Here is a 144,179-nt window from a genome sequence, read left to right as displayed (position 1 = left end):
AAATATTCAAAGACTCTGCCTCCATCACCTTTAGAAGAAGAGTTCCAAAGACTCATGACCCTCTGAGGGAGAAGTTTTCTCCTCATCTCTGTCTGAAATGAGCGACCCCTTATTTTTAAACAGTGACGCCTAGTTCTAGATTCTCCCACAAGATCCTCTCCACATCCACCCTGTCAAGACCCCTCAGGATCTTAAAGGTTTCAATTAAGTCACCCCTTACTCTTCTAAACTCCAGTCGATATAAGCCTAACCTGTTCAACCTTTCCTCATAAAACAACATGCCCATTCCAGGTATTAGTATGGTAAACCTTCTCTGAACTGCTTCTAACACATTTACTTCTTTCTTTAAATAAGGAGACCAGTTTTCTAAACAGCACTCCAAATGTGTCTCACCCTGTACAACTTAAGCATAACCTCCCTACTTTTATAATCAATTCCCCTCACAATAAATGATAACATTCTATTAGCTTTCCTAATTGCTTGCTGTACTTGGATACTAGCCTTTTGTGATTCATGCACTAGGACACCCAAATCCCTATGAACCTCAGAGCTCTGCAATCTCTCACTATTTAGATAATAAACTTAATTTTTATTCCTCCTGCCAAAATGGACAATTTCACATTTGCCCATGTTATTCTCCATTTGCCAGATCTTTGCCCATTCACTTAACCTATCTATGTCACTTTGTAGCCTCCTATGTCCTCTTCACAATTTACTTTCCTACCTATCTTTGTGTCGTCAGCAAATTTAGCAACCATACCTTTGGTCCATTCATCCAAGTCATTTATATAAATTGTAAAAGGTTGAGGCCCCAGCACTGGTCTCTGCTTCACACCACTCGTCACATCCTGCCAACCAGAAAAAGACCCATTTATGCCAACGGTCTGCTTCCTATTAGCTTCTATCCATGCCAATATGTTATCCCCTACGCCACGAGGTTTTATTTTCTACAATAACCTTTAATGTGGCGCTTTATCAAATGCCTTCTGGAAATCTAAGTACAGTTCATCTACTGGTTCCCCTTTATCCACAGCACGTGATTTCTTCAAAGAACTCTTTGTTGGTTAAAAGTTGGTTAAACATGATTTCCCTTTCACAAAACTATGTTGACTCTGCCTGATTGCCTTGAATTTTTCTAAGTACCCTGCTATAACATCTTTAATAATAGCTTCTAACATTTTCCCTATGACAGATGTTAGGCTAACTGGACTGCAGTTAGTTTCCTTTTTTCTGTCTTCCTCCCTTTTTGAAGAAAGGAGTTATATTGGCTATTTTCCACTCTGATGGAACCTTCCCTGAATCTAGGGAATTTTGGAAAATTCAAACAAATGCATCAACAATCTCACTTGCCACTTCTTTCAAGACCTTAGGGTGAAATCCATCCGGACCTGAGGACTTGTCAGCCTCCAGCCCCAACAATTTGCTCAATACCGCTCCTGGTGATTGTAATTTTCCTGAGTTCCTCCCTCCCTTCCATTTCCTGATTTACAGCTATTTCTGGCATGTTACTTGTGTCCTCTATAGTGAAGACTGAAGCAAAATACCTTTTTAATTCATCCGCCATCTCCCTACTTTCCATTATCAATTCCCCACACTCACTTTGTTAACTATTTTCTTATTTAAATAACAATATAAACTCTTACTATTCGCCATTATATTGCTAGCTAGCTTCCTCTTATACTCTAATTTTCCCCTCCTTATTAATCTTTTTGTCATTTTTTTGCTGTTCTTTATAATTCTTTCCAATCTTCTGACCTTTGCGCAATTGTATGCCTTTTCTTTAAGTTTGATACTGTCTTTAACTTTTTAAGTTAACCATGGATGGTGGGCCCTCTCATTGGAATTTTTCTTTCTCATTGCAATGTATCTATACATTCTGAAATATCCCTCTAAATGTCTGCCAATGAACCTCTATTGACCTACTCCTTAACCTCATATGCATGTTCACTTTAGCTAGCTCCATTTTCATGCCCTCATAATTGCCCTTATTTAAGTTTAAAATACTAGTCTTGGGCACACTCATCTCTCCCTCAAAATGAATGTAAAATTCAATCATACTATGACTGCTGTTACCTTCACTATGAGGCTATCAATTAACCCCAACTCATTGCACAATACTATGTCTAGTATAACCTGCTCTGTGCTGTTCCAAGAAACTATCTCGAAAACATTCTTTGAACTCCTCACCTACATTACCTTGGCCCATCTGATTTTTTCCAGTCTATATGTAGATAAAAGTGCCCCATGATTATTGCCGTACCTTTCTGGCAAGCTCCCATTATCTCTTCTTTTATGCTCTGTCCTACTGTGTAGTTACAATTAGGGGGCCTGTACACCATTCCCACAAGTGACTTTTGACTTTATCATTCCTCATCTCAACCCAAACCTATGTCATAGAGTCATACAGTCATACAGCAAATAAAAAGGCCCTTGGGCCCATTGAGTCTGCGCCAGTCAAACAAGTATCTAACTATTCTAATCCCATTTTCCAGCACTAGACCCATAGCCTTGTATGCCAAGGCACCCCAAGTGCACATCCAAATACTTCTTAAATGTTACGAGGGTTTCTGCCTCTACCACCCTTTCAGGCAGTGAGTTCCAGATTCCCACCACCCTCTGGGTGAAAAAATTCTTCCTCACATCCCTTCTAAACCTCCTGCCCCTTACCTTAAATCTATGCCCCCTGGTTATTGATCCCTCCATCAAAGGGAAAAGTTCCTTCCTGTCTACCCTATCTATGCCCCTCATAATTTTATACACCTCAATCATGTTCCCCCTCAATCTCCTCTGCTCCAGGGAAAATAACCCCAGTCTATCCAATCTCTCATCATAACTAAAACTCTCCAGCCCAGGCAACATCCTGGTAAATCTCCTCTGAACTCTCTCCAGTGCAATCACATCCTTCCAATAATGCGGATTCCAGAACTGCTAGCAATACTCTAGCTGTGGCCTAACCAGTGTTTTATACAATTCCAGCATAACCTCCCTGCTCTTAAATTCTATGCCTCGGCTAATAAAGGCAAGTATCCCATATTCCTTCTTAACCACTTTATCTACCTGTCCTGCTACCTTAAGGGACCGGTGGACATGTACACCAAGGACCCTCTGATCCTCGGTACTTCGCAGGGTCCTACCATTCATTGTGCCTTGTTTGTCCTGCCCAAGTGCATCACCTCACACTTATCTGGATTAAATTCCATTTGCCACTGATCAGCCCATCTGACCAGCCCACCTATATCCTCCTGAAATCTAAGGCTATCCTCCTCACTATTTACCACCCCGCCAATTTTCGTGTCATCTGCGAACTTACTGATCAATCCTCCTACATTCAAGTCTAAATCGTTTATATATACCACAAACAGCAAGGGACCCAACACCGATCTCTGTGGAACCCCACTGGACACAGGCATCCAGTCACAAAAACGCCCCTCGGCCACTCTGCTTCTTGCCACTCAGCCAATTCTGGATCCAATCTGCCAAATTGCCTTGGATCCCATGTGCTCTTACCTTCGTTATCAGTCTCCCATGCAGGACCTTATCAAAAGCCTTGCTGAAGTCCAGGTAAACTAGGTCAAATGCATTACCCTCATCTACACACCTGGTCACCTCTTCGAAAAATTCAATCAAATTGGTCAGACATGACCTCCCCTTAACAAAACCATGCTGACTGTCCTTGATTAACCCCTGCCTCTCCAAGTGTAGATTAATTCTGTCCCTCAGAATTGCTTCCAATAATTTCCCCACCTCTGAGGTTAGACTGACTGGCCTGTAGTTCCTTGGTTTATCCTTTCCTCCCTTATTGAATAACGGTACCACAGTGGCTGTCCTCCAGTCCTCTGGCAGCTCTCCTGTGGCCAGAGAGGTATTGAAAATTATTGCCAGCGCCCCTGCTATCTCCTCCCCTGCCTCGCTCAACAGCCTAGGATACATTTCATCCAGGCCTGGAGCTTTATCTACTTTTAAGCCTGCCAGACCACTTGGAACCTCCTCCCTTTCTATGCTAATTTCTTTAATTATATCACAGTCCTTCTGCCTGATTTCCATACCCACATCATCCCTTTCACTTGCGAATACCGACACAAAGTATTCATTTAGAACCCTACCTACATCTTCCGGCTCCACACATAAATTACCACTATGGTCCTTGATAGGCCCTATTCTTTCCCTACTTATCCTCTTACTCTTAATGTACTTGTAAAATAACTTTGGATTTTCCTTTATTTTACCTGCCAATGTTTTCTCATGCCCCCTTTTTGCTCTCCTAATTTCCTTTTTAAGTTCCCCCCTACACATTCTATACTCCTCTAGGGCTTCCACTGTCTTGAGCTCTCGGTATCTGCCATAAGCCTCCCTTTTTCTCTTCATCCAATCCTGTATATCCCTCGACATCGAGGGTTTCCTGGATTTGTTGGTCCCACCCTACTTCTACATCCTGGTTTTCTGAGCTTAGGTCATCCCTCTCTAATGTGCCAATATCATTATTAATTAACAGAGCCACTCCTCCATCTTTTCCTAATTTCCTGTCCTTCCTAAACGTCACGTACCCTTCAATATTCAGGTCCCAACTGATGTCATCTTGTCGTCATGTCTCTGTAACAGCCATCAGATAGTACTTAGTTATTTCTATTTGCGCTATCTGTTCATCTGTTTTGTTTCAAATGATACATGCGTTTAGATACATAGCCTTTAATTTTGTCCATTTATTGTATTTGTGTCATTTGGCGTTATCTGCTGATTTACTATTAGATTTGTACTCTCTGTCCCTTCCTGTCACAGTCTGTTTATTATTTCCCATATTAATGCCTTTCTCTCTCACATTGTCTCTACTCTTTGGTTTACCACATCTTCCCAAATTTGATCCCTTGCCCCTATGATTCAGGTTAAAACCCTCTCTACTTCCCTAGTTATGCAACTCGTGGGGGACAACAGCCCCAGCATGGTTCAGGTGTAGACTGTCCCAGTGGTACAGAACTCACTTTCCGCAATGCTGGTGCCAGTGCCCCACGATCCGGAACCCACTTCTCCCACACCAGTCTTTGAGCCATGCATTAATTTCCCTAATCTTATTTGTCCTATACCAATTTGCACGCGGCTCAGGTAATAATCCAGAAATTATTACCTTTGGGGATCTGCTTCATAATATAATATGAACAATAGAATCATAGACTCATAGACATGTACAGCACAGATGGAGGCTATTCGGCCCTTCGTGTCCATGCTGGTCAACAAAGATCTGACTACACTGATCCCATTTTCCAGCACTTGGCTCATAGCCCTGGAGGCCTCTGGCAACACAAGTGAATATCTAAATACTTCTTAAATGTTATGAGAGTTTCTGACTTAACCACCCTTTCAGGCGGTGAGTTCCAGGCTCCCACCACCCTCTGGGTGAAAAAAATTCTCCTCAACTCCCCTCTTAGCCTTCTACCCCTTACCTTAAATCTATACCCTCTGGTTATTGACCCCTCTACTAATGGAAAAAGTGTCTTTCTATCCATCCTATCTATGTCCCTCATAATATCTGCCTCTATTAGGTTCCCTCTCAACCTATGCTGCTTCAAGGAAAACAACCCCAGCTTATCCAACCTTTTCTCATAGCTCAGATCCACCAGCCCAGGCAGCATCCTGGTAAATCTCCTCTGCACCCTCTCCAGTGCAATCACATCCTTCCTATTATGTGGTGACCAGAATTGCACACAGCACCCCAGTTGTGGCCTAACCAGCATTTTATACAGTTCCAGTATAACCCCCCTGCTCTTGTATTCTATGCCTCGGCTAATAAAGGCAAGTATCCCATATGCCTTCTTAACCACCTTGTCTAGCTGCCCTGCTACCTTCAGGGATCTGTGGATATGTGCACCAAGGTCCCTTTGATCTTTAATACTTTCCAGGGTCTTACCATTCATAGTGTAATCCCTTGCCTTGTTAGCCCTCCCCAAGTGGATTACCTCACACTTTTCTTGGTTGAATTACGTTTGCCACAGCTCTGCCCACTTGACCAGTCCACTGATATCCTCCTGCAGTTTACGGCTATCCACCTCACTATTTACCACCCTACCAATTTTTGTGTCATTCGCGAACTTCTTCAACATACCCCCTACATTTATCCAAATCATTTAGGTACACCATAAACAGCAAGGGCCCCAGCACCAAGCCCGGTGGAACCCCACTGTAAACAGACTTCCAGTCATAAAAACATCCCTCAAACATTACCCTCTGCTTCCTGCCTCTCAGCCAATTTTGGATCCAACATGCCGCTTTGCCTTGGATCCCATGGGTTATTACTTTCTTGACCAGTCTGCCATGAGGGACCTTATCAAAAGCCTTGCTAAAGTCCATGTCGACCACATCAAAGGCATTACCCTTATCAACACTCCTGGTTACCTTCTCAAAAAATTCAATCAGATTTGTCAAACACAACCTTCCCTTAAGAAATCCATGCTGGCGATCCCTGATTAACCTGTGTCTCTCCAAGTGCAGATATATTCTGTCCCTCAGAATTCTTTCTAGTAACTTCCCCACCACCGAGGTTAGACAGACTGGCCTGTCATTTTCTGGTCTAACCCTTCCTCCCTTTTTAATAATGGGACAACTATAGCAGTCCTCCAGTCCTTTGACACCTAACCTGTGGCCAGAAAGGATTTGAAAATTACTGCCAGGGCCCCTGATATCTCTTCCCTTACCTCCCTCAGCAGCCTGGGATACATCTCATCTGGGCCTGATGATTTATCCACATTTAAAGCCGCTAAACTCATTAGTACCTTCTCTCTCTCTATGTTAATTTCCTCTAATATTTCAGTCCTCCACCCTGATGTCTATACCTGCTTCATCCTTTTCAATTGTGAAGACCAATGCTAAGTATTCATTGAGTGCTGTACCCATGTCTTCTGGTCCACACACAGGCTACCTCCATGGCCCCTAATTGGCCCTACTCTTTCCCTAATTATTCTCTTGCTCTTTATATATTTTAAAAATCTCTTTGGGTTTTCCTTTATTCTACCCACCAATGCTTTCTCAGGCACTCTCTTAGCTTTTCTAATTTCTTCCTTAAGTTCCCCCTTGCACTTTTTATACTCCTCTAGGGTCTCTGCTGTATTGAGCCCTTGGTATCTGCCCTAAGCTTCTCTTTATTCCTTAATCCTAATCTATATGTCCCTTGACATCCAGGGTTCTCCAGACTTGGTTTCCCTCCTTTGTCTTCAGGGGAACCTATTTGCTCTGCACTCTCACTATTTCCTCCTTGAATGCCTCCCACTGCTCTAACACAGTTTTATCTCCAAGTAGCTGCTCCCAGTCCACTTGGGCCAAATCATATCTCATTTAGTAAAATTAACCCTCCCCAGTTGAGGACATTTATTCCTGGCCCTACCTTATCCTTTTCCATATGGTTACTGTCTCGAAAATGCTCCCCTGCTTTTTTTTTATCTATGGGATGTGGGCATCACTGGCTAGGCCAGCATTTATTACCCACCCCTAATTGCCCTTCTTCAGAGGACAGTTGAGAGTTAACCACATTGCGGTGGGTCTGGAGTCACATGTAAGCCAGACCAGGTAATGTCCCTGACGGACATTAATGAACCAGATGGGTTTTTACAACAATGGTTTCATGGTCATCATTAGACTTTCATTTCCAGGTTTTTTATTGAAATCAAATTCCACCATCTGCCATGGCGGGATTCGAACCTGGGTCTCTGGATTTTTAGAGTAGTGACAATACCACTACTTCATCGCCTCTCCAATGATAGACCTTCAACCTGCTTGGGCTCATTTCCAAATATGAGGTCCAGAACTGCCCCCTCCCTTGTTGAGTTTTCAACATACTGTTTAAAAAAGTTCTTCTGGATGCAACTGAAGAATTTTGCTCCCTCCCTACCTTGCACACTAAAACTATCCCTGTTAATATTTGGGTCGTTAAAATCCCCTACTATTACTGCCTTATTATTCTTACACTTCTCTGAAATTGGATTACATATTTGATCCTCTATCTCTCCCTGACTGTTTGGGGGCCTATTGTACACACCCAACAATGTGTTTGCCCCTTTTGTGTCTTTTGCTTCTACCCATATGGCCTCATTTGATGATCCTTCCAAGATGCTGACTGCTATAATTGATTCCTTGATCAACATTGTAACACCCCCCTCCTCTTCTATTCCCCTCTCTATCTTGTCTGAATACGTTATAACCAGGAACGTTGAGCTGTCAATCCTGCCCTTCTTTAAGCCAAGTCTCATCCCTAGCTATGATATCATACTCCCATGTGCCTATCTGTGTCCTTATCTCTGTGTCCTCAGCTTGTCTGTCTTATTCCTCAGGTTCCTTGCATTAAAATGTATTCCAATTAGCCTCACTAAACTCACTTCTTTCTTATCTCGCCTATGTTTCCTCTGCCTTCCAGACTCACTTAATAACATTTTAACTTCTAATTCCATCTCAGCTTCTCCCCCCTCTGAACTACTTTTCAGGATCCCATCTTCCTGCCAATTTAGTTTAAATCTGCCCCAACAGCATTAGCAACCCTCCCCACAAGGATGTTAGTCCCGTTCCTGTTCAGATGTAACCCGTCCAACTTGTACAGGTCCCACCTCCCCCAGAAATGGTCCCAATGCCCCAGGAATTTAAAGCTCTCCTTCCTGCACCAACTCTCCAGCCACGCATTCATCTGCTCTATCCTTCTGTTCCTATACTCACTACTGCGTGGCACCAGGAGTAATCCGGAGATTACTATCTTTGAAGTTTTGCTTTTCAATTTCCTACCTAACTCCCTAAAGTCTGCTTGTAGGACCTCATTTCTCTTTCTTCCTATGTCATTGGTCCCAACATGGACCATGACTTCTGGCTGTTCACCCTCCCCCTTCAGAATGCCCTGCAGCTGTTTTGTGACATCCTTGACCCTGGCACCCAGGAGGCAACATACCATCCTGGAGTCACCTCTACAAAACCCCTGTCTATTCCCCTCACTAACAAACCCCCTATCACTATTGCCCTTCCACACTTCTTCCTCCCCCCCTGAGCATCTGGACCACTCTCACCAGTTTCCAAGGCTGAAAAATGGTTTGCGAGTGAGATGCACTCTGGGGATTTCCTCACTCCCTGCCTGGTCTTCTTCTTCTGTCCGGCGATCACCCATTCCCTCTTTGCTTGCACTTCCTTAAGCCGCGGAGTGAGCATGTCCTGAAATGTGCTCTCCACAAACCTCTCAACCTTATGAATGCACCATAGTGCCCCCAGCTGCTGCTCAAGCTTCAAAACCTGGAGCTCAAGTTGCTCCAGTCGGAGGCACCTCCTGCACACATGGTCATCTAGGCCACCAGGTGCATCTAGGATTTTCCACATAGCGCAGGATGTGCGAATCACGGGACTGAGCTCCCCAGACTAAATAGAATATGGATCCTTGCTTTTATTTTACCCTTACTCCTACTTGAGTATAGACTAGAAGCTAGATTCTCTAGACAGACTAGATCCTCTTGGTGCTGCTGACTGCCTGTCCCAAGGTTCTCCTCCTGCATTCTCCTCAAGATCATGCTGCCTGTCCCAGGGTCCTCCTCTCACACTCTCCTCTAGGTGCTGCTGACAGCTTCTCCCAGGGTCCTCCTCTCACACTCTCCTCTAGGTGCTGCTGACAGCTTCTCCCAGGGTCCTCCTCTCACACTCTCCTCTAGGTGCTGCTGGCTTCCTGTCCCAGGGTCCTCCTCTCACACTCTCCTTTAGGTGCTGCTGACAGCTTGTCCCAGGGTCCTCCTCTTGCACTCTCCTCATAAGTGTGCAGTTAACAACTTTGGTAGGAAAAACAGAAAGGCAGAGTATTTTTAAATGGTGAGATGTTGGGAAGTGTTGATGTCAAAGGGGCCTAGGTGTCCTTGTTCATGAGTCACTAAAACCTAGCATGCAGGTGCAGCAAGCAATTAGGAAGACAAAAGGTATGTCGGCCTTCATTGCAAGGGAATTTGAGTACAGCAGTAAAGACGTTTTGCTGCACTTGTATTGACCCTTGGTGAGATCACACCTGGAGTATTGTGTACTGTTTTAGTCTCCTTATCGAAAGAAGGATATAGTTGCCATAGAGGGAGTGCAACGGATGGCAGGACTGTCTTATGCAGAGAGATTACGGGAACTGGGTTGTATTCTCTAGAGTTTCAAGGAATGAGAGGTGATCTCATTGAAACTTACAAAATTTTTGCAGGGCATGACAAGTTAGCTGTGGATAGGATGTTTTCCCTGGCTGGTGAGCCTAGAACCAGGGGCACAGTCTCAGAATAAGGGGCATGCCATTTAAGACTGAGATGGAGAAGAATTCCTTCACTCAGAGAGTGGTGAATCTTTGGAATTCTCTGCCCCAGAGGGCTGTGGAAGCTCAATCATTGAGCAAGTTCAAGCCAGAAATCAACTGATTTCTATATACTAATAACATCAAGGGAGAGGGGATAGTGGGGGAAAATGGCATAGAGGTAGATGACCAGCCATGATCTATTTGAATGGCAGAGCAGTCTTGATGGGCCAAATGGCCTACTCCTGCTTCTATGTTCCTAGGAGAAAAAGCACTGGATGTTTTCAATGAATATTGAATAGTGAATCAGATTTTCTTGTTATCAGTTTCTCATTAATTCCGTACATTACTGAAGACAGTGGTGCAGCTGGTGTCTGAAATGTTAAGGCAGCATGCCCACACCCTCTTGTCAATCATTCAACCGTGAATGGTAGTGGACAATTAAACAACTAACAGAAGGAGGAGGCTCCACAAATATCCCCATCTTCAATGATGGAGGAGCCCAGCACATCAGTGCAAAAGGCAAGACTGAAGCATTTGCAACCATTGTCAGGCAGAAGTGCTGAGTGGATGATCCATCTCGGCCTTCTCCTGTGGCGTCCAAAATCACAGATGCCAGTCTTCAGCTGATTCGATTCACTCCATGTGATATCAAGAAACAGAAAATGCCATTGAAACTGAAAAGGCTATGGGCCCTGACAACATTCCAGCAATAACACTGAAGACTTGTGCTCCAGAACTAACCTTGGCCCCTAGCCAAGCAGTTCCAGTACAGCTACAATACTGGCATTTACCTGGCAATGTTGAAAGCTGCCCAAGTATGTCTTGTTCACAAAAAGGACATCCAATTACTGCCCCATCAGTCTATTCTTGATCATCAACAAGGCAATGGAAGGGGTGGGGGTCGACAGTGCAATCAAAAGGCACATATTCAGCAATAATCTACTCATTGATGCTCAGCTTGGATCTGCCAGGGCCACTCAGCTCCTGACCTTGGCCAAACATGGCCAAAAGAGCTGAACTCCAGAGATGAAGTGAGAGTGACTTCTCTTGACATCAAGACAGCATTTGACTGAGTGTCAGCAGCATTTGAACCAACTAGAGAAAGGCTATTTTAGACCTAGTATTGTGCAATGAGGAAGAGCTAATTAATAATCTTGTTGTGAATGGGCATTTAAAGAAGAATGACCATAATATGATTGAATTTTGCATGAAGTTTGAAAATGATGTTGTTCAATCCGAAACTAGGGTCTTTACTACGAAGGTATGAGGGGCAAGTTGGCTGAAGTAGATTGGGGAACTACATTAAAAGGTATGATGGTAGACAGGCAATGGCTAGCATTTAAAGAATTAATACATGATTTACAACAAATTTGCATTCTTTAAGGAACAGAAAGTCAGCAAAAAAGTGATCCAACTATGACTAACAAGAGAAGTTACAGAAACAAAACCAAAAAATGCTGGAAAAACTCAGCAGGTCTGACAGCATCTGTGGAGGGAAAGACAGAGTTAACATTTCAAGCCTGTATGACTCTTCTTCAGAGCTAAAGGGAAGTAGAAATGTGGTGAAATATACACTGTTTAAGGGGGGTGGAACAGGAAACTGGGTAGAAGGCCAGAGATAGCTGGAGGCAAAGGAGAGATTGTAAAAGATGTCATGAACAAAAGGTCAAAGAGTTGTTAATCGTGATGGTACTGGCTAAATGAGGTGCTAATGGTGACATTAAGAGTGGAAAGCAGATTGTGATAATGGCCGGACCAGCGTAAGCACTCTGGAAAGTGACAGATGGCCCTAGTGGGGGTGGGGAGAGAGGGGACGGTGGTGGGGAAAAAAGATCAAAAAGATAAAACAATGAATAAAAATGGAAATAAATTTTAAAAATAATAATAATGAAAATAAGTCGGAAAATAAATAAATGTTAATTAATTAAAATGAAAAGAATATAGAAAGAAGGGGGGGATCAAAAAGAGGGGGTTGGAGGAGAGAGTTCATTGTCTGAAGTTGTTGAATTCAATGTTAAGTCCGGAAGGCTGTAAAGTGCCTAATCGGAAGATGAGGTACTGTTCCTCCAGTTTGCGTTGAGCTTCACTGCAACATTGCAGCAGGCCAAGGACGGACATGTGGATGGTGTTGAGGTACATCAGGACATACTTTACCCCTGTAATGGGAGAAGCAGATCCACCAACCTCACCACACCGGCTTGGGAGCAGGTCGCCAGGGTGGTCAGCACCAACAGTCCTCACAAGAGGACTCCCATCCAGTGCAGGAGGAGGAGGAATGATCTCATCCACTTCATCAGGGTAAGTCAACCTGCTCCCCACTCTCAACTCACTCTCACAAGCCAATCAGGCATTCACAGTGTCACAGTCCACAGGGATCTCACACACTGCCACCACAAGGGACATCAGCACTGATTCTTTCTCACACATACTTTGACATCTTCATCTCTTCCCACATCCTGTACAGTTTGTGTCCTCAGCCGTTACACAGGTCCACTCAGCATCCACAGAAGGCAGGCAACCTTATCATCAGCATTGGCATCTGTCATGCTCTCATTTGGCTATCTGTCTTTATGCAGGACAAGATCACCAACAACAAAAGGGAGAGATCCCAGACCGAGGGGAGGATGCCTAAGCTCAGGCCCTGAGTGATTGGCAGAATTGGTCGTCAAGGACCAGGATTGTGCCTGCAACAATGGTGAGATCGGTATCTCCCAAGCCAGTGAGGTCCTATCACCAGCTCATTGTTCACCCAACTGTTAGTGCTTTGTAATGTTGATGACTATGCAGCCAATCACTCATTATCTCTTCTCTCTTTGACAGGCACCAGCAGGAAAAGGCCCACCAGAAGCCAGCCTGTCAGCCCCAGCACCCCACATCACTGTGGATGATGATCCTGTTGACGCAGTAGATGTAGACCCGTCACATCGTTCGCCCGCACCCTTCACCAGTGCAGAGATACACACCTTGGTAGAAAATAGTTATAGAGCAAGCCTGGGGTCACAATCTGGTGAACACAGCACAGATTCGGATCCACAACAGGCGGAGGCAGGGACATCCAAGGTCACCGGCGCTTGGAGGACTGCTGGAGACCAGGCTCCTGCTGAGTCCAAGCCAGATGGCAAACTTGTAGATTCAGCCCTAACACAGAGGTTGGAGCTGCAAAGACAGGCACAGGAACATCAGGAAGGGTTGTCAGATGCCATCACCAGATTGCAACGGATGATGGAGGAGTCCACCCCCGTTCAATCCGGTGTTGTTGCGCCGACAGGCCAGTGCACCGAAGTTAACACAGCGGGGACTTTGCTGCAGGACATTGCACCTGGTATGCACCAGGACCTGCTCTCCACTGCTCTAGGCATAGGTGGGACCCATCAGTGGCTAGGCAAGAGGGATGGGGCACCTTGACCTCACCCCACATTCCCCCTTTCCTCAAGGAGTCAGGAATGTTGCTTTGGTCTCTTGATGCTTCTGCATTGTAGAGTGCTGAATGTGGATCTTAGAGGATTGAATGATGACTTGTATTGAGTCGGGGCGTCTTTCATTGGCCCCCATCAAGCATCCCATAGGGAGGAGGACCATCAGCCGGACACCCCAGGGCAATCAACCCAGGTAACTCCGAGATTGTTTAGCTGCTTCCAATCCCCTTTGCCTGTAACCCCATCAGCTGCAGCTCTATGGCAGGAGACCCAAAGTAGACTGGGGCCCTCCAGGCCTTGGCCCTCCAGAGGATGCCCACCAAGGTCATCACAGACAACAGGGCGTAGGAGTCAACAGGTTGCCTCCACCTCTGCTGTGGATGTCGGGGATGCACCAAGATGTAGCGGTAGGGTAAGAAAAGCTAAGAAATACTAGGAGCATAAAAGTAGCACAGGAGGCCACAATCTGTATATTGATTTCATAAATGTAAGTAGACTTTGATTCATTCCACTTCTCATATAGTGTATACGTTGTGAGAATGGATGTGATTTTAAAAAATATTTTGGGGAATATTGTGTTACTCTGTAAAGAAGGGTGGGTATGTGTGTGTGTGCATGCGTGCATGCATCGTGTGTGTGTGTCTGTCATTTAATTAAGCTGGGCAAGAGGTTGATAGGAGTCAGGCTGCCTGGGTGTTTGGAAACATGAAAAGGCTAAAGGTGTTAAGTTTGAGGCGCAAGTAAATAGGTTAGATCTAACATTTGCATTTTTAGATAAATTGAGAGGTTGTTTGAATTTCAGAGAGGAATCAGAGGCCACAAAGAAAATGTTTGCATCTTGCAGGAGTCCATAGGTAAATAGTAGCGGGGATATTATATTTTTATTGACCTAAAAGCAAAGACAAGATGGAAACATGAAAGATCTTATATTTGGAAGTGTTTGAGTTTCAAAGGAGTGTGAGGATATTGGAACTGAGATGAAAGGGAAAAAATGGTATATTAGAGTTACTGTGGATAGCTGTTGAGGTACAGAGAGTTAGAGATAGCTATCAAGCTGGTTAGCTGTCGAGCCATTCAGCTGGACATGGCTGGAGATAGCTGGAGCTGTTTGAGCTGTTAAGTCTTGGGCTGCAGCAAGCAGCTTTATTCTGAAGTGAATTCCATTTCAAAGTGGAAGAGTGTACAGGTCATGTGGTACACCTTTATTGAAGCCACAGCAGTCTGCCTTGTGTAACATTACTGGATTCCCATATTTAAATACCTGTAAGGGAGTGGTGCCTGGAACTTTACTTTACTTGTGGGTTTGACCAAGTAGAGAGTTTTGGTGGAATGTTTTGTAAAACTAACCTTAATTGTGTATCTGTAATATTGTGTGCTTAAGTTTTCTTTTTTTTTTGTAAATAAAACTTTTACTTTTAACTTTTAAAAACCCACAAGTTTTACTATACCTCTTACTGCTGAGATTGGTACAACATCTTCTCATTATTAGAATACAAAAAAAAGGTTGTGGCCTATAAGCCAAGTTTCCCTCTGGGATTTGGTTTGTGCAGCAATTAACACCGGCTGAGGTCATAACAGCCTCTTATATCTGATGATATGCTCTGTGGTCAGTCAAGTGTCACAGATGCCCCCCTCATCCCAAATGTCCCATCATCTGGCTCAACTCTATGATGTCTTGAACTATCTCATTATAGTGCCTGACCTTTTTCTGTGCAGTATTGACATGAGTGAAGCCCCTGGCCCTAAGAACTTGGTGGTTGGGCAAGGCATCTCTGGGACATGCTTCAGAGGTTCATATAGTATTGCCTCATGAGTTTAGAGCCTGGTGGTTGCTTTGGTCTCCTGATGCTTCTGCATTGCAGAGTGCTCAGTGTGGACCTTAGAAGATTGCATGTTAACTTTCCTTGAGTTGGTGCATCTTTCATTGACCTCCATGTACTTTCCATCAAGCTTGAGAGTGCCTTACATATGAACCAAAACTCAGCTCTTATGCACTCCTGTCTGCCTGCTGCATTATCTCATGTCCATGTGTAGATCTGAACATCACCTCAATATTAGTCCCCACCTTCCCTCTTTATGCTTCAGAGCTATGGACCTCGCTGACACATGTTGAACCTTATGTTTCCTGCTAGATGGTTAAAACTGTGCGACATTGGAGTTATGTATAAAGGCCCCAGATGCCTGACTTGAATCTGGGAGGATACAGCACTGGGCTTGAAAGTTTGGTCTAACCTCTCGTGGCATTAACCCTCTCCTAGTTCTCAGATGGTCAATCAACATGGTTATGTGCTACTTACAATGGCATCGGTGTGATTGGTTTCCATGCACATATGTCAGATTATTGGAATGAAAATCTGGAAGTTGCACAAAGGATCAGAGTGAAGCTTCAATACATTTGAGGTGTGCTCTTTATTATCAAAGATTTGATGCCCTTAAGCCTAGATGGAGTGTCAGCATTGTTGGGCTCACAAATGCCAAGGCTAGGCTGGATGGGAAGTTGGGAGACTCCAAATGGAGCCATGGTTGTGAGTGCTTGACAGAGAGGAGACTATGCTGCTCCTGAGGGTTTTGTGGTCCACTGAAAGGCGAGCTGAAGTGCAGGCTCACATCCATTACTGAGAGTTACAGATGACTGCATCCTGAAGATGTATCTAACACTGGGCACTGAGGATGATGATGTGACCTGAACACTTGTCTGGCATGAACAATTGCTTGTGCGGAGATACCACAGTGCAGATTCAAAATCACCCTCTGAAATAAAGGCGAGAACCACTAAGTGATGATTGTCCCCCTTGAGACACCTTGCCAGATTGCAGGCATACTGCCCTGAGTGTACTGAGGATTGAACTGCTCCAACCTCTTTGAAGGTTGCCATAGGCAGTGGGATGTTGACGAGATGCTTGAAGAGGCTGCACCATCTCAACTCCGCTCACAAAATGCACTGTTGCAATTCTTATCCCATTACAGAAAGGCCACATGCTCCAGAGGCTGCCACACATTCCAAGGATGAGATTGTGACATAACAGTGTAACTACTCATTCAGAGATTGATGTGCTGCGTTGAGATGATGAGGATTGCAATGAAGGTGTTAAGGTGGATCTAGCACAGAGGGTATTGGTGAAAGAGGCTCATTTGAGCTATTCATCATTATCCTCCTGGAACTTGGTGGCTATAAGCATCTTATGTGAACACCTGCCTCATCTGACCCATGTTATGGCCTCTTCCTCTTCCGCTTCTTCGTCCTCATCGAGCTCAGCCTTCTTAAAGTCCTCATCATTGGAGGAGATGTGCAGCTCCTCTGTCTCTCATTCTCTGCTGGCAGGTTGTGTAGAGCACAGGAAGCCACGATGATGCAGGAGATCCTCTGGGGAGAATACTGGAGAGTGCTGCCTGACCTGTCCAGGCATCAAAAGTGCAGCTTTGAGGTGCCAGTGGTGTTAATATGGCAATCATCTTGTTAAAACCAATTGCTAGTTAAACAGGTGATGGCATTAATTATCCCAACTGAATAGAATAAAAAGGTACGGCTGGAACATTTTGTGTGGAAGTTACTAGTATTGAGGAGTTGTCTTGGAAATAAATTAGCTTTAACCAAGAGAACAGTCTGGATTAATTCTTCCATCACAACCTCTTATTGTGAGTAACATGGTAGCAGAGGATGAACTTTAAGCTTTGCTGGTTGATTGCTGTATATGAAGCTTTCTGTCTCAGTCTTCTGAGGGAAAAGAAGTGTACTGTTGCTAACAATTTAAGTTATAGAATGGTGGAAGGATGATGCAAAATTGAAAGCTTTGACTAACCAATTTTTTCTGACTCTGAACCTTATCAGCAATGGAAGGCTGAAATTGAAATGTGGACCTGGGTTACTGCTATATCCTGGAAGAAGCAAGGTATGGTTTATTTATCATCACCAGCCAAAAGATAAGGAGTAAAGTATTTTCAGAGTGGAAAGTGGATGATTTGGATCATGAAGAGGGATTAAATAGATGACGTGTTACATAAAATATTAGCTGATCAACCAGGTTGTAAACTGCAAAAGGTGTTATCATGGGCAGTGCATGCAAAGAACTCTGCAAATGGTTGGGGGATACAGCCTATATCAGTTGGTGTACAGAAGAAATTTGAAGTTACCTTTGGTGTTGTCAGATGCTTCCTCCTGCCCTAGTAGGGATTAGCATTAGCTCCTTTTTCTGCTTGTCTGAATGCTTTGCATGCGGGTGGAAAAGCTTTCATTAAAGCTGAGGTTTCAGGGAAAATTCAGCAGGCTCTATGGCACTGCATAAGATCATCAGGAATACAGTTTAGACAAGGAGACATGGTATATTATAAAAGGGAAGGCCAGAGAGTGGAAGGTTATAGGGAGTGATGGGAAAGTAGTAATTGTGCTACAAGGTAATCAAACTGTTAGAGTATATTCTTCATAGTTAATTGGTACTGGCTATACCTTTACAGGTTCTGAACAGGACATAGAATGCAAGGAGGCACATTGCACTTCTCATACACATACGCTGGGTAGTTATGAGGAGCAGATGACAACAAGGTTGACTGACTGAGTAAAGTAATACTGAGGTGCAGGACAACTCTATTTGTCAATGTTCCCAAAGTAGGAACAAAGGTAACATACATACCAGAAGGGACCAGCATGTGGAGGGTTGCCACAATCGTAGGAAGAGGAGGAAAGGCCGCTGGTAAATACAAACATTGGCTAAATGTGCAGAATGAAGGACAGGAGTCAAGACCTATCGATTGGCAAACCAAGGTAAAGATCTGGAAACCCTGAAAGTGCAGTATGAGTTCAGAAAGTGGCCATAACCCTAGAAAAAGATCATGGATTTGCGAACGGAGTTAACTTTGCACGGAAGGGTGATCATATAGTAGCAGTCCAGAAAAGGAGAGGAATGTGAGTAGAGACCATAGCTTAACAAGGAGGACTAGAGAGCAAGCTAGCAATCTTAATAGAAGTCCTTTATGACAGATTTTAGTAGCTGCTAATAAGTTGGAAAGTAAGCTGATAAAGGAAGCCAACAGAGTTAGAAAGTTGGAAGGAATTTGGGGTAAGTTCTGAAATACCTGACACAGGACAGCCAGCTTTATCTCAGATGGACCCGTACAGAAAAGGTACTCCCAGATGGCACATATAAGGCCAAAAGTGAAATTAGTAGCTTGAGGCTGTGAAGCGACTAGGAGATCAGGATGTCAGAGAACTCTCCTACTGCAGGGAAGTGAGTTTGAAGATATGTTTTAGTTATTTTGGCATCCTATTCCTGGGAGTGCAAATCGTTTGATATAAAGGCTGTGTTTTTACAGGGGGAAAAGTTTCAAAGAGTTATTTTTTTTTTGAAACCACCCAAAGAAGCTGGGGGTGTAGAAGGAAAACTTTGGAAATTGAATAAATATTTATGGGTTGAATGATGCATCAAGAGTGGTATTTTTCTGTGGGGTCTGCCTTGTTTAAAATAGGTTGCCTTCAGTTAAAGGCAGACCCCACGATAATTGTACAGGGCCTTGGTGAGACCACACCTGGAATATTGTGTGCAGTTTTGGTCTCCTTATCTGAGGAAGGATGTTCTTGCCATAGAGGGAGTGCAGTGAAGGTTTTCCAGACTGATTCCTGGGATGGCGGGACTGACACATGAGGAGAGATTGAGTTGGTTAGGATTATATTCGGTGGAGTTCAGAAGAATGGGGGGATCTCATAGAAACCTCTAAAATTCTGACAGGGTAAATGCAGAAAGGATGTTCCAAATGGTGGGGAGTCTAGAACCAGGAGTCAGTCTGAAGATATGGGTTAGACCATTTAGGACTGAGATGAGGAGAAATTTCTTCACCGAGAGTGGTGAGCCTGTGGAATTCGCTACCACAAAGCAGTCGAGGTCAAAACATTATGTTTTCAAGAAGGAATTAGATTATAGCTCTTGGGATGAAAGGGATCAAAGGATATTGGGAGAAGGCTATTGAGTTGGATGATAATGATTGGTGGAGCAGGCTCAAAGGGCCAAATGGCCTACTCCTGCTCCTATTTTCTATGTTTCTATGTCCTCTTGAAGTTCCACACTGTCATCCTCACAGTTCAATGCTCCCAAGCTTCATATCGTCCACAAACTTTGAAATTGTCCCCTGCACACCAAGATCTAGATCATTAATATATATCAGGAAAAGCAAGGGCCCCAGTACCAACCACCAGGGAACTCCACTACAATCCTTTCTCCAGCCTGAAAAATATCCATTGACAATTACTCTAGGCTTCCTATTACTCAGCCAATTTTGTATCCATGTTGCTACTTTCCCTTTTATTCCATGAGCAATAACTTCTCTCAAGTTGGTTGTGTGGTACTGTGTCAAATGCCTTTTGAAAGTCCACGTATACCACATCAACAGCATTAACCTCATCAACCTTTTCTGTTACCTCTTCAAAAAAAACTCCAAGTTAGTTAAACAATATTTCCCCTTTAGAAATCTATGTTGGCTCTTCCTTATCAACCCATATTTTTCCATGTGACTACTAATTCTATCATCAACCTAAAATGTACAATACAATGATTACTGTCTTCTAAATGTTCCCTCCACTGACACTTGATCTACTTGGCCCACCTCATTTTGAAGAACCAGGTCCACCAGTGTGTCTTTTCTTGTTGGATTGGGCACATACTGCTATGGAAAATTCTCCTGAACACAAATTATGCCCCTCTCTGCCCTTTATACTACCACTGTCCTAGTCTACATTTAAGTAATTAAAGTCTCCCATTATGACCACTCTATAATGCTTGCATCTCTCTAACTTCCCTGCAGATTTGTTCTCCTATGTCCTTCTCACTATTTGGCGGTCTATAGGCTACGCTGAGCAATGTAACTGTGCCTTTTTTTTTGTCCCTTAGCCTAGCCAAGTTGATTCTGTCCTTGACCCTCCTGGGACATCCTCTTTCTTCAATACTGCACTGCAATGCTCTCCTTAACCAATACTGCCACCCCTCCTCCTTCTTTTCCTATCTCTTCTGAACACCACCTCATACCTGGGAATATTTAACACCCAGTTCTGCCCTTCCTTGAGCCAGGTCTCTGTTATCACCACAACATCATATTTCCATGTGACAATCTGTGCCTGTAACTCCTGGAACATTACACCTCCAAGTGGACATTTGGCTCCTCCTTGTGGCTCTTCAACCAGGGAGGCATCTCCCTCACTATCTGCTTTTCTGTTTGAGAACTCTCCTCATCACCATCTAAATCTGCCATGAAGCTGTCTGCCAAACAGATCATTGGCTTATTCCTATACTCCTTTTAACCTTTACAGGTCCCTCATGGACCCCTGTCATTACTGCTGGTCTAGCTTTGATCCTTATAACTTGCTCAAGTTCTACTTTGTTTCTTTGAACTTCTGCAGGCCTGTATATGGCCCTTGTAACTTCCAGTAGCTCTGCAGCTGGGCATGCACCTCTCACTGTCTCCTTACTTGTCTTGGAGCTCCTCTGGTTAATCCTGCAAAAAATGTACCTACTAATTTCCAGGTCACCCTCTTTTTTTTCCCTGTTTTAAATTCCACAAGTCTTTTCTGGACCCTTGTTAACTCTTTATATCTAACCTTGGCCTTTTTTTAAAAAAAAGCTGTTTCTTAACTATTCAAACCCTCACTAGTTTATTGCCTCCCCTTGGATCCCTGAACACACTCTAGCTCCCTGCACACTTTTGCTGCATGTTCTCTGCCTCTTTGATTGCAAGTAACCCTGGCCTAGCTACTGCACCCGTTACAGACTCTACTGCCCCCTTTAAGGCTCCTGAACCATTATGGGTTCCCTGTATTCCTGCAGATCCTGGCTGGTTTTCTGCAGCCCTTTCAGCTTCCTTTGATTCAGTTTTTTTTTCCCTGACTTTTCAGGAGTGCTATCCATTTGGCAGCCTTAGTTGCCTTTATCTGTCTTTCTAGTTGACGCAGTCATCTTTCTTTCTTCTTCCTCCTTCTCTTACATTCATGACATAATGCTTCAGCCACACACTAATATTATGCACCTCATCTCATTCGAGGGAATCTCTACTCCTCAGTGCCTTGCTAGCTCTTTTAACTATTCAAGAGACAGAACTTTTAAATCCTGAAAAGAAACTTTATCTTCTGCTCAAAGCACAAGCATCACATGCAGACACTTTTACACTTCAGTAGTACAGACTCAAGGAAACCTTTTTTTCAGTTTTTAAAATTTGGTTTCGAAGGAACAACTTACTTTCCCCACTCTTTCGGTTCATCTGTGGGAACAATCTTGGAACAAGCCCCCAATTTGTCATAGCCGGTCCCCGGGCAAGGTCCCCCAATTCATTAAATTCCCAGACAATATCCCCAATTTGTAACGACTGGGACGGAACCCCTATTTTGGGATGATCCTGGGTGAAGAGGAATGAGCTGGCTCCTCTTCTTTATTCAGCCCCCTCAGTTGGTCACAACAAGGTTAATTAAAAAATCTCCTTTCCCTGTGGATACGTTTTCCCAGTCCAAATGGATTTACTTTTTTTTTTATAAGGGGCCAATTTAACCAGGTTTTCTTGAATCAAAGAGTAAGTTTATTAGTTTAAAAAAATTTGAAATATTAAAAATGCAACACAACTTCTTCTCATTTCTGATCTGTGTTTAAGAGTCCAAATAAAAGTTTTTTAAAAATGTGCATGAGGCGGCCATTAAGCTGGGTGATTCCAGTAGAGCTGACTTTGGCGGATTTGCAGTCAGTTGGAGACACTTGGTTCTGCAGGGTGGTGAAGAGGCTGTCCTATTTCCTTTTTGATTGTAGTTTCTGCTGAACCTTGCCTCCAGCAGCAGAGAGAGAGAAAGACTTTGCCTACAAACTGCAGGGGTGACTGGTTGGTGTTTCTTGTTTGTCATTCACACAGCACACACTGCAATGGTCTGTAGCCAGATTTTTAACCCATTTTTCCCTATGTATTCCTGTAAGGGGGAAAAACATGTCTTGCACCCAGAGTCTGATTTATTTCATCTTGGACCATTTTACACATTCTGAGATATAAATCAACAGGAGATAGATGTTTGGATGTCTGACAAGGTAGGAAATGGTCTCCATTGTCTTCACAACCACATGAGATCAAAATCCTGTCCATTGCATTTTTCATACTCTCCTTTCAAGTGTCTCTGTTTGAAGTAGGCCTTTGCACCTTTTCAGGTGTGACATTCCATATTCTCAGGACAGTTCTGTCAGTATAATCCACATAGGAATTTTCCAGAAAGTGGTCACTTTATATTATCAGCCATCTTTTGCTTCGTGTCTTTGCTTGTATTTTTTTTTAAAAAAATCACATATTCCTTAAGGCTCAATATGCTCATGAGCAATTTGTGACTAATCTGTTTTTCATGACAAGTGAAAAAAGCCACATGATTAAACTGGTTTTAAACAAGCAAAAATAAACTTTACTATACTAGGTCAGGAAGAAAAAACAATTTACAATATATATCTAACACTTTAACATTCAGGGTAAGCATGAGGTACATGGAAATTAACAAGCCAACTATGGTGAACACACCGCACTACACAATAAATGACAGATGTAATCAAAAGAGTCCATGAATTTCTCAACAACCCACCCAGACGTCAGTAACACAGAGGCATCAATCTCACTGAAACTCTGTTTCTCTCACGAGGGATTCAGGTCTTCACCTTCGAAGATCTCGCCTTGGAATACTCTCAAAGTTGCTCCAACTCAGGCAGCTTCAATGACAGCCCACCTCGCATGGTTTCAATCGTGTATCCCGAGATTCTGTTCCTTTGAATTCCTGGCCATGCACCCAAGCACCAACTCTCAAACACCACTTCAGATCTTCGACTGAACCAAGCAGAACACTACTGCTTCAAAGAGGTACCTTTGCCCCAATGGCCTGCAGCATGGAGCCACCAACCTTCAGCTGCTTCCTTCACGTAAAGTGTGCTCCCCACTGTCCCCTTTCCTATTTGGAGCCTGTTTCTCTGGGGTTTTTTTTTTGCATCCCTGTCCCCCTCTCCGGGACCTCTCTATCCCTTGTCCCTGCTTGGTACACTGATCTTCCATGGTGCTCTGCTCCTGGTCACCTGATCTGGGCTTTTGCACCTTTCTTTCTTATTTCTCTCTCTATGCACAGGTGTGCTGGGCCTATCCTCAGCCCAAAAAATGTACAAATTGCAAGACCACTATATGCAGCCCCCTGTCTGCATATGCTTAAATGTTCCTTGGTCCATTGGGAGTTGAAGTTCCAGACCTCTGGTCTGAACAGGTTAGTATAGTTTTCACTGCAATAGTTAAATCCAGAAATCCCATTGTTGCTGCTAATGATCCTATATTTCTTTATAGGGTGCAGTGTTGAAGTTCCTGGAGGGGACCACCAATTGATATCACTGGACTGATGAGAACTTCCCTTTTTCTGTTATGATATCACTGCTAAAAAGCCCTAAATAAGTAATGCCTTGTTAATGAAGTGTAAGTCATTAACTACTGCCAAAGAGTCTCTCCAGCCCTGGAAAACTAATTTTACACTTGTGTAATGTCAGTTTTATCTAATAAAGAAAGAAAATTTGATTGTTATTTCAGCTTCTAATGTGAATAAACCTTTTTCTGTCTCTAAAATTTATAAAAGATATAATCAGTGTATTTTACACATTCATCAAACCAGGAAGTAAATACTTCAACCCTGCTTGCTGAAATCACCGTTGCTAGATGCTTGGATATCCCTTTGACTTGATGTCAGATTCAAATTAATGCCAGGAAAGGTGAAATCCACAGCAGAGATTGCTAGTTCTTTCTGGGCAACCATCTTCGAGGTCAGCGGTGAATTGCCATCACTTCACTACTGGCTGCAAAATCTGGACATATATTTCTTTGCTGCACAGAATTTAGGAAGAAGGCAAACACAAACATACTTCTAAATGCAGGGGTGTTAGGATGAATGATTGGTTAGCAGATAGATATGTTAATCCACCACACTCCCTCACAGCAGGTGGGAAGGGCTGTATTGGGTATTCAGGTGGATGTGAGCAATCCTATGGCATTTTTAAAGAAGTGCTATGGCATTCTCCTGGTGTCCTGTCCAACATTTATCTCTGAATGAATGCCACCAGAATCAAATTAGCTGGTCTTTCACTTGGTGTTGCACAAATTGGTCCTGACTTTTGACTGCACAACGACAGTGACTACACTTCTAAAGTAATTTATTGAATATAAACCACATTGGGATGGATTGTTTTGGAAGATGCTATATACATCTAATTTCCCTTCTTTCTTTAGAGGTTTTTTAATTTAGACAAGTGTTAAACTGTCACCTCAATTCAATATTCCCCTTATTAAAATTTTTAAACACAATTGTAAAATAATCATTTATTATTTCATCTTCCATTCAGACACCAACCCCAGTTTTCACTCCTTCAGTTTTCTTAGACTGCCTTTAAAGTGATTATTTATTATCATAGAATTTTACAACACAGAAGAAGAATATTTGGCATCTTTGAAAGAGTTATTCAAGTTAGTCTCACACCACAGCTTTTTCCCAAGAATGCTGGAAATCAGGCCTCTTCATTGGTGTGCCCAGTTGTCTTTTGAAAGTTCCGAAGAAATTTGCTCCCACTGCCCCTTCATGTACTGCATTCCAATTATTTTCAATCTATGACCTCTGATTATTGGTCCACTTGGCAGCAGAAAAGGTTTCACACTGCTTACTTTATCAAAACCTCTCAAAATTTTGAATACATCTTTTAACCTTTGCTGTAAGGAGAACAATCCCAGCTTCTCCAATCTCTCTTACATAACTGAAATCTCTCATCCCTGGTATCATCCAGATAAATCTCCTCTGTACATTCTCTCATGCCTTGACATCCGCCCTAACATGTGGTGCCCAGAATTGTACACCTAAGGTCTTACTAGTGATTTGTAAAGGTTAAGCATGATTTTCTTATTTTTAACTAAATGCCATTACTCATAAAGCCAAGAATCCCATACAATTTCTCAATTGCCTTTTCAACTTACCTTGCCAACTTCAAAGATTTGTGCAAATGCATTTAAAACAGCACCATTTAGATTATACTGTCTGTCCATGTTTTTCTTCCCAAAGTACATCACTTGACTGAGGCTCACTATTGGTTATTGGTGCTTGCATAAGGTTACATGGAATGTATCCCTACTGTCAGAGAGATCCTACTCTGTGATACCTTCAGGCTCAAAGTTTTTTTCGACACAGAACATCAGCATGGGTTTTGGAGTATTCTGGTGGCTGAAGAAGACCAAAATAAAATTGCTTCATTTTTGGAAACTGGAGCAATTCCTGAGCTTGTCTGCTGCAAGGTTTCCACAATTTTCCAACCATTTTTCATATGAGAATGGCCTGAATTTTAAAAGGCTTCTCTCAGCCAGAGTGTCTGCTACAGTGTGTGGATGATTTATTGTTAGCTACAAAAAACATTGAGCATTTGGGTTTTCTAGATGAGCTCCTGCCCTTGCTGACAGAGGCTGGTTTAAAGATCAACCCCAGGAAAGCTCAGTTGTTGTAGGAAGAAGTGACCACCTTGGAGGTCTCCATGATCTCCACAAGGTCTCAGTCCAGACACCTGTAAAGCCATAATTATTCAGATACCTCGTCCAGTATCTAAAACAGCTCTTCATTGGTTCCTAGGTTTGGTGGGGTACCAACATAATTTCATTCCAGAATTTGCAGAAATGGCCAATCCCCTCTACAAACTTCTGAAGGGAAAGGATGACCAGGTGCTTCCATTCTGGACCCAGAGCATACTACAACAGTGTAGAACCTTAAGGCAGTGATGCAGTCTACGTGTCTTGTCTCACCTGATCCAACACAATCATTTCATCGCGAGGTTTCTTCTACAGAGCTGAGTTGGACAGCTGTCCTCAGCCAAGAGCGCACAAACTATTTGCAGCTGATTGCTTACACATCTCGTATCCTACAAGGGGCAGAAACAACATATTTGTTATATGAGTGCAACCTTCTGGGTCATCTAGCACTTTACTTACATCACGAACCTACAGAAGATCATTATCCATTCCCCACACGCTCCCTTGAATTTGGTATCAAACCTGGGGATTTGCTGGTCTCTTCACAACAACTAAGCAGGTAGGCTTTGGAGCTACTTCATTGTGATTTTGATATCATTCCAGAGCAGACCACTCTTTTGCTAATAATGATGGCCTCTGAAGGTCATACTCTACCTTTCATCAACTTCAAGTCACATCCAATACTTCTCACATCAATTAAAGAGGCACATAATGTGTTTGTTGATGGCTCACCATATCCATGTTAGGGGTTCTCTCACACAGGACTCGCAGTGGTCTTCCCTTAATGTACCATCAAGTTCAAATGTTCTCAACGTTCATCTAGTGTGCCTAAATAATGGACCTCCTAATTGCTATTCGTGAAACTTCTGACCATTCTGTAAATATATGGGCTGATAGTGTCTATGCCATCAATGCCATGCTATTTCTCTGACTAAAATTCATACCATATTTCAGACCTTTGGTCCATGGACCATGGCTGCATCTCCCCTGCCAGGCCCTTAAAGAATGTCAGGCGCAGTGCCATTTTGGGAAAGTTTCTGCCCATCAGTGAGAGAGTTCAACCTGCAATTGATTTGGCCTCCCTCTAAGCTGACTATGACCTGTACCAGACTGTTATGCATTGACATGAGGCCAGTCTTTGCTTACACCCGCCTCATGGGCTACTCAGACTCTCCATTTCCCTGAAGGATCATCACCCGTGCTCATGTACCAACAAACACCGGATCAGAGTCCTGTGTTCTGTGTTCTCCTCTGCACTAAATCAATTGTGGGACATTGGTCTGCTATTGAGCAGACATGGGTTACTGTTTCCTCAGTTTTTGGCGATGTGTTTCCAGGCAGGATGGCTTCCTTTGTTCCATTCCCACCTCATTGGTGGTCATGATTCTGCCAAACTACTCTTGGAAAAATTGTTTCTACTGAATGGTGGCCTACAATGAAGGAGGCTGTAAATCTCCTTTTCCTCTTGGTGACTACCTTGTTTGAAGCAGAATCCTTCCCTATGCACTAATTGAGCTTCTGTTCGGAGTCAGGCAACCCCAGATGGCCCCAGACTCATATTCAGACTGACTTTCTTGGGCTCCTGCCACCATCACAGGGTAATTTTATATATGCCCTTGTAGTTATCAACCAGTTCACTAAGTTGATTGAAGCGTTCCCCTGCATGTTTAACACTCATGTTGGTAATCTTTGATGGAAGGCACCAACCTGACTCTATGTCAAAACCATCTGAAGAATCAAATGAGTTGTCGCCTGGTCACAATGCAGCATGAGCTATGGGTACATCCCATAAATCCAGTTGAAGAAACAAAGACAGTTGCTACTGTCCGCTACAGGAGGAAAGACCAGACAATGGTCCAGTAGTCTTTCCAGAGTTAGGTGATCTGTATAATGATGTCCAATGTGAAATTACCCCTGTAAACCTGAACTGGACCAGTTTAGCTTTCCTAGAAGGAATCTGCCTGACTGCTTATGAAATGTTAGTGAATTATTAGTGAAGCAACTATTTAGGTACTTTAGAGAAATTACCCCTTCAGTATCACACTTGGGAAGTTTTAATCCAGGTAAAGTTAAGAACATTGTTACAATCCTGTAGGGACCATTAACATCTAAAGAGAAATCCAAGGGCCTTGTTTTCACCAATAGATTGCACCTATGCTGTAAGATGTCATGTTTTTAAACAAAAACAAATTTTATTGTACATAAAAAGGCTTAAAACAAGCACTATTAACTTTGATTATAATTATGTATGTAATGCACTCAGTTGTACATCTTACTCCCTCACGCCCCAAGAATTCTCTTATACTTTATATTTAGAGTTATTAGTTTCTGTCGGGATCACCCAAAAGTATGTCACAGTCCTCTGGAAACTACTTTAATTCTCCACAGTTAAAGCTATTTTCAGAGGTAAGACTTTCCTTTACTACCTCTTGACTGTCAATGCTTCAATCTTTGTTCTGGTTGCCTTTTCAATACTTCTAAGCTAATCTGCTAGATGCCACAAGACTCTGTGAGGACCACTGTAGATTTTTCCACTAGCTTCAAACTAGGCAATCTTCCAGGTTCTCGTCCCTCATGAATTCCAAACTGAGATTAAGCCCTACCCACATTCCACATGGTGAATGATGAAGTTAGCTTTTTCTCTGCTTACAGTGCAGACCTAATAATTGTCCTTTACTTTGGCTATCTTCTCTTAGTGAGCAGCAAACTGAACACACCAGGTCCAACTACCAACTAACTCTCTCAGCAAACACCCAGATAAATTGAAGCAAGAGGACCTACCTAAGCTGCGCCCATCTCCATGCCAATGTAGCATGCCCTTGGATGTCCGCGAATAGATATTCAGGTTAAGTATCCCTCATTTAAAATTATTTCTTTGATCTGATGAAAGAAATGGATTTTACAACCCTTGAGTGTTTACCAAACGCTTTTAAACTAATTTAGGTCTAACACGCAAAACAAAAACATCTCTCTAGACTGTCCTTACTGCAAGGATTGCAGATGTCATGTCTCCAGTTATTTAGCTAAGTAAGCCCACCTGCTGTTTTATGATCTTACCTTTCTAGCTGTTAACCTCTTAAATCAACATGGCCCCAACCTTTTGTGTAATAAACTCCAAGCTTGTTTTAATTGTATTTACTTCAGTGCTGCTTTTACCAGTTTCTTAACTGGATACCCCATTTCCTATTGTTAAAACTGGACTTCCTAAAACTAAAAGTTATATCCTAAAACACATTGTCACAACTCACTGGGGATAGTGCGCTGTAGTATCAAACCCCACTGCTCTGCAAGCCATGACAAGTATGAAAAGTTTGATTAGACCACCAAATTGCCCCAATTCTACCAAACTGTTTAATTTTGGTTAAAAGAATACGAGCGACAGGTTTGTAAACTCCACAAGTAAATAACTGTTTATTAAACAAATTGTCTATAACCAGTGACGAAAAGAAATATGAACTGCTAACTTTTAACTCTATAACTTAAACTCTACCCCTTCGCACGCACAAGCGCACACTCACTCACTCTTTAAGGGTGAGATAAAACAGCTCAATAGCACCAATCCGGAGTTTAGGATTAGATGGATTGACTATGATTGCTTTCATCCAAATTCCTTGCAGGTTGTTGTGGCTGACACAAGGTGGTCTCCCAGCACTTGCAGTCTGTAGTTCTCTGGTTGAAACTTGCTTTTAATGTCTCTACTGGTGATTTTTCCCCTTTTCCTCCTAACAGGGATTTCTCAAAGAAAGCAGGATAGAGCGATGTGAGGAATAGCCAGCTAAATACTATGGCAGTATTACTGGAGTCTTACAAAAACACAGGAAAGAGAGGTTTCAGGTCTTTGCTCCTTTCAGGTTAGGAGATGACCTACTGCACTATCCTCACACAGAACCTGATCACATGGTCAGGAGCCAATCAAAACATTGTCGCTAGGCAGTTCCCTCTTAAACCAGGTCTCTTTTCCAGCACCACTCTGTCCAGCCTAGCACACACTGTTCTAGGAGATAGCAACATTGTAGATTTTCTTCTTCCTGCTCTAGTGAACATCTCTTTTAAACTGCAGCCATGGTAGCCTGTAAAGCCACAGTCCAATCTTAAAGCCACAGTCCAAGAAAACATAAAAATACGTTCTTCACAATGTGAACTATGACCTAGATATTCACAGTAACATATACCCCAATGCCAGCCACTAAGATACAACCATGAAAACTAGAAAGAAAAGGAGGTTTAGAGGAATGTTTAGGAGTAGGTACAGTGGGAGGAGTAGAGGTGATGAACAAAATAGACCATGGGCAGAATTTTCCTCTTGTTGGGTGGGCGGTGCCTGACCCGAATGAACGTAAAATGATGTCAGGCAAGCATCCCGACGTCATCGTGCACTTGCGCGATATTTCAGTAGGCGGGTGTGTGCAAGAGTAGCCTGCCGAAAATTAAGCAGCCTATTAAGGCCCTTAATCAATTAATTGAGTAGAATTTTTCACTGTCCATCCAACCGTTCAGTTGGCGGGCAGGTGAAAAGGCCAAGCGGCCATAGCATTTTTGGCAAAATCTCATCCACAGGCGGGATGAGGTTTCAACCAGTGATTTTAAAAAAAAACTTTTAACAGAGTCACATGAAGGGACATGTTTACATAATTTTAAATATCCTTATTTTTATAGTTAACAATATTCAGCTCCCTGATGCAGCTCTGTGCCTCGGGCAGCTTTCATTGCGGACACATGTGTGCATGTGTGAACTACAGTGCTCATGCTCCTCCTGCCCCACCCTGGCAGCACTGAGCACTGCAGTGCAAAATCGTGGTCGGGGCCTGATCAAGGGTGGCAGTTGACTTCACGACTGCTCCTGGGCCCACCCGTCGTGCCCGCCTGGTGAGGACAAAATTCTGCCCCATATAATGGATGTGGGAACATAATGACACCATGAGGTGGCACATACAATCAATACTAGGAAGGGGTAGTGATCAACAGTTCCAAATGATGAGTGAAGTACAAGAACTACTGGATATTACCTTACAGGAGATGAAACATTTTGCAGAAATAGTTAACTATACAAAGAATGTGACAGAATGGGGAGAGCGGTATGAGAAGAACATCTCTAGAGCCATCATTTGTAGTATCTATGGCAGTTACATCTTAATCGACATAGAATCTAACCTATGGCAAGCAGCGTAAGGAAAGGTGCCCCCCTTAATTCCCCTGTCCAAACTGGGAGAATGGATGGCAGAAAACTTAGAAACATTAGCAAAGCAGATAGGAGTGTCATACTATGCAAAAAGGAACAGTGAAACCCCAGAAGTGATCATAACTATAGTGTTGGACATTCCATTTATCAGAAAAGAAGACAGATGGGAGGTATTTAGGGTCGGTTCCACATGGATTGCAGAAAAGGGAGACCACTTTGAAACGAGGAATATCCAACAAGCCTTATTAATATGGATAGGACATGGGAAGCAGGTGATTTGAAGTGTTGTGATTCCATAGAGAGTATATATTTTTTATAAATATATATATATAAAATACATATATCTATAAATGCAGAAACAATGTACACATGTAATGACCAAAACTTACATTTTTGCCCCCGATGGAGGCATTGCCACTATGCAAAATGTCAGTCACTAGGTGGGGAATAGATGCAATTATGGCAGCATATCAGACAAATGGACAGTATTGTTTAACCACATTGATAAGTCTATGTGGATTAGACTGGCTGAGTGCCAATCAAGGCCCCCTACCATCTGCTTCACCCCCTTCCCACACAGGGCAGATAGGAAACAAATAGATGCACCTAGTTCTTACTCATAATATTACAAAATTAATTCATTTTGTATGCAAAAGGAAGCCCAAAATACCGTGATCGCATTGGGTCACCCATAGCTCCTCTTCCCTGTTTCTTAAGAATATAATTTCCAGAACGCAAACAAGCACAAAAACACACGATTCAAATGAAACAACAGAACAGGAGGGATGGGGAAGACATTAAGACGTTGGAAGCAAATAACTGCTGGGAAATAACCTTTAACGTGGGTCAACACCCATGGTACTGAATCATATCCATATTGATATTGCCTGTCTGGGTGATATTAACTTATTATATAGATGCAAGGGTACATTTCATCCTCAAAGTATGGAGTTGTGGAAAATAGTAAATTGTGGGAATTGTAGCTTAATTCATTTATGAACATGTTTTGATTAGCATGTTGCCTGGGTTATTTATGGAGAAGTTCTGAATTGTAATAATATTTTTTGAACTGTTTGCAGCTGTGAGGGAACTAAGAATGAAATTTTTTTTAAAAGCCTGTTTGCTATTTTGGCACCAAACACAGACCTTGGTGTCACATGGATGGCAAATGATGCGAAAATGTCACCAGTGAGTCTGGTGTTAGATGGCCAGGCCACATGTAGGCAGCAGGCTATGTGCAAAATTAAACACAGGCAGACCTGGGTAGCGTATATAAGAGTTGTGGCCTTGAGGACCTGGCACACAGGAGGAGCAGCCAAAGGGAACCATAGACGACATCACCTGTGCCAGACAGTTTCGAGGAGCAAGAATTGAAAGCAGCTCGTGTACTATTGCTTATTGTTAAATATTTTGTTCAATTTACTTAATAGACTCTGAACTTGTTGCACCAAAATTATTGTCGGTTGCCTTTTTTGTCTTGTTGTAAGAGCTCAGCTAAGGTCAAGGGTCCTTACACTACCATGCCCCATTCTGTCTTTTTCTTATCATTCCTGTAATCAGGAATATTTAGTTGCCATTCCTGCTTAAGTTTAATCAGTATAGCCACTACATCATAACCAGATGAAGCAACTTGTACCTGTAGCTTTTTTCTTGACCATTCATGGGATGTGGGCATCGCTGGCTAGGCCAGCATTTATTACCCATCCCTAATTGTCCTTGAGAAGGTGAGCTGCTTTTCTTGAACCACCGCAGTCCATGTGGTGTAGGTACATCCACCATGCTATTAGGGAGGGAGTTCCAGGATTTTGACCCAGTGACAGTGAAGGAATGGTGATATATTTCCAAGTCAGGATGGTGAATGGTTTGGAGGGGAACTTCCAGGTGATGGTGTTCCCATATGTCTGCTGCCTTTGTCATTCTAGATGGTAGTGGTTGTGGGTTTGTAACGTGCTGTCTAAAGAGTCTTGATGAATTGCTGCAGTGTATCTTGTAGATGGTACACACTTCTGTCACTGTGTTGATGGTGGAGGGAATGAATGTTCACCAACTTCATTTGTGAAACTTTAGTATTAACACACTTGCATCCCAATTCCACACTAATCTACTTTGATTTTTTTCCTTTTCTAATTCCTGCACTTTTTATGCTTTCTTTATTGTGTTGCTGTTTGTCCCTCCTAATTTTCTATGCAGCTTGTCTCTCCTCTCTGCTGCCTCCCCACCTCTCACAGCCCCACCAAATTAGTTTAAACTCTTCACAACAGTACGAGTTAACCTCCCTGCAAGAACATCAGTCCTAGCCCTGTTCAGGTGAAACTTGTTTTGTTCAAGTCCCTCCTGCACCATAGCTGGTGTAAGGAACATATATTTTTATTTCTGTTGCACTGTTGTAAAGAACATATCTTTTTATTTTCTGTTGGATTATGGATTAAAATTACAATCGCTGCAGTTTAAAGGACATGTCCGCTGGAACAGGATAAGAGATATGTTGCAGTCCTGGAACAGAATGTGCCATGAAAGACAGGATGGTGCCGGAAAGACATCCTGGACCAATGGAGCTGCCTGACAACAGCATTTTAATTGGCTCCTGACGAGGTGACCAGAGTTTTTTATTCCTAAACTCTACCCACAAAGCTTCATTCGATGCCTCTCTCCTTACTGCAGTAACTGACTCCTTAACCAATAATGCAATGCCTCCTCCTCTTTGACCCCCTCCCCTGTCTCGCCTGAAGATTCTATATCCCGGAATGTTGAGCTGCCAATCCTGCCCCTCCCTCAACCACGTCTCTGTGATGGCTACTATATCACAATTCCACGTGTCAATCCCCACCCTTAACTCATCTGTTTTACCTGTAATACTCCTGGCATTAAAGTAGAGGCCATCCAGCCTTGCCTTACTGTCTTGAAGCTTAATGCAGCTGTACTCCCTCTGACTTGATTGTTTTACTGTATTATGATGTGTCCCTATTCTGCTAACATTCTGTGTGCCCTCCTCCTGCCGAATCAGTTTAAACTCCTCCCAACAGCACGAGCAAACCTGCCCGCAAGGACGTTAGTCCCGCTCTGGTTTAGACCGTCCCACATGTACAGGTCTCACCTTCCCCAGAAATGGCCCCAGTGATCCAGGAATCTAAAACCCTCCCTCCTGCACCAACTCTTAAGCCATGTATTCATCTGCGCTATTCTCCTATTTCTGAGCTCGCTAGCACGTGGCACTGGGAGTAATCCAGAGATTACAACCCGAGAGGTCTTGCTTTTCAGTCTACTGCCTAACTCCCTGAATTCTTGATGCAAGACCTCATCCCTCTTTCTACCTATGTCATTGGCACCAACATGTACCATGACCTCTGCCTTATCACCCTCCCCCTTCAGAAAGGCTTAACATATGAGGAATGTTTGAGGACTCTGGGTCTATACTCGATTGAGTTTAGAAGGATGAGGGGGGATCTGATTGAAACTTACAGAATACTGCAAGGCCTGGATAGAGTGGACGTGGGGAAGATGTTTCCATTAGTAGGAGAGACTAGGACCCGAGGGCACAGCCTCAGAGTAAAGGGAAGACCTTTTAGAACAGAGATGAGGAGAAACTTCTTTAGCCAGAGAGTGGTGAATCTATGGAATTCATTGCCACAGAAGGCTGTGGAGGCCAGGTCATTGAGTGTTCATCTGCGCTATTAGATAGATAGATAGATAGGTTCTTGATTGGTAAGGGGATCAAAGGTTACGGGGAGAAGGCGGGAGAATGGGGTTGAGAAACTTATCAGCCATGATTGAATGGTGGAGCAGACTCGATGGGCCGAATAGCCTAATTTCTGCTCCTATGTCTTATGGTCTTATGGATGCCCTGCAGCTGTTCAGTGAGATCCCCGACCCTGGCCTCAGGGAGGCAACACACCATCCTGGAGTAACGTTGATGGCCACAGTAGCGCCTATCTGTTCCCCTGACTATAGAATCCCCTATCAGTATTGCTTTTCCTCTCTTCCTCCCCTCCTGTACAGACAGGCTGCTTGCGGTGCCAGAAGCATGGCTCCCTGGAGGAACCAGCACCCTCATCAGCCTCCAAAATGATTTGCAAGTGGGACCCCAGGGGACTCCTGAACTACCTGCCTGTTTCTCTTGGACTGCTTGGTGGTCACCCAGTCCCTTCCTTCCTCAAGTCCCTTCAGCTGCTGTGTGACCACCTCTCTAAACGTGCTATCCACGATGCTCTCAGGCTCGCGGATGCTCCACAGTGTCCCTAGCCGCCGTTCCAGCTCTGAAATCCGAGCTTCCAGGAGCTGCAGCTGGACACACTTCCTGCACACATGCTGGTCCCGGGCACTGGAAGTGTTCCTGGCTTCCCACATGGAGCACATCACGGCTTTGAGCTCTCCTGCCATGACTTATCCCTTTAAATTAAACCTTTTAAATCAATTACTCTAGGGCCCTTCTTTCCTGATCCTTGTTACTACAGAATATACAAACTATAAACCACAAAAAAGACTTTAAACTATAAGCGTTAAAAGTATATACTTACCCAACCTTACCCACTATTTGCCAGTCATTCCTCTCCCATGTAGCCTCTACTCCTGCACCTGGGCAAGACCAGTGTCTGAAGATTTAAGAAGTTGGACAGCAAAGAAAAAATGCAAAGAGCACCTCTTCCCCTCTGCACCGAATTCCCACTGTGCACCAAATTGCCAATACCTCACTCTGGCTGTGTCTCATTCAGGATGAGGTCTTTCCCCTGCTCGTGTGCAAGCACACTGATTTAATTATTAAGTTTACAAACCTCATATTCTGTTAACCTAAATTAGTTAGTTCAATACAGTTAGTTAGCATTGGGGCAATCTGGTGTTTTGGTCAAACTTTTGACATTTGTCACGGCTCAGGGAAGAGTGGGGCTTGATATTACAGCGCACTATCCCCAGCTGGTCACAGTTTTACTTTGAAATGTTTTGTAAATCATATTTAAGGTTGGAATTCATTGCTTGTTTGGTTTAGCACATATCACACCCTATTGCCTAATCTGCACAACACTATAAAATGTTTGCTCCTTTGTACAAACATGTAATCTATGTCACTCCAATAAATTAACAGATAACTCAATGCCTAAATGGGTTCACAAACTACATTTGGCAGCTCTATAATTAATCATTTATTGTAATAATGCCTAATGCAAGCCTAAACTAAATCATGTAAGATGATTACCATGCTAGATCCATTTGTCAGACTTAGGGAGATGATGGCATGTGGTAATATCACTGGACTAGTAATCCAGAGGCCCAGGCTAAAGCCCTGGGAGCATGGGTTCAAATCCCAACACTCAATAAATAAATTTGGAATTGAAAGCTAGTCTCAGTAATAGTGACCATGACAACTCACCTCAATTGTTGTAAAAACTCATCTGCTTCACTAATGCCCTTTAGGGAAGGAAATCTGCCAACCTGACACAGTCCCATCTGCAGACCACAGCACTGTTAAAAGCAAAATACTGTGGATGCTGGAAATCTGAAATTTTTGATTTTGTACCACAGTAGTGTAGCTGACTCTTAACTGTCCTCTGAAATGGCCTAGCAAGCCACTCATTTTAAGGGCAATTAGTGATGGGCAGCTAATGCTGGCCTTGGCAGTGACGTCCACATTCCATAAAAGGAAAAAAAATCATTCATTAAAAACGAGATAAAACAATTGATTCAGTATATAACTAGGAGATATTCGTGTTCTTCAGCAAAAATACATTCCTACTGTCATTTCCAAAGGAAGCTGTGAGGCAGATTAGTTTGCAGGTGCTGCTGTGCCTTTAAGACAGTGAGCAACCTGATACACGAGCTCCACGTAGTGGAGCTTGGAAGCTGTGGGTGGGACTATGAACGGCCGCTGCCCAATCAGAGTGGGGGTAAGTGGGTGTGACTCCATCCATTGTTATCCAATCAGAGCAGACCACGATTGATCGTGTTGCTTTAAGTGCGGCCTTGAGTCCGATGCTCGGTGTTTGTGGACGGGAAGGGAAAAAAAATCCTAAGCGCAGACTGCAGCTTCTCCAGAGATCGGACAACTTTCGGCGGGGTCGTTGGACGCGCGTGCGCGGAGCCCCGGCAGGAGCGGGGTGGGGGGGGGGACTGGGCGCGGAGCCGCCCCGCAGCCTCAGCCTCAGCGGCCGGAGAGGGGAGGTCTCCCTCGCGCTCTGTCGCCTGCTCCGAGGATTTGAACGGGCTCCAGGCCGTTACCCTGTCCCGGGATGGTGGCGCCACGAGCCTGTCTGACTAAAGCGTTCTCCTATTTCCCCTTCCTGCTGGTTCTTATTGATCTACAGTACGAAGGTAAGAGGGGGAAGACGAAGCGGCTGAGGGGCGGGGGTGGGCTTGCAGCGACATGAGTGATCGGACTAATTTGTTATTTACTCAGACTTTTAATTCCCACCAGTTTAACTCCGTCTGCAGCTTCCGCTTCCCCTTGAACTGGGGCTGAGTCCGCCATGTGTCCACTCATCAGGGATCCAGAGTGAGTGGAGCGTCAGGAGTGTTACTATGACAGGGCCCAACGTGACTTGATGTAAAGGCAGCACTCAGCTGTTGTACTCAGACTTCTTTTTGGTGCGGTAAATTGACTTTGACAATTTTATCGTTCTCTGAACTCGCAGGGTTAACAGCAGCTGAGCTCTGCTGACCGTGACAGCTCTGGTATCTGCTTGCATCTTGGTGGAGGAGGGGGATAAATGCAGCGAAATTGCCTGGTCGCTTCCCAGCGCCTTTTGTATTTGAAAATAATAAGCAACTGGACATGAGAAGACCCTCATTGTTTTGTGAAATGTTATAAGCTGCTTATTGTCTTTTGTGAACTGCTGAGATATCCCCGACTCTGAAGGACGGTTTAGAATGATTTAGTTGACCGTTTGCATATTGGCACCCGGCCTTTGTCGCCTATGTAACTTAAGGATTGCATTAGTTGTGGGAGTAGCCAAATTGGACGTCGGAGGTGAAATCTTGGTATTCGAAGATTGCTGTTGTTATCGGGCGTTGCACAAAGTGAATGAAACTCCCCACACAGGGTTGGGTAATACATGCTGGCCCAGCCAGCGAAGCCCACGTCCCGTGAATGAATAAAAGACACGTGACAAAACAAACTATTTCCCTAAAATTTAAGTTGGGTTATAAGTACAATTAAGCGGAGCCCTACCAGACAGTTGATATAAAGAAATCTAGATCTCATTTGTATGAATAATTGAAGGGGTAACTATTTACGGGACCAAAGGGACAGAGCAGGAAAATGGAGTGTAAAAGCAAAATACTGCCAATGTTGGAAATCTGAAACAAAAACAGAAAACGCTGGAAAAACTCAGCAGGTCTAACAGCATTGGTTGAGAGAAAGACACAGTTAAAGTTTCGAGTCCATATGACTCTTCTTCAGAGCTAAAGAGAAGTAAAAATGTGATGAAATATATACTGTTTAAGGGGGGTGGAGCAGGCCAGCGATAGGTGGAGGCAAAGGAGAGATTGTTGATGACATCTTTGTCAATGTCAGGAAAATGGAGTGAATTGAATAGATCTACAAAAGAGCTGGCACAACAACTTGCATTTATATAGCTCCTTTTAATGCTGTGGAATGTCCCCAGGTGCTTTCACAAGAGCATTATAAAGTACAATTAGACACCCAGCCACATTAGATATTAGGATATTGACCAAACAGGTGGGTTTTAAGGAGTTTAGGGAGGAAATTCCAGGGCTTCGTCCTTGCTGAAGGCACAGACACCAGCAACAAGTAGTGATAAATTTCAGTAAATGAGCTGAGACAGCTGGAGTTGAGTGATGTTTTGGAGGTGGAAATAAGTGGTTTTATTTATTGATAGTGTGTATCTATGCTCGGAAAATCACCTGAGTCGAATTACACATGATTACGAAATTTGGTTCAGACTCCAGACGGTTCTAGGGGAGAGAAATGGAGTCATTGACTAGGGAGCTGAGATGTGGTGGGCACTAGACGATGGCTTTGGTCATAATATTTACTTGGAGGAAATTTCTGCTCATCCAGTATTGGATGTTAGGCAAGCAGTGTGACAATTTAGATCCAGTGGATGGGTTGAAAGGTGGTGATGTACCGTGATGAAATCCTGCCCTCTGTGGAAACTGATATTTTCTCATAGTACCATTCAGTGGCAGCATTTTGATGAAAAATGGGATGGGGGGTGGTGGGTGGGATAGGGGGGTTGGGGCAATCCAGAGGTAATTGGTCAGGAGTGGGATGAAAAGCCATTGCTCATGATTCTACAATTATAACTGGATGGATTGATGGGATTGGAACTACATGAGGGCTGTCCTGCCCAGCATGATGATGATAGAGTAGCATTGGAGAAGGATTGTGCAGCCAACCATATCAAAGATTGAGAAGGGCAAAGAGCAACTGTCTACCTTTGTCACTGATGCATCAAGTCACAAGTGACATCCTGTAAAAAAAAAAAATCCACCCCCCACCCCTTTTCAATCATATAAAATCCATCACATTTCTACCTCTCTTCAGCTCTGAAGAGGAGTCATGTGGACTCAACGTTAACTCTGTTTCGCTCTCCACAGATGTTGTCAGACTTGAGTTTTTCCAGCATTTTCTGTTTTTATTTCTGGAAGAGCTATTGTTACTGGCAGGTACAGGAACATTATTGGAGTGATTCAAACATGGCGTTTCAAGAAAGATGGGCACAGATTGGGAGGTGACAGCATGTTCAAAGGGAGGAAGTGGTGGATTTCAATGACAGGGGTCAAAGATTGTTTGTTTATTTTTGGGAAGGGTGATGATGGCTGATTTGAAGGAGACAAGCAGAGTACCTGAGGAGGGTGAACTGTTAACAAAATAAGCTAACATGGGAACCAGGAAGGGCTATTGAGTGGTCAGCAGTTTAATGGCAATAGAGTTGAGGGTGAGGGAGGTGGGTATCATGAACAAGATGACCTCTGCTAGGGTTTCAGGGGAAGGAAACTAGAGAAAGATGTGTTCAGGGCTAGGGCAAGGGAAAAGATATTAGAAGAAATTTGACCCATTGGGCTGAAGGGAGGGAAGCAACAGAGGCAGGTAATCAAGTGATCTCAACCTTAGTGACAAAGGATTCCATGAGCTCCTTGCACTTGTTTGAGTTAATGATGAAGGAGACAAGGATTTAAGAATGTTAGCAGTAGAAAAAATCTTCATTCCAGGATCATCCTGGAATAGGAACAATTTTGGCAGACAACAGCAGGACCTGATGGAGCACAAAGCACTAACTAGATCTGGCAGTGAATGGAGAAACCAGCTGTCTGTTATGTCTATTCAGGTCTGTCTTGGACTTAAGGGGTCAGTATTGAGGGAATGACTAAGGTGAGAGGGAGACAGTGGTTTTCAGAGGGGATTAGTGAAATGTCATGGTGTGTGGAATGCCAAAGGCTAGACAGTTGGGATTTTAAGAGAATCAAAGGAGAGTATTTTTCCAGGGGATGACAGAAGGGAATAGAGTTTGGAGGGGTCAGTGGGATATAGTTGGAGAATGATGCAAGGAAGTGATAGAAATGGCTTTTTGTCAGGATGGTGTGGCTTGGAGAGGTTCTTGCAGGTGATGATTTTCCTATGTGTCTGCTGCCCTTATCATTGGTGGTAAAGGTTATGGGTTGGAAGGTGCTGTCGAAGGAGCCTTGAGTTTTGTAGTGCATCTTGTAGTTGGTACACACTAATGCCATGAGTGTTGGTGCATCAGGTGGTAGCCATATTGACTACTTTGTTCTGGATGGTATTGAGCTGCTTGAATGCTGTTGGAATTGCAACATCCAGGCAAGTGAAGCATGTTCCATCACGCTCCTAACTTCTGCCTCGTAGATGGTGGTGAGGCTTTTGGGAGGCAGGAGGTGCATAATTCCAAGCTGCTGATCTGCTCTCATAGTTATAGTATTTATATGGCTGGTCCAGTTCAGTTTCTGGTCAATGGCAACCTCAGCACCCTGGATGTTAGTGGGAATTCAGCAATGCAAATGCCATTGAATGTCAGACAGTCAGTCAGATTCCTTGTTGTAGATGGTCATTGCCTGGTACTTGTAAATGTTACTTCCCACTTATTGGTCCAAGTCTGAATATCTGAGTATAGATTGCTCCCGTTTGAAGAGTTGCAAGTGGTATTGAACAGTAATCAGTGAGTGTGCCCACTTCAGACCTAACGATTAAGGGAAGGTCATTGAAGCAGCTGGAGGTGGTTTGGTCTAGGACACTATCCTGAAGAACACTTAGTCCTGAGGCTATGGTGATTGGCCCCCAACAGCCATAACCATCTTCCTTTGTGCTAGGTATGACTCCAACCAGTTTTGCTAGGGCTCCTTGATGTTAAGGGCAATCTCACACTCCCATGTGGAATTCAGCTCTTCTCCATGTTTGGAGAAAAGCTGTAATGAGGTGTGGCACCAAGTGCCTTGACAGAATCCAAATTGAACATCGAGCGGGTTATTAGTGAGATGCTGGGAACCTTGGGCTGAGGCTGAGATAAATTATTGACTTGACACTTCTGGCTGAAGGTGGTTGTAAATGTTTTAGCCTGGTCTTTTGCATTGACAAACTAGAGTTCCCATTGTTGAGGATAAGGAAGCTGAGGAGTCATCTCTGCTTAGTTGTTTAATTGTTCAACACTATCCATGACTGGGGTTGCTGTTCAATACCATTTGCAACTCAAACTGAAGCAGTCCATGCTCAGATATAGCAAAACATGGACAATATTTCAGACTTGGGCTAATAAGTGGGAAATACCATTCACAAGTGCCAGGCAATGACCATGTGCAACAAGGAACCTGACTGACTATCTGACATGCAATGGCATTTGCATTGCTTAATTCCCACTAACAATGTCTAGAGGGGTGGGGTTGCCATTGACCAGAAACTGAATTGGACCTGCCATATAAATACTGTCACTACAAGAGCAGATCAGTGGCTTGGAATTCTGCACCTCCTGCCTCTCAAAATGTTCTGAATCTATCCCATTCAGCAATCTGTTAGTGCCACAAAATGGAGCACCTGCTCAGTGTGAAGGTGAGACTTTGTTGTCTCGGACTGTGCAGTGATCGCTCCTACCAATACTGTCATAGACGTACATCGGCACAGATGGATTGATGAGGACAAAGTAAAGTAGGTTTTCTCCTCTTATTGGTGGTGTTCTCACCACCTGTCACTTGCCCAGTCTGGCAGGTATGATTTCAGCCCATGGCCTGTTTGATCAATATTGTGCTACTGAGCCACACCTGGTGGACAGTGATACATTCCAGGGTACATTCTGTGCCCTTGCTACCCTCAGCGTTTCTTCCAAGAGAAGAGCACTGATTTATCAGCTGAGGGAGTATGGTAGATGGTAGGTTGTATTCTTCAAGATGTTTCCTTGCCCATGAAAGACTAATACCATGAGAATTCAAGGGATCCAGGGTCAATGTTGAGGACTGTCTGCCAGCTCCCTCTTGATGGTATACCATTGGCACCATCTCTAATGGGCCTGTCCTGCTGGTGGGGCAGGACATAGCCAGGATTGGTGATGGAGTCTGGGACTTAGCTGTAAGGTATGATTCAGTGAATGTGACTGTCAGGCTGTTGGTTTTGCAGGACAATCTGTGGGACAACTCTGCCAATTTTGGCACAAGTCCCCAGATGTTAATGAAGAGGACTTGGCAGGGTCAATTAAACAGTGTGGCTTTGGCATTTCTGGTGCCTAATATGTTGCCTGGTGGTCTGTCTGGCTTTGTTCTTTCTTGACTTTTCTGTAGTGGTTTTATGCAACTGAGATGCTGTCTAGGCTGTTTGAGGACAGTTGCATATGGTCTGGTGTCCCATGTAGGCCGATGGTAGATTTCCTTCCCTAAAGGTCTTTAGTGCATTAGATGTATTGTTTGGAAAATCTTAGTTTCATGATCACCATTATTGAAACTAGCTTTTTTATTTGTGATTTATTGATAGATTAAATTTAAATTCCACCAGCTACCATGGTGTGATTTGAACTCCCATCTCTGAGCATTAGTCTGGAACTCTAGATTACTAGTCCTGTAGTATTACCACTATAGTACTGTCCCCTGATAGTTGGACTCCAAGGTTTAAATGATGAGTATGCAAACTGGGGCTGTGTTCCCTTGAGTTTAGAAGATTAAAGATGATTTTAGTGCAGGTTTTCAAGATATTTAGGGGAACTGATAGAGTAGATAGAAATTAATTTCACTGGTTGGGAGTCTAGGAATATCTTAAATTAGAGCCTGATCTTTCAAGGAATTATATTGGAAACACTTCAATACACAGGCTGATGGAAGTATAGAACTCTGTTCTGCAAATGCAATTGCTAAATGAATTGCTACCTCTAAATCTGAAATAGATTTTGTTGCCCAAAAGTATCAAAGGGGTATGGAACAAATGCCATTGTGGAGATGGGTAGCATGTCAGTCATGACATCATTGAATGATGGACCAGGCTCAAATAGTCTACTGTCTGTTCTTATGTCCCCAGGAGTTAGACAAGTAAACCACTTACAGACTCAGATAATAACAGTAGCTGGGAAGGGCTCAAATATTTGGTTGTGAACCCACTGAGAATTTGCATAACGAAATTTTTCTTGTACTGCCTGTTATTTTCCATTTATTAATGGGTGGAAAATTGTAGACACATGCCTGAATGCTGTATGTGCTCTTGTCAGGGTGTGACCTTGTAAAATTATTTTTGGCAGAAGACAGTACACCTAGATAACACACAGCATGGACTGTACAGAATAAAATTCTTGAAGGAAACGAGCAGGTTTTATCCAATCCAACAGAGTATCTTTTCTCATTATTTTAGAACAAATACAGCCCAGGCAGGTATCAACTTCACTCCCTACACTGCTGAACTGGTGCCTTCATTTGTCTCATCTTTCTGGGTTACGGAGTTTGGAGGCAACAACTGATTAAATGTTTCCTGAAAAAGCACATGTTAATATGGGGTTCAATTTTCCAGTGAAATTTTGGACCAGAAGTGCTGATGAAAGTGCTTTTTGAATCATTAGGCATTATAGACAGAATTATCTTTTAAACTTTTAATGCTGTAAATTGACTTGTACCTGCAGACTGAAAATCATCCAAGTCTTGTATTGCACTGCAGGGCTATAAGATAATTGTGATATTTTTACATTTTAATATTTAAGCAGAATTTAAATGCAAAGTATTGGTGCAAAATATCACTCTTGCCATCCAATTTTAAAAACACAAATTTATTATAAAACAAAAAATGCATCATTAATGTAAAAGTGTGAATGACAGAATTTAATAGGAATAAAATCTGACTCAAATGAAATTGTACAATGTGCCTAATATTTCAATCTCATAGTTCTCTTGTCATAACCAAACTTGATGCTGTTAAAATAATTTTGAATTTTTCTGAATATCTTTGGACTGGTATTTGGATGCTTGATTAGCTCGGGCTAGGCAATTCCAGGTATGCCGCTTCCATGTCATTCTGCTGCCTAACAGAATTCCTTTCTAAGCTACCTCTTAAATTTTACAAATAAATGGCTCACTTTAATCACAGAATCACACAGTGCAGAAGAGGCCCTTCAGCCCATCGAGTCTGCACCAACATGTGAGAAACACCTGATCTACCTACCTAACCCCATTTACCAGCACTTGGCCCATAGTTTTGAATGTTATGACATGCCAAGTGCTCATCCAGGTACTTTTTAAAGGATGTGAGGCAACCTGCCTCCACCACCCTCTCAGGCAGTGCATTCCAGACTGTCACCACCCTCTGGGTAAAGTTTTTCCCCTCACGACTGACCCTTCAACTAAGGGGAACAGCTGCTCCCTATGCACCCTGTCCATGCCCCTCATAATCTTGTACACCTCGATCAGGTCGCCCCTCTGTCTTCTCTTCTCTGCTCCAACAAAAACAACCCAAGCCTACCCAGCCTCTCTTCATAACTTGAATGTTTCATCCCAGGCAACATCCTGGTGAAGCTCCTCTGCAGCCCCTCCAGTGCAATCATATCCTTCCTATAATGTGGTGACCAGAACTGCACACAGTACTCCAGCTGTGGCCTCACCAAGGTTCTATACAACTCCAACATGATCTCCCTACTTTTGTAATCTATGCCTCGATTGATAACGGCAAGTGTCCCATATGCCTTTTTCACCACCTCACTAACATGCCCCTTCGCCTTCAGAGATCTATGGGCACACACGCCAAGGTCCCTTTGTTCCTCAGAACTTCCTAGTGTCATGCCGTTTATTGAATACTTCCTTGTCAAATTACTCCTTCCAAAGTGTATCACCTCACAATTTTCAGGGTTAAATTCCATCTGCCACTTATCTGCCCATTTGACCATCCCATCTGTATCTTCCTGTACCCCAAGACACTCAACCTCACTTAACCACCCGGCCAATCTTTGTGTCATCCGCAAATTTACTAATCCTATCCCCTACATAGTCATCTATGTCGTTTATATAAATGATGAATAATAGGGGACTCAGCACAGATCCTGGTGGTATGCCACTGGACCAATCACCAAGATTGGCATTACCAATGCTTTTTTAAAGTATCTTGTTCAAAGTTTTATCAGAAGCCGCAGCAAATAAATACATTTTGGCATCTCAATTCTTTTGACTGAAACGTGCTAATCTGTTTTCATAACCTTTTTAAAATCAAATTTGATACTTGTGGTCATTGGGATACATCATACTTTCGACTGAGCACTAATCAGCATCAAGCAAGTTTCCTTCTATTTGTTATAGTTTTATTTTTAGCACACTTTGCTTGATAACAGTTGTGGAATCAGCTCAAATGGACACAAACGTAAGCACAGCACAACTCCAAATTTCCACAATTTTTTTTGTGCTAGTTTTAGGGTGTAGACCCTGGCCACACTCCCAGGGTAAATTAGTCACTTGGGAGTTTCCATGAATTACACTTATCTACAGGCCTTTGAGAAGGCTTCAAAATTAAAGTTGGATCCTTTTGGTTGCAAGGGCACCTGAGTCATGTTTTAAGCATTTAATTTTAAAAGATCAAAAATAACCACTGTGTTCCTAACTAGAAAATATATACGAGCAGAGGCCTGAAAAACATTTGCTGTGAAATTAGTGTCTTTATTAAAGCCCCATGCCATTCATCCTTCTCATGCCATACCCACCCATTCCTTTCCCCTCGTATCATCCCCAGCCCAACCCCCTCCCATCCCTTCTCGTAACCTTGTATCCAGAGACCACTATTCAAAGGAAATAACTTGTTGCAGGGGGATTTCTAGTTGTAAAAGTTAAATGGAGGATCTTCAAAGTTTAAAGCACAAGTTGCCTACTAAAATAGTTTGTTTCAGTAAAAGTAACATTAACTAACTGAAAAGTCTAAAACTTGAAACCTTGTCATGTGATCATTTGTCATTCACTGGAAGTTTGAAACTCTTTAAAATTGAGTATTACGCTCTTGTAGAGACTGAAGATATAAATAAACTGGAACGGCCTTACGTATTAGAATTTCTACTGTTTAGAGTAACTTAATCTTCTCTATTAGCTTCTATAAACCCTGACAGCAAGTGCCAAGTCAAAATGCAATGAAAAAAGTAGGAAGACAATTAGATAAATATGCCTGGCCTGAGGGCTGGCTTTATGATAGCCTCCACTATCAAATAGCCTGTTAACATAAAGCATAGCCACTTGTGTGAAATACTGGAAGCGTGCACCAGTGCAAGTTGCTAGCTTTAGAAGCAGGGAAAGCATTTGAGATCAGCTAGTAAATTATCTTTTTAGTATGTACATTAAATCATTTTTGCTTCCTTTGCTCTTTTAGTTGCTTTCAATAGTTATTTTAAGTTCTAACGCATTAGGAAAGAGTGGTGTGTATTGGATATGCCTCGCATGTGAAAATAATGCTTGGTGGGGATGGTGGTGGAAAGGTACCTCAGGTCAGGCATATTTATCTAATTGGCTTCCTACTTTTTTTCATTGCATTTTGACTTGGCACTTTCTGTCAGGGATTATAGAAGCTAATAGAGAAGATTTAAGTTACTCTAAACAGTAGAAATTCTAATATGTAAGGCAGCTCCAGTTTAATTATATCTTCAGTCTCTACAAGATCGTAATACTCAATTTTAAAGAAATTCAAACTTCCAGTGAATGACACATAATCACATGAAAAGGTTTCAAGTTTTAGACTTTTCAGTTAGTTAATGTTACTTTTACTGAAACAAACACTATTTTAACAGGCAACTTGAGCTCTAAACTTTGAAGATCCTCCATTTAACCTTTACAACAACTAGAAATCCCCCTGCAACAGTTATACTTTAGTCTGACCCTTAAGTAGACACTTCATTCCCTAGGGAACAGTCCAAAATTCTTTTTTATTTACCAGCCAGATAGCAGCTTCTACTCCGAGCTGATTTTTAAGGTGTGGCATGAATTGGAAATCCCTTCCTCCAGCCAAAGCTGGGCAAATCTCCCAGATTTGTTTAAACCCCCATGAGCTTGGTCTCTTCAATCCAAGGGCAAGCTCACACCAGCATCCTGCATGGTGAACAATAAGACTTGCTGCCCCTATCCAGGGATCAACTTTTTTTTCTTTCAAGGGCTCCTTTTTCATTCTCTCTAACTCTTCTTTAGGTGATGTAGTCATGTAGTAACATTACTTTGTTTTTTTCAGGATTCCCTTCTTTAGGTAGACAAAATAACACAAATTCCAAATGGAATAACTCTAATAAAAATTCAGATCAAAACAGCATGTTAACTGTGTCAATGCTAAATTAAACTTATTTTGTAGAGTAATGCTTTTATTTAGCAACACATGGCTTGTCAATAATGATTTGAACAAAACCAGAACAGAAAACATATGGCAAGTGGTTAACAGCAGTTTTGATTGAAATGAAAGTTTTTCATTATAAGCAAAAGTAGCAAATACTTTTCTACAGACTATAATTACATGGAAATTGAAGATGTTCACAATAATTGTGCAAACTATTTTCAAGATTAAAATAAATGGTTTGCTAATATTTTTGTTTATCAATCACTGCCTGTCACTACATCTCCTGTTCCTCAACTTGTGTTTTTTCAAAAACACTGTTTCCTGTCCTTTATGCTTGTCTGCACAATGTGCAGCCTGAGGTTGATGCTGCTTCAGATAAGGTAGTTGATGATGGCCAACACACACACTGTATATTTGAACATGTGATCTTGTTTAACTGCTTTGTACCACCTGGCTACAGCTGATTCCATATTGAAGTCATTTTCTGAGGGACCCTCCAGGGAGGTAGCATGAAATTGTTAACTGTTTGAGTCTCTCAATGGACTCCAGTCACTCTTGATTCTGTACATGAGGGAAAGTCCCTCTCTGCTTTGGCCAGTGGTATTACTTGTTTGATCTTCATAAGATGGATACATTTAGAACTCTTCTTGCCTCACTTTGTGGAGCAGTCTCTTCAAAGTGTGCCATGGTATTGCAATATAGTATTTTTGGACCATCATCTTTAGCCAGACCCACTTGACTATAGCTCATCAACCTTGCATTCATGGGATGCAAGGCTATCTTTGAGCAGTATTTTCATGTCGGCATCTCAGATCAAGTTTTGTCTATGCTCCAAGGATCTTGCAGGTTAACAATAAGCCAAATCACACTCGTAGGCAGTGGACCGAATTCTCTTAAGGTTTCTGAGATTGGGAGAAGTCCGTTTCACCTCAGAAACTGAATGCAGTTTCAGCAACACAAGCTCAGCATCTTCCATGACAAACCTGTGTGCTTGATTTGGCACCCTCTACACCACAAACGTTTGCGCAGTCCACAACTGGCAAACTGAGGCCGCAGTGGATTATCAAGATGTACTACAAGGCTTCTTTGGCACACTTCCCAAGCCTCTGATAGTTAGAAGTGCACGGTAACAACTGTGCAGGAATCTCTAAATTTCCCTCCAATCAAATGCCATCCTGACTTGGAAGTATGCACTGATCCTTCATTATAACTGGGTCAAAACTCTGGAATTCCCTACCTGACAGCATTCTGGGAGTGGCTTCACCACATGAAATGCAGTGGTATAAGAAGGAAGCTTACCATCTTAAAGACTTGGTGGCAGCCTTCTGTCTCAAGATAGTTTGCACTGTGGTGATCAACTGTTAAGCATCACATGCTGTAGCTCAGGATCCCCACCCTGTCATGACAGTCTCTGCTGCATTTTCTACAGGGGTAGACAGTGGGTTGGGAGGGTGTACGATTTGCTGGTTAAGGCCATCAGTGACTGTCTCCCAGTTGTTAATGTCTGCCATCTTCATATCTCAAGTGCAGGTGTCCTTGTCAGAAGTATGGATGCCTAGGAGGCTGTGACCTAGTGGAGAGTTCATTGTACAAAGGTCTTTTTGGATATGACTGTCATCCATCTGTTGCACTTGCTCAGCCATGCTAAGGCGTAATCAGCATACACGTGTATGCTGAAAGAATTGGCACACTCCAGGACCTCAGTTGGTGACCTTGTCTTGCCAAGAGATGTAAAAGATATGCCAGAGACAGTGAAGGTGGAAACTGTTCAGCCCTTCTCCTGCCTATCATTTGTTGTTCAGGTGTGTAGAGAAATGTGCTGAGGTTGCAGGCTTGGTAGACTCAGATTGGTGTTCAATCTGGTTCCTGTTGTTCTATGCTTACTTACACACTGCAAAAGCTACAGCTGTTATATTAGTTTTGGCATCAAGCAACAGATAGGTAATTGTAGAGCCTAGATATGTGAAGCTATCAACAACCTCTAACATCACATTGTCATTGCTGATAGATGGTGGTATGGCAACATGGACCATGTTTGGACCATGTCATGTGTTTTCCTGATGTTGGTCTTGAAGAGATTTTACACTCTCTGATCCTGCAATGACCACATGAGACTCCGGCTTCCTTTTTAACTGGTTTTATTCAAGCATATGCAAGGGAGCTGCAACCGTTCCTAAGAATGAAGACCCAGCTCCCTGATTGATTACATTTCACTACTTTTGTACTTTTTCTTATTTGAATACATCCAATTGGTTACCAACACACCGGTTTCATACTATCTCTATCCTATTGAGTACATAAACATGTGATTTTGCTAACCAATTATTCTAAAGGATGTATACATAATTATATTATCCAATCAAAATTAAAACACGTACACAAGGACCTTGGTTCTTACAACTCAAAACCGTTTGTATTTCATCTAAGCCCCTTCTTTATCCATTGTTCATCTTCCCAAATCTAAGCTAAAACCATTTGCCCTCCCCTTGTCTGAGGGTTGAGCATACTTAATCTAATTTTATGCAGTGTTTTATCTCCAGTCTAGCGCTCAAGGCTATGCAATGTTCATCTGGTAATCTTCAACTCTTAATATGTTTAGCAGCCATGTCTGCCTGGAGATTTTAGGGGTTTTTCAGTAAATTCTTACTGTATTCTCTTTTAGCATTTTTAATTTCCCCCTAACAGACTGACCAAACTCTTCACAGGTTGAGTCTGTCCATTTGTGCTTGAGGTGTCTTCCTATGGAATGCTGATGTGGTATCAGTGTAGAGCAGGCTTGACCAAACCTTCATGCAAGGGGCCGCATTGCTTTTTCCTTTCTCACTCAAGGGGCCAGTGAGCAAATCTTGGAAAGATGAGGTTTGACTAATATTAAAGTTGAATTTTAAATAAAATTGAGGTATTAAGAAAATAAACAACTTTTTGAGAAAATAATAAAGCAATGTAAAAGAAATAAATTATTTTTTAAAAAAGTACTTAATGAAGTTGACCATTAAGAGTGTGAGGTGGCTCACTCCCAGTCTTGGATACTCCCTCACTCATATAACACACTAAACCCAGTGGCTGAGGGTGAGTGAGAACCTTGACTGTGGTGTTCTCTCCCATCAGCGGGAAATATAGGAAACAAACAGCTTGTGATCGGAGGAGCAGCTCCTTGCAGAATCTTCCATTCTGTTCACTGGTACTTTGAACATGGTCTGTTGGCCAAGATAGAGAGGCAGACTGTGCCAGATCAAGTACACAGGCCAGGGGTTGGACAAGCCTGCTGTGGAGCAACTCTCCAAGACTTGATGCACCTTTTTGTCTTGGATATCAAGTGAGCAAGGCTGAATAGCTACTTCCATAAGTGGATACCCTCTGTACATGACCCTGTCTGACAGCAATAAAGAGAATATGCCAGACTGTGGTTGACAGAGCACAACCCAATTTGATCCCACTTCAGATCAGAAATTCTGATGATGCAGTGTTGTATCTGACCTTTCCTATCACCTTGCCATGGGAAGAGATGACCACATTGGGCAGCCAGTTTTGTCCAGCAGTTTAAATATATTGTCTCTGCTGTCATGGTTGAATGCCTTTGGTGAGATTGATTGAAGGCAATATATAGTGGTCTCTCTCCATTGCTTATGATGTTTTCTTTTGCAGCTTCTGGGCTGAGAAGAATGTCAGTTGTGGATCTTCCAGTTCTGAAACCACGTTGGAGTTCAGGATAGATGTGTTCAGCCAAGATCTGCAGTCAGAGCAGGGCAATGTGAACAGACACTTTTTCCCATGATGCTCAGCAAGGAGCCAGGTTTTTGCCTTCTGAAGGGCAATTAGAATGAGCAATAGATGCTTGCTATGCCAGTGATGCCCACATCCTGTGAATTAATGCATGCTTTTTGGGGCCCTAAAATTAAATTTTAAGCATTTCAGGCACAGCAAGTTTAACAATCTACAATCAGAGGATGCTTAAGTTTTAATCTAATACATCTTTATGGCACGTTTAAAAGAAACAGGAAATACAGAGCATGCCTCAAACTTAAATTTAAGAACTACATTGCAATGTTGAGACCACCCATAAAAGAGTACAATCTGAAGATAACTTGTGGGGTGTTTAGTTTGACTTTCGTCTTTGAATGGATGCAAAAGGCTGAGGAGTCTTTGGTATACTGTATCCAAAATTCTATATGCTTATCCCTAAAATTGTATGCTCTTAATTCATTTTTTTGTGGCCAGATTAAGCATGTATCCATACGGGAACACAAAGGATACACCTTGGCCTTTAAAAATGCAATATTTTGAGGTCTATTGTCATACACAAATGTGTGTAGCTTCAGGTTCGGATTTAGATGTGTAGGGCCACAGTAGTACTGGGACAGAAAATTTCTGTTAAATTTAAAGGGGTGGTTATAATTGAAGGAGAGTCTCAATTTAGTGAAAAGGCAGTCAAGTTTTCATTGACAAATATTTTGAGATTTTAAACAAGTGAAAGTGCAGCATTTAAAGTAAAGCCAGAGATCATTTCAAAATTGTGATTAATTACATGATACAAAATGATGAAGTAGTAAACCTAGTTGAGACAGCTTTATTAAAGCATTTAATCAGGACCCATGTCAAGTCCCTCCTCTAATTTGCAAGGTTCCTGCCTGAAATAAGTTTGCCTAAACTGTTGTCACCTTTGCCAAGGCTGGAGGAGTGAGATAGCAATATATAGGTGTTTGCAGTCAAGTGACAGCAGCTCACCTGTTTGGTCGTTTGGATATTGCATGATGTGGTTACAAGGAAAGTTCTGTTTCATGACACTGTTCCCAATAGGTCAGCATTGCACTCTGCCCTGAAGGAAGTAAGAGCCAAGCTTCAGGTCACAACTGACTGGTGCTATCAGATGTTCCAACTGTATGCTGCATGGTATTTCCATGTGCCTTTGAAGCAATATGGCTTGTCATGTAGCTCTGATTACTTGGACCCTGTGAAGTATTTTCTCTAGTTTAAAGAAAGACTTGCACTTGTTTAGTGCCTTTCACAACCTTAGATGCCCAAAATGCTTTTACAATACTCTTGAAGTGTACTGGTGTCATAAAGAAAACGATGTTGCAAATTTGTCTTGGGTGGTGAAATGTTAACTTTTCTTCCATGCAGTGCTAATTTGTTGGTGTTTTTTAGGAAGCATTTAATATTGGTTATGGTCAGCAATTTGCATATCTATCTTTAGAATTTTGAAATATACTTTAATTCAGTTATGAACAAGTGCAGAATCAGTGTTTTTGAGACAATATCCTTGAATGATATTCTGACAATATTCTTGAATAACACATTATAATATTTTAATTAGTAATCAGAAGCATCACTACAGTTCTCAGTGAATGAATCCACATTCCTAGCTACACATGAATGCCATAGAAGTGGCTGATCAGCTGACTCAGGATGAGGAAAGGAAAAACATTCAATTCACTTCACTGATGGAAACATCTTGAAGGCCTGAGATTGCTTGCATTGGAAAGAGTAATTCTAATAGTCTGCAGATGTGTTTAAGAGCACCTCCTATATAGTTGATTTTCCTCCTTTTTGATTCCCTTTCTTCCCCCAATACCACTCCTCTCTCCCCCCCCACCCACCCATAAAGATTCATATTGACTGTGCAAAAAGCTAAAACTTAACACTTATGATAACAAGTCTAATAGGAAAATATTGGCTGAAACAGAAATACAATTCTACGGATGCTGGAAATCTGAAATAAAATTAGAACATAGTCCCAACAAAACTTAATCCTGAAATGTTAACTGTTTCTGTCTCTCAGATGCTGCCTGACCTGAGTCTTTTCAGCATTTTAAAATTTTTTTAAAAATTGAAGTGTCTCACCTTAGCATTGCTTTTTAGTTCTTTCCTAAAACTGCATCCTAAATGCCATACACGTCAATATGTAAATAGACCTTTTTTCAAATGGGCACTAGTTTGTCTTCCTCTTCAACAAGAAGACGCATGTAGCTACCAGATTTGAAAATTGAGTAGCAATCACATTTTGTACAATTGTTTGAAGGAGGTATCTTAATGTATGTTGCACTTTAGCATAGGGATTTAAAATTCATACTACTTCAATTTATGACAATATAAATTTATATTTCAAGGTCCAATTAGTTCAATAATTTTAAACAACAATACTTGTGCTGTTGTCAGCTTTCTGTTCTTTTTGCTCCTTTATCCTCTAAAAAATACTTTCTAGGCACAGTCAAACTGATGGAAAGGAGTGATAGGCCCAATTCAAAGTACCTATATTGATCTCTGAAGTGTTTTATACTCCAATTTTTAAATGTAGTATTTTTGATGTTTTACAGGAATAGAAGGTGGTATAAATGCTGAAGTTGAAAAGCACCTCGAAATGGGGAAGAAACTGCTGGCTGCAGGACAGTTAGCAGATGCATTGTCTCATTTTCATGCTGCTGTAGGTATGTATCAGTGTTAGAAATGTACAATTGTATACAAACATACAAATTAGGAGTAGGCCATGGCCCCTCGAGCCTGCTATGCCATTCAATAAAATCATGGCTGATCTGAATGTAATCTCAACCCCACATTCCAGCTTACCCCCTGATGACCTTTCACCCCCTTGTTAATTAAGAATCTGTTTAGCTCTGCCTTAAAAAAAAAATTCAAAGACTCTGCTTCCACCCTCTTCAGGAAGCGTCCCAAAGACATGCAACCCTCAGAAAAATTCTCCTAATTTCTGACCTAAATGGGCGACCCCCTTATTTTTAAACAGTGATCCCTGGTTTTAGATTCTCCCACAAGAAGAAACATCGCCTCCACATCCACTTTGTCCAGACACCTCAGGGTCTTAACGGTTTCAAGTAAGTTGCCTCTTACTCTTCTAAATTCCAGTGGATACTAGCCTAACTTGTCCTACCTTTCCTCTTAGGATAACCTGCCCATTCCTGGTCTTAGTCTAGTAAACCTTCTCTGAACTGCTAATGCATTTACATTTTTCTTTAAGGAGACCAGTACTATATGCAGTACTTCAGATGTGGTCTCACCAATGCCCTGTACAACTGAAACATAACCTTCTTAATTTTGTAATCAACTCCACTCTCAATAAATGATAACATTCTATAGGCTTCCCTAATTACCTGCTGTACTTGCATACTGATTCATGCACTAGGACAACCCAGATCCTTTTGAATCTGAGGTCTGCAATCTCACCATTTAGATAATCATTTTTTATTATTTCTGCAAAAATGCAATGATTTCACATTTGCCCACATTATACTCCATTTGCCAGATCTTTGCCTTCTCACTTAACCTATGTCACTTTGTAGCCTCCTTATGTCATCTTCAAAATTTACTTTTCTACCTATCTTTGTCTTATCAGCAAAGTTAGCAACCATTCCTTTGGTCCCTTCATCCTGTAATTTATAAATTGTAAACTTGAGGCCCCATCACATCACTCATCACATCCCGCCAAATTATTTGAAGAAAAGTTAGGGGAAACATTTTGAAAGCTTTATTCAGGTAAAATGTATATTAAATGCTTTACATTAAAGCAGGCAGGTTTTACCTGGAAATGGAACCATTTTCATAATTAATTATTCTTGCAGGTTTTATTTTGAATTTGAATTTTCTGAAGTCATTCAGTGAAAAAATTATACTGGTGTGCTTTTGAAAATTATTTGCATGGGGGGAGGTGGTGGCATAGTGGTATTGTCATTGGACTAGTATTCCAGAGACCCAGGATAATACTCTGGGGACCCAGGTTTGAATCCCACCATAAAATCATTTTTTTTTTTTAAAAAGATTTTTATTGAAGATTTTGTCATTTATAAACCCAGGAAGGGAAGGAAATCTGTTGTCCTTACCTGGCCAACATGTGACTCCAGACCCACAGCAATGTGGTTAATCAGAAAATCTAAATGTTCCATTCAGAGACTATATGAAAAACATCTAAAATATTGAATCTTGAAATTGAGTTCAATGTTATGGAAATCTCACATTTACAAACTACTGATCCCAGGTCTGTCACCTTTTTCTCTTTCCCCCACCCTAACCACACTAAATAGACCTGTGAATTCTACATTTGATCTAGTTTTAATTGTTTGAATCTCAGGCTCCCCTCAATGTCCCTTCTGAGTTCCAGCATACCCCACAACAATTTTTCCACTCCCTCAGGCCTACCTATTTTACAAAACCTAAGGAGTAACCCCACTCCTAGCACTAAAGTCCAAGTACTCACCTCCATCTGGCTTTTTAATCATCAATTTAAAAATTGTAAAGTTGTATGCACATGTTAATATTGGTGGAATTCAAACCTCAAAGCACTAGTGCAGACCTCATACCCAAAGAAACATCAAGCCTTTTTTAAAAAAAGCACATCTTTTGACTTTTCATGTCACATGAAATTTGCTTCTGTATAATCACATTTCAATCGTGTAGCATTTGAAAAATTGTGTTGTACACCTAATGCTTCCAAAGTGCCATGTGTTCGAATACAAAAACTAATTGGCTCAGAGCCAGTAAAGTATAAAATTGACACAAATCAAAAAGTAGTGGGGGGAGCACTGAAATATAACCAGAAGATAAAGTAAGCAAATCCACACAAGCCACCTCCTAATCACTCTTGTACAGCCATCATCCTTTCCTACTTCAGTGTCAAAAAGATCCTCTTCTGTTTCCCCTGCCCTGCCACTTGTGTTCCATGTGCTCTATGGCTTGTCCATGCCCCATTCACCCTAGAGCTTCTTAGTGCTTGTAAGCCATTACTGCTGTCAGGGCTTCCACCCATGCTTTGCTCCAAAGATTTGACTCTGAAGTACCCTAGCTCTTACTACTATTTTTCTCCTTTCCACCCACCCCTCAAACAAAACACTGGAACTGAAAGATGAGCTCCTTGCAAAAAAAAGTGACTAAAATATCTAGTACAGCTCCTGAACTCAATGCATGGAATAGATTTTGAATTATGTGGCCTTGTTAGCTGCTAATATGTCCTATCCTGCCTTTGTGCCATTACCATACCCTCTCTACTTTTTTTGCCCTTGTCAAAAACTCTTTTTTTTTATTCCCCTTGAATTTTGCTGTTGTACTCACCCAAAATTGAGTTTAAATTCTTAAATTAGGTGAGCTGTAGATGAACAGTGTTGCCCTGTATTTTCTCCAATAAACAAATTGTGACCTGAGCTCACTCGGTTAAGGTTGTTTGGTTGAGAAGTTGTTCTGTTTTTTTCTCTTGGAACTTGCTAAGCCAGTTTGAGTATTGTGGATCACAACAGATTATGAAGTTTGTGCTGACATCCTACTTGCAGCTTTGAAGGTGAACCAAAGTATTTAAACATGCTACATTCTTAATAGTGCAGCTGAATAGATTTTTCTCAAAGTACTCAGTGGTGTGTCTCTAAAATTTCCTCTTGTATTAGTATGTTGGTAGCAATGGTATAGCATTAGGCCTCGAGTCACACTGCAGTGGAGGTGTGCCATTTGCAGTTTGAGTAAAATGCAAATTGTCCTTGACATTAGACAAAATGTGCACTACTTTTGTTTGGAGTAGTGGAGAAATAGGGCAGTTTATTTATGTCTAGGCGGATCCTATAAACAGCTGAGATTTTCATCAGTTTTTCGTGGTACAGGATTGTTTGAGTGAAGTTTTGACAATATGGGGAGCCATGAGACTTTTAATGACCACCAGAACAGGCAGGTGTGGGGCCTTTGTTTAATGGCATCAAAAGGACAGCACAGCAGTGCATAATTGAAGTGTTTCCTTGTTTTAGTGTCAAACTTGATTGTGTTCAGATTCATCTGTCTACGCAAGTCTTGGGTGGATACTCCATGGTGATGCAGTGCATTTTTGGAGGAGTTATCCTTTTGAAATGTGAAACCAAGACCCTATTGTTTATTTTTTCTTTGGTTGAGGTGAACAATATAAAAATATTTAGGTAGAAAGTGTTTGTTTTTGGTTGTGAAGGCACCGATGCAGTTATGTGCTGGAGGCCTGAGATCAGTCCTGTTGCGCCTTCTCTGGCAACTCTCCCTGTATGAGTAACTGGTGAGTGTATGCTTTAGTCATAGGTGTCAGGAGTGCCCTGGATTGCAGAGCTGGGAGGAACACTCTGCAGGGTATATAAGGGTTATAACACCAAGGGAGGTAGATGGCATTAAGCTGCAGAGCAGTCGCAATCTAATTGAATGGCTTACTCTGGCTCCCACACTTCTGTGGGTTTTTTAAAACTCTATTTTGGCGGCACTTTTTACTAAGCCTCCATCCCAAAAAATCTGAGGTAGTCCAGCAGTGCAAGTTCTAAGGGTTTTGAAATATTTTTTATGCAAGAGGCCAATATGGGATTGATTAGTTTTTCAAGCAACCTTTGTTCCACCCTTTCAATGACTAATTTCTACCTGTCTTGGCGCTGTTGTCCCAGCTAACATTTGTCTGCCAGCACTGCCAAAAACGCATCTTTGGTCAAAAGCAAAATACTGCTGATGCTGTGCATCTGATTTTCTTTTTCAGCATGTATTTTTTTTAAAAAAAAATAGCAGGCCAGGCACCATCAACATCAATGTGGTGAGAAACAGTTAATGTTTCAGGTTGAAGATTTTTTTGTCAAAATTGATTTAATTGGTCATCATGCTGTGTTTAAAATGAGTGAAGCTTTGCCTGCATAATTCCCTACTTTTCATACCATTCATGATTGTGAACACCTCAACCTCTATAAGGAGAACAATGCCAGTCTCCACAATTTGAAGTGTCTCCACTCTGGATCAATTCTAATAAATCTCTTCTGCACCTTTTGACATTCTTCAAAGTGTAGGTCCAGAATTGAACCCAATAGGCTGGATTTTGTGCCCCACGGTATGTTTTTGGTGGGGGTGGGGGGGGCACAATAGGGCAGGTGCCCAGTCCACCACCTTCCCACCCACCCTTGAGTTCATTGAGTTTGTTACAAAGCCACTTGACCTTTGAAAATGCACTGCCCACACCATAACACGGTTGTACCTTCCCTTAAAATTGTACCATTTAGTTCATTGTGCCTCTTCCCATCCTACCCACCAAAATGTTACTTCACACTTTGCATTAAATATCATCTACCTTTGTCTGCCTATATGTTCCTGAAGTCTATTGCTATCCTCATTGTTTATTGCATTTGAGTTTTGTCATCTGCAAACTTTAAAATAATGCCTTATGTACCCAAGTACAGGTTTTTAATACATATCAAAAAGAGCAGTGGTCCTAATGCTGACGCTTGGGCAAACATCATTGTATGCCGCCATCCAGTCTGGGAAAACAACTGTTCAGCACCACTACTCGCTGCTTTCTGTCCTTTAGACAATTTTGTATTCCATGTCGCTACTGCTTTTAATCCTGTGAGCTTTAATTTTGCGAACCAGTCCATTGTGAAACTGTCACAATACTTTTGAAAGTCTATATACACAAACACTAACTGCACCACCCTCATTAACCCCTCTGTTACTTCAGTCTGCTCAGTTTCACATGTGGTGCATTCAGTTGCTGAGCTACAAATTCTAAGTTTTGTTACTGACCCAAATTATTTGTATCCTATTCCAAGTCTAGATTTGTATGCAGCAGCAATGCCCAACCATTTCAACAGGCATGGCTTGTCTTTTTATTAAGAGCTTCAGAATCTTACTGTTCAAAAAAGACTATCCTTAATTCAATCATGATGACTTGTGTTTGCAGATGGGGATCCAGATAACTATATTGCCTATTATAGACGAGCTACAGTCTATCTGGCTATGGGTAAATCAAAATCTGCTCTCCCAGACCTAAGTAAGGTCATTGAGCTCAAACCAGACTTCACATCTGTAAGTAATGCTCTCTTAAAGTCGTTGCATTGTTTTTGTTTGAAAAGCAAGGCAGTCTTGCATAGAATTTTGTTGATGGTTGTTACGTGGAAAAAATACATTGTCATGTTTGTTTTCGGTATAAATCGAATTATAAATGATTGATTGTATTTAGGCTAGGTTACAGAGGGGACATTTGCTGCTAAAACAAGGGAAGTTGGATGAAGCAGAGGAAGACTTTAAGAAAGTGGTAAGTTTGTACACATTCAGAGCTTTGGGATTCTGATGCTTTTGGTTTTGCCTTTCACCTACTAATATGTTTGATGATTTGTTGCATCTATGCATAACTTTTGCTACTTTCATACCAGTTTAAAACTCTCAATGGAACAGAAATACTCACTTGGCCTCTACCCAGGTTTTTTCAGGTTATCCAGACACAGTTACTGTCTTTAGTGTCACCCAAGCATTGGACTGTTGAGCTGTATGTGTTTTTGACTTGCCAGAAAGTTATTTGACTATTTTGTGTGATTAAATGAAGGAAAAAAATAAATTGCATTTATAGTGCCTTTCACAACCACTGGATGCCTCAAAAGTGCTTCATAGCTGCTTCAATACTTTAAAGTGCAGTAACTATTTTTAATTGCAATGAAACATGGCAGCCAATATGTACATAGCAAGGTTCCAGAAATTACTTGAGTTAAATGTCCAGATAATTTGTTTTGCTGATGTTGGCTGAGGAATGATGCTGGCCAGTGCACTGAGTTTGATTGTTCTTTGTACAGTGCCGTGGCATTTTATGGCTGTTGCAAGAACACATCCTCATTGTATTTGAAAGATCACATGCCTGCAGAACTCAGTGCTACACTGAAGTGTCTGCCTAGATTGTGTTAGTCTCAAGTCAAGAGTGCTGCTGTTGAGCCTGTGGCCAAATTGGAAGTAGCACTTTTTAAAAAAGCTCAGTATCCTGTGCAAGATTTAGGACACTCTTTTAATTCACGAAAATATTACCGGTTTGCAAAATTTTGGTTGAGCACTAACTGAAGATGCTAAGGTACTAAAATTTACAAAAAATATATTATCTATAAACTGATTCCTCCACACATACTCTAGTGGTCTGAGAGAAAAATTCTATAAAGGGGAAAAACTCCCCTTAAGAAGTTTTATCATGCAATATTTGGGGTGTCCCCATAACATCTTAAAGGTCTTATACAATTTATAAAGATCTTATCTGCCCAGGAGTATTAACTTTTTGCTTCCCCAACAGTGTGATAAATGGCTCATGCACAAATACCCCACACGTCAACGAATGTAAATCATATATGTTCTTGTTCCTTTGGTAATTACCTTAAATCTCTGCCCTCTGTTTACTAATCCTTCTGCTATTGAAAATCACTGGCAGCATTAGAATCATACAACCCATGCAATTGTAGTTCAGTATCCTAATTCAGAAGATTTCCAATTGCCTGCCGGTTGGAGAGGTGATTTACATTGTCTTCAATCATTTACTTATTGTCAGTTCTTCAAATCAGAAAAGTATTTATTGTGGTGCTCTTATTTTGATTTAAATTTATTCTTCATAACATTGAACTGCAAGTGAAATCTAGCTCTATCATGTCCACTGTCTCAGGCCTTCATAATCCTCCTGTTTAAAAATGTAGAACAACCTCCACTAGAGGGTGCTCTGGAAGCTGACTAGAAAAAACAGGTTTGGTTTTAAAAAGAAATTGGACATCTAACTGGCATTGTATAAATGTGCCTTCATTTAGATCCTCATAGATCTAATATTTATAATGGAAATCAGAACTACATATGGTGACAGTCAGTCAGGGGAGGGGCACCATTGTAACAGTTGATTTTCACATGATTAAACGCTGGTACTTCAATTTGATTTTGGAATCTGTGATCAAACACTGCTGTCATCAACTAGGATATCACAGCCATGAACCTGTTCTGTTGGTCCTCTGATTTCACCTACATGGTCAGAGGTTGAGACACTAGACTTATCTATTTTGGCAGTTTGTGCATTGCTTAAAAATAACTTGAGTATCTTGCTAAAGGTTGCATGGGATTTGCCAACTCTGGTTGGAGTCATTCCTATAGGTTTGATCACATGACAATTAGATCATAAGAGCAGGAAGAGGCCACTTCAATAAGATCATGAATGAACTGATGGTGGCTTTAACTCCACTTTCCTGTCTGCCCTATAACCTTTTACTCCCATGCAGATCAAAAATCTGTCTAACTCAGCCTTGAATATAATCATGAGCCAGCCTTCCATTGCTGTCTGAGGTAGAGAATTCTGAAGATTAACCCTTAGAAGAAATTCATCCTCATCTCCGTCCTAAATGGGGGACCCCGTTATTTCAAAAATATCCCCTCGTTCTAGATTTCTCCCACAAGAGCAAACATCCTCTCAGCATCTACCCTGTCATGCTACCTCAATCTTGTTTCAGTAAGATCACCCCTCATTCTTCTGAACTCCAATGAGTATAGGCCCAACCTGCTCAAACTTTCCTCATAAGACAATCCCTTCAACTCTGGAATTGGTGTAGTGAACATTCTCTGAACTGCCCCCAATGTAAGCATATTCTTAAGGAGACCTAAACTGTACACTGTACTTTAGATGTAATATTGCCAATGCCCTAAAGTTGTGACAAAACATGAATATTCAGTTCCCAGCCATGGTCACTGCAAGCACATCTCTGTAATGGCTATTACCACTACACCCACTTCTATTTGTGCAATCAGTTCATCTGTTTTGTCACATATGCTGCATACATTCAGACAAAGAGCCTTTCATTGTGTTTTGTCATTTTTTTTTTCCTACTCTGACCCTTTTTTTTTGGTGTATTCTCACTTGTATGCTGTGTCCCTTCCTGCTACACTCCGGTTATCATGTCACTGCCCTACACTGTTGCCTTTATTGTTCCTCATGAACTTCTTAAGTCTCTTTTTTTTTCCCCCACCCCTCGTGTGAGCTGCCCCCCCCCTCCCCCACCCATAATTTGGTTGAAAGCCCTCTGCAACCCTGGTTAGATGATCTGACAGGACAGTGGTCCCAACACAATCCCAATGCTACAACTCCTTCCTTCCTTCCTTCCTTCCTTTCCCCAGTACTGGCACCAATGATCGTTTTTTTCCCCACACTGATCTTTGAGCCACAAGTCAACTCTGACCTTATTTACCCTATACCAATTTGCTCATGGCCCAGGTAGTAATCCAGAGTAGTAATCCTTTGTGGTTCTGATTTTTAATTTAGCTGCTCATAATCCCTTAGTAGAACCTCCTCCTTACTCCTACCTATGTTATTGGTACCCACGTGAAGCAAGACCACTGAATGCTTCCCCTCCAGCTCTGAACAGAGTCTTCAGACACTCATTTTTGGCTAAAGAGTACAGTATCTATCCCCCTAACTGTACTGTCTACCATCCCTACTGCCATTGCCACCACAACACATTACCCTACTTGAATGGCCCCCCCTGTACCACTGCTGTGGTCAGTTGTTTTTGTCCTCCTGCAATCCCAGCTCTTGGCCACACAGGCTGCAAGAACCTAGTACCTGTTCAACAGGTGCAAGGATTTGTGCTCCTCCAGTGCTACCTTCTGGGTCCCCATATCTGCCTCACTCAGTCACACCGTCCTGTCTCTGACCAAGAACCACATCTGAAGTACTTATGGGGTTTGACTGCCTCCTTGAATAAGATGTTCAGGTAACTTTTCCCTCCCTGATTACCCAGTTAATGCCTCTGGACTTCTAGTCTCTGGTCTGTCTTTCTCCCCCTCAGACTGCTCTTTATTCTGTAAAAGACCAGAACAACACCTCTTCCCTCACTCGGCTGAATTCCCTCACTCTGTTCAATACTCTGACGAAACCATACATGCTCCATTGAGTTTACCTCTGTGCTACTTATTCTGTATGTGAGCAAAAGCCTCCTGGGCCCCATGGACACTTGCCATCTACAAATATTCACACCTGCATTTACTGTATAAAGCTTGGGTTGCCTGTTGACTATTTTTTGCTTGTGGTTTCATGCTAGCAGCTACTTTCCTCCCAATCTACATCTCCCTTTTTACCCTGAGAGAAAAAAATGCCTATCTCCATCTTAAATAAATTCAATGATCCTCTGAGGTAGAGAATCCTAATGATTCATCTGCTAAATTGAAAAAATTCTCCTCCTCCTCCGGCCTAAGTGATCAACCTTTTATCCCAAGGCTATGCCCCGATGTTGTAAATTGCACAGCTAGGAGAAATGGCCTGTTACCCTGTTAAGCTCCTTCAGAATCTTGTAGGTTTCAGTGAGATCATCTCTGATTCTTAACTCTAGAGGATATAGGTTGAACTTACTCAGTCTCTCATCATACTAAAACCCTCTCATCTAGGGACCAATTCAATGAATCTTTGCTGCACTGCCTTCAAAGCAACTATGTCCTCCTTTGGATATGGAGACCAAAACTGGCTGCAGTATTCCAGGTGTGATCTTACAAAAGCTGTGTACAGTTGTAGCAAGACTTTCTTGTTCTTGTACTCAAGCCAACATACCATTTTGCTTGCTGCATCTGAACAGTGACATTGTGTTCCTTATGCAAGTACACAAGTCTCTGAGCATCAACATTTAAAAGTTTATGCCCTTTTTTTAAAAAAAAAAGTTTTTTTCTATTCTTACTACCAAAGTGGATAACCTCACTTCTCTCAATACTCCATTTGCCATCTTGTTTCCCACTCACTTAAGCTGTATCTCTTTGCAGCCTTACTTGTGCTGTCCTCACAGCTTAATGTCCCACCTAGCATTGTATCAGCAAACCTGGATTTGTTACTCAATCTGTTTGTGTAGGTCATTAATATAGACAATACGTAGTTGAGGCCCTAGTGATGATCCTGACGGTGCAGCCTCCCAACTTAAAATCATACTTTGTGGCCGTTAAGTTGAGTAAACAATCGATTGTACTCCAAAACTACATCAAAGGCCGTTATTACAGACGGGTATAACTCAGTCATGTGTCACTGAGTAATCTTATTAGTTTTTGAATCTCAGACGACAAGCATTTATAATTGTCACAGCTATCAAAACAGCTTCAAGAGCCTGAAATTGAAAGAGCAGGTGTCCTCTCCATTTCAAAGAAGATTTGCCTGTCAATCAATGAAGGGGACCAGGTGCTCAGTTTGATTTTACCTTTCTGAAGCCAAGTCAGAACTGTTTTTAAATCCAAACATAATGAGAATTTACCAACACATTTTCCTACATTTTTGAATGTATTATGGCAATTTCTCCAATGGATTTAAATGCAGCCATTACATTGACCACAATTGCTTAACTTGCTTATGCAGGACAGAACCCTATGATGAATAAGTTAAAAGCACAACTACGTTACAATACAGCATCTAATACCGACGTGTCAAAACATTTTACACTTGCCTTTCAGAATGTTCCATACTCACCAAGCTTCCCCAAGTGGTCCAAAACCCCTCTCAGGAGGTGTTTTTCTTTAGGGCTTACAAAACCCACATTAGCATGTGAAAATAGTGTGCAGCAGGTTAAAATTTAATTAAACAAATTCAAAACCTTTAATTTGGAAGTCATTTGAAGTATGTTGTAATTATGCTTCAATCCTTCAGTAGGTGTCAGTACAGGCAGTGAATTTTCCTGTGCCAAAGTTGTTCAGGATCCATCTATTTGTAGAATAAGGCTCTTGATACCATCCACATGATTGCAGCAGTAGTATGAAATGTTTCATAAACGTATATCACTGTCTGCATGAATTGTTGGGATGCTTAATTCATTGAATATACTAAAGATTTTTTGTATTTTGTTTTTCTGATTATTTAAGATGGTAGAATCTAATATTAATTTAATATTGGCTAACAACAATTGTTAGGGTACAATAGCAAAGTGGTTGTGATAGTCGAGTGTTACAAATATCGAATTCAAATGCCACCATAGCAATTTCTTGAGGACAAGATGAAATGATGGTGAAAGCTGATGCATGGTCATTAAAACCCACTGAATCAGTAATGCCCTTAAGGGAGGAGAGTAAGGGACCTACACATGACCACAGTCCTACACTGTGGGTTAACTTTTAATGACCTTGGGGAAATTAGGGTTGGGCAATTGATACTTCCCTGTCACTGCTTATACCTCAGAACGTTTTTAATAAAAGGGCATTAAAACCTAATGGTCTTGGAAAAATGGAAACTTACTGTGTCATTTTGTTCTCTTATGATTGCAAGAAAGAAAGAGCAAGGCAAGTCCTGACTATTTAACAGGTTCAGATGTCAGGCAATTATTTCTTGTTTTAATTGCACTTGATGGAATATAATGTAGCTCTTTTTTAATGACCATAATTATTTATCCCATGTAGTATGAATGAGCAGCTAGCTTTAGTTTTGATATTTGATTAATTTGAGCCTGGTTGCCTTAAACTGATGTGAAAATCTAAAATTGAAGTTGGGCCTATAATGCACAAAGCCCAATGATGAAATATAGTTGACAGTTTGAGACCTGGAAGTCTTGTCCAGACTCTCCTCTTGTGGTGAGTTTTGATTAGTCATGAAGTCTGTCGATATTTTGAATTAAGAATTCTGGTGTTGTCCCTATGTTTTTAAAATCCTGCTGAAATTGTGTGCTTCAGCACAAGTCTAGACCTGATGACACAATGTTCACTCTTGTGAAACATTGACAAATTACACTTGGTCCACTTAATTCTACAGCACCAAATCCATCAATGCCCCCTTAGTTAGACAGAGAACATACTGGTCAAGGAAGATCTCCTGAATACATTCTGTCTAATTTTCTCACTGTTATGTTTACCCTGATTGAAATTTTATTAATTAAGCTAAGCTTTAAATTTGATACAGCACTTTTTGTTCTGATGCTAGTTTAAATCACTGCCCTACCAATCAGTCACCTACCTGCTATCCTCTCCCGTCAGTCCTTTTTTTTTTTGGAAAATACTGTAGGAGGTCTGCTTTTTTACCCCCCACTCCGACTTATCAGCTGCTGCTGCCATGTCTCGCACTTCCCCACTAGACAATTTCTTGTTTTGTACAGAATTCCCTCGCTCACCAAATTCCCTGAGTTAAGTAGTCTGGCGAGGCAGTATTCTGTCAAGATGGACTTCATACTACTTAATAAATTGGTTCCATTGAATAGTATACTAAGAACACGGAAATATCTTTTGTTCTTCAAAGGGATTGTTGAATGGTAAAGGAAATTGGTTGTTTTAGATATGTTGTAGATTTTGAAATGCTTGTGAGATTAGATCCAACTTAGACCAGTAAAAATTTTTGGACGTGTGAAAATGGCTGCTCACAAAAATACTGCGGAAATTATACCCTTCATGTTTGCCGCGCCTTCTTCCCATGTCATGATTACTGTTGAAGCTCCAAAACTGGTAGCCTTGATATTGTATTTTGTATCTCATGAGTTATAAAACAGCTGAGCAGTGATGCTGTCAATTTGGTAATAAGTATTTAGCTTAAAGCTACGTAGAATTGACAGTGCAAAGACAGGCTGTTTGGTCCAACCATCCAGTCCAGTGCTTATGCTCAATGACCTCCTCCCACTCTGCTTCATTTAATCCTATTGACATATCATTTTATTGCTTTTTCCCCCCTCCTACTTTCTTAGCATAGATACATTTATAGGGAAGCTGTTTGCTTCAACTAATCCATGTAGTAAGAAGTTCTACATACTAACCACATTCTAAGTAAATAAATTCCTCCTGAATTGCTTATTTGTGACTTCTTAATTTTTAAAACCCCGAAATTTGGACTACCCCACAAGTAGAATTGTAGAATCATTACAGCACATTACTCAGCCCATACTGTCTGGGTCAGCTCTTTACAAGAACAACTGAACCAACCCTACAATTGAATGTGCCATTTCTTCACCACATTTTCAGGCTTGCCCAGATGCCAAACACACTTGCTGTGGGGAAAAATGTTCCTAAGTTGCCTTTGTTTCTTTTGCCAATGGGAATAGTTAGAACATACAAAATAGGAATAGGAGTAGACCATTCGGCCCCTCTGCTCTGCCATTCATTAAGATCATGGCTGATGTGTTTTGATTTCTGCATTCCCATCTAACCCTGATAACCTTCAAACCCCTTGTCTAACAGGAATCTATCTACCTCTGCCTTAAAATATTTCATGACCCTGCCTCCATCACCTTCTGAGGCAGAGTTCCAAAGTGTCACAGCCCTCTGGGAGAGAAATTTCTCCTCAACTGTCCTAAAAGGGCAACCCCTAAATTTCAAAACAGTAGCCTCTAGTTCTGGACTCCTCCAGAAGAGGAAACATCCTTTCGATGTCTTCCTTAAGGCCATTCCGGATCTTGCATACTTCAATCAAATCACCCCTCTCTCTTCTAAACTACAGTGGAAACAAGCCCAGTCTGTCCAAGCTTGCCTCTCTCATTCCAGGTATCAATCTAGTAATCCCCCTTTGAACCATCTCCAATGCATTTACACCCTTCTTTAAATAAGGAGACCAAAACTGCACGCAGTATTCAAGGTGCAGCCTCACCAATGCTCTGTATAACTGAACAGAACATCCTTACTTTTATGTTCAATCCCTCAATGAAGGATAGCATTCCATTAGCTGCCTTAATTATTTGCTGTACCTGCATACTAACTTTTTGTGACTCATTACTAGAACACCTAGATCTCTCTGCACCTCAATTATGCAGCCGTTCTCCATTTAAATCATACTCTGCTTTTCTTCTTCCTGCCGAAGTGAACAACTTCACATTTTCCCACATTATACTCCATCTGCCAGATCTTTGCCCACTCGTTCAACCTATCTATCCATCTGTAACCTCCATGTCCTCTTCACAACATACCTTCCTACCTATCTTTGTGTCATCTTCAAAGTTAGCTACCAGTCTTCATTCCCTTCATCTAAGTCATTGATGTAAATTGTAAAAAGTTGAGGCCCCAGTACAGACCTCTGTGGGAGTCTACTTATCACATCCTGCCAATCAGAAAAAGACCCATTTATGCATACTCTCTGCTGCCAGTCAGCCAATCTTCTATCCATGCTAATAGGTTACCCCCTACACCATGGGCTTTTATTTTCCATAATCTTTGATGTGGCACCTTGACAAATGCCTTCTGGAAATCCATGTACAGGCTCCTCTTTATCCACTGAGCATGTCACTTCTTCAAAAACTCCAATAAATTGGTTAAACATGATTCTTCCTTTCTCAAAAGCATGCCGACTCTTTCCAATTGCCTTGAGCTCTTCTAAGTGCCCAGCTATAACCTCCTTAATGATGGATTCTAGTAACTTCCCCATGACAGAACTCAAGCTAACTAGCCTATAGTTTCCTGTTTTCTGCTTCCCTCCCTTCTTGAATAGAGGGGTTATATTTTCTACTTTCCAGTCTGATGGAACCTTTCCAGAATCTTGAATTGTGGAAAATTAACAGTGCATAGACTACCTCATTCGCCACCTCTTAAGACCTTAGGATGTATTCCGTCAGGACCTGCAGATTTGCCAGCCTGCAGCTCCAACAATTTGCTTAGTACCATTTCCCTAGTGATTTCAATTTCACTAAGTTCATTTCTCCCATTCACCACCTGATTTGCAGCTACTGGGATGTTTTTTGTTTCCTGTATAGTGAACACAGAAGCAAAATATTTGTTCTTTTGCTTCTGCCATTTCCTTATCTACTATTAACTCACCACTGTCAATCTCTAGAGGACCAGCCTCACTTTACATTTTTTTTTAAATATCTGTAGAAACTCTTGCTATCTATCTTACATTTCTAGCTAGCTTCCTCTCATACTCTAATTTCTTTCTCCTGATTAACCTTTTTAGTCATTCTCTGCTGTTAATATTCTGTCCAATCATCTGTTCTGCCACTCATCTTGGTGGAGTTATATGCTTTTTTTCCCTTAAGTTTGATGCTTTCCTTAACTACTTCAGTTAACCACGGATGGTGGGTCCTCCCCTTAGAATTCTTCTTTATAGTAGGATTGTACTTATTCTGAATACTCTGAAATATACCCTTAAATGCCTGCCACTGCTTCTCTATTAATCTAACCTCTAGCCTAGTTTCCCAGTTTACTTCAGCTAGCTCAGCTTTCCTCTCCACATAGTTGCCCTTATTTAAGTTTAAGATACTAGTCTTAGACCCACTCTTCTCCCTTACAAAATTGGTTGTAAAATTCAGTCGTATTGTGGTTGCTGCTACCTAGGGGGTGCCTTTACTCTTAGGTCATTAATCCCGTCACATTACACAATACCAAGTCTAATATAACCTCCTCTCTGGTTCCAGAACATGTTATCTCAAAAGCATTCTATGAGCTCCTCATCCAGGCTACTACTGCTAATCTGATTTTTCCAGTATGTGTAGATTAAAATCACCCATAATTATTGCAGCCCCTTTATCACAAGCACACTATTTTCTCTTGAATACTTTGTCCTGCACTGTGGCTACTGTTAGGGGGCCTGTAGACCACTCCCAGAAATGACTTTTTTCCCCTACTATTCCTCATCTCTATCCAAACCAATTCTACATCCTGACCTGAACCAAGGTTGCACCAATGCCCTCTTTGATTATGCCACCCCTCCACCTATACCTAGCTTCCTGAATGTCATGTACCCCTCAACATTAAGGACCCAGCCTTTGTTGTTCTGCAGCCATGTCTCTGCATTTGCTATCAGATCATATTTATTTACTTCAATGTGGGTCATCAATTCATATACTTTGTTAGTAATGCTACATGCATTCAGATAGAGAGCCTTCAGTTTTGTCTTGTTACCTTTGTAACATCTAGTCTTAACTGTTGATGTATTCTGAGGTTTTTTTCTCTGTCCCTTCTTGCCATTCTCTGATTTCTCATAACTATTTTGCTCTCCTGTCTTGACTGGACACCTTGAATTGCTACCTCAACCCAAGCTTGATGCCTCACCCCTTATTTAGTTTAAAGCCCCCTCTACTTCCCTAGCTGTGATTTTGTGAGGACAATTGTCCCAGCAGAGTTCAGGTGTAAACCATCCCAATGGTACAACCCCCAATTTCCCCAGTACTGATGCCAGTGCTCCACAAACCAGAATCCACTTCTCCCACACCAGTCTTTGAGCCACGCATTTGTCTCATCTTATTTGCCCTATGCCAATTGCACGTGGCTCAAGTTATAATCCACAGTACTACCTTTTGAGGTTCTGCTTAATTTGGTACCTAGCTGCTCATACTGACTTTGCAGAACCTCTTCCCTAGGTCTACCTATGTCATTGGCATGTAGATGGATCATGACAACTGGATCCTCCCCCTCCCATTGCAAGTTCCCCTCCAGCTCATAGCAGATGCCTTGAACCCTGGCAGGCAGCATAGCCACCTGGACTCTTGTTCTTTGTAGAGAATCCCCCTCCTATACTATCCCCTACTAGCACTACATTCCTTTTTGCTCCCTCTGCTTGAATGGTTTCCTGTACCACAGTGCCATGGCTAGCCAGCTCATCCACCTTGCAGAGTTCACTTTCATCCGCACACAAGTTGAGCACCTCAAACCTGTTTGACAACTGTAAAGACTGAGGCTGCTCTACTACTGTCTGCTCGGCCCCATTACCTGCCTCACTGACAGTCACATCGCCCTGTCGTTCACTGCTGGCCAAAATAGATGACCCTCTTCTAAGAGGTGTGACTGTTACAAAGTATCCAGGTATTTCTTCCCCTCCTTTGTGTCTGCATTTCAGCTTCCAGATCAATAATCCTGATCCTGGAATTGCTCAAGCTACTTACACTTTCTGCAGATATTTGTCATGGATCACCTTGGCATCCAAAAGCTCCCACAGCTACAACATAACACCTGTCCCACCATTCTAATTTGTTATTTAGTTAACTTACTTTAATTACTTTCTTCCTATGTATGCTACAATTTACTGTTTATTGAATGTTAGTACTAACAATTAAAGGTTATATGCTCCTTAACTACAAGGTATATGTTTTGATGTTTGTTTAAATTACTTTATTACTTTTTTATCTTTATTGTTTTATTTTAATTTAAGTTTTCAAGTCTTGGTTTATTATTTTAAAGTTTTAGTTCTTATTTGTAAATCTGCCTGAACGTTCCTGTCCTAAGCTGGTTTCTCACACACTTGTCCCTTAGACTGAGCACTTACTGGCCAATCAACTTACTAACTTCCTGTGACATCTTAGTTGCTGTTTTCTCCTTTTTCCTGGACTGCAGCTGCACAGCAGCTGAAACAGCACGCTCCTTAGTTCCCGACTGTCTCCCGCAGGTCTGCTCCACACCGACTCCCAGCAAGTTTTTTTCCCCCATCTGCTCTGCCTAACCCCTCATGATTTTGAACACAGACAAATCTCTTACTTTCTCTAAGGTGAACAACCCCACTATCTTCAATCTATCCACTTAACTCAAGTGCCTCAATCCTGGGACTGTTCTTATAAATCTTTTCAGCACCCTTTCTAGGGTGTTTACATCCTTAAGTGTGGTGCCTGGAATTGGGCACACTACTCCAGTTGAGGCAGAACCAGTGTTTTATAAAGGATCTGCATAACATCCTTGCTTTTGTATGCTATGTCTCTGTTTATAAAGCCCAGAATCCTGCTTGCCTTTTTAACCAGTTTTTCATCCTGTCCTGCCACCTTCAAATTGTGCACATATACCCAGATCTTTCTGTTCCTGCGGTCCCTCTGCCACTTAAGATCATGGCTGATCTGATAGTAACCTGAAATCTGCATCCCATCTACTGCCAGTAACCTATCATCCTCCTCGCTCAGCAAGAATCTACCCATCTCTACTTTAAATATTCAAAGACTCTTCCTGAGAAGGTGTTGGAAGCAGAGTTCCAAAGACTCATGACCCTCTGAGTGAAAAAATTTCACATCTGTTTTGAACGGGCAACTCTTTTTTTTTTTTAAATAGTGACCCCTCATTTTAGATTCTTCCACAAAGGAAACATCCTCTCCACATCTGCTCTGTCAAGACTCCTTGGGACCTTATGTTTCAAACAAGTCGCCTCTTACTCTTAACTCCAGCAGATACAAGCCTATCCTGCCCAACCTTTCCTCATAAGACAACCCACCCATTCCAGGTGTTCATCTGGTAAAAACCACCTGAACTACTTCCAATGCATTTACATCCATCCTTAAATAAGCTGACCAATACTGTACACAGTACTCCAAATGTGGTCTCACTAGTGCCCTGTACAACTGAAGCATAACCTCCTTACTTTTGTATTCAATTCCCCTTGCAATAAATGATAACATTCTATTAGCTTTGCTAATTATTTGCTGTACTTGCATAGTAGCCTTTTGTGATTCATGCACTAGGATACCCAGATCCCTCTGCACCTCAGAACTCTACAATCTCCCATTTAATATGCTTCTCTTTTATTCCTCTTGCCAAAATGGACAATTTCACATTTTCCCCAATTATACTCCATCTGCCAGATTTTATACACTCACTTAACCCATCTATATCAGTTTGTAGCCTCCTTATGTCCTCTTCACAACTTACTTCCCCACCTATCTTTGTGTCATCAGCAAATTTGGCAACCTTCCAACCATTCTTCAATCCCTTCATCCAAATATAAATTATAAACAGTTGAGGCCCCAGTGCCGATCCCTGTGGCATGCCACTCGTTACATCTTGCAAACTTGAAAAAGACTGCTCTCTGCTTCCTGTTAGCCAGCCAATCTTCTATCCATGCCAATATGTTACCCCCTATGCCACAAGCTTTTATTTTCTGCAATAACCTTTGTGACACTATCAAATTCCTTCTGGAAAGCGAAGTATAGTATATCCACCAGTTCCCCTTCATCCACAGCACAACTTTCTTCCTCAAAGAACTCCAATAAATTGGTTAAACACTATTCTAACTGTTGCATCCCTTTTTTTAAATGCATTATTTCATTAATACAGTTACATTATCAAATGCTTCCTCTTTTATCCTTTCTAAATGTTATAATTTACAATATTTAATTCAGTCCTGTAGTAGGATTCAGTTTCATTTTCAGATCAATGTTGTTTCATTAGAATTGATGGTACTGAAGATCATTGACCTGAAACATTGTATAATTAAACAAGGTGCCAGATTTCTCTCCACCCTGGCTGAAAAGTTGGGAGGCTGCCTGCTGAGGAGTGCTGGCTGCCCTGCAGCCAGGTACTGGAGCTGGGACTTTTGCCTTTTGGGGCTGGGGTTTGAGAGGCCTGCGGGGAGGCCTTCCTATTTGTTCCAGGGAACCCTTTAAGGAAGGACCCCCACAACCCCTACCAGCCCATGCAAGGAAACCAGTGGACTGGCCGCATGTGGGTTTCTCCCACTGCTGGTTAAATCCTCGTGGCAACAGAATGAGGCCCTTGAGTGGGAATTAATTAATTTTTTGTCCCACCCACTTTGTCATTTATACTTCTGTTCCATAACTGTATCTGCTTGCTGATTGTTATCTTTATCCTTACCTTGCTCTGACCTTTATGGTCTTCTATTTCACTTATCTCAAGATTCCTCTCCTGTCTTGCTAGTCTTATCCACGGCCATATTTATCCTGTATTGCTAGGACTCTGGTGGTTTTCTGGTTCAGGTGAAGCTTGTCTTCTAATCCAGTTCTTGAGCTAGTGTCCTGTGAAGTGGAAACCCCTCCTGCCTGTGCCACTCTAAGCCATGTATTTACCTTCCTGATCTCCTTATCGCTAAGCTCATTAACACATGGCTCAGGCAGTAATCCTGAGATTACCAGCGGTGAGGACCTTTTCTTAAAAAATTAGTTCTTAGATTCTGATGCTCACTTAGTTAGACCTCCTTCCTTTTCTGCCCTATATATTGGTTCTGTCATGCACTATGACTGGAATCTTCCCTTTCCCTTCCAATTCACTCCAGTTTTCCGAGAGATTCTTTTCGACTTTCCTCAAGTAGGCGACACACTCTCAAGGACTCTCAATTGTAATTGCAGAAGATGCTATAGAATCCCTTGTGCCTACAAACTTAATTTATTTTGCTCCTTCTCCATGGTGTGATGGGTAGCATACTAGCCACCCTGTCTTCAGCCTTAATCCTGTCCTCACAGATAACAAGTACATTGTACCTGTTCAATAAGACCATTGTCTGTGGAACCTGTTTTATGCCCAAGTTTCCCCATTACTTGGCTTGCTGACTGAAGGTCTTTCACTCCCCTCATGCACCTCTGCTTTTCTTTTGTGGTGTGATTCTATTCTGGAGTAAACTAGCCTCCTCCCTCTTGTCAGTGTGTTTCCAACTTGCCTTGAGATATTGCTATTTAAAAATGTCTCTACGTATGGTCACCCAAGAATTCTCACTGTCCCCAAATTCCCACTTGCTGCAACACCTATTCCGAAAATCTCAAAACATTAGTTCAATCTAATTTGCTAGTCAGAAGTACACATTAGGTAATAAGGATGTTGGTGGTTGGTGAATGTTAATTCTCTGAAAAATATGGGTGTTTAAAGACTAGTGATAATGTCCAGTCATGGCTAATATTCAACTCGATTGTTTGTGGCCTACTTCTGCAAACCACACTTGACACCATCTTCAGCAATAAAGATGATTCATGGGATATGGGCTTTGCTGGCTGGGCCAGCATTTATTGCCCATCCCTAGTTGCCCTTGAGAAGGCGCTGGTGAGCTGATGTGTGACAATTTACTTGACAATTTACTTGATTAAAGCCCTCATTAAGCTGTTGGGATTTCTACTGCATTGATAATTTGAGAATGCTTCAGACTCGACCAGTTCAGTACTACTTGATTGTGTGTTTCAGCTGTTGTTTAGTTGGTAGCCACTTGGCACTTAAACCATGAACCTTTCTGTTTTTAAGTCCCACTCCAATCAAAAATCAAGGTTGCCACTCCAGTGCAGTACTGAGGGAGTGCTGCACTGTAGGGAGGTTCTGTTTTTTGGATGTGACGTTAAAACCGAGGCCCTGTTTGCCTGCTTTAGTGCACGTAAAAGATCCCATGGCACTATTTCGAAGAGTAGAGGTGCTATCTCCAGTGTCCTGGCTCTCAAATAGCATGAAAATTTACCTGGCCGTTATTGGCTGCCACATTTCCTATATTATAACAGTGACTATACTTTAAAAGTACTTTATTGATTGTAAAATGGTTGATCAGTGGTTATGAAAAGCATCTTAATGCAAGTTTTCCCTTTCCTCACTGAATTTAAGTGTGAAAGTAAATACTGTTTTTGCCTACAATTTTTCTGCAACACTCTTCACAAAATAGTTGTCTATTAAGAACAAATTGAAAATGCAGTTAAACTCTTATTTATTTATTTATTAAATTAAAAATAACATGCTGGAAATACTTGGGTTTGACAGCATCTGTGGTGAGAAAAATAATTGACATTTCAGGTCTGTCCTTTCATCATTTAAAAAAGACTTGCCCTTACCATCCAGCCATAAGTTGATAATTAGTCTTGATAGCAATCCTAGATAGTTAGTGACCTGTAATGATGATGCTCCACCCATGTGAAGAAAGATGTGTGCAATTTGTTGGATTTGTTGAATTTTTTGTGCAAATAGTGGAATTTGTTGCACGACATGTTTGTAAAGTTTTTCTGTTTTCCTTTTGAGTTCTGGAAGTATTGATGATGAATGCTATATTCCAGACTACAAAGAAATTTCCTATTGTTACTCCTGTAACAATTTCTATGCTGAACTGACTTTTTCTGTCAGGATGTTTTAAACTGTTTTTGAAGTCTTCTGAAAACCTGGGTTAGGAACAATTCAATTTGAAAAGATGTCACAAAGACCAATGCAGCTGAACTTTTTTGTTTTTAGAAAAACTCAATTGTCCTCGAGCTGGGATGAAGAAGAGGATTGAAGGGTGCAGGTAGCTGACTTGATGGTATAAATTTAACATTGAAGGGACAATGACATGGGAGGCAACAGGAATTTGTGTAGATTTTTTTTCTGGACAGTGACTTTAGATTCTTGGAGTATTGAATTGAGATCCTGAATAGTGGCTAATATTGCAGAAAGTTTTTGGAATTTTCTGCCCTCTAGCCTTGGTAAATTATACTAGGAGGAAAATGCAGTGGGCACCCACCTGAATGGAATGTACATTGATGTTTATTGCCTGTGGTTATTAAACTGTATAGAGGCACAATGGGTAAGTATACTTTTAATTGTCCATAATGGTCTTGCCTGCATCTCTTGCTGCCATATGTTAATCTAGGAAAATAGTTGCTCAGAGTTGGGGAGGGTGGGAAGATGATTTGTGAAGGTTTACATGTAGGAATGGAATATATGGGAAAGTGGAGATATGGAACTGGTCAGAGCCTGGTGAATTATTGAGATCTTCAATCTTGAGAGATTGAGAGAATAATCATGTATTGATAGGAAAGTTCATATAGATGGTAAGATTGGGAGACATGAGCAAAGAAAGCAATTTGGATGAAAGTGTTTGACTAATTAGTGGACTGTATATTTTTAGAGGCTGGCAGATAGTGTTTTGCTTTTAACTTGATTTAAGTGCAGCAAATGGGACAGATGAAGTCAAATGAGACAGATGAAGAATGTGCATGTAACTTTGTTGTGTCCTTTTTTTAACAGCTAAAATCTAACCCCAATGAGAAAGAAGAAAACGAAGCAAAATCACAATTAATTAAAGCAGATGAATTACAACGGATTGTTATGCAGGCACGAACTGCGTATGAACACCAGGATTACACAGCAGCAATCGAATTCCTAGACGCTCTTATTGAGGCAAGCTTTAGCTATACTTATTAACAAGAAATAGTTTTGTGTGATATAGCTGAGGGGAAGAACTTTATTTCACTATTAACATAATTACATGGTGTAAAGCTTTCTCTAATTTTCAGTAGCTGTATATTCATTATGAATGGAAAATTAGCCTTTTTGTAAGTGTAATTTCACACCTATGGACTACATTGTTCTAGTTTTTTTAACCCTTGACATGCTGTGTAACCATGGAACAATGCAGTTTACCTATTAGCATAGAACTTTCTTCTGTTTCTTCCCTTCTCAACATTCTCTTCCCCCTCCCCACCCAGTCTTTTTTTAATCATTATATAACCCATTTACCATGCCAGCTGTTCACAATATATTATCAATGATTTGGACATGGGGATCAAATGTAATATTTTCAAGTTTGTGGATGACAAAGCTAGGTGTGAATGTGTTGAGAAAAATGCAAAGTGGCTATAAAGGGATTTGGACAGACTTAGTGAGTGGGCAAGAACATGGTAGATAAGAATATAATGTGGCAAAATGTGTGGTTACGCACTTTGGTAGGAGGAATGGATGTGCAGAATATTTATTTGAGGTTAGAAAGTGTAGAAAGGGTGTCCTTGTCAATAAGTCACTAAAAGCTAACATGCAGGTGCAGCAAACAATTCTTGCTTGGTTGTATAGAACCTTGGTTAGACTGCAGCTGGAGTACAGTGTACAGTTTTGGTCCCCATACCTTACGAAGGATATTATTGCCATAGACAGAGCAACGAAGGTTCACCAAACTTGCTTCTGGGATGGCAGGACTATCCTGTGAAGAGATTGGAGAAACCGTCTATATTCTGTAGAATTTTGAAGAATGAGAGGTGATCTCATTGAAACCTACAAAATACTTGGAGGAATAGACATGGTAGGTGCAGGTAAGACATTCCCCCTGGTTGGGGGAGTCTAGAACCAGGGAACACAATTTCAAAATAAGGGGAAAGCCACTTAGGACCAAGATAAGAAGTAATTTTTTTTGAACTCAGAATTATGAACCTTTGGAATTCTCTACCCCAAAGAGCCGTGGAAGCTCTGTCATTGAGTATGTTTAAAGTAGAGATTGGTATTTAGAAATCTGTCAATAATGTAAAGGGATATAGGGATAGTGAGGGGGAAAAAGGCATTGAAGTAGATGATCAGCCATCATATTGAATTGTGGAGCAGACTCAACAGGCTGAATGGCCTACACCTGCTCCTGTGTTCCTATTGCATTGCTGTAAATATATTTAATATTTTTACTGTTGGAAGTCTCAAATATTTTTAATTTAATAGCCCTTGATCTTCCAAAATCATAATTTTTCCCAATGTATGCACACACCTTGCTGATGTTGTATTGATATTGCATCAGCATATCTGTTCTTTATTTTTCATATTTTTATTTGTGGATGGGCATCTAACCTTGCAGACATGTTTGACTTGTTTATTTGAAAGTTCAAATATGTTTTTTATGTAGGTATTGGCGCCAAAAATTTTAAAGTAACACTTGAGTATTGCTGGAAAAAGGGACTTGTCTAAGCTTTTGTTTTGCACTCATCAGGACACCTCAAGAATACCAATATAAGGGGAAAACAACAATTCATATTGTATATGAAGAGTGTGCTGATTGGAGGGTTGGCAAGTGATGTTGCCATGGCGAATACATCAGTGATGGTGACTGGTTGACTGCCAAGCACTGTTTGAAATTTAAACCAGGCAGCTCGACCCTTATTGGTTACTCATTGCCCTGAGGAATGAGTTGGTGAATGACTGTCACTACTTTTTAGCTGAAAAAGGCATAATGTGTATACATGTTCCTTCTGTCTGTAAAGAACAGGGTTCTGTGTATTAATATGTGGCTTCTAGTACACGCAAATTCACTACACCGTGAGCCCGACTGGCAATCTAAATTGGTTGTCAGCATAATTCTTAGTACGTTGGGCAACATTTGATAAATGATCCTCAATCATGGAATTGCATCTAATGTTGGACACAGTTTTGCAGGCATGGGCTGGTTGGATATGGTCTGTACCCTGTCTGTTGCAAGCAGTGGAAGGAACATGCTGTTTGATACAATTTGCCAGTCTTTGGGATATTTGGCTAACATACCTGGCACTGAAATTCATATACCACATTACTCATTTGTGATGGGCAGAACACCTTTTTGGCTTGACGGCAGTATCCTGGTAGTGGTGAATACCGCTTGTGTTGCTACTGCGTAGTAGCAGCATGAAACAGCTAGCTTCACCTGTTGCTCAAATTTTTGAGATGCCTTGCCCTTCCAGGGAAATCTGAGTTAGACTGGGCACTTTTCAGGGCCGAAAGTGACGGCCTTAGGCCCATTTATGAGTTTGTGTGATGTACAGTCATGGATACAGATGGTCAGAGATGCCATTGCATCCTATTTCAGTATCAAGCTTGCATCATGAGCCAATGCCTCTGGCCCTATTTACAAGGTTGCCAATAAGACTAATCTTATCGTGTGGAACTGTAAGGATCCCAAAACATATGCTGACCAATGAAGGTCAACTTGCAGTAGACCATGGTAGAGAACCCCTGGCAGATTTCTCAACTAGTATGTTAAAGAAGGGGAGATTATTTGACTGCTCCATTTCCAAAGGTGAATTTGAGTGCAGGATGGAGACCATTAAGACATGTAAGGAAATTGTTACATGCAGCTATGGATTTAAAAATAGCAAACGCATCATCCACATATTGGAAATATGCAAGGGGTAGAAGGTTAGGTGTCATTCTATTGAAGACACGTTTCTCATGGAACTCAACAAAGATGTTTGCGAGAGCTGGGCCTAGAATGGAGCCCATGGCAACATCTATTTGGGCACACATGGTGTCATTAAAACTGAACTCAACTGTGCGAATTGCCAAGCTCCAGTTCAGTGAATACTGATTCATGCAATGGTGCTGGGTCTAGATCACCATGATGTAGTACTGCAGCGCAAGTATCTATGGCTTAAGTGGAACATTGGTGAATAGGCTAGCAATGCGCAGAACTGGTCATAGATAAGTTGAGGCACAGAGCAACATCACTTGTGTCTTGGGCAACCCACATATATGTAGACATAGTGAACCATGAGGACGAACACTGTCATATATCACATGGCAGTTCATCATCACTCTTGCACAAGTCCAGCAAGAGGAGTTTAGCTGACTTTCAAGCAAGGCTTGTTGAATGGCAGGCTCAATGGATACAAACTTGGACCTGTCATTTAAGAATGGCGTGCATTTTGTTGATATAGTAAAATTGTTAAGGATGACTATTCCTGCCCCTTTCAGGTTTACTGATGTGTATGTCCAGATTGGTCTTAAGGCCTTGCAATGCTGTAAGGCATTCTCATTGCATGTGAGTCAGACAGGTTTGGAATCCTGCAATATGTATGAACAAGATCAACTAGGTGCACTTTTAAGGATTGTGTCTTTAGTAAATGCTGGTGTGTGGTAAGATATTGGAGTAGAGGAGTTTGAAGTCAGCAAATACCTCTTCCTATTTTGATTTGGGATGAAGGCACACCAAAATTGAAACCATGCACAAGAACAAACTTGCTTTCAGAGTACATGGCCATACAGGAGCAATGCTGTGTCCATGTGCTCATTTGACATTGCTAGCCTATTCACCAGTGTTCCACTTAAGGAAGCCATAGTTTTGTGCTGCAGCATTATATTATGGCAACCTAGACCTGCCACCATTGCGTGAATCAGTATTCATTAAACTTATTAACTCGACAACTTGCGCAGTTGAGTTCAGTTTTAATGACACCATGTATGCCCAAATAGATGGTGTTGCCATGGGATCCCCTCTAGGCCCAGGGCTCTCAAACATCTTCGTGGGTTCCATGAAAAACATAACCTTTGGAACGACACAACCTCCTGCCCCTCACATGGATGATAAGTTTACTATATTTACATCTGCAGCTGCATATAACAATTTCCTTGCGTGTCCTAATGGGCTCCATCCTGTGCTCAAATTCACATTTGAAATGGAGCAATCAAATGAACTAGTATGAGTTGAGAAATCTGTCAGGAGGTTTGTTGCCATGGTCTACCACAAAGTTACCTTCACTGGTCAGTATATGCATTGGGATTCTTACATTTGCTCATGATGCAAGCTTGATGCTGAAATAGGGTGCATCAAAGGCATCCTACAGGATAATGACTACCCAGACCAGATAATTTTGCTCTCCAAATTCATGAACGGGCCTTTGGCTGTGACTTTCAGCCGTGTAAAGTGCCCAGTTTCCTCTGATTATGCTGGAAGGGCAAGGTATCTTGCATTTCAGCAACTGGTAAAACCAGCTGTTACACACTGGTACTATGCAGTAGCAACATGAGTGGTATTCACCACTACTAGGATCTACCATCAAGTCGAAGATGTTCTGCCTATCTCAAATGAGTAATGTGGTATATGAATTTCAGTACGTGTGATGGTAGGTATGTAGGCGGTATGTCCCAAAGACTGGTTGTTTGATACGATCTGCATGTCCCAGCTGCTGCTTACAACGGGCAGGGTACAGACCATACCCAACCAGTCAGTGTTTGTAAAACTCAAAACTGTGTCCAACATTAAATATGATTCTGCAATTAGACAACATTGGATAAATAATCCTCAAGTGTGTGCTAAGAATTACGCTGACAACCAAGTTAAGATTCAGTCGAGCTCGGAGTGTGGCACATTTGCATGTACTGGAAGCTACATATAGTAATACTGTAAAGAATGTCGCTTTATTTCTGTTGGACTGTGGATTAAAATTATAATGGCTGCAGTTTGAAAGGCATGTCCACTGGAACAGTGAGGGATATGTACAATGTTGCTGTCCTGGAACACTGTCATGAAAGACAGGATGGTGCTAAGGAGGAGTCCGGTCTAATGGGGAGCTGCCTGGCAACAATGTTTTAATTGTCTCCTGACCAGGTTTTGAGTAGTGCAGCAGAATAGCTCCTAGCCTGAAAGGAAAAAAAATCTAAAACCTCTTCTTCCTGTGTGGAAGATTCCAGTAATCCTACAATAATAGCTAGCTGGCTTTTTCTTCTCATCTCTAACCTGCTCTCTGAAAACCCCTGTCAAGAGGAAAAGGGGAAAATCACTTAGAGACATTGAAAGACAAGTGCTCAACAGTGAACTAAAGACAAGGTGCTGGAAGATCACCTCATGTCATCAACAAAGAACTGAGGAATTTGGGAGACATCAATCAAAATCAACCCATCGAATCTGGAATTGGTGCTATGGAACTGTTTTATCTCACCCTTAAAAATCCATATTTTTGTGTCTGTGTGTATTGTGATTTAAGGGGGTAGAGTTTAGGTTATAGAAAGTCAGCAGTTCATATTTCTTTTGCCACTGATTACAGACAATTTGTTTAAATAGTTATTTACTTAAGTTTACAAACCTGGTGCTTGTATTCTGTTAACCTAAATGAAACAATTAGATGGGTTGATCAAACTTTTTTACATTTGTCACGGCTTGGGGAGCAGTGGGGCTTGATATTGCAGCACACTATCTCCAGTGAGTAATGACAATACACAGGCCCTGTTCTTTGCAGGCAAAGAACATGTACATGACTTGGATGAAGGGACTGAAGGAATGGTTGCTAAATTTGCTAACAACACAAAGATAGGTAAAATAAATTGGTGAAGAGGGCATAAGGAGGCTACAAAGTGACATAGGTTAAATGAGCGGGCAAAGATCTGGCAAATGGAGTATAATGTAGGCAAATGTGAAATCATTCATTTTGGCAGGATGAATTTAAAGCTTATTATCTAAATGGTGAGAGATTGCAGAGCTCAGATTCAGAGGGATCTGGGTTGTCCAAGTGCATGAATATGCAGGCACAGCAGGTATTTGGGGAAAACTAATAGAATGCTATTCTTTGAGGGGAATTGATTACAAAAGTAGGGAGGTTACACTTCAGTTTTATAGGGCATTGGTGAGACCACATCTGGAGTATTGTGTACAGTACTGATCTCCTTATTTAAAGAAAGATGTAAATATGTTTGGAAGCAGTTCAGAGGTTTACTAGGTTAAGACCAGGAATGGGCAGGCTGACTTATGAGGAAAGGCTGGACAGGTTAGGCTTGTATCTACTGGAATTTACAGTAAGAGGCGACTTACTTGAAACCTTTAAGATCCTGAGGTGTCTTAACAGGGTGGATGTGGAGAGGATGTTCACCTTGTGGGAGAATCTAGTACTAGGGGTCACTGCTTTAAAAATAAGGGGTCACTCATTTAAGACAGATGAGAATTTTGAGGGTTGAGAGTCTTTGGAACTCTCGTCCTCAAAAGGTGGTGGAAGCAGCGTCTTTGAATATTTTTAAGGCAGAGCTAGATAGATAGATTCTTGATTAACAAGGGGTGAAAGGTCATCAGGGGGTGTAGGTAGGCAGGAATGTGGAGTTGATCTTAATAAATGGCAGAGCAGGCTCGAGTGGCCTATTCCTGCTCCTAATTCATATGTTTTTTTATGTAGGTACATAATGCATGTCTCAGCTGAACAAAAATAAGTGACGGTCATTCACTGACCTATTCCTCAGGGTGGTGCCTTGACCAGTTGGGGTCTAGCTGCCTAGTTTAAATTTCAAACAGTGCTCAGAAGTCAACTGTCGGTCATTATCACTCGTGCATTCTCCATGGCAATGTCACTTGCCAACCAATCAGCATTCTCTTCACATAACTGTGTCACAAAACAGCCTTTTATATGGGACAGTTTACTCCAATGGAAATTATTGATTTTGAACATCAGACTGGCAAACTATGAAGTACTACCAGGTGTCACAATGTAGCTTACTTGAGGCCAAATAATAATTGGGCCTTCCTGGCTCGCAGAAAGGTAAAAGCAGGAGATAAGCCAAGAACAGGGAATGGAGGGGAGTAGCCTGAGGATGGAATCGTCTGTGCCTGCTGGCCTCAGGCATGTTCAGTGGCAAGAAGGCCAAAAATTTGGTTTCACGATGTCGTGAAAATAGTTTGCGATCGTCCACTCAGCCCGTCAATGACGGGCCACGTTTCCTGCCACTGGAGATCAGGAGCCTCAATGTAATACATCAGCATATCATTACAAGATGAGACTGCTGGACTCATTTCCTTTTTCCTGTTCCCCTCTTTCCCTCTCCCTCTCCCTCTCTCTCTTTCCCCCCCCTCTCCCAACCCCCATCATCCATCCATCAGATCAGCCATGATCTTGCAAATTAGCAGCAGGAGTAAGCCTCAAGCCTATTCAGTATGTTCATATCACGTCGATGTGTTTTACAGCAGCATATAAAAGGCATGCACTTGGCAGGCTGCACTTTGAGAGGAGCTCTGAGGTGAGTGCACAGTAACGTTGCAGAGCACTTGCAAGCGAATCCTGTTGAACTTCAAGGTTGAGGTCGTTGGGGATGTGGGGCAAAGGTTGCCCTGCAGTTGAGGTGACTTTTTGATGGTGGGGGTCACGAAAGCTGCTCTGTGGTTGAAGGTAGTGCACAAGCGTGTTTGTGGTGGGGGAAGTTAGGCAAGGGAAGTGGCTACGCATTAGGGACGCCTTGTATAAAGTGACTATTTCTCTGAAGCTGAGACAGTTCAGGCACAGCCACATTCATGATTGGAGTCTGGCCTCTAACTTATCTGCCCACTCGAGCAAAGTGCTCCAGAGCTTTTCACCCTTCGGGCACAGACTGCAAACTAATGAGCATTTTAGAGGACTGCAGAACAATTGGATGACTGGGCACATTGTATGTACAATCTCCTTAATAAAGCTGGCTGTAGAGCAGTCACTGGTGAAGGTACATTCAGCCCCTTGCAATGTCATCATCCCAGCTTGGGCCAGTCTCCCCCATGGCTCAAGCTAACAGTGCAGCTTTGCAATGTGGGTTTGGAGAATTCCTCAGCTAAGAGCACAGCATGCAATCCAATGGGCAAAGCTGCTGCCAATTGGTCAGGTTGAGTTGGGTGGAGGAAGGTGGGTTTCCGGCAGCAATGCAGCGCACTAAATTCTGGCCATCTAAGTGGTGGCCAGCACTCCTGGATGTATTAAGGGGCCTTCAGACTTAACCAAGAGAGGTTCTTAGTATACCCATGCTAACCCATACGTCTTTCTTTCATCCTGCAGGAGGAGTTTATCAGGATCATGGAGCCAGGTGCACTAGCTTGTATGGCTTGTGGCGTACAGAGCGTGAAGACGACTGAAGACTGTGACTGAGGTGCCTGGCTGTGCAGAAGGAGGAGCAGCACCCTCTGGAAGAAGGGATGGTTGGGGCTCCACATGCTGCTGAAGAGCCACAGTGAACTGACACTGGTTGGCACCTGGCTACACCCAGGGTCTATAGATGCCGCCTTTCATTCCTGCAGATGACCAAGAATCAGTATTGCTGAAGAATGCACATGTCTAGGTCACATCTGCCAAGCTATTGCAGGATTTGGCACCACGTGGACATGGAGGGAATCCACTGCCAGTAGCTGTGAAAATGCTCAATTTCTATGCCAGTAGCTACTTTCAGGGCTTCATAGGTGACCTCTGGAATATCACTCCTCCACCCACAAATGCATCCATGAGGTCATGGATGCCATCTTTGCAAGGGCACACAACTTTCTGCATGTTGCCCAGGGGCAGGAGAACCAGGATGCAAGAGTGACAGGATTTGCCCAGATCTCGGGTTTCTCACAGGTACAGGGTGCCATCAACTGCACATCTGCAGATCTCCATTGCAGCATGCGGTCAACCACAACGGATTCCATTCGCTAAATGCATAGCTAGTGTACAACCACCACGTGCATCCTGTAGGTCTGCACATGGAACATACGAGCATACGAATTGGAAACAGGAGTCGGTCACTTGGCCCCTTGAGCCTGCTCCGCTATTCAACAAGATCATGATGTGATGGGGAGAGTGCACAACGACTACATTCTCAGTCAGTCATAGATCCTTGATGTCTTCCAGGGTCCACGCAGGCTGCAAGGATGGTTCCCCTGGGGCGGGCTACCTGCAGAGGACGTGGCTGATGACACTGTGGCAGCCTCAGACTGCAGCAGAACATAGATCTATAACAAGGCTCGTTCTGCAACTTGATGGAGCAAACCACTGGGATGTTGAAAATGAAGTTCCAGTGCCTCAACTGGTCTGGTGGGGCACACGGATGGTGTCACACATCGTCGCCAGCTGCCTCCTTTGCAGCGCCAGGGGAGAGGAGCTGGCTGAGGGAGGGGCTGCAGGAGCTAGAGGTCTCCTCCAATGAGGATGCTGACGATAAGGGTGAGTAGATTCTCAAAAGCAATGATGACGGCAGTGAGGCCCTCATGCTGGCCAGACGAGGCAGGCGCCCTCATAGCTGCTCGATTCATGGAGGAGGGTGATGACATGCAGTGAGGAGATACCATAAGATTCTCACATTGCATCTATGAACGCTTAACTCCAGTCTGGCTTATGGCAGCGCACATACCCTCTGAGAATGCTCCTGTCATGGAAATGCAGTGGAGGCTCTAATAATAGTCGCTCGATTGCAGGAGAACGATGATGACATGCAGTTAGGACACTCCATAGATCTTCACATGACTAGACAGGAGTCAGATATGCTCAGACTGGGGGCAGCTCCACTTCCCTCTGATCAGGGTCATATCAGAGATGCAGCCATGAAACTTTTTAAAAGCATCTGACCCTTTGTCCGTCTTCAGCAATTGACACCTTCATGAGCACAACATCATGGGTCATAGATGCTGAAGAGATGGGGCCCAGTCCCATCTTTAAAGGTGCTGAGAGCACAGAGAATGATGGAACTCTGACACCTGCCCATGACATTCTGGCAGCAGTGGCATGCACAATAGAGTGTAGACATCACTAATATGTCCAGGGAGTGAGAGGCAGGACCATTACTTTGGTCTGAAGACTGCACAAAACACAGAAGAGGCACTGGACTGAAACATCTGCCTTTATTGTGTGCAGAAAGGTTTCACGTTTGAGTGACACGAACACTGCTCGTCAGAACAAGGAGCCATAGTCAGAGAGACATTCTTGGGAGTTTATTGATAATAGTAAACATTAAACAAGTGATTAACACTCATGCCCAGGCTGTGCAAGGGGAGGTCTTGTGGTGCAATGGGTAGTTTCCCTGCCTCTGAGCTAGGATCTGGGTTCAAATGTCACACTGGGGCTTGATGGTCATAGAAGGTGTTTTCATAATGTGGCCAAGCTTATCATTGCTTGATTATCAACCTGCAAATCCTTAACGAGGTGTCAGCTGTGGCTCAGTTCATAGCACCCTCACCTTTGAGTCAGAAGGTTGTGGGTTCATGTCCCACTCCAGGACTTTGAACAAAAAAAAAAGTCAAGAACTGTGAATGTACTCGAAGGAGTTACAACTCCTTGGTGGTTCGGGTTGTGGCGCAACGGTAGCATGTCTGACTCCAGATCAGAAGGTTGCGTGTTCAAAATCACGTCAGGCTCAAGGTGTTTAGAACTGTTCCTGGATATTGTATCTGGACAAAGTTCATTGTGTGTGGAAATTTCAGAAACATGATGAAAGTCAACCTTTCCGCCGATTTTTCAGGCTACAACTCCTTGACCTCCTTAACTCTGCTGCTATGTCTTCGTGCACCCCGGTCATCCACAGCCGAGGTGGAAGCAGCCTGTTGACTGCTACACCCTGTGCTGACCTTGGTGGGTGGAGGGCTGAGACCCTGCTTTTCAGAGACTTGCTGTGCAGCAGTGGCACCCACCTTGAGCTGTGGAGCTGGAGCTCCTAGGGTCACCGGAAGAGGGGATTCGGATGGGTTGGATACTCCCGTGTCACCTGGTGGATGGCCCTGGGGTGTGCACCTGCTGATCCTCCCTATGGGCTCGCAAGGACCCCTGGCTGTCTCCTTGAGGAGAAGAAGTTGGAGTGAGATCAAGCTGCCCCGCACCCCTCTTGTGTGCACACTGTTGAAGGTCAACCATGGTGTCAGCGATGGAGTTCAGCCTGCACTGCAGTGCAGAAGTGACATGCTGGAGCAAGGTCGTCATGGTGGCTGTCATTCCCCCAGTGTTGACCTCCGGTGCGTTGGCATGCCAGTGCTATCACCTCAGCCTGAAGGCAGATGGACTCCTCCACCGAGCCTTGCAATCTGAGGAGTGTAGCAGGCACCCTTCCTGATATCCCTGAGCTTGCATTGCAGATACGCAATTGTGATACGACCTGGTCCAGAGGCTCATCTGACTCCGACTCCTCAAATTTCCGTCCTCCCGAGTGCTAGACATCTGGGAAGTCCCTGATGCCACCTGCTGTGGATCAAAGTGTGATGTGCTTGCCAGATTGTGATCCCGAGGCTACTCTAAATCTAGGTCCCACTAAGCTGCATGTGCTGATGAAGGGTGTGGGTGAGTGCTGTGATGGCACTTCGATGATGCCTTTAGATTCCCCTTCTGAGGTTTCCTTGGGGCTTGATTCGAGGCCCTGGGTTGTGGATTTTCTTGGTTGTTTGGTAAATGTATCTGCAAAGGCAAGGAGAAATAATTAGTACATGGCAGTGGCCTGTGAAACAGCACACATCACTCACAGCATGGTTGTCTGATGGATGTTGCACTGCTGGACCCTCACTTGCTAGAGCACTGCTGACCTCACCATCAGCATGGGAATGGTCCAGATCCTCACCAGCCAGCTGGATGGCTGTTTTCAAAGTCCACGAGGACCTTGATTTCAGGCATTCCTCCACTGATAAGCGACCTCTTCCTCTTGTGTACCAGCTTGTCCTGCATAAATACAGATGGAGTGTAAGCAGGACACCTGCCAGGTCAGGTAAGTATGCCTGGCATGTGTGGGTGGTGAGTGGTCCCAATGGATGAGGATAATGGTGTGTATGGCGATGTCCCTTGAACTGGCAGAGAGCGAGGGGCCCTGTGGATGTGTGATGGGGTTGAGTGAGAAGAGTGACTTATCCTGGTGGAATGGAGGAGATCATTCATTCATCTTGCGGTTCTGGGTGGCTGACCTCTTTTGCAGAGTGTTGGTATTGACCATCGCCTCCCAAGCCGGATTAGAGGTTGCTGCCCATCCTGCAGCCAGAGTGCGGGTCAAGAACATCACAGCAAGTCTCCACTGTGTCCAAAAGGTGCTCCAGGGATGCGTCATTGAACCTGGGGGCTACAATCTTTTTGCTTTTCAGGGCTATGCCTTCTTTGCAGCAGTTGTGGGCTGGAAGCACTGAGGTGTGCATGTGGTTGGACTTTAAATATGGCGCCCAGCGTGATGAAGTGGCATGGTGGACAATGAGAGTCTGCCTGCAATGACAACAGCGTGTTTCTCAGGAATGGATAATTAATGCGGCAGGTTTGGGATGATACAGAGTGAAAAGCCACCATCTGCATTTAGTGCAAATCTGGGACGATTCTGCCCTCAGGAGGCCAAATTATTTTTGTGGGGTCGAGTGGCGGATTCCTTTGCAAGATGAAAAGCTTAGACATGTCCCTCCTTTCAGCAATACTCTTAATTCTGCACTACCAAACAACTAAAAACTAACACTTATTTATTTTAATTTCATGGAGGACTAAAGGAATCAAGACCATATGACCCACATTAGGTGGCAAGATGGAAACCTCTGGAGAAAATTGCTCTTTGTTGACTGGTACTTGTTATCAGCCAACTTGTGCCTTTTCCACCAAGACAAATGTATACTCATCCAGACACCACTGTTTGCTTTACAGCTTAAATTGTTATAGATGCCCTTGTAACTACAAAATTGAGCTTTAGCTCTGGCTTGGCATGGTTCGTGGAAACACAATGTTCTATCCGTTTTAAGGAAACAAATATAACTTTTTTATTGCTGTGACTGCCTCAAAATGGGGTCAGTTGCCTTATCCCCTTGCTAACCTTGATGCAGCTGGTGCCAATTTGAAAGGAACTATCACTGGGTGTTTGAAGTGCTTGCCTGTTACGGACCATAGGCACACTTCAGTTTGCATATAAGGATCCCAGGATCCTGATTGCCTTTTTAGGTTAGATAAGATTGGAGCTTACACTGAACATTTTGTTGGGTGATGGGGAGAATAAACCAGCCGACTAAAGTTTGTTATTTCCATAGGGTCAGGAGGAACAGGAATCCTCTGCTAGACTCTACAAAAATAATTTGGCCTCCTGCCTCCTCAGACTACTCCCCTCCGTTCCCTGCTCTTGGCCTATCTCCTGCTTTTACCTTTCTGCGAGCCAGGAGGGCCTGATTATTGGCCTTGAGCTGCATCGTGATACCTGGTACGTCATAGTTTGCCAGTCTGATGCTCAATCAACAACAACATTTATGTAAAAACAAAAAGCTAAAAGCTACTGCGGATGCTGGAAATCCAAAACAAAACAAAAACAGAATTACCTGGAAAAACTCAGCAAGTCTGGCAGAAGGGCCATGAAGGCTTGAAACGTTGACTGATTTCTTCTCCGCCGATGCTGCCAGACTTGCTGAGTTTTTCCAGGTAATTCTGTTTTTGTTTTGTTTTGAACAACATTTATGTGGTGCCTTAAATGGAGTAAACTGTCCCAATGTTTTTTATATGAGTATTATCAAACAAAATTTGATGCTGAGCCACATATATAGGACAGGTACGTGGTAGATCTCAAGGGTAGTCTTAAAGATGGAGACAGGGCCAGAGAGGTGAACATAATACCACAAGAAATAGTAGCAGGAGTAGACCATATGAGCCTGCTCCGCCATTCAGTACGATCATGACTGATCTTGGGCCTCAAGTTTATTTCCTTGCCTGCTCCCCATATTCTTTAATCCCGAGACCCAAAGATGGAGAGGTTTGGTGAGGAAATTGCATAGCTAAGGTCCTCGGCACTTGAATTCATGGCTGTCATTGGTGGAGCAATTTAAAAAACCTGGGATGTGCAAGAGGCAAGAATTGGAGGAGCACAGAGTTCTTAAAGAACTGTAAGCCTAGAGAGGCTATAGAGCTAGTGAGGGGCGAGGCCATGAAAGGATTTGAATGATTGAGAATTTCAAAATCAAGGCATTGCTGGGTCGGGAGCCAATGTAGAGTGAGGGGTAGGGTGAATGGGTGAGAGTGAATTTGGGTATTGTAGTTTTGGATAGGCAAACATTAGGCGGGGGTAGAAGATGGTGTGTGCAGGTACTGCGAGGAGGTGCACGAGTTGAATAGGTAGCTCAAAGGAAAAGTGTAGACAAGATCAATTGAATCCTTTTTCTCTCTTGCGTGCTCTCGCACCGCAGTTCCTCTCCATTATGCTGTCGTTCTTACTTTCTGTGCATGTTCCCTCACTTGAGTGCCCAATCTCCCTTGCCCATTGCGCACCTCCATGCTCATGACCTGGTGATGGACTTTTTTCCCTTGTGTGCTCATTCTTTTCATGTGATTATCTGGACAGTATACCATTTTGCAAGCCTCCACAAAATCCAGCTGATCCAGAACTCTGCTGCCCATGTCCTGTTCTTCTTGTCCTCCTTTGACTTCCAGGCCAGCCCAAATTTAAAAGTATCTTGTGTTTAAATCCCTTCATGTCTAACCGCACCCCCCATTCCCCAGCTCCACCAAACCAATCTTTTTGGCTACAACATGCTGTACCTGCATAGTAGTTAGCCTCAATTTTTCACCTCAAAATGGATATTTTACTTACCTGTATCTTGTAACTGGGTGTAAAGGATCAAGCAGGCAATACGGGTTGTGCCGGAAAGATGTGTGGGAGTTCAAGAGACCCACCCGCACAGAACAGACACCACGTGGCAAACAACAAAGATGGTGACTGCCCACACCAGCAGTTCACTTTTATACTTGCCGCACAAGTGAACCCTGCGTTTGGAGGGATTTTTTTGAGGCTTCAAAGGTCAACTTAAATGTAGACATCTATGGTAAATGCAAGTTGTTGCCTTGGGTTTTATAAAATGTATTACACAATTTAGTACTAAAGGTTTCTGTCTGTCTTCTGCATCAGACATGTGTTTGGGATTCTGAATTGAGAGAACTCCGGGCAGAATGCTACATACAGATTGATGAAAGTGGAAAAGCAATAAGTGACTTGAAAGCAGCATCAAAACTTAAACATGACAACACTGAAGCATTCTACAAAATCAGTATAATCTATTATCAACTTGGAGACCATGAAATGTCTCTTAGGTAAGTATCTTCCTTTTTTTAATTCTTCTAATAATCTTTTGCCATTTTTGAACTACAGATCATATACCCATTGCAGGTCGTTCACTTCAGTCTTTTTGGTCACCAGGTTTTTGATTTCATCAATTGTGGGTGGAGGTGTTTGATGTAAAATATTTTGTAGGATGAATTCTTATCCAGGAGAAATGTAGAATGTCAAGTTGGTACTTTTTTTTTTTGAAGTATCAAACAAGTAATTTTAGGAGTTTTGAAGTCCTTCAGTATTTTTAGCACGTTTATCTCACGGATTGTTGAACGAATACTTCACATCCGTCTTCACCCAAGAGAATGAGGATGAAGGTATGGAACTCAGAGACTGCGAGGTTCTTGAGCAAATTGATATAGGGAGTGACAAGGTATTGGAGATGTTGCCAGGATTAAAAATGGACAAATCTCCAGGTCCGGATGTTTTGTGTCCCAGACTGCTGAGGGAGGCAAGGGAGGAGATCACGGGCTCTTACCCAAATTTTTAATTCCTCTCTGGCCATAGGGGAGGTGCCAGAGGACTGGAGAACAGCTAATGTGGTTCTGCTATTTGAGAAGGGTTGTAGAGATAAGCCAGGGAACTACAGGCCAGTGAGTCTCACGTCAGTGGTAGGGAAACTATTGGAGAAAATTCTGAAGGAGAGTATCTATCTCCACTTGGAGAGGCAAGTTTTGATCAGTGATAGTCAGCATGGCTTTGTCAGAGGGAGGTCATGTCTAACAAATTTGATTGAATTTTTTGAGGTGACCAGGTGTGTAGATGAGGGTAGTGCAGTTGATGTAGTTTATATGGATTTCAGCAAAGCCTTTGACAAGGTCCCACATGGGAGACTTATAAAGAAGGAAAATGCACATGGGATACAGGGTAATTTGATAAGGTGGATTCAAAATTGCCTTAGTTGTAGGAGACAGGGTGATGACAGAAGGATGCTTTAGTGACCGGAAGCCAGTGTCCAGTGGCGTACCACAGGATCTGTGCTGGGTCCCCTATTATTTGTCATTTATATAAACCACATAGATGACTGGGTAAGATTAGTAAGTTTGCGGATGACACAAAGATTGGGTGGTTAACAGTGAGGTTGAGTGTCTTAGGCTACAAGTAGATATTGACGGGATGATCAAATAGGCAGGCAAGCGGCAGATGGAATGTAACCCTGAAAAGTGTGAGGTGATACACTTTAGAAGGAGTAATTTGACAAGGAAGTATTCAATGAATGGCATGACACTAGGAAGTTCTGAGGAACAAAGGGACCTTGGCGTGTGTGTCTATAGATCTCTGAAGGCGGAGGGGCACGTTAGTGGGGTGGTGAAAAAGGCATATGGGACATGCCTTTATCAGTCGAGGCATAGATTACAAAAGTAGGGAGGTCATGTTGGAGTTGTATAGAACCTCAGTGAAGCCACAGCTGGAGTACTGTGTGCAGTTCTGGCCGCCACATAGGAAGGATGTGATTGCACTGGAGGGGGTGCAGAGGAGATTCACCAGGACGTTGCCTGGGATGAAACATTTAAGTTATGAAGAGAGGTTGGATAGACTTGGGTTGTTTTCGTTGGAGCAGAGAAGACTGAGGGGGTGACCTGATTGAGGTGTACAAGGTTATGAGGGGCATGGACAGGATAGGGAGTAGCTGTTCCCCTTAGTTGAAGGGTCAGTCACAAGGGGACACAAGTTCAAGATGAGGGGCAGGAGGTTTAGGGGGGGATGTGAGGAAAAACTTTTTACCCAGAAGGTGGTGACGGTCTGGAATGCAATGCCTGGGAGGGTGGTGGAGATGGGTTGCCTCACATCCTTTAAAAAGTACCTGGATGAGCACTTGGCACGTGGTAAATGGGATTAGGTAGGTAGGTTAGGTGTTTCTCACGTGTCGGTGCAGACTTGATGGGCTGAAGGGCCTCTTCTGCACAGAGATTTTGTGATTGAGTTGAGATTTGACTCCAGGATCAGAGACGGGGCTATAACAGTGGCCTCAGTTCTCTTCACCTGTACTTATAGGGTCATGGCTCTTTACTGAAAGATTGCGATCTGATTAATCAGGGGCAACCTGTCTACAGGTTTTACAAACATAAGAACCAGGAGCAGGAGAAGATCATATAGTCCATTGAGCCTTCTCTGTCATCCTCCAACATTTCGTATGATCATGGCTAATCTTGGGGTTTCAACTCCACTTTCCTGCCTGCTCCCCATATCCCTTGATTCTTTGAGAGATCTAAAATTTGCTTAAATATATTCCATGATGGTGCATCCACAATCTTCTGGAGTAGAGAATTCCAAAGATTCACAACCCTTTGAAGAAATTTCTCCTTGTCTCAGGCCTAAATGATTGGCTCCTTATCCTAAACTGTGCTCCCTTCTAGATTCCCCAGCCAGGGGAAGCAACATCTCAGTATCTCCCCTGTGTAACCCTTTCATAACCTTGAATGTTTCAATGAGTTTACCTCTCCTCCTTAATTCCAGAGAACATAGACCCAATTTACTAAGCCTCTCATCCCAGGGACCAATTGAATGAATCTTTACTGTTTTTCTACAGTTGTGGGGCAGACTATCTACTGCCTGAAAGGTGGTGGAAGCAGTACTAACTGCAAAAGTGGGATTAAAAAAATACTTAAAATGGAAAGTGTGCAGAACTGTGGGGAAGGAGCAAAGAACTAGCAAAGCCTAATTGGTTGCTCTTGTTGGCATAGGCATAATGTTCTGAATGGTCGTCATCTGTGCTGTATGATTCTATGATTCCAGGAGTTGCTAATGAAGCCTTGGTCAGTCCTATGTTTGTTTTATAGTAGAACTAATGTTATGCCCATCTTGTGACTCCCTGAAAATGAACACTGCATAACAGATCCTATAAAATTTATGCACATCTGTATGCATTATTAATAAAATGGAGGGAAATTTACCTACGCATATTTTCCTTTTTAAGAAATTCATATAATTGTCAACTGTCTTGATCAGGTGACCTTTCCCAGGTGTCAGTGTTTTTTTTTAAAAACATCCTAGTAGATCTGTGGCATTGCTCCATGAGTTGTAAAATCTGCTGCCCTACGACAATAGAATTAGACCATAAGACATAGGAGCAGAAATTAGGCCATTCAGCCCATCGAGTCTGCTCCGCCATTCAATCATGGCTGATAAGTTTCTCAACCCCATTCTCCCGCCTTCTCCCCGTAACCTTTGATCCCCTTACCAATCAAGAACCTGTCTATCTCGGTCTTAAATACACTCAATGACCTGGCCTCCACAACCTTCTGTGGCAATGAATTCCATAGATTTACCACTCTCTGGCTAAAGAAGCTTCTCCTCATCTCTGTTCTAAAAGGTCTCCCCTTTACTCTGAGGCTGTGCCCTCGGGTCCTAGTCTCCTACTAATGGAAACATCTTCCCCACGTCTACTCTATCCAGGCCTTTCAGTATTCTGTAAGTTTCAATCAGATCCCCCCTCGTCCTTCTAAACTCCATCGAGTATAGACCCAGAGTCCTCAAACGTTCCTCATATGTTAAGCCTTTAATTCCTGGGATCATTCTCGTGAACCTCCTCTGGACCCTCTCCAGGGCCAGCACATCCTTCCTGAGATACGGGGCCCAGAATTGCTCACAATATTCTAAATGTGGTCTGACCAGAGCCTTATAAAGCCTCAGCAACACATCCCTGCTCTTATATTCTAGTCCTCTCAAAATAAATGCTAACATTGCATTTGCCTTCCTAACTACCGACTCAACCTGCAAGTTAACCTTAAGAGAATCCTGGACTAGGACTCCCAAGTCCCGCTGCACTCCAGATTTCTGAATTCTCTCCCCAGTTAGAAAATAGTCTATGCCTCTATTCTTCCTACCAAAGTGCATGACCTCACACTTCCCCACGTTGTATTCCATCTGCCACTTCTTTGCCCATTCTCCTAACCTGTCCAAATCCTTCTGCAGCCTCCCCGCCTCCTCAATACTACCTGTCCCTCCACCTATCTTTGTATCATCTGCAAACTTAGCCAGGATGCCCTCAGATTCTTCATCTAGATCATTAATGTATAAAGTGAAAAGTTGTGGTCCCAACACTGACCCCTGTGGAACTCCACTAGTCACCAGCCGCCATTCTGAGAAGGACCCCCCTTAGCCCCACTCTCTGCCTCCTGCCAGATAGCCAATCCATGCTAGTACCTTGCCTCTAACACCATGGGCTCTTATCTTACTGAGCAGCCTCCTGTGCGGCACCTTGTCAAAGGCCTTCTGGAAGTCCAAGTAGATAACATCCATTGGCTCTCCTTTGTCTAACCTACTCGTTACCTCCTCAAAGAATTCTAACAGATTTGTCAGGCATGACCTCCCCTTGATGAAACCATGCTGACTTTACCCTATTTTACCATGCACTTCCAAGTATTCTGAAATCTCATCCTTAATAATGGACTCTAAAATCTTACCAACGACCGAGGTCAGGCTAATCGGCCTGTAATTTCCCGTCTTTTGCCTCACTCCCTTCTTAAACAAGGGGGTTACATTAGTGATTTTCCAGTCCTCTGAGACCCTCCCTGACTCCAATGATTCCTGAAAGATCGCCACTAACGCCTCCACTATCTCTTCAGCTATCTCTTTCAGAACTCTGGGGTGTAATCCATCTGGTCCAGGTGATTTATCCACCTTCAGACCTTTCAGTTTTCCTAGCACCTTCTCCTTGGTAATGGCCACCATACTCACCTCTGCCCCCTGACTCTCTTGAACTTTGGGGATGCCACTCGTGTCTTCCACTGTGAAGACTGACGCAAAGTACCTATTCAGTTCCTCCGCCATTTCTTTGTTCCCCACCAATACTTCTCCAGCATCATTTTCTTGCGGCCCAATGTCCACTTTTGCCTCTCTCTTACCCTTTATATATCTAAAAAAACTCTTGCAATCTTCTTTTATATTACTGGCTAGTTTACCCTCATATTTAATCTTCTCCCTCCTTATTTCTTTTTTAGTTCTGCTCTGTTGGTCTTCGTAGGCTTCCCAATCCCCTGGTTTCCCACTGCTCTTTGCCGCATTGTATGCTTTCTCTTTAGCTTTTATGCTGTCCCTGACTTATCTTGTCAGCCATGGTTGCCTCGTCCTCCCTTTAGTATGCTTCCTCTTCCTAGGGGTGAATTTTTGCTGTGTCTCCCAAATTACTCCCAGAAACTCCTGCCATTGCTGTTCCACTGTCTTTCCTGCTAGGCTCATCTCCCAGTCAATTCTGGCCAGCTCCTCTCTCATGCCTCTGTAGTTGCCTTTATTCAACTGTAATACCGTTACATCTGATTCCAGCTTTTTCCTCTCAAATTGCAGGGTGAATTCTATCATATTATGGTCACTTCCTCCTAAGGGTTCCTTCACCTTAAGCTCCCTTATCAAATCTGCCTCATTACACATCAGTAAATCTAGAATAGAAATCTAGATTATTAACAACAACTTGCATTTACAATAGTAAGTTCTCACTTCAAGTTGTGGTTGCCTTCCTGGAAAGTGCAATCTTAAGTAAAACAATTTGAAGCAAGTCAAATTTTCCTACTAAAACCAATGTAAAAGCTGTAGAAAATAGGACCTTTTTCATCAGAAAAAAAATTAAAACATTATACTCAAGTTCAAATACTTGCTAAATTCCTAAATTGTTAAATGAAACTTTCAAATTTATTTTATTCTAAAAGATAAAAGATATGCTAACTTTCTACTTAACTCCCACTCTCTGCCTCCCCTGCTCCTGCTTGCCCCACACCCTGCTCCCTGACTCTCTGGTTACTGCGGACCCTTCCCTTTGCTGACCCTCTGGCTCATGACCTCTGCTGTGCCCTGGCCCCCTGAGTTGCTGCTGCCTCTCCAGTTTGCGGACTCCGCCACTCCTTTATCTGGTCACTGCGGACTCTTCCTCTCGCCAAACCGCCTGCTCCTACCTCTCTCGTTCACTGCTTCCCTCTTCTGAACACTTTGACCCTTACTGTGATCGAGGGCTCTGAAGATGAGCAGTGAGAGGCTGAAAGAGTAGCCTCAACTCGTAGGAGGTAAGCTGCAAGCTGGAGAGGTGATGAGAGGGAGGGTCAGCAGGCGGAGAAAAGGTCAGGGAGCAGAGGTTGCTCCCAAATGCTGCCGATTGGGTCATGTGGCCCTATATCAGACACTGTGCAAAATGACTGAAATGAAACCCGCAATGTTAAATGCGAATATGGGTCCAAATGGGACAACTTAAGACTTTAAGGGCTTACTTTATATAGCACCCTTCAAGTAAAACATCGCTAGGCTATTCACAGAAGTGTTGTCAGAAAAACAATTGTCACTGAGCCACAAAGAGTGCTGGGATAGTATAACAATGTATGACACTTATAGGCATTGCGCAAAATTATTATGGATAGAAGGTTCCTTAGTTCCTGCGTTCTGCCTGTGGATCTTCACTGTTGTGAACAACAACAGTCATCACTCTGACACTGTTAGTTATAATAAATTACAAGGAAATTGTGCTGCACTGTTTTTGGAAATATTAGCTTGGTTTGAACCGAGCCAACCCAATTTTTTTGTCTTTCAGTTCAATGCATTTCTTTTCGATGGGCATAAGAGCCGAGGCAAAGAGACTGGGATATAACAAAGCAAAAACGTTTTTTTGCGATCTGTGCCCAACTCCACCTCCTTTCCCACCTGACCCCATGGTTTTGAGTATCCCGTTACTTTCTGGAATTGGAGTTTGGTTGAATGAGCTTTTGCCAGCATGGCAATAAATGATTATGTAACATGTTTTGATTTATGTATAGTGAAATTCGGGAATGCCTGAAATTGGACCCAGATCATAAACTCTGTTTTGCCCACTATAAGCAAGTGAAAAAACTCAACAAGCAGCTAGCAACTGGAGAAGACCTCATTAAACAAGAAAAGTAAGAGCATTTTAGAATTACTCCAGCTTTGATCATTCAACTTGGAATGCATTCTGTGCACACTAGAATTTATGGGCATTAATTGGCATTGCCACTATAAAGCTGTGTATAATAACAGTAAATAGAAGGGTCCCTGCTTATTACAACAAAGAATCCAGAAAATATTGCTTCTAATTTTTACAGTACATTGTAAATGTTTTCTTTCCTGACATAGGTACTCTGATGCTGTCAGTAAATATGAATCTGCTATGAAAACTGAGCCAAATGTTCTTCAGTACACTTTGTATGCAAAGGAAAGAATTTGTCATTGTTTATCAAAGGTAAGAAGTTTTGCAATTGGGCATTTTGATGGAATATGATGACAGCATGCACTAAGGGATGTAACTATAGTTTCAAGCATTGTTCTCAAAGTTATGCTTGCAAACTAATTTTAACATTTCAGTTGTCTGTGGTGTCATGTAAAATGTATTTTTTAGCCCTAGATTTTTAGTACCCTGAGTTGATGGTGCACTCGTCAGAAAGTTAGGGGTTCAAACCCTCCTCTAGATCTTCTGAAATTGACACTACATTACAGTGCTGAAGGAGTGCTGCATTTCTTTTGTAATGCCAACCCAAGGATTTGCCTGCCTGCTCCAATGAATTTAGGGATTGCTAAAAAGACCATGACATTCAAGCACTGAAAGTTTTGGTTCATGCATCAGTCAATGTTCAACCTCTGCCAACACCGCTATCAAGTGATTATTTGACCCTTTGCAAAATGGCTGTGATATTTATTTGCTTAATTATATATTCAGTATGAAGTGCATCATTGCTAGTATTCAGGTGTTTAAACACACTTCAGAGCCATTAAGAAATTGGAGATGGATCAATCGCTTTCCACTGAGTTGTTAATCGCTGTGGGGGTAAGGCCTGACAGGTAGCTGTGGTAGAGGGGATAAAGAAATTAGAGGAGTTTTTTGTACAGCTTCGATACCTTCTCATGACTATCAGATTGAGACAGGTTGAGGTCCAGAGATCATTATCATGTCTGCTGTCATAATTTATATTTAAGGCAGAGATAAATACCAGGAGAAAATGGGATCAGTATCCTTTTTAAGAGAAAAACTTGGCTTGGCAAGTGTACAAAAAGAACAAGGACAGAATTTTAGTCCCCCACCAGGGAGTTTGTAGTTGGGGATCCGTTAAATTCCCCAGGTGGCCTTGTTGCTGCCTTCTCAGCTGTCCATAATGTGCCCACAATTTTACATGGGATAGGTGAGGTTTAGGCTAACCTGTCCACCCTTGCCCCAAATGAGGCCCTTTAAATAGCCAATTATTGGCCATGTATGGGCAGCTTCCCATCCAACCTCAATTTTGAGGGAGGAGTTTAAGGTTAATGCGGAAGGAAGCCCAGCAGGTCCTGCAGTTCTTTCCTTGGTCAAGGAAGGGGGAGGTGCCTCCCTTTCCACATCAAGGCCCACCCTCCTCCCCCACCTGCTGAGTTCTGCCCCATGCAAATGCTCCTTCCTCCTCCTTCCCCCGCCCGGCCTCATCTCACATCCCTCCCCTCCCTGCTGTGAGACCGTCCTGCATTTACCTGATCTTGGACTCCAGGACTTGGAATACTAACAGTGTCCAGATTCTCAGTCCGTGCTGCTGGGGCCTACCTAACCAACAGATTCTTCAGAGCAGTAAATGGCTTATAGTGCTGCTGTAATTAGCAGGGATGTCTCCTTTTTCCCCCCCCCCCCTCCCCCGTGCACCCTGCCCAACCACTGATTCTTTGGGTGGCGGGGTGGGAAACACCATCCAAAAAATCCTGACCAAGTCCCTGATTATGGATTTGAACCCAGGCCCTAGAAAAAATATCTATATAAACTCATCTGTATAATCTCTCTACCATTGCATTCCTGAAATCCACTTGATAAATCCACCGTAGTAAACATTTGGTTACTACATATTTTAAATTGGTGATGTAGCTTCCCTTATAAGCATTGACTATCTGGAACTAATTTAAATATAAACCTCATTACCGCCTTGGTCCAAACATGGACATAAGTTGAATTCAAGTTGAGGTGAGAGTGACTGCCCTTGACATCAAGGCAGCATTTGTGTGGCATCGAGGAGCCTGAGCATAACTGAAGTCAGTGGGAATCGGGGGGAAATTCTCCATTGATTGGAGTCATACCTAGTACAAAGGAAGATGATTGTGGTTGTTGGAGATCAGTCATCTCTGTCCTGGGACATGGTTGCAGGAACTCCTCAGGTTGAGGATTCTAGGCCCAACCATCTTCAGCTCCTTCATCTATGATCTTCCCTCCCTTGTAAGGTCGAAAGTAAGGATGTTTATGCAATGTTCAGTGCCATTTGCAATGGCTTATACTGAAGCAGTCCAAATTCATTTGCAGCAAGACCTGGGTAACGTTCAGGTTTGGGCTGATAAGTGGTAAATAACATTTGTGCCATACAGTGCATCTCCAAATGACAAATCGGGAAGGGACGGCAGTAGAGCTTGATCACCTCCATCAAGAGAGAATCTAACCATCTCCCCTTGATGTTTAATGGCATTACCATCACTGAATCCTCCACTATCAGTATCCTGGAGGTTGCTATTGACCAGACCAGAAACTGAACTAGACCAGCCTTATACTATGGCTACAAGAGTGTCAGAGGCTGGGAGTTCTGTGGTGAGTAACTCACCACCTGATTCCCAAAGCCTGTACACATCTACATGGAGTGATGGAATACTCTCCACTTGCCTGGAGCTCCAACAACACTCAAGAAGCTTGACACCATCCAGTACAAAGCAGCCTGCTTGATTGGCACCCCATCCATCACCTCAACCATCAAAGCAGTGTGAATCATCTACAGAATGTACTGTAGCAACTTGCCAATACTCCTTCCACAGCACCTTCCAAATCCGTGACCTCTACCATCTAGAAGGACAAGGGCAACAGATTCATGGGAACACCACCACCTGCAAATTTCCCTCCTAATCACACACCACCCAGGCTTGGGACAATATCACTGTTCCTTCACTGTCACTGGATCAAAATCCTGGAACTTCCTTCATAACAGCACTCTGGATGTGCCAACACCACATGGACTGCAGCAGTTCAAGGAGGTGGCTCACCACCAGCTTTGAGGGCAATTTGGGATGTGGATGCTGCCCTAACAGTAATGCCCACATTGTGTGAAAGAATAACAAAAAAATACTGAAGTGGACCACTGAAACACCAGGCTCACGTTCTTACACTGAGTTTGCTACAGCGAACTGGCTCCTGCAACTCCACTGTCAGGAATCCTAGTTTAGAATTAATAAACCTTAGAATTCTGTCTTAGAAATGCATCCTTTTTTGATGGATTACAAATCAGTCTTTTTGAGTAAATCTTGTAAAATGATTGTTCACTTTGACTTCCCCATTTGCAGATTATGTAAATCCAGCTAAAATTATGCACAACTTTTTTTCTTTCAAGGAAAATTGGTGACTAATTCATGAAGGTAGTACTGAACTATTATGATCTCTCATTTAGAACCAGCAAGCAAATGAAGCCATCAAAACCTGCACAGAAGTATTGGAACAGGATGCCAGCAATATAAACGCGTTGAAAGACCGAGCAGAAGCTTATATTTTAGAGGAACAGTATGAAGAAGGTACTAGTTTGTTTTTTTATTTACATATAATAAATATTATAATATAGGGAAACTTAAACAAAACACATACCAAGTGGATCTGTACCCATGACCTACACAGTTCTTGGTGTCTTATCAAGGTCTTAACTCAAATTTCTAAATGTTTAGACAGATCACTTTACACTGTTTAGACCCTTCAGCTAAATGTCTGAAGCTTAGGTCTCACTAAAAGTTGACAGCCTAGCATCAAGCAGAAGAGATGGTGCAAGATGGGTGTTTAGATGCAATTGGAAAAACCACCCTTTCTGTCCTCATTGCAGTGCTGCTGTTGCATCAGCTAACTTTGACTTGTAGTTAACTAGCCTCATCTGTAAAATCTATCATTTTTAAATTGCTATTTCTCTCTCACTTTGCATGTGCAAGAGTGGTTGGGTCCAGTAAGGACATATAATGGCTTCCCAGTGTCGTCATAGCTTTTTAAAAGAAAAATGTTGTCTTCTCCTGCAGATGTTCATTTGTGCTGGGCTAAGCCCTTAACTAATAAAAACAGAAAATGCTAGAAAATACTCAGCAGGTCTGGCATCATCTGTGGAGACAGAAATACAGCTCCGTATAACTTTTTATCAGGACATCAACTATTTCCCCCTCCACAGACTAAACCCGCTGAGTATTTCCAGCATTTTCTGTTTTTATTTCTCAATTCCAGCATTCGTATATTTTGTTTCTATGTTGTGTCCTCAAGTACTTAATAATTCTGCGTGTGTGAGCCTTGACAGCAAATGTGGATAAGGTCAGCTGTGCTGGATTGGGTGGTTGCAACTTTGCCCAATCTTGCCTTTACCCAGTGTTCATACGTGTGCTCAGGTGTAGCAACTGTCAACTTTTATTACCTTCCTTTCATCTGATGCTGGTCTATGGGGCCTGTGTTCTCAGTACCTTGGTGTGTGGCTGTGAAACATTGCTGACTTTCAGCTAGCCAGAAAGGAAGCTCATCAACTTTCATCTTTTCTGTTTTCAGACCTTAGAACATCGATTTTTGCACCTGGCAGACACTAGCTGCCAGCACTGAAAACAACCACCCACAACCATGCAGCACTTGTGGCAGAACTTGTTTCTCATGGATTGGCCCCTTCAGCCATCGGCAAAAATACATCATATCAAGTTACCCATCCCCAACATGTTTGATTTGTTCCCTGCCTATTAACTTTAGCAGATGGAAGGATGCCAATATCATATGGACAGATAGATTTAGAGTGGTTACATCACAGAAGGAGAGGCTGTTTGGCCCACTGTCTGTGCTGGCCTTTGAAGGAGCAATTTACCTTGTGCCATTCCCCTGCCTTTTCCCCATAGCCTTGCATTTTATTCCTTTTCAGTTAATGATCCAATTCCCCTTTGGAAGCCTCAGTTGAACCTGCCTTCACCACAATTTTAGGCTGTGCATTCCCGATCCTAGCTGCTTGGTGCGTTTATTTATTTTAATAACATTTTTTATCTCTGGTCGCCATTGTTTTTTTTTTTTGCCAATTAACTTCCCCGTTTATTGATTTTCCACCGATAGAAGCTACTCTGGACAGACCCCACACGATTTTGAATGCCTCTACCTTGTTAAATACTTGCTGATTAACATTACCAGTAATGGTTTCTAATCTTTGAATTCTGGCTTTTTCTCTTCCTCCAACTTGCCTATCTGATTCAATTCTGAGGTACAGAGGATAATGTTGAGAAGACTGAGTTAGCTCACTTTTACCTTGCAGACATCTACCTGTTATAAAACAGTTCATGAGTTTAAGTTTTAAAAAAAAATGCGCTGCATGATCCCTACTTAAATAAGTGTGAGGCTTAACATGCAGAGTGTGAAGAGTAAACTCAAAAGTTGTCTAATGTGTTGTACAGCAATCAAAGACTATGAAGTTGCAAGAGACCACAGTGACAATGATCAAGGGATAAAGGAAGGGCTGGAAAGAGCTCAGAAACTTCTAAAACAGTCACAGAAGAAAGACTACTACAAAATATTGGGAGTGAAAAGGTATTTACTGAATCTCTGCAAAATGTTACACCTTTCTAAAGATCCTGGATCTGGGGTGAGACGATCAAAACCCACGAAATGCTTAACTTACAAGTTGTAATACTGTAGAAAAGTTATGGTGCAGAAAGAGGCCTTTCAAACCATGTCTGTGCCAGCCATAAAAAGAGAAAAAAGCCGCTCATTTTTAATCCCGCTTTCCAGCACCTGGTCCGTAGCTTTGCAGGTTACAGCACTTCAGGTGCATATCAGGGTACCTTTTTTAAACTATAATTCAGTAGCCTATAACACAATAACTGTATACATGGTTTCTTTTGTTGGGGCTAGCAATACATTTTTAAGTGATGCAGTAAGATAATTAATGTTTGTTTTTCAATTGTAAACATAAGACATTCAAATATATAACAATGAATAAATTTAATTATCCTAGTTTTTACTTTTAAAGTAGGCTAACTTGTGGAGCAATAAAGTCTCAAAACTCTAAGATAGGAAAGATTTGGTCAATATTTATGCATATTGATATTGTGCAGTTTAATCTACTAGAACTTCAAGTTGTTGATGTGAAGTTTCTTTATGCTTTTGACATTTCAGAAATGCCAAAAAACGGGAGATTATAAAAGCATACAGAAAGCTAGCAATGCAGTGGCATCCTGATAACTTCCAGGAAGAAAATGAAAAGAAGCAAGCAGAAAAAAAATTCATAGATATAGCAGCTGCTAAAGAAGTGCTCACTGATCCAGGTATGGAGTGGCCTCATCTCACCTTTGTCTAGCTAATTGAGTAATTTGGTAGTTGAGCCTTCGTGTAAGCCTTCGTCATGGCTTCCAAATGGTTCTGCACCAGCATTTCAGTCCTTAAAACAAATCGTGTATAATTTCTAAGTGAAATGTCAAGATCAAACATTTTGGTGTACTGTCTACAGCAGACACATTTCCTAACTGCTTTTTCTCCCTCCTTTCCTACTGAGATTTGAAAATAGTCTCTGAACTTCTCGTGCCTGTATAGGCCCATTATTATGAAGATGATCCTAAAGCCTCAAGTTTTAAATCTAATTTTCTTTCTTTGCTTTGCCCCTCTCTTTTCTGACACCCTCCCCTTCTCTTTATCTTGCCTCATCTCCCTTTTCCTTGCCTCCCCATCCTCTCGCTTTTTCTTGAAACCCACCCCCTGCCCCCTCCCTTTCTTGTGCTGACCTGATTATTTTTACTCTGGTTAAACTAAATGTTTAGTTTCCTTGCCTCTTTAAGGAAATAACCTGGCTGTTGGTGAATGTGGAGTGTATTGTTGGTCATGCTGCTTAGTTGCCACATGACTGGGACAGATTCTGCAGACCAGCTGTTTATGTTTGTCTATCCTTTTCATATGCTCATTTTCACACTTGATCTTGACTCTCCATGTGTAAAGTCACAGGCAGTTAACAAGACTGTTATTTAAAGCAATGTAAGTTAATATCTCTTCCAGCTGAGGACTGAGAAGATCATGTCAATTATAGACCTTCCAGTCTGAAACCACCCTGAGTTTCAGGGTAGATATGTTCAGCCAGTCTGACGAGGGCAACACAGGCAAATACTTGTCCCACGACACTCAGCAGGGAGATGCCTTGCATCAGCCTGGCAGCTGCAAGAGAAATCCATGAACCAAGGGTACCACTATATGTTGCCTTCATCGATCTCACCAAAGCATCAACCATGTAAACGGGTGCTGGAGAAAATTGGCTGCCTGCCGAAGCTGCTGCTCTTTCCATCACAACATGATGGGTAAGGTCAGTTATGATGGGGCAACATTGGAGTCCTTTGTGATTCACAGTGGGGTCACACAGGGTTGTGATCTGACACTGAGACTCTTTGGAATATTTTTCTCTTTGCTGTTGTCATATGCCTTTGGATCATATGCAGAGGATGACTACTTCCATACCAGTGTTTTACTGAGCTCCTTGCCACTTCTCTCCAAATCTCTGGAGTTGATTTATTTTGTTGTTTAAGGGATCAACATTGGAAAAGAATAATGTTTGTCAAGTAGTATCATGGAATTTTTCAAATCCACTTGGAGCAACTGATGGAACATCTTGGCGACTTGTCAATTGACTTTTCACTTGCTAAGCAGTGATGGATAAATTCTGTGACATTGCCACTTTTAACCCTTAACTTCTGGTAGCTGTATGAAACATCATGATTCTTTGGTCAGTGAATATTCAGTTTGCAGCTTGTACACTGATGTTCAAACAAATCTTTGTATCATATCAAGACTATACAGATGCTGGGAGGCTTTTTTCACTAGCCTATTCCTGCTGCCGCCAAACAGGAAAAGGCAATCGGGAAGTCGACGACTACTACAGCCACGTTCCCCACCACACTCCTCACTTCCCCTGCTCTCCTTGCATCCCTTTGCCTCCTTTCCCCACCTGCAACCCCCCCCCCCCCCCAATTCTCCTCACTACCTCTACCTCTTTCCCGCTATGGCCCTCACCATCTCTCTGCAGCCACCTCCGTTCTTTCACTTCTCCATTCCACTCCCTGCTGTTCCATAAGGGGCTGTGGAAGATGAGGTGAGCGGTGGGAGGAGCAGGGGAAGCGAGGAGAGAAGCTGTTAGTAAAATACTTAAATGTTTCATTGTGTGCCAATTACTAGTTCAAAAAGGAGTATTGCACTGGGAAACTCCCTAGGATTATCCATGTATCAGTAGAAGTGGAGATGGTAGAGGTAATGGATGGTGTAGAAATTGATACTTAGGATGTACTGGAAAGGCTGGCTCTGATTAGAGTGCATAGGCTAACTAGTCCAGATGGCTTGCATCCCAGGTTGAATTTGGGGTGGAGATAACAGAAGGGCTTGCCATTATCTAGTCTTCCTAGATACAGTGCAAGGTGCCAGAGGATTGGAATGACAAATGAGAAAGGGTGTAAGGGCAGTCCTAGTAACTATAGGATACTCAGTTTTAATATCACTGGTTAGGCTTTAGAAACAATAATTGAAAAAAATTAACAGGCACTTAAAGGTTTGAGTTAAATAGAGTCTGCACAGATTTGTAAAAGGCAGATTGTGTTTTGACTAATCTATTTCAATTTTTTGATGAAGAGAATGCAATGGATATTGTCTATATTGATTTTAAGAAAGTATTTGACAAAGTACCATAAAAGGCTGCCTAATGAAATGAGGCTCCTGGAATAAGAGGGTTGGTGTGAGATTGGCTTAAAAAAATTGGCTTGGGAGAGAACTTTGTTTTTCAGTTTAGGGGAGATAGTGGTGTTCCCTGTACATCAGTGTTTGGACCACTGCTTTTTTGATACATGTAAATGACTTGGATATTGGAATACAGAGTAACACTTCAAGTTTTGCCAATGATAACCAAATGTGGTGTGGCAAATGGGATGATATCAATCGTGTGCAATAGGACATAGGCTGGCAGAATGGGCAGACAAATGGCAGATGGAATTTATTGAAGTGTGAAATGATGTATGTTGGTGGAAAGAGTAGGGAGACAATATAGATTTAATGTGTGCAGCAATAGAAGGCCCTGGGGATGCATAGATCTTTGAAGGGGGCAGGACATACTGAGTGTAATGAGCAAAGGATGTGGAATCTTGGGCTTCGTAAATAGAGGTATTGAGTACAAAAGCAAGAAAGTTATGGTGAACCTGCATGAAGTTATGGTCAGGTCACAACTAGACTGTTGCGTCCAGTTCTGATCACCACACTTCAGGAAGGATGCGAGGATCCTTGAGAGGGTGCAGGTCTAGCTACAAGGTTTGTTTGGAGATGCTGGAACTATTCTCCTTGGAGATTAAGGGGAGAACTGTTAGAGGTGTACAATATTATGACAGGTTTAGGCTTAAGAAAAGTTGTTCCTTGTAGCTGATCCTATAAGAACTAAGCATGGACTCAATGGCCTCCTGTGCTATAATGAATCAACGATCCATTACTTATGGGATTACTCGGCTCTAATTGTATCATGCTGCTTCCACTGTTTAGTACGCATGTAGTCCTGGTTTGTACCTTCACCAGGTTGGCGTCTCATTTTAAAGCATGCCTTGATCTACTCCTAGTATGCTCCTTGCCCTCTGTACCAGGATTGGACTTGGTAATCAAGGAATCATTAAATGGTTACAGCACAGAAGTAGGCAATTAAGTGTGTCATATCGATGCAGGTTCCCAAGAGAAACTCGCAGTCCCTCTACCTCACCCTTGCTCATAGCCCTGCAATTGTTTTTCTCTTCATGTGAATTATCCGTTTCCCTTTTGAATGTCATGATAATTTGCCTCCACCACACTCTTTTGGGCTGTACATTCCAGATCCTCATAAAACACTAAATAAAATAAAAATTCTACTCACCTTTTGGTTGCTATGCACCTTTTTAAATCTGTGTCCCCTGGCTCTTGACCATTCTGGCATTGGGAACAATTTCACCCTATCTACTCTTTCCAGATGCCTTATGATTTTGAACACCAAAGAATTTTCCCCTCAATTTTCTCATCTCAAGTCCCAGCTTCTACAATCTATCCCTATAATTGAGTTCTTTATCACTGGAACCCTTCGTAAATATTTCTTGCACCCTCTCTATTGCCTTTTATATCCTTTTAGGAATGTCCAGAATTGTACAGAATTCCAGTTGGGACCGAGCCATTGTTTTTTAACAACTCACCTTATCATCCTTGCTTTTGTACTTCTGTTTATTCTGTGCAAGATCCTGTGTCTTTTAACCACTTTTTCATCCTGCCCTGCCATCTTCAATAATTTCTGCACATATACCCAGGTCTTTTTGTTCCTGCAGCCTCGTTGGAATTGTAGCTTTCATAATGCCTCTCATCCTTCATATCAAAATATATCACTTCACACTTCTCTGCATTAAATTTCATCTACTTGTCTGCCCTTTTCACACGGTATACTTCCTTGATCATTACTCTCTCCTGTCACTCAACCAACTTGTGTTAATGCTGCTATTCTCCCTTTACTGTATGGGCTTTAATTTTGCTAACAAGCCTGTTATGTGGCACTTTGTCAAACACTATTAGGAAGTCTATGTATATAAAATCAACTGTATTGCCTTAATTGATCCTCTGAGCATTTTTTGAGAAAAGTCAATTAAGTTAGGCAAACATGATTTTTTTGTTTAATAAATCCATGCTGGCTTTACTTAATCAATATTTTTCCAAGTGTCTGTTAATTTTGTCCTTGATTATCATTTGTAAAAGCTTTCACAACTTGATGTTAAACTGTTGGCCTGTGGTCGTTGGGCTTATGTTTACACCTTCTTTTGAACAAGGATGTAACATTTGCAATTCTCCAGTCCTCCAGCACCACCCCTGTACCTAAGGAGGATTGGATAATTATGACCAGTGCCTCTGCAATGGATGCATCTCATCCTGTCCTAGTGATCTATCAAGTTGAAGTATAGCCAGCTTTTCTAATCGATTTTTTTTGTTTAGGCCCAGATTTCCACTCCCAAGGTGGGTGTGTAGAGTTGGGAAATTCCCTGGCTTGCCACACCCACCTCGGTGGTGGTGATTGGGGGGGAAGGGGTGGTGCGTAAAGGAAAGAAAAGGAAAATGCCCCAAACAACAGGACCTTCGTTCTGGTGGGGGTGGGTACATGCTAGAGTCAGGACTGCCAGTGCTGGAAACAATTCGGAGGCAGCTATGGGCTACTGAGTGTCGAGGCAGGCTGGTTAAAAGGCCTGCATCTGTTCTCTGGGTCTTTGTCCCGTTATGTGGTTGAATCTGAGGCTCTCTAGCCCTCACACCTCACCCCTCACACCACCTCAACCCCCAGCTGCCCCCAAAGGCCCCTCATACCCTCCATGTCAACCCATGCCCCTCTACCCATGCCATGGCTCCTTAGAGCCGCAATGACAACTCATGCCAACCCACCTTCTCTGCCCTTACACCCTCTATACCAACTCATCCAATATCTGTCATGAGCAGACTTTGGGAGCCACGCTGAGATTAAATAGAATTAAGTTCTACGTATTACAGACTTCACTATATAAAAACAACACACACTCATTAATAAAAGCCTATTCATACATTTTAAAATCCCCTCAAGCACTTAATCGCTTTTAAAGAAACAAAGATAAAAGCAAAGCCCCATATCAAAGACAGCTAATCCCGTTATAATCTCTGAGCTGTCAATCAATCTCTGAGCTGTCAATCAAACTCTGAATTTATGCCCCCCCTGCCCATTGTGTTGATAATAGGTTGTGGAAGCAATCAATCAGTAATAACACTATAATAGCCCTTGGGGTTATGTCAGTAAACAACTGTTGAAACTCTAATCACAAATTTATTTAACTGAGAGCAGGCTGTTTGGTTTTCAAAATTTAAAGGGCAGGGGAATTAAATAACATGACAGCTTGACAGTTCAACAGACCTTATTCACCTTTTATGAGCATGTAGACTACTCTGTGACTTAGTTTAAGAGTATACTCACTATGGCGAAATGAACCTTGCTCCAGAAAAAATGGCATCTGTTTGAACTCTAGTTCAAATGGGCCTGCTGGGTTCAAGTTTTCCCAGGTGCGAATCACACCTTTCGCCTACTGGCAAAAATAGTACCTGTCGGAGATGGGGGCAGAACTTCTGGATCCAGGGTCTTGGTGCCATTTTTGGATAAGGTACAGGGTCTCCACGACTGCAAAATCTGGGCCTTAATATCTCAACTACCTCTTTCAGAATGACTTTGACAGCAACATCTTCCTTGGTAAAGCCAGATAGAAGCTACTCATTTAGTACCTCCAGCCAATTCCTCTGCCTGTGTGTGTAAATCCCTTTTTTATTTGTTCCTTAATCAGCTGCACTCTCCTTTTTTACCTCTCTATTAACTACTTATATGCCTATAAGACTTTTGGATTCCCTTTGTTAGCTGCAAGCATTTTGCTTCTCCTCTGTATTCAACAAGATTCTCACTCATTATTATCAACCTGACATTTGTCATACACACCCTTTTTCTGCTTTATCTTAGTTTCTCTCTCTTTCATCATCCAAGAAGCTTGGGCTTTGTTTGTGTGAATGTACCTTGAATCTCTTCTTTAAAGAACCCCATTTTTCCATTACAGTTTTGCCTGCCAAACTTTGATTTCAACTTATCTGGGTTAGATCTGTTTTCAACCCACTGAAATTGGCTCTCCCCTAGTTTATATTTACTTGGGAGAAGGACAAGGAGCAATCTATAACTAACCTAAGCTTTATCACTATGATCACTGTCATGCAATTGTGTCCTAGTGACACTTGACCCACATCATTCCTCAGGACCAGATCTATCATTGCCTCCTTCCTCATTGAGTCACTACCATTTTGATCTTAAATTCTGAATGCATTCAGGAACCGTTTTCCCTTGTCTGTGCTTTACATTATTACTATCCCAGTCTCTAGAATAATCAAAGTATTCCTTTTTTTTTTTTGCACCTATCTGGTGCAAAATCTCTTTGGGATTTCCTTGCAGATTTTTTCCTCTAGCTCTTTCCTAACTAGTTGGTGCCTATGGATTACATCTAGTAGTGTAAATGGTACCTTTATTTTATGTTTCTTAGCTCTAACCAAATAGATTCTTTGTTTAGCCTCTTTTAGGACATCTCTCTCTCGCTTTATAATAACCTTAATCAGTACTCCCATCCCTCTTCTCTGCAGCATTGCTCTTTTTCTCTCTCCACCTGCTGCAGGCAGTTATATCCATCAGGACTTGGCCAGCTCAGTCAGCATTGGTGCTTCTTAGCCTCTCTTGGTGATGGGCATTGAAGTTCCCTGCCCAGAGTGCATTCTGTTGTTGCTGTAGCCTGTGCTCCTTCCAGCTGGTGTTGAACATGGTACAGTACTGATTCATCTGTTGAAGGAGGACAGTCTGTGGTAATCGGCAAGAGAGTTTCTTGTTCATGTTTGGCTTCGTGCCATGAGACAATGGGGCCTAGAGTCAATGATAAGTTCTCCCAGGACCATTACATCACGATTGGTGAGCCCATGCTACCATGTAAATGGGTGGTGTGGAGGTGTCTTGAGATATTGGCTTTGAGGTATAATTGTCAGTTAGTTGCTCGACTTGTCTGCGGAACAGCTCTTCCATTTTTGCACAAGCCCCTAGGTGTCAATGATGAGGATTTTGCTGGGCAGGGTGTGCTTATGTCGTATCTGGTGCCTTGGTGCTGGATGGTCCCTCTGGTTTTATTATTCAACTTTCTGTCACGGCTTGATACAACTAGGCCATTTTAGAGGGCAGTGGGCCTGGAGCCACATGTAGGAACGATCAGGTAAGGATAGCATATATCCACCCTATAAGGACATTAGTGAATTAGATGGAATTTTATGGCAATCCCGTATGCTCATGATCAACATTACTGAGACTAGCTTCTTCTTCTAGGTTTAATTTAAAATATCCCCAGCTGCCGTGGCGGGATTCGAACTAATGTCTCCAAAGCATTAAACTGGGCTTATGGATTTCTAATCCAATGACATAACCACTATTCTGCCATTGTGCTAACTGTAGACAAACATTTAGCACTCATGTTCAAAGTTTTGGAAATTTTTATTCTATTTCTGGACTATATTTCAATTTTAGAATTAATGAACTTTTACTTTTTTAGTCTCTGGATTCCTTGTCTCTTTTTTTGAATGGAGAACCACAGCATTAAAATGTTTCTGGGTAAAAGCCAGGTCCTAAAGTTGTGATTTAGCCCCAGTTGGCCAAGATGAGGAAAGATTAATATGGCTACATTATGGATGCAGTTATCCTTGGCTCCGCAGTAACAGTTGCTTCTTGAATCAAAGATTGTGGTTTAAGCTATACTGCAAAGAATTTGGCATGTAATCTCCTATACTGAGACTACTACAATGATAGGTGCTATATTATTGGATGAGAATGTAAAGCATATGATGGATATAAACTATCCCATGGTCATTTTTAAGAGCAAGGGATTCCTCTAATATCTTGGTCATTATTTATCCCTCAGTAATATTTAATTTTATATATTAAAATCTGATTTTTCACTGCTGTTTGCAAAATTGTCAAAATTTAGGAATACCTGGAAGATAATTTGTGCACAATGATTACACATCAGACGTATTTCATTGTCAGTAAAGCACTTGGGAATATAAATGGTGCTATATGAATGCAAGTTCTATTTTGATTGATTTAGAATTCTGCTTTATCAATTCAATATCACAGCATGTAATTGAATTTAATAAGTTCATGATTTTGTAATGCTTTGGCATATTTTGAGACTGCTTTTCAAAAATTAATCTATACTTGATTTTCTAATCGTTGAAAATTTGATATTCCCCTATTTTATAATGGCAGTAGGCTGCAGTGCATTCTGCTGCTTATGGGGAAAAGATATACTTCAGCTGATCTGCCTCTTTTAATGCCAGGCCACAATATCTGTAAAACAAAGCCTCTGTCAGAGTTTAGTTATGATTTGTTGACAACTTAGTTTATAGCTGCCTGTTGAGCTTAAGGTAGAATTTACAATGAGAACCCTTTTTCTTATTTTTCTAACTAAATCTTGAGACCTTGAAGTGTTATGAACATTCTGAATGCCAAAAAAGTAATAGAAATCGATTTAGTGCTTTTCTAGAGATAAATGTCTTCCTTATTTGTTATTTCAGTCATTGAATGAATGAGGTGGGCCAAGTGTCTATTGGAGGATGCTTGGGTATGAGTGATCATCATAACAAAGTTGAGATAAGTAATGGAGAAGTGCAAGGAATAATCTAAAGAAGAACTTCTAAATTGCAAGAAGGTCAACTTGACATGAGGGGAGATATAGCCAGGGTAAAATGGAACCAAAGTTTGATTGGAAAAACTGTAACCAAATAGCAGGCCGCCTTTAAGGAAGTGATGTTTCAAAGACAGGCTTGCTACATTCCAACAGGAGGGAAAGGCCAGGGTTCCAGGGATGATGGGTAATACAGAATATGAAGAAATAAAAAAAAAGTATGTATAATGCATGCCACATGAATTCTTCAAGTGAGAGCTAGGCCAATTACAATAAGTTGAGTGGGGAAGTGAAGAGAATAAGACTGGCAAATTGAGATGGAGAATAGAATGACATTTTAGATAAAGCTGACCCAAAAATCTTCTGGTAAGAGGCAGGGTGGGGCCTATTCGGGTCAAACAAAGTGACAATATGTGTAGATGCGGGGAAAGACTAGATTACTTAACAATGATACAAAGTACTCATTAAGGAAAAGGATTCTGAGAATATTGGTAGGAGTGGAGATGATAGAGGTAATGGATGGGGTCAAAATTGATGGGATGTTCTGGAAATATTGATCATGCTTAGTTGCTAAGTTGGGGTGGGGGGGGGGGAGTGGAGATGGAAGAGCTTGGAATAATCTTCCAGTCTTCCCTAGATATCAGAGTGGTCTCAGAATTGGAGACTGGCAGATGTTGATACCCTTGTTCAATAAAGGGTGTAAGGACATTCCTAGTAACTACAGGCTGGTCAGGTTAACATCATTGGTTTTAGAAACAAAAATTAGGGAAAAAGTTAACAGCACTTGGAGAGGTTTGAGTTATTATGGAGCACTGGCACAAATTTGCAAAAAGCAGATTGTGCTTGATTAACCTAATTTAACCTTGAAGGAACAAAAGTGTGCGCAGTGGATGTTGTCTATATGAATTTTAGAAAATGTTTGACAAAGTGCCACATAAAAGACTGGTTAACAGAAAGCTCGGATAAAAATTTGCCTAAGGACAGAAAACAGCAAGCTGTGGTAAATGGGTGTTTTTCAGACTGGAGGATGATAGACAATAGTCAGTGTTTTGCAAGGGTCAGGATTAGAACCATTACTTTTTGACTTGGATATTGGAATAGGGTATAATTTCAAAATTTGACACCAAACTTGGAGTGGCAAACAAATGAGAGTGATGCCAATCAATTGCAAAAGGGCATGGCTCATACAATGGGAAGATTGGATTTGATAGAGACATGAGGTGTATTTTGGAAGAAGGGCCAGGGAGAAACGATGTATTCTTAATAGTACAGGTCTGAAGAGTGCACAGGGACAGAGACCTTCCCGTGCATGTGTTAGATCTTTGAAGATGAGAGGACATTTTGAGAGTAGTTGGTGGTTAGCAAAGCATGAGAGATCTGGGGCTTCATAAATAAAGGTATTGAGTACAAAAGCAGGGAAGTTATGCTGAATCTTTATAAAACTTAGGTTAGGCCGCAACTAGAGTATTGCATCCAGTCTGGTCACCACATTTCATGAAGGATGTGAAAATCCTCAAAGATGCCGAGAAGCTGGGTTGTTCTCCATGGAGCAAAGGTGATTGATGGAAGATTTGATAAAGCTATTCAAAATTATGGTAGCTTTAGAAAAGTTGTTCCTGTTAGCTGATTACACAAGGACTAGGGAACATAGATTTAAGGCTTTGGGCAAGAGATACAGGGGCAATGAGAGGAAGAACGTTTTTTACCTAGCAAATTGTAATGATCTGGAACTGATGCCATTGAGGGTGATGGAAGCAGAAATGATCAATGATTTCAAAAGGAAATTGGATGGGCAATGAGGGAAATGAACTTGCAGGGCTTTGGGGATAGAGTGGAGTAATGGGGCTAACTGGATTGCTCCATGGAGAGCTGACCTGGACACTTGATGGGCTGAATAGCCATCTTCTGTGCCAGGATGACTCTGACTATGACCCTAGGGCTAATGTTTTTCTCTTTTCATTATAGAAATGAGGAAGAAATTTGATTCGGGGGAGGATCCCCTGGATCCAGAAAATCAGCAAGGCGGAGGTGGTCATCACTTTCACAGATCCTGGAACCAATGGCAAGGATTCAATCCTTTTGGCTCAGGAGGACCTTTTAATTTTAAATTCCACTTTAACTAAGTTTTGAGTATTGGCTACTCATTTCTAGAAAGACTTCATGGAACAGAAATATTGAATGTGATGCCAGAAACCAAGATCTAAAGGATTAAACAGCATAACTTTCTTGTTCAGCCAAAAATGTTCAGAAGTAGTATTTTTTTCTCACACAGGACAGTTTTGAAATATTTTCCTTAAAATATGAAATGCAATGTACACTTATAATAAAGCAAATTGCCTTAAAATGTGATCCCATTGAAAATAATTTATTCCCCAAAATATTGTCTTAATTTGTGTGGGTGATTTGAAAGTCCTTGGCTTCTAAGATAAACAGCAAATCATCTAGTAATAATGGCAATTTTGTATCGTTTAAAATTGGCCTAAGGACTTTTTGAATAATGCCACTCAATAGAATGAGTGTGGTTTAGTGGCATACAGTGGCACTTATCTGACCTCATTATTATTCATATTGTGGGATTGTTTCAAACTCATGGAAGTAGAACTTGTACTTAAATCAAAATATTCCAGTATTCATCCCGTCATGGAACACGTTTTAGACACATTGAAAATGTCCTATTCGCTATTTGGTCCAATTAATCCACTCGTAACTTGATGCTTTAAGGACACTGGAATGGTTTAAAACTTCTATACAAAAGAAGAGGACTATTCCCTTATAGCAAATGATCATACTCTACCGGAACCTCTTTTTTATAATTTTGGTAGAAATCTGGGAATTTCAATATTTAAAATGGTGCTCGTGCTGTAATTCTATATGGAGTTTAACCCTTACACGCACATGGCATTTACCTTCAGCAAATGCGATCATCTTCAGACTTCTCAATAGTGCACATTTCTTTCAAAAATGAATTTGTGTACTTTGCCACTTTAAAGGTTGAAACCCTGGCTTGGCTAGCATTAAAATCTGCCCCACCTCAGTTATGACATTCATTTTTTACATAAACTGGACATTTATCTCCATTGAGATAAAGTGCCCGATTCTTAGTTTATACTTGTGGCTCGTTTGCTGCTGGAGTGACATTTCTGGTTACGTAAACCAACCTTTCCAATTTTTGGAGATAAGTAGATTATTTTAAAGTCCACTATTTAAATGCAGCCATTTAAATTTGCTATAAAGGGTTCCCCTTGTTAATGATAGAAAAAACTTGCAAAACACCCTTGAGATTATTTTTCTATCATAGTAATGTATTAGGAAACTTAAATTTACATGTGTATCTTTTTTGTAGACTGTACAAGGTTGTTGAGTATGTGAAATATTCTGAATGCAAGCTTTGCACTAGGTTGTTGATTTGGATACTAGCTTGAGACAAATATGAAAGAAAGGATTCTCTCATTTTACATTACCTTTGGGCAGAAAGCCCATGCTACTAGAGTCTCGTATCCATTGTATCTAAAAAGTATTGGTTAAGGGATCTTAGAACTGCATACTAATAACGTTCTGCATTTCTTGCTCCTGAAATAACTAGCCCATTTTTGATGTGCTGGGGTTAACGTCGGGTATTTTTGTCTTGTTTAGCAACCATATAAAAACAGAATACGCTCTTTTATGTTCAGGTGAACACCAAACTAACATTTTGACATCTGGTATTAGACTTGCCTGCTTATCATGAAAGATGAGTTTAAAATTAATTTAAGACCTTATAGTAATCTGTCAATGCAAATGATTTGATATCTAGCATCAGACTAGTATTCCATTCATATCATTTTGAAGGACAATAAACATATACTTTGCAGAACAAGGGTAATGTGAGTGATTTCCCCAAGCACATACTGACATTTGGAAATAAAAATATTAATTGCTGGAAATACTCCAAGTTAGGCAGCATTTGTGGAGAGAGAAGCAGTGTTAACATTTTATCAGAACCTGAAATGCTAATTCTGTTCTCCACAAATGCTACCTGACCATCTGAGTGTTTCCAGTATTTTCTGTTCCTTTCAGATATTCAGTATCTACAGTATTTTGCTTCTAACATTGGGGAACTTCTATTGCTGCCACCAGCACATGTACAAAATTTGTGGGTGATTGTCCAGTTTTATTTTGGTCTACGCTGGTGGCAGCTGAGTTTCCTCACTGCCACTCCGTACTCAAGGATGTGTCAATTGTATGGCAGTATAGCTTATTAGAAAGTTGATTAAAGGATTTTTGTTTTTGTTTTGCGTCCTAATGTTCTTTTCTCACTTGGAAATAGTATGCTTTGTGGCAGTGAAGTACTCCATCTGATGGCATGTTAGAATTGGCAAGACCTCCCCATCTAGGTTACTGGATTTTAAATGCCCATGTTGGTTAAGCATGGATTTAAGCTTGAATCCTTTGAGACCTTACGTTTTATAGATCACTGGGGGATCAGATATCAGCTGGCATGCAAATATCATTATTTTAAACTAAACTTTTAGATTGATTATTTTTGGGGGAAAATATAAAAACTTTATTCCATTAGGTAAAATTGTGCCAACTACATGGAAATAACTCGACAATGTGATTACTTAGATTAATGTTGCTAAGAATGGGGAATTCCACTCTGTTTAAAACCGTTTTCTGTACAGAAAGGTTTGCAGAGTGAATGGACAGATTTATGATGTGTACAACTCAATTCTGAATGTCTGCAACAAAACACCATTTCCTGCAAACAATTTTGGTATGTAGATGAGTATGAAGTAGACTTGCAGTACAAACATGCCTCATGATTTTGCACTTGAAATGTAATTTTACTATTTGTACTTGCACTCTGTTCTGAAATTTGGGACTATTTTTATATTTCCATGAAGTATCAAAATTGTAAATAAAGTATATCAGTTATGATTAATTTGTTCAGAGACTTCAATTGTCAGGATAAGATTTTAGAGCTAGTTTTCACTAATACCTGACTCATGACATCGACAATTAAGAATTCTATTGAGACTACATATTGGAATTTGAATAGAGGTCAGTGGACCGCTACTTGATTTTTCAGTGCAAATTCATAATATGCATTGCTGTCAGGCAAAGCTCCATGATAGAAAAAAACAATTAACCCTTTAAACAACTAACCCTTTAATCAATCCCTTTTAAATAATCAGTGCTTAATCATACTGCAACCAAATTAAGTTTCAAATATTGTCACAGCAATTTAACAGTGGCTAGTTGCAGAGTAAAACTTCCCAGTAATATCTTAACACCAATTTTTGACCAGAGGGTATGGAAATTGTATGGGGCACTGGCCATACATGCTTAAGAAACGAACCATATAATTACAATTACAAAGATAAATCTTGGTACAAGTGAGCATAGAATTATCACACTAATGAAGGTTTTATCGTCGTAACGATGCCTACATACAATAATAAAACGAAACCTGCCCCCCTTTTAGGCTGTCTTGGCTTAATGTGAACAATGCAGTTGGTCACCTCCTCACTCTTTTTCTCTCACTCTTCAGATGCTCCCTGACTCCAACATTTTGTTTTATTTCCAACATCCAGTATCTTTGTTATACATCTGTCTTGCCAATAAAAATGCTGCTTTACCATAATTTACAATATGGGCCTGGATCTTCCTCAAAGCGGCAATTACCAGTGGACTGCCACTCTGCTTGAACTTTTCCATGCCTAGATGCTGTTCAGAAATTTCTTGCTGGGTCTTCAAAGTTCTGCTTCAGGAATGCAGCATCATTGGAGTGCTCCATCGCAGTGCTTAGTCGGGAAGATGAGGTATACCCTCCTTTTCCTCCACACACACACCCCCCCCACCCTTCCAGTACAGGCTGCTGTATGGTAAATTGAATGTTGGTGGATGGGTAGGGTGGCAGGTTGGGAGGAGTAGTCAGTTTAGGGGCTAGTCAGGTTAGTGGGAGAGTTGGTCTGAGTGGTTAGTATCAGTCCCGCAGTTACCCAGGAGCTAAACTAGGGTTTTTTTTTTTGCTAACATAACATCCTAGGTGGTTACACAGGAAAAGTCCACACTGATCTGGGATCATCATCCTAATTTTCAATTTTCTCAAAACACAAATTCCAATGTAAAACCACACACGCTTCACTTTCTATTACATTCACCAGCCTTTGGATTTCTAAAAGTTTAGCTGCACTTCTGGCAGGAGCAGATGATACTTTATGCACTTCCAAAAGTTAGAGTTGAAAAACAACTAATCGCTGGAGATGGCCATCTGAAAATCTTAAATTAAGATTGCTTATGGCGACCCTCAGTCACATACCTTGGGACTTGTTGCAGGTAGCACTATTTATGCTTTGGTATGTTAATCCCTAGAATTGTAGATCAAATTTCTGATGAATCTAAAAATCTGTTACCTCTAGTTCTTTTCTCCTTACTTACCTAATTAACATTTCATGATTTTGAAGACCTATTAAATAGACCCTTCACTTTCTCTGCTTCAAGGAGAACAGCCCCAGCTTTTCTCATCTCTCCCCCGCCCCCACCCTCCCTTCATTTAACTGAAGTTCCATATCTCTCGTACAATTATAAATTTCTATAACATTTTATTTAGGCTTTAATACTTTCAAAACTTCACATTTTTTAAGTTAACGTATATACTTGTAAAACCAGAATGCACATCAGAACTGCAGAAACCTAATAACTAATCTTAAACTTGCACTTGTCTTATGCTGTTTTCACTGCTACTCTGTCTGCTCACCCCTCTTTCATGGTAGCCATGCACCCTGAGGAAAAACCTGCCTCTGATCATTAGCCAACTCTAATTTACCTGAGTATTACTTCCCTTGAAACTCCATGATCTGCAATTTACCTTCACCCTCCTGACGCTGATTCGGCAGGTGCAAGGAATAGTTGCCCACGTGCACCTGGTGTACACTCTGTTCACCAGCACATATTGCATGTTTCCCCTGATACAACTGGCCCACGGGCTATAATTTACATATGAATTAGGAACAGGAGTAGGTCACTCAGCCCCTCGAGTCTGATCTAAGACCATGGCTGATCTGATTTTAACCCCTCATTCCTGCCTACCCTCAATAACCTTTCACCCCCTTGCTTATCAAGAATCTATCTACCTCTGCCTTAAAGATATTCAAGGACTCTGCCTCAACCATCTTTTGAGGAAGAGCATTCCAAAGTGTCAGAAAAAAATATTTCCTCATCTTTGTTCTAAATGGGGTGACCCCCTTATTTTGAAACACTGACCCTAGTTCTAGATTGTCCCACAAGAGGGAAACATCCTTTCCACCTTCACCCTGTCAAGCTCCCTCAGGAACTTTTAAGATTTTAATCAATTTACTCTTCTAAACAGATACAAGCCTAGGCTGACCAACCTTTCTGCATAAGACAACCCACCCATTCCAGGTATTAATCTAGTAAACCTGCTCTGAACTGCTTCCAATGCATTTACATCTTTCCTTAAATAAGGAGACCAGTGTCGTACACAGTACTCCAGCTGTGGTCTCACCCATGCCCTGTATAATGGAAGCATAACCTCCCAACTCAGTTATCGTTTATTGCAAGGGGAATTGAAAACTAGTCTTATTACCTTCGCTAATTAGTTGCTGCACTTGCATACTAACCTTTTGCGATTCATGCACTAGGGCACTCAGATCCCTCTGCATCTCGGAACTCTGCAATCTCTCACCATTTAGATAATTTGCCTTTTTTCTTATTCATCTGCCAAAATGGACAACCTCACGTTTTCCTACATTATCTCCATTTCCCAGATCTTTGCCTAACCTATCGATATCCTTTCGTGACTTCCTTATGCCCTCTTCACAATTTACTTTCCTGCTTATCTTTGTGTCATCAGCAAATTTAGCAGCCATTGGTCCCTTCATCCAAATCATTTGTATAAATTGTAAAGAGTTGAGGCCCCAGCACTGATCCTTATGGCATACCACTCACCATATACTGCCAACCAGAAAATGACCCATTTATGCCTACTGTTTCCTGTTAGCTAGCTAATCTTCTATGCATATCAATATATTACCCCCTATGCCATGAGCTTCTATTTTTCACAGTAACCTTTTGAGGCACCAAATGCCTTCTGAAAACCTAGGCACAGTACATTCACTGGTTTCCCCTTTTTATCCACAGAACCTGTTACTTCAAAAATTCCACTGAATTGGTTAAACACTATTTCCCTCTCACACAGCCATGTTGACTCTGCCTGATCACCTTGAATTTATCTAAGTGCCTTATAATGTAATAGTTTTGAACATTTTTCCTATGACAGATGTTAAGCTAACTGGCCTACAGTTTCCTGCTTTCTGTCTCCCTCTTTGAATAAAGGAGTTACATTAGCTATTTTCTAATCTAATAGAACCTTCCCCAAATCTAGGGCATTTTGGAAAATTAAAACCAACACATCAACTATCCCACTAGCCACTTCTTTTAAGACTGCAGGATGAAATCCATCAGGATCCAGGGTCTTGTCAACCCGCAGTCTCAACAGTTTGCTAAGTACCACTTCCCTGGTGATAATTTTCTTGAGTTACTCCCTTCCAATTTCTGATTTACAGCTGTTTCTGGGATGTTACTTGTCACCTCTGTAGTGAAGGCCAGCGCAAAGTACCTTTACAGTTCACCTGCCATCTCCTTATTTTCCATTATTAATTCACCAGACTTAATTTCTATAGGACAGCGCTCACTTTGTTAGCTCTTTTTCAAATGTCTGTAGAAACTCTTACTATCTGTCTTTATATTTCTAGCTAGCTTTCTCTTGTACTCTAATTTTTTCCCTCTTTATTAATTTTTAGGACGGAATTGTCTGGCTCCATTAGCAGCAGACACTGATGAGGCCAAAATTCGGTTTCATGGTGTCATGAAACCAGTTTGTGATTGGCTGCTCCACCCATCAATGTCGGGCTGCGTTTCTTGCCACTGCATGTCAGGAACCTAATTTTAATACTTTGCATCTCATTATAAGCCCTGCTTTCCAGAATCTCCCCTCCACATCAAATTTACTGCCCACGTTGGTGTGACTTCAGAACGGCATGCTTCATGACTGCCTTTAAAAGGTGTAAACCTGATTACCTGAATTTTGAGGGGAACTCTAAGGTGATTGCACACGACCTAGGACAGTGCTCACGAGCATCACCCATAGGCCATCAAGCACAAGGTGCCGTGCATTTGGGGAGTCACTTTCTCCAGCAAAAGCCTCCCTGTACATGGACGACGTCGCCGTCTTCTGCTCGGATCCGCTGTCGGTGCGCAGACTGTTCCACATCTGCGACCAGTTCGAACTGGCCTCGGGAGCCAAGGTAAATCGTGGGAAGAGCGAGGCCATGTTCTTTGGGAACTGGGCTGACCGATCCTTTGTCCCCTTCACTGTCAGGGCTGACGGCCTGAAGGTGCTGGGGATATGGTTCGGAGGGACCAGGGCATGCGTTAGAAACTGGAAGGAGCGAGTGGCTATGGTGAAAAGGAAACTGGGCATGTGGGAGCGACGCTCCCTCTCCATTGCGGGTAAGAACCTGGTCATCAGGTGTGAGGCACTCTCGCTGTTGCTGTACGTGGCGCAGGTCTGGCCCATTCCAGACTCCTGCGCGATGGCGATCACTCGAGCCATCTTCCGCTTTATCTGGATGTCGAAAATGGATCGTGTCCGCAGGGACGCGATGTACAAGCCTCTAGATAAAGGGGGAAAAAACGTGCCCAACATTGCCCTCATACTGATGGCCACCTTTGTGTGTGGCTGCATCAAGCGGTGCGTAGACCCTCAGTACGCAAACACCAAGTGTCACTACGTGCTGAGGTTCTACCTGTCCCCGGTGTTGCGAAGGATGGGTCTGGCCACGCTGCCGCGGAACGCTCCAAGTAGTTGGACCGTGCCGTACCACCTGTCCCATGTGGAAAAATTTATGCAGAAAAACACCTTTGACCACAAGTCCATCAGGCAGTGGTCAGCATGTAACGTCCTAGAGGCCCTGAGGGAAAAGGAGAGGGTGGACCCTGTGGGATGGTTCCCCGAGCAGACTGTCAAAGTCATTTGGCAGAATGCCTCATCGCCAGAACTTTCCAACAAGCACCAAGACGTGGCTTGGCTGGTGGTGAGAAAGGCCCTCCCCATCAGATCCTTCCTACACGCCAGGAGTCTCACCCCCTCTGCACGTTGCCCTCGAGGTGGCTGTGGTGGGGAAGAGACCGTTGTTCACCTCCTTGTGGATTGTGCCTTTGCAAAGAAGGTCTGGAGAGAGATGCAGTGGTTGCTGTCGAGGTTCATCCCGAGCAGTTCTGTGACACAGGACTCTGTGCTCTACGGGCTGTTCCCAGGGACACACACCGAGACAAACATCAACTGCAGCTGGAGGATCATCAACTCGGTGAAAGACGCGCTTTGGTCTGCCCGAAACTTGTTGGTCTTCCAGCACAAAGAGTTGTCCCCGACCGATTGCTGCGGACTGGCACAATCCAAAGTCCAGGACTACATGCTGAGGGACGCACTAAAGCTTGGGGCAGCTGCCGCAAAGGCGCAATGGGGAAGGGTCGCTGTCTAAGACCTTTCTGCCACAGCGCACCGAGAGACTGGGAACTGTTTAGAGTCCCTCGGGCTGTACAGCTCAAAATGAAAGACTGTAAATGATTGTAATATTGTTTGTACTGATGCACCTGGTGATACATTTTGTAAAAGTTTAACCGGATTGTACCCTTGTAATGGTGTTTTTGAAATGGTTTGGAATGTGATTGAAGATATTTTATGAATAAAGTATATTTTTGCGAAAAAAAAAGTCACTTTCTCCCAGCTGGCACTGATGTGTCGCTGGCGAGTCAGGAGGCAATCTTCGCCATCGGCAAAGCCACGGAGCTGTTTGTTGAAGTGATCGCAAAGGATGCGTACACATCCGCATTACAGGGAAAGCGGAAAACCATCCAACGGAAGGACGTAGATAATGCAGTTGATGCCATAGATGAATTTGCATTTTTGGAAGGAACTCTGGATTGAAATGGAGCCGAGCTTCACTAGAGGCCAAATTAACTATAGATGGAGAGCTGTGTTCAGAGATTCTCACTATATAAGTGTATGTACATTTTGTATAATTTATAAAAAGGTGTTCTACCTGTTGAGTAATTGAATGTTTACAGATTAAATAACTACATAGAAAAAAAAAAGTCACTTTCTCCCAGCTGGCTTTTACTGTGGTGCCAGGGCAAGGGCTCTGGTGTGGGGGCTGGGAGGGTTGGGTGCGAAGCAGCACACGCTAAAGGAATTACAGAAACACATGCTGGGGGTGGGCCAAGCACTTGGAAAAGCTTGTCAAATGTGAGCATCCTTACCCAGCTGAGACAATTCAGCAGCTGCCCCATTGAAATGTTTGGAGCCAGGTCTCTGTAGCTTTTTCTGCCCACTCAAGCAATGCAAAAGCATGGAAGTACCACCAAATGCTGTAGAACTTTTCGCCACTTGGGTGCAGACTGCAAATTAATGTGCGTTTTAGGGGGCAGCAGAACCATTGGTCAACTGGGCAAGTTGTAGAATCTCCATGGCCATGGTGCAGTTACTGGTGGAGGCACTCACAGGTTTGGACCTGTATCCATTATGGTTTAAGCTTATAGCGCAGCCTCGCAGAGCGGGTTAGGAGAATGCCTGCACCTGAACTGAGAGCATAGCATACAGTCCAATGGCTGAAGCAGCTGCCAATTGGTCAAGTGGAGCGGAGGAGGGTGGGGTTTCAGACAGCCATGAAGCGCACTATACACTGACCATCCAAGCAGTGGCCAGCACTCTCCTGCATGTGTGAAGGGGCCTTCAGACTTAACCAAGAGATGTTCTTGATACAACCATGTTAACCCATGCAGCTCTTTGACCCTGTAAAGAGGAGAACATCAGGATCATGGAGCCTGGTGATTTTGCGGTATGCCCAATGGCTTACAGGGAACAGGGAAGGAGAGTACGGTGGAGGCACATGGCTAGGTAAAGGGTGGAGCACCTCCTTCGAGATGAAGGGGGCAACAGGGCTGCTGTGCACGGAGCTGAAGATTCACAGAAAGCTGTCACTTGTTGGTGCTTCACTAGACCCCAGCTTTATAGAAGGTGCTTGTCGTTCCTGCAGATGACTGAGAGCCAGCGTCACCAAAGACTGCGCATGTCTAGGGAACTGGTCAGTCACATATGACACCACCTGCAGGGGACATGGAGGGCATCCACTGCCAGTTGCCATGAAAGTGACCACTGTGCTTAATTTTTATGTCCAGGGCTCCACAGGTGAACTGTGTAGGATCTTGCAAGCCGCCATGCACAAATGTATTCAGGAGATCACAGACGCCATCTTTGCAAAGGCACAGAACTTTGTTCATTTTGATTGGGATCAGGAAAGCCAGGATGCAAGACCACTGGGATTTACGCAGACCTGTGGTTTTCCACAGGTGCTGGGTGCAATCAACTGCACTCGCGTGGCACTTAGATCTCCATGACAACAAGCAGTCAACTACATCAACTGCAAGGGCTTCCACTCGATATTCAGCTGGTATGTAACCACCCCAAATGCATCCTGCAGGTCTGCACACGGTTCCTACATCCTTAGCAGGTCTTCCAGGGTTCACAGAGGCTGCAGGATTGGCTCCTCAGGGACAAGGGCTACCCATGACGTGGCTAGCGCCTGTGCGGCGGCCTCAGACTGCAGCAGAGCGATCCGGACTTTGGTGGAGCAAATGATAGGCATTTTGAAAATGAAGTTCTGGTACATTGGCAGGTCTGGTGGACAATACAGTCCCCAGAGAAGACAGTGACAACGATGAGGCCTTCAAAGGCAAGGATGCTGGTGATTACGCTATCGCACTGACCAGATGAGGCAGGCGCATTCGGGAGGCCCTCATAGCTGCAAGATTCGTGAAGGATGATGACACCCTCAGTACTCAGGCTCATGGCATGGAGATGCAACAGCGGCCCTAATAGTCTCTAGATTCTAGGAACATGATGACGACATGCAGTGAGGACGCCCTACAGATCTTCACATTGCCTCTGTGAATGTCAGACTCCTCCTGTCTGGCTGAGGACAGCTCACTCACGCTCTGTGATCAGGGTCATATCATGGAGAAACAATCGTGAAATTTTAAATGCACCTGATCCTTTGTCAGCCTTCAGCACCCTACCCCTTTAGGAGCACAGCATCACTGATCACAGGTGCTGAAGAGATGGCAGGGGGCCAACCTCATCTCAAAGGTGCTGAGAGCACACAGAGAATGAGGGAACTCTGACACCTGCCCATAACATTCAGGCAGCAATAACAAGCAGGCATCACTGATGTGTCCAGTGGGTGTGAAGCCGGACCCTCACTTCGGTCTGAAGGCTACACACAGCACAGGGAAGAGACCCTGGACTGAGACTCCTGCCTTTTTCTTATGCAGGAACCATGATTTCACGTCTGAGTGACACGAACACCAATCATCAGAACAAGGAGACATTCTTGGGAGTTTATTGACAATAATAAACATTATGTACAAGTGATTAACACCCGCATGCAGGCTCCAAAAGAATTACATCATCTTAACCTTCCTCACCTTGCCACTACATCTCGGTGCTCCCCTGACATCCACAGTGGAGGTGGAGGCAGCCTTCTGACTGCTATGCCCTGTCTGTGATGACCTTTGCAGGCATCTTCTGGAGGCCGAGACCTGAAGGGTCCCGGCCTGCTTTGGATTTCCTGCTGTGTGCCAGCTGCACCCTTCTCGACCTTTCAGAGGAAGAGGGGATTTGGATCAGCGAGGCATTCCCAGTCACTTAGGTGGATGGCCCCAGGGAGTCTAGCTGCTGATCCTGCTCCTCCTGATGGCGCCTGGCTGAGTCCTCGAGAAGAGGCAGCTGGAGTGAGATTGAGCTGCCCTGCACCCCTCTCGCGTACACACTATTGGGGGCCAAGGTCTCCATGGCAGCCGCCCTCCTACCAGTGTTGACCTGGGTGCATTGGCATGCCGGTGCTATCATCGCGGATTGAAGACGGGCAGACTCCTCCATCATGCCTTGCAATCTTGAGAAGTGCGGCGAACATCCCTTCCTGATGTTCCTGCGATTGCCTTTGCAGCTCCAGCAACTGATTGAGGACCAAGTCTAGAGGCTCATCATCTGACTCAGACTCAGATTCCTTGCCTCCAGCAGCCCCCTGAGTGCCGGTGACCAATGAGGTCCCTGCCTTTGCCTGCTGCGGAACAGATTGTGTGGTGTGCTCACCAGATTGGGATCCCAAGGCTACTCTACATCTAGGTCCCTATGTGTGTCGCTATGCTGGTGGAGGGTGTAGGTGAGCGCCATGATGGGTCTTGAATTGTGCTGCGCTCAGGGTCCTCCTTCCAGGGGTCATCAGTGCTGGGGTAGAGGTCATGGTTGCCTGAGGGCGACATGTTTGGTGTACCTAGGAGAAAAAATGGAGATTATTGGTTCTTGACAGCCATGTTGAACACAGAATGGAAGAGCAGCTTTGAGAGAGGGGTGATGTGATGCAGGATCCTCGTGGGTGTTCACTGCCAACCTCACCATCACCACAGGAACGGTCGACATCCTCTCCGTCCAGCTGTGGCGCTCCACTCTCGAATGGAGTGAGGACCTTGATGTCTGGCACTTCACCCCCAGTCTGGGACCTCTCCTGGTGATTGTGTGCAATATGTCTGCATAAAGACAAATTGAGAGTGTGAGCAAGGCGCATGGCAGGCCAAATGAGAAGGATGGTAGGCATGAGCATGTGCTGAGTGAGGCCTTGGATAGGATGAGTCAGTCTCCAGAGGCGATGAGGCCAAATGGTGATGAGGGTGTGTGTAAGAGAGAGAGAGGTGATGTCCCTTCAGCCGGTTATGAGTAGATGCCAGTGATCAGTGAGCTTGCACACGAGCAGGGGAGAGACTTCATCCTGAGTGAGACACAGGCAGAGTGAGGTATTGGCAATTTGGTGCACAGTGGGAATTCAGTGCAGAGGGGAAGAGGTGCTCTTTGCAATTTTTCTTTGCTATCCAACTTCTTAAATCTTCAGAGACTAGTCTTGCCCTGCTACAGCAGTAGAGGCTACAAGGGAGAGAAATGACTGGTAAGTAGTGGGTAAGGTTGGGCAAGTATTTACTACTTTTATCGCTTATTGTTTAAGGTCTTTTTTGTGGTTTATAGTTTGTATATTCTGTAGTAATGAGGATCAGGAAAGAATGGCCCGAGAGTAATTGATATAAAAGGTTTAATTTAAAGGGATAAGTCATGGCAGGAGAGCTCAAAGCCATGGTGTGCTCCTCGTGCTCCATGTGGGAAGCCGGGAACATTTCCAGTGCCTGGGACCAGCATGTGTGCAGGAAGTGTGTCCAGCTGCAGCTCCTGGAAGCTCGGGTTTCAGAGCTGGAACGGCGGCTGGGGACACTGTGGAGCATCCACGAGTCTGAGAGCATTGTGGATACCACGTTTAGAGAGGTGGTCACACCGCAGTTGAAGGGACTTGAGGAAGGAAGGGAATGGGTGACCACCAGGCAGTCCAAGAGAAACAGGCAGGTAGTTCAGGAGTCCCCTGGGGTCCCGCTCGCAAATCGGTATTCCATTTTGGAGGCTGATGAGGGCGCTGGTTCCTCCAGGGAGTGCAGACAGAACCAAGCTTCTGGCACCACAAGCAGCCTGTCTGTACAGGAGGGGAGAAAGGGAGGAAGAGCAATAGTAATGGGGGATTCTATAGTCAGGGGAACAGATAGGCGCTACTGTGGCCATCAACGTGACTCCAGGATGGTGTGTTGCCTCCCTGGTGCCAGGGTCCGGGATGTCACTGAACTGCTGCAGGGCATCCTGAAGGGGGAGGGTGATAAGGCAGAGGTCATGGTACATGTTGGTACCAATGACATAGGTAGAAAGAGGGATGAAGTCTTGCATCAGTAATTCAGGGAGTTAGGCAGTAGCCTGAAAAGCAGGACCTCTCAAGTTGTAATCTCTGGATTACTCCCGGTGCCACAGAAATAGGAGAATAGTGCAGATAAATACGTGGCTTAAGAGTTGGTGCAGGAGGGAGGATTTTAGATTCCTGGATCACTGGGTCCGTTTCTGGGGAAGGTGGGACCTGTATAAGCGGGACGGTCTACACCTGAACCAGAGCGGGACTAATACCCTTGCGGGCGGGTTTTCTAGTGTTGTTGGGAGGAGTTTAAACTAATTTGGTAGGGGGAGGGGACACAGACTGTTAGTAGAATAGGGACATGTCCTAATACAGTAAAACAATCAAGTCAGAGGGAGTACAGTTGCTTTTAGTTTCAAGGGAGTAAGGCAAGGCTGGATGGCCTCTACTTTAATGCCAGGAGTATTACAGGTAAAACGGATGAGTTAAGGGTGAGGATTGACACGTGGAATTGTGATACAGTAGCCATCACAGAGACGTGGTTGAGGGAGGGGCAGGATTGGCAGCTCAACATTCTGGGATATAGAATCTTCAGGCGAGACAGGGGAGGGGGTAAAAGAGGAGGAGACATTGCATTATTAGTTAAGGAGTCAGTTACTGCAGGAAAGAGAGATGATATAGAACCATAGAACCATAGAACACTACAGCACAGAAAACAGGCCATTCAGCCCTTCTAGTCTGTGCCGAAATATTATTCCACTAGTCCCATTGACCTGCACCTAGTCCATAACCCTCCAGACCTCTCCCATCCATGTATCTATTCAATTTATTCTTAAAACTTAAGAGTGAGCCCGCATTTACCACATCAGATGGTAGCTCGTTCCACACTCTCATCACTCTCTGAGTGAAGAAGTTCCCCCTAATGTTCCCCCTAAACCTTTCCCCTTTCACCCTAAAGCCATGTCCTCTCATGTTTATTTCTCCTAATCTAAGTGGAAAGAGCCTACTCGCATTGACTCTGTCTATACCCCTCACAATTTTGTAAACTTCTATCAAATCTCCCCTCATTCTTCTACGCTCCAAGGATTAAAGTCCTAATCTGTTTAATCTTTCCCTGTAAAGATTCTATATCCCAGAATGTTGAGCTGCCAATCCTGCCCCTCCCTCAATCACGTCTCTGTGATGGCTACTGTATCACAATTCCACGTGTCACTCCTTAGGACCCGGCAACATCCTAGTAAATCTTCTCTGCACTCTCTCAATCTTACTGATATCCTTCCTGTAGTTAGGCAACCAGAACTGCACACAATACTCCAAAGTTGGCCTCACCAATGTCTTATACAACCTCACCATAACATCCCAACTCCTATACTCAATACTTTGATTTATGAAGGCCAGTATGCCAAAAGCTTTCTTTACAACCTTGTCTACCTGTGACGCCACTTTCAGGGAATTATGTATCTGAACTCCCAGATCCCTTTGTTCCTCTGCACTCCTCAGTGCCCTACCATTTACTGTGTATGTCCTACCTTGGTTTGACCTTCCAAAATGTAACACCTCACACTTTTCCGCATTAAATTCCATCTGCCATTTTCTGGCCCATTTTTCCAGTTGGTCCAGATCTCTCTGCAAGCTTTGAAAGCCTTCCTCGCTGTCCACAACGCCTCCAATCTTAGTGTCATCAGCAAACTTGCTGATCCAATTCACCACATTATCATCCAAATCATTGATATAGACAACAAACAACAATGGTCCCAGCACAGATCCCTGAGGCACACCACTAGTCACAGACCTCCAATCTGAGAAGCAATCATCCACTACCACTCTCTGTCTTCTCCCACACAGCCAATTTCGAATCCAGTTTACAACCTCTCCATGGATACCAAGTGTCTGAACCTTCTGAACTAACCTCCCATGTGGGACCTTGTCAAAGGCCTTACTAAAGTCCATGTAGACAACATCCACGGCCTTTCCTTCATCTACTTTCTTGGTAACCTCCTCGAAAAACTCTACAAGGTTCGTTAAACACGACCTACCACGCACAAAGCCATGCTGACTATCCTTAATCAGCCCTTGGCTGTCCAAATAATTATATATCCGATCTCTCAGAACACCTTCCAATAATTTACCTACTACTGACGTCAGGCTCACTGGCCTGTAATTACCTGGATTACTTTTGGAGCCTTTTTTAAACAACGGAACAACATGAGCTACCCTCCAATCCTCCGGCACCTCACCCGTGGCTAAGGGCATTTTAAATATTTCTGCCAGGGCCCCTGCAATTTCTACACTAATCTCCCTCAAGGTCCAAGGGAATATCATGTCAGGCCCGGTGGCTTTATCTACCTTTATTCGCTGTAAGGCAGCAAGCACCTCCTCATTAATCTCTATATGTTCCATGACACTACTGCTTGTTTCCCTTCCTTCCTTTTGCACTATGCCAGTTTCCTGAGTAAATACTGATGCAAAAAACTGTTTAAGACCTCCCCCATCTCATGAGGCTCCACACATAGACGACCACTCTGATCTTCAAGGGGACCAATTGTGTCCCTTACTATCCTTTTATTCTTAATATACTTGTAGAAACCCTTCGAGTGTACCTTCACATTATCTGCCAAAGCAACCTCATGTCTTCTTTTCGCCTTCCTGATTTCCTTTTTTAGTATTTTCTTACATTTTCTATACTCTACAAGTACCTCATTTGCTCCTTGTTGCCTATACCTGCTATACACCTCTCTCTTCTTCTTAACCAGATCGCCAATATCCCTTGAAAACCAAGGTTCCCTATGCCTGTTAACTTTGCCTTTAATCCTGACAGGAACATGCAAACTCTGCACTCTCAAAATTTCGCCTTTGAATGCCTTCCACTTACTGAACACATCCTTGCTAGAAAACAACTTATCCCAATCCACTCTTCCTAGATCCTTTCTCATTTCCACAAAATTGGCCTTTCTCCAATTTAGAATCTCAACTCGAGGACCAGACCTATCCTTATCCATAATTAGCTTAAAACTAATGACATTGTGGTCACTGGACCCAAAATGTTCGCCTACACATACTTCTGTCACCTGACCTGTCTGGTTCCCTTGGAGTTGGCATCGAATGAAGCTTTGTGGGTAGAGCTTAGGAATAAAAATGGGGCAGCCACATTGTTAGGTGTTTATTATAGACCCCCAGATAGTCAGCGGGAAACTGAGGAGCAAATATGTGCACAATTTGCGGAGTTGTGTAAAAACAATAACTATATGGTAATTATATTAGGTGATTTCAACTTTCCCAACATTAATTGGGATAGACATAGTGTTAAGGGCTTGGATGGAGTGGATTTCTTGAAATGCGTACAGGAGAACTTTTTAGGTCAATATGTAGAGGGTCCAACAAGGGACAGCGCATTATTGGACCTAATTCTGGGGAATGAAGCCGGACAGGTGGCTGAGGTGGTGGTGGGCGAGCATTTTAGTGACAGCGACCACAACATGGTACAATTTAAAACAAAAACAAAAACACCTGGGAAAACTCAGCAGGTCTGGCAGCATCTGCGGAGAGGAACACAGTTAACGTTTTGAGTCCGAATGACCCTTCAACAGAACTAGGTTCTTCTAGTTCTGTTGAAGGGTCATTCGGACTCGAAACGTTAACTGTGCTCCTCTCCGCAGATGCTGCCAGACCTGCTGAGTTTTCCCAGGTGTTTTTGTTTTTGTTTTGGATTTCCAGCATCCGCAGTTTTTTGCTTTTATCTTGGTACAATTTAAGCTTGTTATGGACAAATTGCAAAAAATGTTTTGGATTGGGGGAGAGCGGATTTTAGTAAAATAAGGCAGGATCTGGTCAAGATAGACTGGGAACAGCTACTTGTGGGGAAATCTACAGAAGAGCAGTGGGGGGCGTTCAAAAAGGGAATGGGGAGGGTACAGGTTCAACATGTTCCCTCTAGAGGGTGATAGGAAGGTGTAAGAAACCCAGAGAACCATGGATGACCAGAGATATTCAGGATAAGATGAGAAGGAAAAAAGAGGCTTTTAGAAGGTACGAGGAGAGCAGATCAGCAGAGGCATTAGTGGAGTACAGAAAGTGCAGGGTGGAGCTTAAGAAAGCAATTCGGAGAGCAAAGAAGGGAGACGAGATAAGCTCTGGCTGATAAAAGTTGGGAAAATCCCAAGATATTCTATAAGTATAAGTAAATGTGGTATCAATGGAAAGAGGATAACCAGGGAAAGAGTAGGGTCCATTAGGGACCAAGGGGGCAATCTATGGGTGGAGCCAGAGGGCATCGGTAGAGTGTTGAATGAATACTTCACATCCGTCTTCACTCAAGAGAATGAGGATGAAGGTATGGAACTCGGGGAGAGAGACTGCGAGGTTCTTGAGCAAATTGATATAGGAAGTGACAAGGTATTGGAGGTGTTGGCAGGCTTAAAAATGGACAAATCTCCAGGTCCGTATGATTTGTGTCCCAGACTGCTGAGGGAGGCAAGGGAGGAGATTGCAGAGGCTCTGACCCAAATTTTTAATTCCATTCTGGCCACGGGGGAGGTGCCAGCGGACTGGAGAACAGCTAATGTGGTTCTATTTAAGAAGGGTTGTAGAGATAAGCGAGAGAACTACAGACCAATGAGTCTCATGTCAGTGGTAGGGAAACTATTGGAGAAAATTCTGAAGGAGAGTATCTATCTCTACTTGGAGAGGCAAGGGTTGATCAGGGATAGTCAGCATGGCTTTGTCAGAGGGAGGTCATGCCTAACAAATTTGAATGAATTTTTTGAGGAGGTGACCAGGTGTGTAGATGAGGGTAGTGTAGTTGATGTAGTTTATATGGATCTCAGCAAAGCCTTTGACAAGGTCCCACATGGGTAACTTATAAGGAAGAAAAATGCACATGGGATACAGGGTAATTTGATAAAGTGGATTCAAAATTGGCTTAGTTGTAGGAGACAGAGGGTGATGACAGAAGGCTTCTTTAGTGACTGGAAGCCTGTGTCCAGTGGCGTACCACAGGGATCTGTGCTGGGTCCCCTATTATTTGTCATTTATATAAATGACATAGATGACTATATGGGGGGGTAGGATTAGTAAGTTTGCGGATGACACAACGATTGGCCGAGTGGATAATAGTGAGGTTGAGTGTCTTGGGCTGCAAGTAGATATTGACGGGATGGGCAAATAGGCAGGTAAGCAGCAGATGGAATTTGACCCTGAAAAGTGTGAGGTGATACACTTTGGAAGGAGTAATTTGACAAGGAAGTATTCAATGAACGGCATGACACTAAGAAGTTCTGAGGAACAAAGGGACCTTGGCGTGTGTGTCCATAGATCTCTGAAGGCAGAGGGGCATGTTCGTGGGGTGGTGAAAAAGGCATATGGGACACTTGTCTTTATTAGTCGAGGCATAGATTACAAAAGTAGGGAGGTCATGTTGGAGTTGTATAGAATCTTGGTGAGGCCACAGCTGGAGTACTGTGTGCAGTTCTGGTCGCCACATTATAGGAAGGATGTGATTGCACTGGAGAGGGTGCAGAGGAGATTCACCAGGATGTTGCCTGGGATGAAACATTTAAGTGATGAAAAGAGGTTGGATAGACTTGGGTTGTTTTTGTTGGAGCAGAGAAGACTGAAGGACGATCTGATCGAGGTGCTCAAGATTATGAGGTTCATGGACAGGGTGGATAGGGAGCAGCTGTTCCCCTTAGTTGAAGGGTCAGTTACAAGGGAACACAAGTTCAAGGTGAGGGGCAGGAGGTTTAGGGGGGATGTGAGGAAAATCTTTTTTACCCAGAGGGTGGTGACGGTCTGGAATGCGCTGCCTGGGAGGATGGTGGAGGCAGGTTGCCTCACATCCTTTAAAAAGTACCTGGATGAGCACTTGGCACATCATAACATTCAAGGCTATGGGCCAAGTGCTGGTAAATGGGATTAGGTAGGTAGGTCAGGTGTTTCTCACGTGTCGGTGCAGACTTGATGGGCCTAAGGGCCTCTCCTGCACTGTGATTCTGTGATGGGCTTGTGAGTGGGTGAGTTGAGATTGATGAGATGGTTGCCTTACCTTGGCAGCACGGATGAGATCACTCATCCGTTTTCTGTACTTATTGGCTGTCCTCTTGTGTGCAATGTTGGCACTGACCATCCCTGCCATTGCCTCCCAAGCCAGAGTGGTCTCTTGTTGGTCCTCCTGCAGCCAGAGTGGGGGTAGAGGACTTTGTGGCAGTGCTCCACAGTATCCAGAAGATGTCCCAGGGATGTGTCACTGATTCAGGAGGCTGCAATTGTCCTGGCTTTTGGGGCCCTGTTTTCAGTGGAGCAGTGCTGGGCTGTAAGCATTGAGAAGTGTGTGTGCGGCTGCATTTTAAACATGGCACCCAGCATGAGGAAGCGGCAAGCTAAAGGCATAGTAGGCCAATAAGAGCCCTGCCACCAGCAATCGGCGTGTTTTCCCATGACTGCATAATTTGAGGCAGGAAGGGGATGATAAGGCACGTAAATCCACCATTGAGGCCGGTAGGCAAAACTTTCTATGCCTGCTACCACACTTTGTACAAATCTGGGAAGATTCCGCCTTCGTCATTTTTTGCTGTTTTTTGCTGGACATTCTGTTCAGTCTTCTGACCTGCTATCTTTGCACAATTTTATGTGTTTTTCCTTTAAGTTTGATACTATCTTTAATTTTTGTGGTTAGCCACAGGTGATGGATCCTCCCCTTGGAATTTTTCTCTTTTTGTTGGAATGTATCTATTCTGTGTATTCTGAAATACCCCCTTAAGTGCCTGCGATTGACCCATCCCTGTAATCTAAACTGCCTGTTCACTTTTGCTAGTTCTGCTTTCATGACCTCATAATTGCCCTTATTTAAATTTAAAATATTAATCTTAGACTGATTGAATTTTATAATCATATTATGATCACTGCCACATAGGAGGTGCCTTCACTATGGATTAATTAATTAATCCTATCTCATGGCACAATACCAGGTCTAGTATAGCCTGATTGGTTCTAGAATGTGCTGATGTAAGAAATTATCCAGAAAATATTCCATGAATTTGTCATCTATGCTACTTTCTGGTTGCATGTTGCAGTCTACATGTAGATTACAACCCCTCATGATAAACCACCATACTTTCTGACAAGCTCCCGCTATTTCTTATGTGATTACTGTTAGGGGGCCTGAACCACTCCCACAAGCAACTTCTTGCCTTTATCATTGCTCATCTCTACCCAAACCATTTCTTTCTCCTGCTTTCCTGAACTTAGGCCATCCCTCTCTACTGAATTAGTGTCATCTTTAGTTAACAGCGCCACCCCTCCACCTTTTCCTAACTTGCTAAAAGTCACATATCCTTCAATATTCAGGTCCCAATCTACCCATCCTGTAGCCATGTCTCTGTAATGGCTATTAGTGCAAATAGAGATAAATAAGTATGATCTATCAGTTCATCTATATTGTTTTGAATGCCATGTGCATTCAGATACAGAGCCTTAAGTTTTGTCCTTTCATTATTTTTGTAACTTCTAGCCATATTTATTGGTTCACTCTTAGACGTAGACTTATACTCTCTGTCCCTTCCTGTCATTTGCCCAAGTCTGATCTAGACTCATGCAAAGACCAGACCAGATAAAAGCAGTAGATTTCCTTCTATAAAAGACATTAGTCAACCAATTTGGTTTTTGGAAAACTCCTGATTTTTTCATAGTCCCCATTACTGATCATTATCTTTAGTTTTCTTCCAGGCCCTTGGTGATTATGTGCTGAACCATGGCTAAATGCTATGATTTTTTTTGTTACAGTTGAGGAGGCAGGCCCTGTGTCTACCTCAGATGGAATGGAGATCAAATCCTGTGCTATTGGTGTTAATCTGATCTACATTTTAGCCAACTGAGCTAACCCCACCCCTTCCCCCCCCCAAAACCTATTCCAATTTACCTCATGACTGTGGCACAGCCAAAAGGCAGGCAAACTGCATCACTGGACCTTAGTGGATCCTGCAGCCTGCTTGCATTTGGACATAAGGCCCAAAGTGAAATTTGGTCAGATCCTCTGGCACACTTGTTGTGCATTGCAAGAATTGTGACTGCTTTGGGTGAATAGAGTTTCAGCACAAAATAAATTTACTACAGTTGAAGCAAGAGAGATATTGTCATAAATGCTGAACATAACAAGATGGTTCTGTTTTGAAATATACCTGAAACTTGGAGACATGTGCATGTGATCTGGTTGTCATGGGGAGAGGAACTTACAACCCCATTAAAATGTGAAACCTTTGACTCAGAAGCTTTAACTGTGAGGAAAACATGTAATTATTTTAAAATGTTTGGTAATCTGTAATCGTTTCTAAAAAGGTTGAAAAGCAACTTCTATAACTTTTGGATCGTGAGAAATACTGGCTCATGTGACCTGGTGACATTGATCTGGAAGCGGTACCTATAGAAAGGAAGTTAAAATACAGAAGCATATGTGGCATACAGACAGAAAGAGAAGCAGCAATAGAAGAGCTGGAAGAGAGTTGAGAAGGTTCCGAGAACAAGTGTGCGAAACAGGTAAGATGGCACATTGTCCCCATTACTGATTTTTATCTTGAGTTTTCTGTTCAAAGGCTGGTCCTTGGTGATTATGTGCTGAACCACAGCTAAGTGCTGTGATTTTCTTTTTGTTACGGCACAGAGGCAGGCCCTAAGTCTATCTCGGGATGGTTTTCGTTGAATCTTCGCAAGCAACAGCTTCAGCAAAATCTTTGAAGTCTGAAACTGGGACCCTACAGGTGGAGTGGACTGGCTAGTAAAAGTGCAATAGTCTCTGTATCTGCTATTCCATGTGTAATTAATAGTTCATACCGACTGTGATTTGCCTGTTAATTTATGTTTAATTTTCATTGATTCTGACTCATGGTAAAATAAAAGTTAGAAAAAGTGAAACCTTGTCTTATAATTTCTTATCTCTTACCTTCTGACTTTGGCAATGAATTTTTGCTTAGTACCTAAATTTATTGAGGAGGGAGTGGACTATGCTACAAACTGTTTGCTAGGGAAAGTTTTCTAAGTGTACTCAATTCTTTCAGCAGAACACTTGTGAGATTATGAGGAAGTAAAAATCGCACTGCTCAATGCTTACAAGTTGGTGCTGGCAGCCTATAGGAAGAAATTTGAGAAAGAAAGTGGATCAGATCTATGTAGAATTTGCCAGAGAAAGAATTGGCATTTAATATGTGGTACAGGACGTTGAAGGTGGAAAAGAACTTCGATAACCTTGGAGGTGATGTTGGTGAGGAGTTCAAAAATAGTGTCCCTTTGGAATTTAAGGTCTCGCCTGAAGGACCTCAAAGTTCATAAAATCAGAGAAACCTCAGTAATGGCAGACAATTACAGTAGAGGCTACAAGGGAAAGGAATCACTGGTAAGTAGTGGATAAGGTATTTACTACTTTAATCGCTTATAGTTTAAGGTCCTTTTGTGGTTTACAGCTTACACATTCTACAGTAACAAGGATCAGGAAAGAAGGGCCCTAGAGTAATTGACTTAAAAGGTTTAATTTAAAGGGATAAGTCATGGCAGGAGAGCTCAAAGCCGTGGTGTTCTCCTCATGCTCCATGTGGAAAGCCAGGGACATTTCCAGTGCCCGGGACCAGGATGTGTGCAGGAAGTGTGTCCAGCTGCAGCTCCTGGAAGCTTGAGGTTCAGAGCTGGAACGGCAGCTGGGGACACTGTGGAGAATCCGCGAGTCTGACAGCATCGTGGATAACACGTTTAGAGAGATGGTCACACCGAAGATGAAGGGACTTGAGGAAGGAAGGGAATAGGTGACCACCAGGCAGTACAAGAGAAACAGGCAGGTAGTTCAGGAGTCCCCTGGGGGCCTGCTCACAAATTGGTATTCCATTTTGGAGGCTCCAGGGAGTGCGGACAGAGCCGAGCTTCTGGCACCACAAGCAGCCTGTCTGTACAGGAGGGGAGGAAGGGAGGAAGAGCAATAGAAATAGGGGATTTTATAGTCAGGGGAACAGATAGGTGCTACTGTGGCCGTCAACATGACTCCAGGATGGTATACTGCCTCCCTGGTGCCAGGGTCCGGGATGTCACTGAACAGCTGCAGGGCATTCTGAAGGGGGAGAGTGATAAGGCAGAGGTCATGGTACACGTTGGTACCAATGACATAGGTAGAAAGAGGGATGAGGTCTTGCATCAAGAATTCAGGGAGTTAGGCAGTAGACTAAAAAGCAAGACCTCTCAGGTTGTAATCTCTGGATTATTCCCAGTGCCACGTGCTAGCGAGCTCAGAAATAGGAGAATAGCGCAGATGAATACGTGGCTTAAGAGTTGGTGCAGGAGGGAGGGTTCTAGATTCCTGGATCACTGGGACCGTATCTGGGGAAGGTGGGACCTGTACACCTGAACCAGAGCAGAACTAACATCCTTGCGGGCGGGTTTGCTAGTGCTGTTAGGAGGAGTTTAAATTAATTCAGCAGGGGGAGGGGACACAGAATGTTAGCAGAATAGGGACACATCATAATACAGTAAAACAATTGAGTCAGAGGGTGTACAGTTGCATTAAGCTTCAAAGGAGTAAGGCAAGGCTGGATGGCGTCCGCTTTAATGCCAGGAGTATTACAGGTAAAACGGATGGGTTAAGGGTGAGGATTGACATGTGGAATTGTGATATAGTAGCCATCACTGAGACATGGTTGAGGGAAGGGCAGGATTGGCAGCTCAATATTCCAGGATATAGAGTCTTTAGGGGAGGGGGTAAAAGAGGAGGAGGCATTGCATTATTAGTTAAGAAGTCAGTTACTGCAGCAAGGAGAGATGATATCTTGGAGGGGGCATCGAATGAAGCTTTGTGGGTAGAGCTTAGGAATAAAAAAGGGGCAACCACATTGTTAGGTTTTTATTATAGACCCCCAGATAGTCAGTGGGAAATTGAGGAGCAAATATGTGCACAATTTGTGGGGGTGTGTAAAAACAATAATAATAGGGTAATTATATTAGGTGATTTCAGCTTTCCCAACATTAATTGGGATAGACATAGTGTTAAGGGCTTGGATGGAGTGGATTTCTTGAAATGTGTACAGGAGAATTTTTTAGGTCAATATGTAGAGGGCCCAACAAGAAACGGCGCAGTGCTGGACCTAATTCTGGGGAATGAAGCCGGACAGATGGCTGAGGTGGTGGTGGGCGAGCATTTTAGCGATAGCGACCATAACATGGTACAGGTTAAGCTTGTTATGGACAAAGAAATAGACAAGTTGCAAAAAAATGTTTTGGATTGGGGGAGAGTGGATTTTAGTAAAATAAGGCAGGATCTGGCTAAGGTAGACTGGGAACAGCTACTTGTGGGGAAATCTATAGAGGAGCAGTGGGGGGTGTTCAAAAAGGAAATGGGGAGGGTACAGGTTCAACATGTTCCCTCTAGGGTGATAGGAAGGAGTAACAAGCCCAGAGAACCATGGATGACTGGAGATATTCAGCTTACGATGAAAAGGAAAAGAAAGGCTTTCAGCAGATACAAGGGAAGCAAATCAGTGGAGGCATTAGTGGAGTACAGAATGTGCAGGGTGGAGCTTAAGAAAGCAATTAGGAGAGGCAAAGAGGGGATATGAGATATTTCTGGCTGGTAAAAGAAGACAAAATTGCAATATATTCTATATGTATATCAATGGGAAGAGGATAACCAGGGAAAGAGTAGGGCCCATAAGGGACCAAAGGTGCAATCTATGGGTGGAGCCAGAGGACATCGCTAGAGTGTTGAATGAATACTTCACATCCATCTTCACCCAAGAGAATGAGGATGAAGGTATTGAACTCGGAGAACGAATCTGTGAGGTTCTTAAGCAAATTGATATGGGGAGTGACAAGGTATTGGAGGTGTTGGCAGTCTTAAAAGTGGACAAATCTCCAGGTCCGGATGATTTGTATCCCAGACTGCTGAGGGAGGCAAGGGAGGAGATCGTAGGGGCTCTGACCCAAATTTTTAATTCCTCTCTGGCCACGGAGGAGGTGCCAGAGGACTGGAGAACAGCTAATGTGGTTCCGCTATTTAAGAAGGGTTGTAGAGATAAGCCAGGGAACTACAGGCCAGTGAGTCTCATGTCAGTGGTAGGTAAACTGATTCAGAAACAGGTTCTGTTGAAGGGTCGTGTGGACCCAAAACGTCGACTCTTTTCTTCTCCACCGATGCTGCCAGACCTGCTGAGTTTTTCCAGGTAATTCGATTTTTGTTTTGGATTTCCAGCATCCGCAGTAGTTTTTTGTTTTTAAGGCTCAACCATGGCTAACTTTTCGTTCTGTCTTCTGTCTTTGCAGAGGAAGGTACAAATAACTTCCCAGAAATACTAGGGAACCAAGGGTCTAATGAGAAGGAGGAATTGAAGGAAATTAGTATTACTGAAACAATAGTGCTGGAGAAATTAATGGGCCTGAAAGCTGATAAATTCCCAGGGCCTGATAATCTACACCCCAGGATACCAAAGGCGGTGGCCATGGAAACAGTGGATCTTCCAAAATTCTGTAGGTTCTGGAACAGTCCCAGAAGATTGGAGGGTGGAAAATGTAACCCACTATTTAAAAAAGGAGGGAGGGAGAAAAAAACATATTACAGACCAGTTAGCCTAGATTCCGTAGTGGGGAAAATGCTATAGTCTATTATAAAGGATGTGATAACAGGACACTTAGAAAATATCAACAGGATTAGACAAAGTCAACATGGATTTATGAAAGGGAAATCATGCTTGACAAACCTACTGGAGTTTTTGAGGACATAACTAGCAGAATAGATAAGAGAGAGAGAACCAGTGGATGTGGTATATTTGGATTTTCAGAAAGCTTTTGATAAAGTCTCGCATAAGAGGTTAATGTGTAAAACTAAAGCACATGGGATTGGGGATAATATATTGGCATAGATTGAGGATTGGTTAGCAGACAGGAAATAGAGAGTAGGAATAAATGGGTCTTTTTTGGAGTGGCAGGCAGTGACTAGTGGGGTACCGCAGGGATCAGTGCTTGGGCCCCAGCTATTCACAATATATATGTCAATAATTTGGATGAGGGAACCAAATGTAATATTTCCAAGTTTACTGATGACACAAAACTTGGTGGGAATGTGAGCGATGAGGAGGGTGTTAAGAGGCTTCAAGGCGATTTAGGCAGGTTGAGTGAGTGGGCAAAATAACGTGCATAAGTGTGAAGTTATCCACTTTGATAGGAAAAACAGAATGGCAGACTATTATTTAAATGGTATAGATTGGAAAATGTTGATGTACAAAGGGACCTTGTACACCAATCACTGAAAGCAATTATGCAGGTGCAGCAAGCAATTAAGAAGGCAATGGTATGTTGGCCTTCATTGCGAGAGAACTTGAGTACAGGAGCAAGGATGTCTACTTGCAGCTCTACAGGGCCTTGGTGTGACCACACCTGGAGTATTGTGTACAGTTTTGGTCTCCTTACCTAAGAAAGGATATACTTACCATAGAGGGAGTGCAGCGAAGGTTCATCAGACTGATTCCTGGGATGGCAGGATTGTCGTATGAGGAGA

General features: G+C 42.6%; 2 protein-coding genes across 2 annotated transcripts; both read left to right on the top strand.

Moving 5' to 3' along the window:
- The first annotated feature begins 37,288 nt into the window (after positions 1-37,288).
- On the top strand, positions 37,289-119,754 carry dnajc3a (DnaJ (Hsp40) homolog, subfamily C, member 3a). The gene is made up of 12 exons (XM_078545912.1): positions 37,289-37,684; positions 54,407-54,517; positions 59,749-59,873; positions 60,028-60,102; positions 77,388-77,540; positions 92,439-92,620; positions 99,377-99,496; positions 99,711-99,816; positions 103,010-103,130; positions 105,006-105,138; positions 105,727-105,875; positions 116,799-119,754. Exons 1-12 carry the CDS (start codon positions 37,603-37,605, stop codon positions 116,954-116,956), a joined length of 1,515 nt encoding a protein of 504 aa, XP_078402038.1. The 5' UTR covers positions 37,289-37,602; the 3' UTR covers positions 116,957-119,754.
- Positions 119,755-125,577: 5,823 nt separating this feature from the next.
- LOC144682432 (DNA polymerase epsilon subunit 4-like) lies at positions 125,578-125,972 on the top strand. The gene has a single exon (XM_078544838.1). It carries the CDS (start codon positions 125,578-125,580, stop codon positions 125,821-125,823), a length of 246 nt encoding a protein of 81 aa, XP_078400964.1. The 3' UTR covers positions 125,824-125,972.
- Positions 125,973-144,179: the final 18,207 nt, after the last annotated feature.

This window comes from Cetorhinus maximus, chromosome 7 (assembly GCF_964194155.1).
Source record: "Cetorhinus maximus chromosome 7, sCetMax3.hap1.1, whole genome shotgun sequence".
Taxonomy (NCBI): domain Eukaryota; kingdom Metazoa; phylum Chordata; class Chondrichthyes; order Lamniformes; family Cetorhinidae; genus Cetorhinus; species Cetorhinus maximus.
The sequence above is the reverse complement of the archived record's forward strand: the minus strand, read 5'-3'. Positions and strand labels throughout refer to the sequence as shown.

What these genes read in the sequence shown, in the direction of transcription:
- dnajc3a (XM_078545912.1), top strand. Translation starts at nt 37,603, where the DNA reads ATGGTGGCGCCACGAGCCTGTCTGACTAAAGCGTTCTCCTATTTCCCC. An exon ending in TCAAACCAGACTTCACATCT is followed by an intron (nt 59,874 to 60,027) that starts GTAAGTAATGCT and finishes GATTGTATTTAG; the next exon opens with GCTAGGTTACAGAGGGGACA. An exon ending in TCCTAGACGCTCTTATTGAG is followed by an intron (nt 77,541 to 92,438) that starts GCAAGCTTTAGC and finishes CTTCTGCATCAG; the next exon opens with ACATGTGTTTGGGATTCTGA.
- LOC144682432 (XM_078544838.1), top strand. Translation starts at nt 125,578, where the DNA reads ATGAATAAAGTATATTTTTGCGAAAAAAAAAGTCACTTTCTCCCAGCT.